The sequence below is a fragment of the Phaethon aethereus genome (genome assembly GCF_964289735.1).
Source record: "Phaethon aethereus genome assembly, chromosome: 18".
In the NCBI taxonomy this organism is placed as follows: domain Eukaryota; kingdom Metazoa; phylum Chordata; class Aves; order Phaethontiformes; family Phaethontidae; genus Phaethon; species Phaethon aethereus.
The window spans coordinates 4146604-4288793 of record NC_138594.1 but is presented as its reverse complement, the minus strand read 5'-3'; positions in this window follow the sequence as shown (position 1 = coordinate 4288793).

Below are 142190 nucleotides of genomic sequence, written 5' to 3'. Positions count from 1 at the left end.
TTGGAGGAGGCTGCTCCCTCTCCACCAGATTATCACAGAACTCCTGGGTTAAATCCACTGTGGAGGGCCTGGGGGTTTCTGAGAACATCAGTCTGGAGCCAAGCGGCTGGGTAGGTGGATTTTAGGTTGGGTGCACAGAAAAGGGTGAAGAAACTAGATGTCAAGACTTGTATTCCTCAGCAGCCCTATGGAGTCATCTGGCCCTGCTGGTGTCCAGCCCAGGACAAGCCCTGTTCAGGCACGTGTGTGCTGAAGGAAATGTGGACCAGTGCAAGCACAGCTGGGTATCTGTGTGGTCAAGTCAGTCAGTTCCCTGCTCTCTTGATGCTAACCTGATCTCTGTTTGGGTTTTTCAGTCTGGGTGCTGTGAAGGGTGGGTGCAAGGAATGACTGATCTTCAGCATACTGTGAGATGGGGTCACTTGTGTGGTTAGATACTGATCTGATGGGATGAAGGCATGAGATGATCCTGTTTCAGAAAAGGGTTGTGTGGAAGAGGCTGAGCCTGCTTGCTCTCAGCCTATGGCAAGAGAAGTCTTAGAAGTCTTTGCTCCCTAACTTGTTTTCTATGCCTGCTCTCTGCTTGGACATGGATTATGTGTCACCTGCTGGGTGGGAGATTCTGTAGCTTGTGTGCAGATCCATAAACTTAGAGGTTTTCTACCTTCTGCACTGTTACTGTTGAGGACAGGACTCTTTAATCATGATATCCTTCCACCCACCTCACAACTATTTATATAAGGATTACATATAACACGTGTTTCCAACAGGCTGCTGAAATAATTGAAGCAGAATAACCTCTAGCCCAGCTCCATTGGGTGTGTTGGAGTTGCAGGAAGGATGATTTGGCTCATTACATAGCGTCCTTAATGCCAATGGCTTGCTAGGCATCTTAATGTGGAGCCAGGAGGTCGGGAGTTCAACTTGAACTTAAACCCAGTGCTAACAAATGGGGGAAGTTCCAGTTGTGATGGCAGTGTATTTTAATGATGAGGTCACGTACAATGTCTGTTAAAGATGACTTCTATCCTAAGCATGAGAAAATAAAGTGAAAGCTAAAAGCCCCAAGAAAGACATCTCTGAAAATAGTCTAAATCCCAGTGGTCTGGTCAGCTTAAGGACTGGATGTGATGGAGGATGTATGCAATGGCTGCATTGACCTGATATTTGAGATGTGAGGCTCTTCATAAACCTTATGAAAGGATGATTTAGAGTCACATTCACTTTCATTATTTAATGTTGGTCTTCTTTTAAAGTCTGATGACACAAAAGCACCTTTTGAGCTCTAAAAAAAAAGTTTAAATTAGATATAAGGAAGAAATTCTTCACTGCGAGGGTGGTGAGGCACTGGCACAGGTTGCCCAGAGGAGCTGTGGATGCCCCATCCCTGGCAGTGTTCAAGGCCAGGTTGGATGGGGCTTTGAGCAACCTGGTCTAGCGGAAGGTGTCCCTGCCCATGGCAGGGCGGTTGGAACTAGATGATCTTTAAGATCTTTTCCAAGCCAAACGGTTCTATGATTCTATGTTGCCCTGAAATGAGGTTGCACCCATGCTCTAGCCCTCAGCTTGAGGTTCCCAGGAATCAGGAGAACCTGGAGCAGCCAGGGGACCTGGGCTGTAATCCTCTGCCTTGCCCTGCATCTTCTGCTACTACGAGCTAGCTCTTTAGCCTCAGTTTCTTCCTTTATACCGTGGTGTAATGATGCCTTGTGAAGATGGAGAAGGTGATGTAAGTGTTGAGAACAGTTGCTATATTGTTTTGCTTGTACGTGGGCCACTAGGAAACCCAGACGTTTTGGGGCTGACATGCTTGTTCCTATCTTTCTACCACCTGTACTGAACTTTTCTTTGTAAAAACAGAAAATAAGTTTCTTTCTTCCTTGGTCAAACCCTTTCCCTAAAATAGTAAGGCTAGGTTTCTGTCTCTATCCCCCTGCTTTCATATGCCAAGGAAGTTAATTTTCCTCCTGTTCCCATTTAATGAATTTTAATCGATTTTACAAGTAATCAATCTAAGGCAAGCTGTTGGGGATGCAGACTGAATCATTCATACTGGATCCACAAAATACCTGCCTGCACTATCATTGCTGGTCTCAAGGCTGGTTTCCATCCATTCACACACCAGTTTGGCTAAACTGGTTTTAAAAGCAGTTTGGAGGCAAACTGCCCTTCTGCTGAGAGTGTTATGGACTTAACCGATGCCCTCCCTGAGCTTCAGCTTGGTTTGCCACCTCCAAAAGCAGAGGGAAGTTCAAGCCGTGTGCTCATCTGGCCCTGACCTTTCCACCGTGAAGATGGGTTGTTCCCAGTTTCTCACCAAGGGAAACTGCGTGCAGACAAACAAATACCAGAGCATTTTGGAACAAGAGATCTGCCATCAGTTTGCCTCTGTTAGGAGTGGGAGAGCCAAGGGCTTCTTACTGGGCCAGCTGCATGGATGCTGCTAGTCTCGGGCTGACGCCAGACCGGGAAACACATCGGTCACGCATATGCTGACCACTGGCTTCTCCAGTCTCAGCCTGGATTGAGTGATGGAGAAGGCAGTTCTGGTTCCACCCAGTCTCTGAAGGATTTGATATATTATACTGCCAAAAGAAAACAGCATAAATCATCTTTGAGTACGGAGCTGTCTGGCTCCCTTGGAGGGAAAGTGCAGTTAGGGTGGGGCAAGGGGACACAAGGGTGCAACGTTGCTTTTAGACTGGTGTGGTATAAAAATCCCCTTCAAGCTGCCTTCAGCCCAGTAAAATGCGGGAGGTGGGTGGCTGTCATGGCCATGCCAAGTGATTTCTTGGAAGAAAGGGTGCCTGAGGATCGCTGTTGGGGTGCTGCTGTGCGGAGCCTGGGGTGACCTAGGGGTTTATCGTGTTTCCAGTGATGTGTGTGCATGTTTATGAAATCTGTCTCCCTGGGTGATGTCATGACACGATGAGAAACTGGGTCATAAATTAAAGGGAGGAAAAAAAAGGAAAAATAGACCCCACTGTGGGTCAGATGCTGGCAATAAATTCAGATAACAGCTCATCAGTGCCTCTTCCCTTGTTCTTGTATGTGTATGCATTTTTTTTTCCAGTTGGGAGAAGAGCTGGTGAAAAGCAGCTGGTTTTTATTTGTTCTCCATCCACATCTGATTAGATAGTCCTCCTTCTGCCCACTGAGACGTGCTCGGGAACTCTCCCAGCCCCTCTGCTCGCTCATTTTCTCGGGCATCAAGGAGCTTGGGACTGCTGGGGCTTTGTTTCGCAAGCTGACGGCATTTCAGAGGTACAAAGGGCTCCTTAATGATCACAGGGCTCCGGTCCCACCGGGCCAGAGGGCATGGCCGGATCCTGCAGTGGGGCTGTCTGCGAGGTGCTGTGTCTGTGGGTGCTGTTGTGCCTGGGAAGGCAGCAGTGGGGACGTGCTTCTCTCCCTGATTAAGTTATTAATTTGCTTTTTAGGCTGTTCTGGGGCTCTGCAGCCCAGGAGGAGGGTAGTTTCCCTCCAGCCTGTGAATATGCTCACCGCCAAGGCTGGTGGAGAGGCAGCCGTGCCGCAAGGAAGAAAGAGGCTTGTGGTTTCGTACCAGCGGGAGAGGACGACGGTTAGGTGGGTAGTGTGAGTGTGGGAGAAACCAGGGCGAGGGCAGGGGCACGCGTACCCCGAAATGGATTGTTTACTAAAGGTTAAACAAGGAAAACAGTGACCTTCTGACTTGTTGAAGCCAGCGTAAAAACTCCCGACCGCCACTGAACCTCAAATCAAACCTTCCCAGGCCCGGCCCGTAAGGTTCCACCTTCCTCCCTTCACGCCGTGCTGCCGGAGGACTCTCCCGTCCAAGCATTTCGTGGGCGGATGTCTTCTTTCAGGAGACTCGTGTGTTTGCTCTGGGCAGGACGACCGTCCTGGTCCTGTCCGGCCGCTGCCTGCCCTGCCCGAGCTACGCGGCCGGCTGGGGGGTTCGAGGTTCGCGGGTCTGGTCCTTCTCTCTTCCTCCTGCTGCAGCTGCCAGTCGGTGCCTGGATCCTCGGTGCAGACTTAAGCCGCTAGCGAGGGCGGTTAGTCACGGGGTGGGTGAGCTCGCTCCCAAGGCAAAGCTTGGAAGCAGAGCTTCGCCGGTCAGCAGGCCCCTTGAGCACAAGGAAAAGGACAGAGGAGCTTATCTGAGCCTGAGAACTTTTCCTTTTTTCCCTTTGCTAGGTGGGAAGGGGATCTCCTGTTACAAGTCTGAAGCTGTGGTGTTGAGCTCCTGGTGCTGTGCCCGGGCAAGTCCTGACCGCGCTCCCCTGTCCTGCGCCGAGCAGTGAACTTGCAGCTCGTGCAACCCTCACCTGTTAACCGACGGGGGCTACGGGCTCTGCGGCTTTGCCTCGGGTCACCGAGGGAATTTCTGGGAGTCCCAGGTTACTCCTGTGCAGAGGATGAGCGGGGACTGCGGGGCCCCCAAAGCAGACGTTCCTGGAGAAAAGGGGGAGGGATGTGACCCTCTTGTACGTCAAATGCAAACGTGGCAATAATAAGGTGGGAAACATTCTTGAACTTATCTCAGAAACAAATTTTCTTCGGGTCAGCTTAAATTTCTGGCAAAAAATTCATGGCTGATTTTATTCCAGACTTGTTTCTCCATTCCCTTTTATCCGCCCAGCTTACGTGCTAAGGGCCGCGGAGGCAACTCAGCCCCGCGCAAAGGAGCAGCCGGTGTCCGCGCGCCCCTCGGGTGCGTGCGGAGCCCCGCAGGTTTCCCTGAGGTGCAGGGTGCGGCCGAGGGGAGGGCAAGGGGGGATTTACCCTGCCCAGGTGCTGGAGATGATGCGCGACTCGGCCCGTGTTACAGCTGCTCTGGCCGGCAGTGACCGTGTTGGTGCAAAACCTCCATCTGACTCTGTACCAACAAGTTCAGTTTCGAAAGGAAGGATCACTTGTTTTATTTTACCAAAGCTGTGTGAGATAGTGAAGTTTCCGGATAGGATCTGCAATGCTCAGGTTCAGGTATCAGTTGCATAATTTCCTGTGTTATTTCAACACTCTAGTCTTTTTTTCTTTTTCTTTCTTTCTTTTCTTTTTTTTTTTTATGAGCTTCTTTGCATACTGGATAAGTCTTATATAAGCATATGCTGGGTTGGAAAATTTTTTTTTTTAAAGTATTTTTTTTGGCACAGAACTCCTGGCACATGATACAGCACTCAGAGCCATCAACCGTAGCTGTGATACAGATGTTCATTGCCTGTGTAATCTTTCTCATATCAAGCAATTACCCTGAGCCAATTTCTTTATTTTAAGCACCTTGTTGTGGGAACAGAGCTGTAAATGCATGAATTGCTGAGTTCCCTTATACTTTTTTACAGCTGACAGACGAAAAAATTCAGCAAAGGGCCTGAGTGAAAATCAAACATGCAGGGTGCTTTAGATAAGAAAGGACAGTCACTAACAGAGAGTTTAAAAAAAAAAAAGTCCCTCTTGAAAGAGATACACTGGAGGAGTGCCAATAGCACATAGCTGTGTGGAGACTAAATAAAACCAGGTGAGTTTCCTGCCATTGTGGAGTATCAAATGGGATTTCCATTTGTGATGGACATGCTGTTTCTGCCAAGATCATCTGGACGTTTTCATTTTAGGACTCATTATTTTTGTTGGCCTAATATAGAGCTACAGCCCAGAGCACTAAAAGGGAATGTTGTAGCAATGACATTCACAGCAGATGAGAAAAAATGCCCTTATCAGAGCGAGAGGCTCTTCCTGGGAGAAAGCTTGTCTCCTATCGGCCGTATAGGTCTTAGGATTGCTTCTGGTGCAGAACAAATGGGAAAACCTAGTGAGAGGACACGACATCTTAGCGCTGATCCTCAGCCCGGAGCCACCAGGTAACATCCTTCCAAATTAAGAGTCTGGCTTGGTCCCAAAATATCATTTAAAAACGAGGTGTGAACCCGAGATCTCGATCAGGCTGTTTTGCACTTCTAAAGCGACACAGAAGGGCTGGCAAGCTGCCTTACAACCACCGCCACCACCACAAAAACCGGAGAAGGTTTCTCTCTCCGAGAGTGGTGTGCCTGGGGGGAGCAGAGCTGGAAGGGGTCCTCCTGCAGCCGCAGCTTGGCGGGGCAGGGGCATCAGCCCTGGGTCTGCTTTGCCTCACGCTCGGAGCCGAGCCGCTGGCCAGCGTGGGCGCGCGTCATCGCGGCGACGCTCGGCTCCCGTCCGCCCGTGCCGATGCCTGCGTCATCCCCCTCCAGCTCAGGAGCCTCGGGAACTTGGTGCAGCTGGGCTCCGAGGCTGTGCCCGGTGACCATGAGGACATGTTGGGGGTGCCCGCCGGTCCAGCGGTGAAATACATGCAAAGTGAGCGTCACGTGCACGGGGAATTCGGGAGCAGCCCTTTGCTGCGGCTTGGAGCGCGCCGGGTTCACTTCAGCCAATGCTCGGGGGGTCGCCTGGAGCGGGACCCAGCGGGGATCCGCTTACATGAATAACAAGAATATGCAGTAAAAATAGTTAATGCTAATGACGTTCTGAAAGGGATATTAAACTTGCTGCTGCAGGGCTAAGCAATCTGCAGCTCTAAGAGGCCGGAGTCAAATATCATGTGCTGGAAAATTAGTCCAGATCTGCTGCTGGATCAGGTGGTGGGAGCCCTGAAACACGATGGTCTCCTGAAATCATGAATGTGGCATCTTTCAAGCTTTTGCTGATGGACTTGAGCTGATTTCTGAGCAGCAGTTGTTTATTTATAAGAATGCCACGTAACCGAATGACAACCTTCTTGTACGAGATGTTTTAAAGCAGAGGGCTCCTAAGGAGGGCAGCCTCCCGGCAAAATCCGCATAGATTTTGGAAAAGGTATGGGCATTTACATGTTCTGTGCCTCCTGCTTGAGGCACATCTCTCCTCTCAGAAAGAGGTAAGTCATTAAAATCTCATTTGGGTGGCCATGGACTAGGGAAGAAGGAGGAGAAGGAAGAGCAGATGTGACAATCCATCATGGTCCTTCCAGCTGCACAGAATGTGTCCTTTTGCTGTGGAGTGGCCACAGCCAGCAGCTACTGGATATACTGGTGCAGCAGTTATGGGATGGAGTGAAAAAAAAAATAAATAGGGGAACTTGTCATTTGCAGGTAGATGAAGGCATTCGTTATTTGATCCTGTGGCTCACAGTGCACGTGAGCCATCTGAGCCACGTTCCCACCTGGTGTGACCCGAGATGTTGTTGGGATCCAGCCCGTGCCTCCGGAGCGTGGCCCTGAGGTGTGCGGTGTGTGGAGGTGCCAGGCTCAGCGGGAATGCATGGGGCTTTGATCTGCCTCTGAGGAGCAAAGGGATGTGGGCCAGAGCAAGACCTGGGTGTTCCCTGAATGTTCTCGTCCTGTCGCAGGGATTTTTGCTGTGCTCGAGGTGACATATGAGGTGACACTGCCACTGCCATCCTGCTGGGCGATTTCTTTCCCTGCAACGCTAAATTCCCTGACTGGTCCATGTCCATGTGCCATTGCTTGGCTCCAGCAGAAGGGCTATGACCATCCTATCCCACTTGCTCTCCACAGCCACCTTCTGGGAATCACTACCTCTACCCGACTGGCTTGTTCCATTTTCCCCTAACCCATTCTGGGTTAAACTGTGGGAAATCACTAGAAATGGGAAACGATAGAAACACACTTTGTGTGTTGGGGAAGGGGTGGTGACACAAACAAGGAGAGACGATGCACTAGAGGGGGCAGTGATTTCTGCGGCTGGAACAGCCTGGGGGGAGCACTCGCATACTTGGCACCCCAAAAGGGGATGACTCTGGTCTGTGGCTCCAGGTGGTGGTGTGCAAGAATTCTTTAGCCCCATTCCCACTGTTGCAGCTCAACATGTGTGGAACCACTTTCTTCACCAAAGTCTGAAGCCATCTGAAGACTGAAGAGCAGTTTACCTTGCTGACCACACCTAGGAGAGTGGCTGCTGCAGGGGAAAGGGCAAGAGCAGTGACCTTGGCCTTGAGGCCATAGCAGATCTGGTGGGACATTAGTGTTGGGGTTGGCCAAGGGGAAAGGAATCATTCAAGGAGAGCAATAGCTGCAGAAGTGGCTGAAACAATATGCTTTCTACCTACTCTCCACACATCTGGGTTCTCGGCATCCTCCCACCACCCCCTTGCTGGGCCCAGGATCAAGAGGGATTATGTAGATATTTGCTTGCTGTTCTGAAGTTATTCAATTGTTTCTGGAATAGCTGAGTCTGAGCTGGGATTTTGTAGGGATTTTGCAAGAGCCTCTGTAATGGACAGAAGTTGTTCACTCCTCAGAAATTCTCCAGACCCAGCGGTCTAGGGAAGGTTCGTCTGTCAACAATTGTTGATGGTGTTGGTTAACACCAGCTCTTCCCTTTGACAGATAGTGCTACTCTCTTCCAGGACTTTCATTTACAGGAGACTTCTGGCAGCCTGCTGCTTCCTAGATAGAAAAGCCAACAAACAGTCTGTTCCTTCTCCTCACCAGATTCATAATGTCATTTCTTCAGAGACAGGATCTCATCTGTTGCTCAACCTTGGTGTAAGTTTGCTGGGTTTTTTTTCTCCACTTCTCCATCAAACCATTCTTGTTCTGCACGTATTGTTGGGAGATGTGGAAAGATTCACCATGTATTTTTCCTGAAAAGATGGTAGGGAATAAGTGTGTTTGGAAATGTGGGTCTGATTTTGATTGTTTTTCCTTTTCCCCTGAATGAAAAGAATTATGAAGCAGCCTCAAAGCAAGCTGGGCTTGCTGGAAGCCAAAGGTAAAACGTCCACAGCCCTCCCTCAGAGGGCATAAACTGTGTTTATGGTTATGCTGTTGCAGCAGGCGCAACTCCTTTGTGTCTCACAGAGCTTAGTAGCTGTTCTGCCATCACTGCACTTTGAAATGCGAGAGCAAAATTAATTTCAGGAGAGAAATAAATGGATTTAGAGCAAGGATGAATTTGGCTTCTTGTGCCACAGGAATGCAAGAAATCACCCAGCAAAAGAGAGCTAGATAATGCAAACCTCACATAAATCTGGGGAGAAATTTTAATCCAAAGTACTCACTGACCTTCACTGATGCTCCCCTTCATCTCACCAGTATTTTATTCTTCTTAAACCGAGCCCCACCACTGGCAAATCTTCAGAGAAGTCAGTTCTTGCACAAACAGGAAAGCAGACTCCCTTCCCACTAATTTAGGTGGTGTTTCCAGTCCATGGCCAGAGGACACAGGGGCAGGGAGGTGTGTTTGCCTCCAGGACAAGATTTGAGGCTGGTCTGGAAGAGATTAATTTCCCAGGCAGGCAGATCTAGTCCTTCCTGGGTGTCAAATTCAGGGCCAGCTCAGGGGAGAATTCAGAAATTTCATCTGGATGTCCTGTGGGGAACTTATGTATGGTCCAGAGTGCTCCACCCCATGCCACGCACCCAGGAGTGTCCGAGTGTTGAACCCCACCACCGACTCCTCATGAATACATTTCTCAAAGACTGTCTGGGGTGTAACTCAATCCAATTTCAATTTAATGAAGTGAAATTAAACACCATGATATCTGGGACCAACGTTCCTGGATCTTCTCCTTCCCCCGAGACTGTCACAACTCCCACAGCAGCATCTGAGATTATCCAAGCATCCAGGGATGCAGGATGTCTTTGATCTTGTGTTACCCAGCCGAGATGTAAATTGTCAGAGGCCACACTGGAGATGGTGGGGAAAGGTGAACTTGTTCCACCTCTGCAGGTTGAACGAGCAGGACAAGAGGTGATTTTAGGAAAATAAGCAGCTTGTAGGGATGGTGGGAGGACAAAGGCTGGAAGGAGCTGATAGGGGCTGTGGTGGGATGGCGGTGGAGGTGCGAGTGATCGGAGGAACCCTTTGCAAAAGCAGCCAAGGTGGCTTAGGTGCTCCTATAGCATTTTGCCTAATGGGGGCAAAAAGGAGCTGAAGCAACAAGGAGGGTCTGGCCTCCAAAGGTGCAGCTGGAAAAACAGGCAAGCTGGTGTGGAAGTCGCTGGGATATCTTGGAGGTTGGTTTTTACCTAAAGGCTGGGACAATTAGGCTGTGCAATCCCATTTCTATGGAGAGGCAGAAACCAGAGTTTGCACCTAGGAAATGGGCTGAAAAAGCTAAAAGAGGGACCAGCAGTGCAGCCTTGTTAGGTTAAGATGAGCTTAAATACATGGTGGTGAAGGGGTCCCGGCATGCGAACCAAGAACTGGCTGTCAGAGGGACAGCCTGCAGGGTCTGGGGTAAGGGGGCTGCACTCCAGAGCGTTAACATGTTAAGCACATGTTAACAGAGCACATGTGAGCAGGGCATGGTGGGAAAGAGCCCTTCCCAGTGCTGCTGGCCTTGACCTGTTTGCAGTTCAGTGGGAACGAGCGGTGGAATTACAACTAAGGAGTTGTCCTGATGGACCAGAAAAGCCTTTGGACATGCTTTTTCCATGGAAGGCCAGTTTGATCCTATTATCACCCACGATACATCTCCTAGGTGTAGGTCTTGCTGGTAATGTGTATGTACATTATTCCTTTAATAAAAGCAAATGACCTCAAGGGATGTGTCCATTTAATCTTCAGCTTGTATAACCTGCAAAAAGTGAAAAGGAAAAACATTCAGCTGACTTTCCAGACCAGGAGGTTTTCTCCACATGGATCTGGTGCACGTACCCAGCCTGCTCCTGACAGGCTTCCAAGAATCCCTGTCTGAGTCCCCAGAAAAACCCCCAACCACTCTGTTGAGAGAGGCCAATTCAAGAACCAGCGCACACGGCCTGTGCTGTTCACATTTCCAGATTCTGAATCATTTCCTCCATTCATGTGGCCGTCTCTCTCCATCTGGGTTTGGGCCTGTCCAGCTCTCTGATTTCTTTGCTTCCTGAGCCATGCAAGCTTTGAGTTACCGTGGCCGGAGATGAGTCTTTGGTGGGCTGCCAGCAGAAGCATCCCTTGGCGCTGCTGGGTTCAGCTGTGGGAGAAGTCGGCTGCCGTTGCCGTATCCCTTCGGGTAGGGTAGGTGGAGGGTCTCCAGAGAGCCCTCATGCACAACCCCATTTGGGAGTAGAACAGACAAAAGTCTCTTCCCCCAGTGCTGGGTTTGTCCTGGGGTGACCCCTCCGATGGTGTGTAGGACCCCCTGCTCCCAGGATACCTCCCCCCAGTGCTCCCAGAGCCATGAGATGGACATAGCTCTGGGCGCAGAGCTTGGTGGGAGGAAGATGGAGCCAAGGTGAAGAATCCCCCAACACGAGGTGAGCGTTGGCCTGGCCTGGGAAGGGGGGCTGCCCTCAATCCTCGCACGGCTGCCCCGAGCCCCTGCGCAGCTGGCAATGTGCTTGCTGCCGGATACGGTCTAGGAGGGACTCGGGCTTGGGTTTATCTGCTTCCTTTCAAGTCCTTTCCTCTGCTCACACCCTTGTACTTCCCCCCCATGCACAACTAGTCCAATGTATCGTGGCCAGGTCATGAAAAAGCCTAAGCAGAAAGACTAAAAGAAGAAATCTTAATTAGATCTTGTATATCGCTTAATGTCCTTAGAACAAGGAGAAAGTAGTTTGGGTTTGTGGTGCATGAAGGAGTAGTCAAACTGGGAGCTGCGAGGGCAGCACGCACACACATCCTACGGACCCAGAAGTACTCTGGCTGATGACTAGAGGAAGAACTACCTTTCACTACCGATCAGCTGCCAGGAACCCTCTTCGGCTTTGCTGGACTTTCTCTGCGTTGTCCAGCACGCTAGATGTATTTTGGAGCTGTTGCATCTGGGTCTCCACTGGACAGCAATGATCAAACCTTTGAGCACTGAAATATTTGAGGAGCCAATCTGTCCTTTAATTGAGAAGAAAACGTTTGCACAAGGGAAAGTGAAAACAGCATGGAAAAAGGTGAAATCACTGACTGCAGGGGTGTTTGTCGTTAAAGTCTCTAGGTCTCCCTGTGGGTAGGTACGAGAGTGGCGCAACCACACGGACGACGGGCCCTGCTGTGTCAGGTGTGACAAACGAGCTGGACAGGGGAAACGGAAGCACATGCGTTTCTTGAAACTGCGATGTGGCGTCCATGAAACACGAGGTGCCTGTGCCCGCCCGACGGGAGCTGGCCTGCCGGGCTTATCGACGGGAGCAGCCACGGCTCCCCGCCTCCCCGGGCCAAGCGCTATTTTGGCTTGGCCAAAACAAATGGCAGTTTCCCCTCTCTTTGCAAGTTTTAAAACATAGGTTGTCATGAGAAGGAAATTGTGCACGGCGATGATGAATGGTTGTGAAATACCGTTTCCCAGAAATATTTCTGGATTCTGCAATTTAGCTGCAAATTACAGAACTCCAGATGCAGCCTTACGGGGAGGGTAAAAGCAGCCTTCCCCTGCTCTGCTGGCAGTCATGCCCCTCTTTTCGCTTTTCCCTCACCCACCTCGCTCCACCCAGCCGCTTTTAGCTCCAGGACGCTTTCAGAAGACAACGTTCACCCTCCGGCACCCGTGGCCGGGTGCTCGGCCGGGACAAGCTGCGGGAGCCCGGCGGCAGGCGGAGGAGCTCTGACAGCCCACATCTGCCGGCGGTCTGGCCCCACACCCCTCCCGAGCTATTTCGAGATGAGCAAAACGGAGTCGCTGGAAATTGCGGGCTCGTTCAGCAGTCTTGGCGATCGTGCTGGATGGTGCTGAAGTAGGCATAGCAACAGGAAAGGAATGTTCCCTGTAAAAAGATAACCGTGCTTTGCCGAGGACGTGGAACAGTGAAGTTTGTTAAAGCAATCAGTATGTGTCATAATGTTTATTTAACTGAGAGCAGGGACGATGGAAAAGCATCGCAGCTGTGGAGAAGCCCAAGAGTGCTAAGGAGCGGGATGGGGAGCGTAGATTTAGTAGCTGTCTTCCCTTGAAAAAGAAAACAAGCTGTGCTATCAAGAAATCGATGGGGCAGATAGCGGGAGAGTACACAAGGTAGCTGCTGACTGCTAGCTCTTCTGGAGGGGGGAGGTTAGAGTTTTATTATCTGAAGTTCACTTTCAGGTTAACAGCTTTGAGGATGTGGTTGCAACTCTAAAGGGAACAAAATTTAATTCTTTTCTAAACATAAGCTATTTCTGTTTGAAGGCAGATAACCTTTTTGGCTGTGCTGTTCGCCAGTGGTAGATAGAAAGATCAGAGCGGTAGAGTGATGCTTGAATTCCTCCAGCAAATACAAGGAGAAAACTTGACACTACGGAGTCCATGTGGGGCCAAATGCTGCTTTAGCCCATTTCCTGGGGAGCCCTTGCAAAGCGTAGTGCTGGTGTGACTCCTTCTGCAGGAGGCCAAAGCAAGGCAGAAACAGGACGCTTGATAATTCATACAGCAATAGATGAAATCAAATACTCAGCCCAGTGCTCTGGCAGTGGGATCTGTTAGGCTGCAGAGCAGTGCCAAGGGATTTGGGAAACTTGCTGGACTTGCTGCAAGAAATAGACTTTTTCCACAAAAAAAAAAAAAAAAAAAAAAAGGCAAAAATATTTGTTAAAACTGCCTTGGGTCAAAATTGGAAATTACGTGAGTTTGCGGGTTCTGTTTTTCCTATCAAAAATCAAATCTGTTTTGGGAAATGCAAGCCTTTCCTTCACTTTGAAAATTGTATTTTAGTTGAAGGCAACATTTTCTATCAGTAAGGGGAAAATATTGTCTCAGCTGTTCTCGGGCCATCTAACACTTAGTCGGCCAAGTCAATACGTTGAGCAGGAAACGCCGCCGCCTTGGCTGCCCAGGTGCAAACCATCCGCTTCCCCTTCCAGCTCTCTCCATCCTCGCCGGTGCGTGGATGGAGCCTTTCAGAGCCCGCCCTGTCCCAGACGCAGGACGGTGGCTGCCTCCACACCAGCTCTCCTCTTTTCTCAAAACACACAGCCCCCGTGGGGCCCACCACTCGGCTCTGCCTTCACCGGGGAGCTGGCACCTAAGTGCTTCCTCCTGAGGTCTGTGCAGCAGCTCTGTGATGTACGTGGCTTTTCTCCTGCTCCTCTCTCTGCCGGCTCAGCCGCTATGTCTGTAACAAACTCCAGGCTTCCCGCTTGCCCTGCAGAAAAAAACCATAAAGCCCATTTCAGAGGCCAAATTGCCCATAATTTACGTGCCTCTCCTCACTTTGAAACGCAAGACGGCTGATGATAACATCACGAGTGACAGAAGTGGTATCTGTTGCTAATTACAAGCTGACATTATGGTCAAGCAGAGCCATGGGGCCCATAAAAAGCTTATTCAAAGTTGCTTTTCTCCCACTTCAAACACAGGCTGGACACAATGCCAGGCATTTTCCACCTTCAGAAGGAGCGCTCCCTCCGAACTGGCCTGGCGGCTCCTTCTTCAGGAGAAAAACTGCTCAAAGAAGCAGCAGAGGTTACAATAGTCCGGTCATGACATGGACTGAGCTGGCCTTTAACGGTGAAATTTGTTCATCTTTCATGGGGAAAAACAATAGCCATTTTGATTTGCAAAACACCTTCCCCCTGACGGGCTCTGTCAAGCCGGCCAAAGGCTCACCGCTGCCGCAGCACGCCTGGGAAGGGCCACCGCTGCCCGGCGGCCAGCTGGGGCACGGGAGAGCGCGGTGGGGAGCCCGAGCCTGCTCCATGTCAGAGCAACACGTCACGCTCATCATGTCGGATGAGCCCGGCCTGGGTGTCTCGGTCTCCTTACTCCAGCCACCAACCTGCCTTCTTCCCTAGAGCTGGGGGAGGACTCAGAAGTGCTGATGCCTCGGCTTTTTCTGCCGTCACTGCCAGACGTGCTCGTCCCAGCACTGTGCTCCAGAAAATTTCTCGTTTACAGCCCGCTGTGTTTTTTAAGCACCACTCTCCCCTGCGCGGTTCTTGCTGATGCTTGTGCCGTGGCTGCTCACAGAACTTCTGTTTTCCTGTTTCCGAGGCTGTCGGCTTTCACGAGCGCTGACCTTAAAGCGAGCGCTCCTGACCAGAAGTCGTTGCTTCACTTTCGGCCACGCGCAGAGCACTCTCCCACCCCACATCTCCAGCAAAGCCACTCCTGTGACCCCATGGCATCTCCCTGCACCCTGCACCTTGTCCAGCCTCTGCGCGGCGCAAAGAGCAGCACCGGTTCCTCGGCAGCGTGTTTGGGACGTTGACTCAGCTCGTGCAACCCCGTGCAGGGGTGTTGTTGCTGCTTTAAACCTGCCTCGTCTCACACGGGGTTGCAATGCGAGGGTGTGCGAGTGACGGTGGGGGCGAGGGGCAGCCCTGTGGGCCCCGGAACACGTGGCTGTTCCCCTGGCCCTGGAGAGCACGGGCAAGGCAGCTGCACGGCTTCACGCAAACAGCTTTTTCAGCTGAGGGTGCAAACTGGTGTGTGGGTCCGCTGGGGCTCACGAGTGGGGTTAGCGGCGCTGCAGAGCCGGTTCCTCCCGTCCCGCGGCTGCGGCGGGGCCGCGGGGGCCGCATGGGGCAGTTTGCGCTTTCTGCCGCCCTGACAGCTCGCGAGGGAGTGGGGGCAAGTCAGGACAGGTCTCGGGGTTACCCTCACCTGCATGCAGCCTCTGGGGTGTGCAGGCTGGAAACGGTGCACAGGCCTTTCTCGTGTCGCTCTCCTGTAGCCTGAGGGAAGCAGGAGTGTGGGAACACCCCTCCGCCTTCCCCACGTGCACGGAGGCCCCCGTCATCCCCGGCCCCAGAGCAGGTCCTCGTCGTTAGCGATCACTCAGCCCTGAAAACGGGGGAGAGCTTCCCTTGCAGGAGGGATGTAGTGTTGCAGGGGCCAGGGAGCTGTACAGGGAGGTAGCTGCCACCCCAGCCCATAACCCTGAGTGATGAAAACGGGGAGCTGTGGTCAGTCTCTTCTCCCAGGTAACAAGTAATCGGGTGCAAGGAAATGGCCTCAAGTTGCACCAGGGGAGGTTTAGATTGGCTATTAGGAAAAATTTCTACACCGAAAGGGTTGTCAAGCGCTGGAACAGGATGCCCAGGGAAGGCATTGAGTTACCATCCCTGGAGGTGTGTAAAAGACGTGTAGACGTGGCAATTAGGGACATGTTTTAGGGGTGGACTTGGCAGTGCTGGGTTAATGGTTGGACTCGGTGATCTTGAAGGTCTTTTCCAACCTAAATGTTTCTCTGATCTATGATTTCTATGCCCTGTGGGACCTCTAGCAAATCCCATTAAAATCAGTGATTAAACTCCCATTAAATCTCCCCACTGTGCTTTCCCGGCTTCGCCACAGCCCAAACTGAATTCCTTCTTTCATCGTAAGGACAAACGCATGATTGTCCCACCGAGCTTGGTGGCACTCCTGTCTCTGGTACAACCTTCAGTTTTTTTCTTGCAGCTTTTGCCCTTGGCTGGACGCTGCTGTGTAGGCAGCAAAATTCAACCAGACCGCATTTTCACAGTGACATTACGTTGTGCTCCACAGAGCTCCCTTTGGGACCTTTCTCCGCTGTCTGCTGTGGAAAAAGCATCTTCACCCCCAGCCTATGGAAAGAGGGACCGAAAATAAGGCTTAGGAGATGCTGCAGTCAATCAGCAAATGGATCCTGCACTGTCAACCTGGTTCCTGTAAAAACTGAGGGAGAATCTTTCCAACCAAAACGTGCAAATTCCCCAACTACACAGTAGGGAGCAGGACCAACACAAAGAGCCCTCTTCACCCTGCCTGGTGGGGGGTAAATAAAGCTCCTTGTAGAAAGGTTGATGGCCTGAATTTTAAAGCATTCGTTCTGTTTCTTAGATTCGTGAAAAACAAACTCCTCGGAGCGGATTGCAAGGCCCCCCCCAGCCCCAAGCCTCCCCGGCGGCATCCCCATGGAGGGGACGTTCCCCATGTCCCATCTCAGCGGTTTGAGCTCTGCCGGTGAGTGGCATTTTGTAAAGCTTCTGCTTCCCCAGCGCCCCGTGGGGAGCACGCAGATCTCCAGCACCCCCTCGGACGTGTGCCGCGCAGGCTGGGGAGGACGAGCGCGTCGGGGATTTGGATGCCGAAGCTGCAAAGCCTGGCAGAGGCTTTGCTGTTAGAGGTAGGGCTGGGAGAGTTCTCGTGTTTTCAGGCAGTGAAAGGAGAGGAGGCTCATCGGCGCAAACCTCCAGAGCTGCCAGCCAAACAGGGGCTGCCCCCCACAGCAGAGAGGGGAATGGTGGGGTGGGCTCCCTGCAAGAGCCCAACTCTCTTGAGCTTTTCCAGTTGCAGGGGAGGTCACTCGACAAGCACCAGGAAGATCTGTTGTGAGATTGGCTTGGTTTATGCAATTCATAATTAATGGCTCGTTGGCAGCTCTGCTGCGCGGATAAACCTTGCCCTTCCAGAGAAGGACAGACAGAGCTCGCTGCGTTGGGTTCAGTTGGCACAAATCACACTTTAGCTCTTTATCTCATCAAACTCAAACATGAAAATTGATGACTTGGGCAAACTCCACCCTGGGAGCTTTTGCCAGAACAGTAAAGTCAGTCAGGGTGTGGAGCCTTGGGTTTCTTTGGTGGCGTTTCCAGATAGACTAAGAGCTCTGACCGACAGCCTCATTGCAGATGTCAAAGCCTTTGCTTTCCTTAGGGACCCATCTCATCCCACCCTTCCAGCAGGATTTCTGTCCCTCAGCTCCTCCTGCTCCTCACCTCCAGCAGTTAACTCTCCCTGCAGGGGGCTGGCTGGTGCTGCCATGCTGAGCAGGAGCAGGAGCAGGAGCAGGAGCAGGAGCAGGAGCAGGAGCAGGAGCAGGAGCAGGAGCAGGAGCAGGACCAGCTAAGGGGCAAGCACAAGCCCCTCTCTGCTTTGAAAGCAAATGTCTCCAAGTTGTGGAGTGGTTGCACAGAGCAGGTATCCGTGTTTGTGCCTTAAGTTGTTGCAGCTGTTGAGTCGGTGCAAATGAGTGAGAGCTGAAAGGCTCCAGCCAAACTGCCACAGAAAACTTTGCCAGAAGAGTTTATTTAGTTTGCTGAGCTGGTATAAACTGTAGGTAGGTAGGACTAGTAAGCTCTTTCTGGGGAAAATTTCAGCCTAAGCTGATCACCATGGTCCTGCCATGTTAGGGTTTGCTCTGCAGCCACCTGTGATGTGCTGACAAGGTGCTGCTGACTGAGGGAGCTGCTGCCCCGGGCTGTGGGGCTGTGGGGCTGTGCACTTGCAGGAGTGGGGCAGGTGGGGGTGTGGGACCTGGGGACGAGGTGGGAGCCCACTCCTCTCCTTCAGGTCTATTAAATGAATTAAACCACCCTCGGAGAAGCTCATCCCTACTTGCTTATAGCAGAGAGATGCTACTGGTGAGTGCTTGGGAGCTGTGTGTCTCAGGGGGGGGCTTTGGTTGGGGACCTGGCAGGGCTGTGCAGTGGTGGGTGAGGTTTTGGAGGGCGGTGGGTATGCAGCTTGGAGTGAGAGATGCTGATCCAGTTTTTGGAGGAGAAACAGTATAGTGGTAATTCAACAGGAGTAATTGAATTTACTTGGCTTGAGATCAGCCAGGCCTGGGGCAGGGGCCCTGGGGCTGCCTTCTTGGAAGATGTTGGTTTTCGAAGATGCTGTTTGATCCGTGTGGGAGCTGCCTGTGTGGGGAGGGTTACAGCAGTGCTGGGGTGAAACTGTGGCACCTTGGAATAGCTTCCCTTTGCCTGTGGGCTTGTTTCCCCTGAAGCTGTGGGGCAAAAAGGAAAATCCAGGCAGATAAAGACAATGTAGCTGAGGGCTTTGTTTTGGTTTTTCTGCTTTGTTTATTTGCTGCTTTAACTTGTGACTTGTCAAGTGCTGAAGAACCTGAGGGTTTCCTAGAATATGGTCTGTGTGAAGCAGCCCTTGCTGTCCTGCCCTTCCTTACCCCAGAGCCCTGCTGTGGGTAATGGTAAGAGGCAAATAAAGTCCACGGTCATCTCTTACCTGGTTTAGGGCTGGAGGGGAACATGTGGGTGAGGGCAGTCAGCGTTGTGAGGCAGCAGCCTCCCTTTGCCAGCTCTGTGGAAGTGCTTGTCCACATGTGCTATGGACCCCAAACTCCTCATGGGGTACAAAGGTAACTTCAGAGGCTTGGAGACCTACAGCCGTATCTGTGAGAGCAGAAGAGATGAGTGTTTGCTCCCTCCTGTATAATGACAGGGGATGTATTATGCAGCTCTCCTGGGTGATCTCTGAAAGCAAACCCTCTCTTTTTCTGTCTCTAAAGCATTTTTAGCAAATGTGTGTTCCCTCTGTTCCTTTGGGAAACCGATGGTGACCTGAGGCACCTGCAGTACCGATTAAAGGGAAGGGCTGGTGGTGCTTGCTGTCCTGGGCTTTGGGAGCTCCCTCCGCAGAGCACCCCACTGCATGGGGGAAAACTGGGGGATGCCTCGGGTTGACTTGGACAACGCCTAATGAGTGATCAGTGTTCAGCCCCGAAGTGGAAGTGGTCTGCGTGGGACTGGTGAGTGCTCGGGGAAAAACTGCAGGCAGAGGGATGTCCGTGGCTGGAGCACCGGCTGCTCCCCGTGGCCGCAGCGATGGGCATCTCACGGGGTGGGCCTGAGCTCCCAGGGAGCTTCTGCTCCATCCACGTCCCTTGGGCTCGCTTGGCTCTGCAGTAGGCTTCACGGGGATGCTCTGGTGCGTGTCTCCGCATGTTATTCCCTCTTTACGACCACAAAAGCGATTCTCAGGCAGCCCTTACCCCTATGGCAGCAAGTACTAGCGCATGCACGTGTGCATACACGCTTTGCCCTGGAGGGGCGGTGGAAGCTGAGCGCAGGCTGCAGAGCCCTGCGATGGGTCACTGCTCTGCTCGGCTGTTCCAGCGTTGAGTTAATTCTGCAGCAGCGCAGAGGTGCAATGCTCTTGGCAAGCTGAGAGGTGTCAAACTGTAAAAACCCGTGACTACCTGGCCGAGGGCTTGCAGGAGGAGCTGCGCTCTGCCCGTGTGGGCTTGCTTTCTACAGCAGACGCTTGCTGCAGCCAGCTCAGGCAAAGGGAAGTTGAGGAAAGCTCTTCTCAGCTCTGGTTTTGACTTGGCGGCTGAGCCTGCGAGGAGGGCTGGGCCTTGGTTAGCCTGTTGGTCGAACGGGGGAGATGCCACGCAGCCAAAAGGCTGCGTCAGCCCCTTCCTTGCAGCCTGCAAAGCCTCTGGCTCTGGGTGCTTTGTTGAAGAGCGCAATGCCTTTCACAAACTGTGGAGCGGGGCTGGGTCCCTTCCAGCCCAGGTGTTTTGAATGGTTCTGCTTTTTGTCCTGAAATGTATTTCTAGCTGTGGTTTATTCGTTCCCTCCTCTAACCCCATCCAGCTTATTGGGCTGGGAATTTTGCTCTGTGAACAACTTTGCAGGATGTTTGAGACGGCTGAAATGTCAGATCGACCTTTTGAGGTTTTTCTTTTCTTGAGGAAGAAGGTTTCTATACAATTCATATCATGAATCAATCCAAAGGGATGCATTTTTCTGTGCCAGTTAAATAAAAGATCATTAAACCTAACAAATGTTTCCCAGCTTGCCTGCACTTTCACGCAGTGTTCAGCTATAAATATGATCTGTGCTTATAACAACATAAACAGCGTGCTACTCAAAAGCAGGAGAGGCTATATACTTCTTTTCTTTTTATTTTTAAGCTGCCCAAGAAACATATACACACATTCCTAATATGTTTACTTAAGCAGGAAGCAGACGAATAGTTTAAGATAATGTTTCAGCCTGTTGTGAGTTATGTCCCACAAAGATTGTTTCCTTTATGTAGTAATTTTTCAAACAGAGAGAAAAAGCTAAAAAATCTTGTCAATTCCTTAATTGTAGGAAAGAGTTGCAGGAATTTCCACTGCATTTCCTTCTCGAAGTGACATTTGAGACCACTGATAAGGGGAAGAGGAGATTAAATAGTCCTAATTCTTTTCATATACTAGGGAGACTAATTCCTCTTGCTCTCGCCACCATGCCCAGCTGACTGGCTCACTGATTTCCCCTGCTTGTGGGGAGATCTGAGGCGTGACATGAGTTTGAAGGCCTGGAGGAGGAGAAGATCAGTTTAAAGAAGGAAGATGCTTAATTTGTAGGCAAAGCTTATTCTGGATTTGGTCACACCCTATGCTTATGCCAGGCTTTCCCCCCCTCTGCTAAAATACCTTTTGGCTGACATCACTGGTGAAATGGACTGTCAGAGTGCATTTTAAATGATATGGTTCTTGAGTGCTGGCAGCTGACGAAGCCTCGTCTCTGGCAGGGTGGCCAGTGGTCTGGGGCAAAGCCTAGGGAGAGCAGCAGAAACCTTTCTCTAGGCTGCGGAAAAGGGCTGGGTGAGGCTTCTCCATCTGTGAAAACCATGCCAGATCAGGCTAATGACCTCGTCTACTCAAGCCTGCCTGCAAGGGAGAGGGGGGCTTGGGCGTTGTCCCATGCATGCTTGTACCTGGCCAGAGGGATGAGTATCCATGGCCACGTCCTTCCCATGGCCGTGCAGTGAGGTCTAGGGCAATCTTCCTCCCACGCATCCTGAAATACTCTTTTGTGCTACATGCTTCCCTGGTGGGGGGAAAGCCCCAGGTTTGAGGAGCCTGCTGCAGTCTGGCCCTGGGGCACGGTCCCTCGCCCTAACCCAGCCTGCAGCAAGGGCCAAGATGAGGACTTGGTGCCAAAAACCACAAAATGCAAACCAGCCAACAGGCAGCTTGCTGGAGCCAAATTCTGCCCTTGGCCAGGCTTGAACACCCATGGTCAATTTTATTTTTGTCTCTAGGTTGGTCAGGACAATTATTTAGCCTTCTGTGCACCGCGAGTGCTGCCCTGGGGGTGGGGGAGCCCCCCCGAGCTTGCTGGGAGCAGGGGGAAGAAAGGCAAACTGTTTAACTTGCGAGGTGCTTAGATGGGCTACAAATAGCCTGGCTGGTGCGTATTCTCCCCTCATCACCCTGGTGCGTGTCTTGCCTGGTGCCATGGGAACCCGGAGGGACCACCGTCTGCACCCATGGCAACGGCTCCTCGGGTGTCATTCCTCTTCAGCCCGTGATGCCGAGCGGGGCTGTTGCGGTGGCTGGAGACCACAATGATGGTAAAGAGGAGAAGCTCGGGACTCCTGGTGTCCAGAGTAAATCAAAGCTGGGTGAATAATGAGGATCTGATGGCGATTTCCCTGGCCTGGGATCCCGTCCTGAGTCAATGGGGACACTTAAAGCCTGAGGGGCAGCTTTGTGGGGCATCCTAAATCTGATGGACAGGTCTCTGATAGGCAGATAAAAGGCAAGGATGTATAAGGAAATAATTGTGATGGGGCTGGAGTTTAATTAAAATGGGCGTTGTTGATCAAAAGAGAAGAGAGAAACACAGCCTGAGAAAAGGCAACTGGTAACAAACAGACAGGACGAACTCTGACCCCTCAAGTTGGGAGGGGAAAGGAAGGTGGTGGCCAAGCTCTGTCCTCTGCCAGGACCTGGGAGGGTCCTGGATGCTGATGGGCAGGACTGAATGCAACCTGTATCCTGCCCCTTTGGAGCGGGTTACTCCTTGGGACCCTCCCTCAGCAGCATGCAAAGGTGCCTGCTCAGACCTACCTCTGGTAGGTAAATGTGGGGAGAACTTTAGGCAAGTTCTCGGTGCCCAGCAAGGTCTGTGGGATGCAGGTGCAATGGCTGCAGTCAGTGGGATCAGAGGAGATGCTCCAAACGGCTGTAGAGTTTGCTTGCCCAGCTCCATGGGTAGAGTCCTTTTAGGTGTCACTCTTGGGCTTCCTTGGGACGTGTTGACCCCTCAGTGTAAGGACATCGTAATGGCCCTTGTAAGGGCTGACACCAGCCCGAGGCATGTCGTGAAATCCCTGGGGCCTCTCTTCCCTTCCAAACATCATCCAAATTTAGAAAACTGCTTTATCTGGGTCCCTGGCGCACCACCGCTCTGGGCGCAAAGTCATACGGCATCGCTTTTCCACCCCTTGGTGTGGCGCGTAAACGGTGGTGGATGCAGTCACCCGGCTCGGCTGCAGCGCGTCGCGGCGGGGTTTGCGCAGCGCTCCCACGTACTGTCCCCCAGCGAGGAGGACCCACTGGCGGTGATGGTGGGGGCTGCAAGGGGTGGGGGCCATGTCCTGCTCGCCGCTCCCTTTGGCGCTGACCCTGTGACGGGCTGGGTGCTGCTTGCAGGAGCCGAGTAACTGACACCGGGTGCAGCAACTGCACGGCCATGCTCATTAGGGCTGTTTGTTTTTTGCGGTGAACTGTGTGTCACAGTGACAGCGGATACCACAGAGAGAAAACAGTGTCCCTTCTTCTCCCACCCTGCATGGAAATGAAGGGGCAGCCTATATTTGCCTGTAAAGAGATATGAGTGACTTGGTGAAATAATAAAGGAGCTGTTAAAGAGGCAAAAATCCCCAAGTAGTGAGAATAAGTAGGGGTTTACTCTTTTTATTACCTTCTGCTTTGACCAGGCACAAATATAAGCCCCACAGTAAGCGACGTGTCCCTGCGGTGCCCCAAGGGGCTCACGACTGAGGGAGAAGGCGGCACAGGCAGCGCCGAGCGCGTGGACAAGTCGCCTCAGGCTGTTACCTGCCAGCTTCGTAATCCCCCTGAAACGCCCAGACACAGAGAGGCTTGGGGATGCGGGGTGGAGAAGCACCCACATTTCCTGATGCTTACAGGAAAAATGCAAGATGTTCTGCGAGAAACGGGCCACGTCTGAAGGTTTCCGATGCCTCTCGCTGCTGCTTTGACTGGTGCTGGGAAAGGGCAGGAGTTGTGACGCGGGAAATCGCCGACAGCTCGGTTTGCATTCCCTTCTGCGCTTGTAAATGCAGTCGGTTGGAGCTTTGCGTAGAGTCCTCCTGTGGTCAAACCAACTTGTGTACGAGAAGAGCAAACTAAAACATAAAATTAAAGATAAAATTAAACATGAGTGACCTACAGCAAGCTGAAATGACTTTGAGCTGCACTTTTCTTAAAGGATAGGTGTGTCCTGGCATAGTCAGGCAGAGCAGTGTGTGCGTATACATGTATACACGTATGTTGGCTGGTTTTTTGCACTGACTTTGTTCTAGTGCCTGCCTTGTGCCTACATCCATTGGGTTTGGGCATTGTGTCTGTAGTCAATGACAAAGCGCAAAGGGAGGTCTAAACATTTTGCCCTCTGTTCTTCTTTTGGTTTAGTCTAATTCACTCTAAAAGGCTCTTTTGGTTGAATTTCCCTCTCTGTGCCCTACCTACCCTCTCCTTTGCTGTTTCTGTCTGCTTTTGCTCAAAGGTGCCGCCAGCGCTATCTTGGAAGCGAGCTGGAGTCAATGCTCTGATAAATCGGCTTGTGTTTGTTCAGTGTAAAGCATCACACCATTCCCAGCTGTATTGTTGTTCTTGGCTTTAAAGTTTCTTGCTGTTTTCTAGTTTGAATCCAAGCCCTGGTTCCCGGACTACGGCAACGGTCTGCCCATGCATAGCCACAGTGCGTGCCAGCCAGACGTGACCTTGGCCCTGGCCGGACGTCTGCAAAGTGGACGTTTGGGGTTTAATCTGCTTATTGCAGCTTTTTGCTTGGAGTGACGAGGGCACGTGTGTTTAGTGAGATGGCTGAGCCAGAGTGGCAAGGGGCTGGCGGACAAGATTTCATTATATGCTCTTGGCTCTGTGACGGGCATCCTGCACGGGCGTGCTGCTCTTCAGTGCCCGAGATGTCAGGCGAGATGCAGAGGATAACTCTGCACTCCTGTGTAAGAATCGTGCATCGGTGAAGGGCTTATCCCTCAGCAATTCTAGAACGAGTGTAAAACTACTGTTTTAATTTTCCGTTGATTTTTTTCTTGTAATCTTTTTCCCCAAAGCTCTTAACTTTCTATGTGGGTATAAGTACACAGAGAGCACATTCAAAATCAGACTCTGCAGCTTTCAAAACAAGCTATAAAGTCACATCTTGATGTGGAATCAATAATTTAGTCATGTCAGCTGGATTTTAAATATGTTTTGAAACCTAGTAAGGGAACAAATTACGGGAAAAATGTGCTGGCCTCAGTGGGCAGCACCTGCCAGCCCATGGGCTGTGTAGAGCAGCGTTAGGCACAGCAAAGCTCTGCATATGGAGGAGCTCAAGAAAGGAAAACTATTTGGTTTCTCACATCCAGCATCTGAATATAATGCCCTTGGTATGATTTTCCTTCTGGCCTTTACAGATGCAGGAATGAGAGCCCAAATGAGAGAAACATCAGGAGGGGGGAAAAAAAATGCTTGGCTTAGGATAGGTAAGGGAAAACTTGGTAATAAGAAAAGACTGTGCTGTTGCAGTGGCTGATTCAGCCTGGTATCCAGCCTGGAGGAGGATTAAGGGGTGATTCTGGCACCTGGTTGTTAAAACACTGGATTTTCCGTGGAAAGAGTTACTACTGACTGTCCCATTCACAGTTTATTTTATTCATTCATTAGTTCCAGGTGAACTTGGGTTTTTCCATAGTAGCTGGCCAGAACAGGCTTTCTGAAGGCTGGTCCAGGTGATTTGGTGTGAAGGAAACTGGATTTTGCCCCAGTGAAAGCAAACAGTGTTCTATATGATGGAGCAAACATGTGAAAATGATGAGTATCAGCAGTCACAGCCAGATTCATTAAACCATGTCTACTCAGATAAAAACCCAAAATTTATTGGGATTTCAGAGATGCTCAAATATTAATATTATGTTGGATACAGAGCAATGTTGTTTCTGCAAAATAATTTAGCTTCCTCTGGGGAGTAGAGTAATCATGGGGTGCAGGTCAGGCATGAGTTTTAGTATTTTTTTTTTTTTAAATTTCTCTATTTTTAAGAGCTCCTTGGTTCTGTTCTTGAAATGCGCTAGTCTTGTGCTAACTACACAAAGACCTGGAGTGAACCTGCACCCGCTGACACCTATTTATTCTGGGTGATCTGCATGTCAAAACCAAACATAGGCCTTTCCTACAGGGTCCCCAGGTTAACTCTGGATTGATGCCAGAAAGATGCATTGAATCCTTTGATTTCACTGGGGGCTCTAGTCAAGGCCGTGATGAAGCTAGGTATGTAGAAATAATTTTTACGTGCAGTGGTGGTGTCATCCCTGATTAAGATTATAGATAAAACTATAACAAAGCTATACCTGATTTTGTATGAAAACAGGTTTTAAGCGCTAAGTAGTACAGGGATGGGGTGAAATTTATACAGGACCTTATATAAATCATCATTTCACATTCTTGGGCTTCTGCAATCACAGCTAGAGAGCAATCCCTGCTCCCACAGCTACTCTGATGTCGCTTGGTGTTGCATAGACAAGGACATAAGCAAAAGCCATATTCATGCTGAATTCCACCCGAGGACGCAGTGAGAGAAGCTCCTGCCAACGAGAAGGATGAGGTCACTGCAGAAATTCTTTACATTCTGTCTTCTGCATAGGGTGCCTGAGCAACGAGAGTAAAACTACAACAATAACCAACAAGTGGGAAACGCTAAATGGCAGCGGGTCTGTCTTTTCTCCCCCTGACCCCCTCCCCAGCAGAATATGGATAGAATAAACTGTTAGATTAGGTTCTGTCTTGATGAAGGCTATATAAGCTTTACAGACAGCTCTATTGCTCATTAGGAGCACATACATAGGGGCTTGCAAAGGCTCTGGCCCCAGCCCATCGGTACTCCCAGTGGTATCTGTACTGTAGGCCGTGTGATGGGGAGGCTTGTGAGCAGCTCTGAAGCTCTGCCATCCATGCTGTGGCTTATTAACCATAAATAAAAGTAATGCTGGGAGTACTGAAACTGCTAGAGCTCAGTTTACTGTTGATTGGTGTCTGGTGGCTCGTTCAAGTTTTATTAATTGTATTAAAACTGCAGCATAAGCTCTGTCCTCCTTAGATGCTAGAAAATCCGGACTAGCAAGAAATGTTGCCTGAGTAGGTTTCTCAGGGTACGACAATCCCGATTGAAGATTTTTTCCTCCCCATGGTGGGGGGCACCCTTAACCTCTTTCCCCTGTCCCAAGAGATTTTTCTGGTGTGCAAAGGATTAATTTTTATGCTACTGCCTTTCTTTCACTGGGAACATTAATCAAGCTCTTTTCCTTCTACCCCCTTTGTTTCTTTTGCCAAACTTGAAGTAAGTGAATATCTCTGATCTCTACTCCCTGTCAAAAGTGGATAACAGGCTCAAATGTTAGACACGATGAAACATTCATACAGCATGAGTCCATAAACCTTGTTTCATTTGGGAAGTGTGATAAAGGACCTTCGTAGTGAATTTGAATCCTTGTGATTAATGACCAAAGCCAAAGAGCCTTCATTTTGCTCGTGGCTGTTCTGTGGGCAAAGGCCATCTGTATCTGACAATTTTATTATTTGCTGCTGTTTATTCTTCCATTTCTAATATGGGAGGCTTCATAGTTTTTTCTATAGATATCGGGACCAAAAGTGACTTTAAATCATCCAGGCTGTGACCTCCTGTACAGCACAGGCCAGACAATTTCAACCCTTATTGAACCCAATAACTTGCCTTTGACAAAAATGTGTCTTCCAAAAACCCATCCAGGCTTGATTTAAAGGAATGGGATGGTAGCTACCTTGGGAATTGCCAGGAAAATAAGGCTTCTGCAGCTGCCTTGGTGTTTAATGTTATTCTCTCGGGAGGGGGGGAAACAACAACTCTAGTTTGTTTTAACATCTTGGCAGCTCTAATTTATGACCTCGTGCTGTTGGTATTATCCTCCAGCACTAAGCAGCATTGTCCTGACCAGCCCTTGCTCTGGGTGTTTGTTTTTCTGGGCACCTACATGTTTTGGGAGATGCCAGGTAGGTAAAAGCATGGTGGGTCTGGATGGGTTCAGTGCAGGTCTGACTTTTCTTCTAATTGCAAATGGGTGCTGCAAGAGCTGTCTAAACACCTTCACGCTGGGACACTTGCACCTCCAGAAAGTCCATGGTTTCCCTTTTTCTCTAGGAAAAATTAGGTGCTGCCTTGCTCCCTGTCCTTGTAGGACTCTTATCTACTTGGATCTGAGCTGAGGCCATGACTTCTTTTAGGGAGGTTTCCCAAACAACTGCCAGATGGCAACTGCATTCAGTTCCTCCAGCCGGGCTAGTTTTGAACCTCTGACAACAGGGTAATAACTGCATATTCCTATTCTTTAAACCAGCCAAATCCTGAGCTGGGCTTTTTTCCTTCCTTGTCCAAATGTTTGAATAAGTGAAGCCAAGTTTTCTGTTTTTTCTGAAATAATATTGCCTTGATTCATGTAGATGTTAAATAAACATGTAAAATAAACGGGCTGCGAAGCAGGACTGAATGCAAAGCTGAATTCCCATGGTCCTTGGCTTTGAGCATCTGGTCTCCTGACCTCTGGCATGGCAGGGCAGGATGCCTTTAGTTTTCCATGTCTTTCAGATGAACAGGCTGCTGTCATTTTCCTGCTTCCATGATTTTACAGGGAAAGGTTTCAGGACAAACAAGAGCAGAAAAGACTTCCAGGGACTGGTTAGCTCCTCCTGAAGCCAAACGGTCTCATGTCATTCACGTTCTTGGACCACCGGGCCTCAACGTCTTGGTGGTAGAAAGGTGTTTCTTAATGTCCATCCTCAATCTTCCTTGCTGCAGCCTTTGCCCCTGCTACTTGTCCCTTCTGGAACAAGTCCTTTGTCTCTTGTCACAGCTCTTATGCTTGAGCACTGTTGTGTTTCCCCGTGGTCCCTTCTCTCTCAAAAGCTAGGGAACTGAGGTAGTAGGCACTTTTTGGGAAGTGAAGCTGTTAAATGGACAGAAGTTTGGATCCGCCTTCCCCCCTTACCTCTACCCCAGACCTACCATGGTGACCATGGGCAAGTTCTTTCATCTTGGTTTGGCTTTTTCATTTTTGTCTACTCATCAGTGGTCATGCTCTCCAGGATTCCCTCTGTGTGCCAGACTCTGCTTTCCAAGTGGGAATATGTAACTTTTGATCTTTCAAAAAAAATTTTTGGAACCACTTCCATCTCTCCCTGAACTCATAAACAACCCCTGCAAAGATTAAAGAGCGTGAGCTGACAGTGGAACAAAGATCTACATCACCTTTCTGTGCTGCTCTGTTGCTCGCTCCTTCCTGCACTTCTACTTGCCCTCAGTTGGGGTTCCATGTAGTGATTTTCTTTCTCCTCCTTGGACGAAGGTTCATGTCTCCATGTGCTTCCCAAAGCTTCAGGCTGTGAGGGTGCTTTAGAAATAAATCATTCTATCACCCAATTGCTGTAGTGTTTAATTACCCCCTACTTGATGGAGATGTCTGGGAAACATAAACAGAAGGGATTCCAGCAGTTCTCCCAGTGTCTAAATGTTTGAACCACATTGCGTGCTTCACACTCTATCCTTTGCCACCCTTCCAACATCTGCCTGTCTCTTATTTCTAGTACAGTATTGCACTCTGCTGAATGATCAGTTCTGATGATGTTTGGGTTTAAGTACTTCTAATGAGGAAACGTAGCTGCAAAGCAGGAGGGAACTGTGTGCACTGGCTGAGCACTACACTTTTGAAGAAAGATGGAGCTAGCAGACACGATGTCCCCCCAAGTGTATAGGAATTTCAAGCTATTGGATACTTATCCTTTCACATTCTTAAATTTATTCATGTATTTTAGCCCTGATTAATGAGTTTCATGAAACATGAAACATCTCTTTACCTTCACCTGTGCTGTACGTGCATCATGTTCTCTTGCAGCTGACTGTGCTCCAGGGGCTGGGCAAGTGTAGGCATGCTTAATTTCATGACCTCACACACACCAATTACCCCATTTACAAGCACGATTATGCTGTGCTGAGTCAAAAGCCAGTTTTACAGCATTTTGACACCAGGAGTTAATGTTTCTTTTCTTTCCCTTTCAAGAAAAGAGCTGTCATTTATCCTTTTCCTTCTTTAAACCTGTCTGATAAATCAGTTCTGACTTCTCTGGTGTGCCTTTGTGAACTCCCCTGCAGGTTTAGGCTGGTATATAATGAGAGAATTTGGATTACCTTTCTTTCCCATCAGTTTAATAACAAAGAGTGCGGGTTTTTTCTTTCTCTTTTTAATTTTTTTTTTTAACTTTAATGAAAGGCTGGGGTGCAGTCATGGGGATGCAAAGGTATCACATCTCTAATCCTCATGCTGGTCCAGGAGCACCCAACTCTGAGGCAGCATTCAAAGCTCCAGGTACTGGATTTGATTCTGTTTTCCTGAGGCACTTGAAAGTTCAGAGGATTAGCCAGAGTTTATCCAAACTTATTAGAAGCTCTTGGTCTGGACTGAGATATGGAAACTTAACAAAATTAGAAGCAACTTCTATGAGGTTTCCACTGTTCCTTGGTTTTGCCAGAGTGGAGGGATGAAGAGATCAGCGTCTCTTGTGCTATTATGGTTTCAGGTACGTGCCAAAGCCAACAAAATGCAGAGATGTGCAGAAATGCTAAAATAAAGCATGGCAAGAAAATGTTAGCTTGATGTTTTCAAACCTCAGTAAAAGGGTTGGCTTGAGTCTGACTGGTTCAGCTTTGGGCTGGTTGCTTCATCGGCTGAATCCAAGACCAGAAGCCCCAGCAGATGCCAGGAACCAAACCCTGATCATGATGTGGCTGTTGCGAGAGTTGCTGGGGCCTCTGAAACTGTGTTGAGGACCTTGTGTTCCTCCTGTGAGGGAGGGACAGGAGATGGCTTGAACTTTGTCCAAAGCATAAGGTCAGCTCCAAACTTGATGTTTGTTTTGTTTGGGTGTTTCTGCTTCCAACCTTCTGTCAGAGTGACAGAAGTGGGGCTGGGTTCCTCCTCGGAGCAAGTGAAGTGGTTATGAGTTGGCTCTCTGGGCTCTTTCAACCCACCGGTTAGCCTTTGTGGCAGCAGTGAGCTGTCATACCAGGCCACGCTTACTTTGGCCAAATGGGTTGGCTATCGGAGTGGCCTCAGCTTTCTGAAAGCCCCAGCTGTTTCTGCAGCCCTGAGGAACCTGTGTGCTGATGAGAACTTGATCTAATTATCATCCTTTGGCCAGGGGTTGTCATTCCAGCATTTCTGCTCACTTGCTCCATTCACCACGTGCTTGGCATGACAGTAGCAGAGGTTGTGGGAGGAAGGTGAATACAGAAGGGCTTTCTCTGGCGCAGCGAATCTCCTGGGATCCACAGCAGGCCAAGGAAAACTCTGCTGCTTTTCTGTGTGCCGTATTGGAGGTGGCTCATTAACCCATTAGCCCTTTGCTTCGGCCGGTAGCTGTGGAGCTGTCACTTCCTCCCCTCCTCTGTGAGATGAGAAGTTCATGTGGAATTAAGCACATGTGTGGCTGAGAGGATGTCCTGTGCTGGAGGTGGGGGCTGTTATCTTTGCCAACTGGGAAGTTATTTGTGACTCTGTCCTGCAATTTGATTTCCCCCCCCCCCCCCCCCCCCTTTCTTATTTGATGGTGGGAGGATTTGGCGGTTATGTAACTGTTCTTATCCAGTTGCTTTTCCAGTGATGGCCAGGCATTCCCACTCTGGAACAAACTGAGGTTTCCCTAAGCAAACAGGAGGGTGAAACAGAGGAAGGACCATCAACTTGGACCCACCACCTTCCACAGTCCATACTCTGTTCTCCTCCTGCTCTCCATTTGGAGATTCTAAAAGGCTTTTCTGCCTACACAAGCCCTGTCTGAAGGAACCTCAGAAAGGGCAACTGATGCACAAAATGATGAAGCAGCTCCAAATGCAAGGCCAAGTATCCATGCAGTGGTCAGTGGAGAAGGCAACCACACTCAACAGTGCAGAATGACATGGTGGCAAGGGGCTGCTTACCTAAAGGAAGGCAAAGTACCTATTAAAGCCAGTGGGAAACTTTCTTGGGTATGGGATTGCTGAGTTTGGCCCCATAAATATTCATATTGTTGGTTTTGTGGTTTAACCCATGGGCCCTCTTTAAAAAATAAGAACTTTCTTAAAACAAACAAGAGCTCCCTCTTCCCCTGCTTGCTCTCTGGTCTCTTCAGCTCCAGTGAATAGCTCTCTGCTTGCCTGGGCCCTCCTCCCTGCCGCGGCATGGCACAACTCCCCTGTCAGCAGCACATCGTTCTCATTGACTTTTATTATTCCGTGGGCTAAATTACTGTGTGCTTTGATCTCCTGTTGGACTCACTGCTCAGAAAGGGGGGAGAAGGTTGACTTTTTTTTTTTGTATCTGCCTCATTCATGCAGAAAGGTCAGGCTATGGAAGGAGATAAAATGCCAAGGAGAGACTGGGAGGTTTTGGAAGTCTTTGGTAAAGAAAACACTCCAGATATGGCAAGGTGAAGACTCAAGGAGACACTAACTGCTAAACAGCTTTCATCCAACCCCACGCCACAGTACCACCCGTCCTTGTGAGCAGGGTGCCATGGTGCCGACACGGGCGCTGCCAGTGCTTAGCGGAGAAGGCAAGGAAGACTTGGAAAGAGTCAAGGCTAGAAAGTTTGTGGGGGGTGGGGAAATGGACCCCCCTGTCCCCAGGGTGAGACTCACCCTACCCTTAGATTGAAACTTGTCCCATGGGGTATACTGAGCTCAGGCCAAGGGCTGCTTGTGGGCATGCTCTGGCAGCAGCTCTTGCTTTGCTCTGGCAGGTCCTTTTGAGCCCTGCTCTTACTGTATGCCTTGTTTTTCTCCTACCGCCATACCTGCTCGTGATGGCTGTTCATCGCTTTTGCTTCCTGAGGTTCTCAACAGGCAGGTGCCACCTCATCTCTCACCCACGCATGGTGGTGGCATACCTATCATTACTGTTGTGCTTAGGGCAAGAATGTAATTTGGAAAGACTTCATTGAGGTGACCCCCTGGCAAAAGTAATGGTGGGGATGGATCCCACTGTTTCCAATACAAGGACTGTCTCTAAGCCTAGGAGCCGTTTTCCTTGCCAACTGAGTTAGCTTAACACAAGAGGGACTGGCCAGGGCAGAACTGGTGCAGAAGGAGGGTAGGGAAAAGCACCTCGCTTCCCCATTTGCCTATTGTGCATGTTGTCAGATTTGTATTGCCCTTGGGTGTTAACTTTTGTGGAACAACTGAGCTGCTGGCGTTGTGTAAAGCCCAGAGTGTTTTCAGGGGGAAGTCGTCTGAGGATGTGAAAGGAGGTGGTGTGTTTATGAATAATGAACACCGGTCCTGGGACTGGTAAAATTCACACGTGGTGCACATTGCCAAGGGCTCCACTAGGATAGCTCTCTAAATGCAGCCCTTGTACTGCTACTGCAGTTCCAAAGCAGTTGTGATGGTCGGCAGTGCAAGTGGGAGGAGATGTTGCTCAGGGCTTTGGAGAAATGGCTTTGGACTCTGCCAAGAGCCCTAAGGTGTCCCAGAGAAAAGAGGAAAGATTGACCCTGAGGGATGTGTTTCTATGACCACAGCAACTTCCTCTGACCCCTGCCTGTTCATCAGCAGGCAACGATGGTTTGAGCCAGTGGAAATAACTGCAGTACTACACGTGACGTTAATGACCCCTCAAGGGGCTCAGCACCACTCAACACCCTTTTAATCTCCTGGCGTCAATACAGGCACAGAGAGCTTGGAGAAAGCATGTACATTATCACGTTGTAGAGCAGCTCCTCAAAATCTGAGGTCCTAAAAGCATTCAAGCCTTCCCTGTGCTGTTCCAAAAGAGGTTTTTAGACCTCACGTTAACTAGTAGGTCAGCACAGTAATGTGTCCCTCAGTAAATCTACGGTGTCCTGTTACCGCTGTTTTGGAAGTGTTCATGTGCTTTACTTATTTCAAAGATGCTCCACCTCTGTATCAGTGGTTGCCAAGCTTAGCCTGACACAGAAGTGTGATAGTGAGATAAAAGGAGATGGCATCTTTTATCTGATTTGTGTTCACTTACTTTAGGTTGAACCCAAAGGCAAAATAATGGCTGAAAATAACACCATGACAGACCCCTATGAACTGGTTGGTTTGAAAACAAACAAGGCTTTGTATCTTGACGGTTCAAGAGCAGGAGCTAAAGCAATTTCTGGACACTGCAGGTTCTGTTTGCAGGTTTGACCCCTGGAAGAACTAAATTTTTGTTGTAAAAGCTGGATTTGTGTACCATATAAATGCATTGTCCTGTTCATTCTACAGCCCTAAAAGCAGAACCTGGGGACATATTCACAGGAGTTGTCTCCATGCAAAGTTCCATCTGACCAGAAAGGAGAAATCCCAGATGTTGAGGTATGAATTGCTGTACGAGATCACGCCAGAGTAAGGCCAGTTAAAGAGCTAACTGAGGTTGTTCTTTTCATCCATCCCCAAGGAGATCATCAAGTATTGGAGGTGGAAGAGGGACTGTTGCACCTCAAGAACAAAGACGACTGAATAAGTGCCCATTACGTGAAGAAATACCTTTTCAAAGGATCCCTTAGTCTTGTCACATCTCGACCATCGACTGACCTCTTGGTTTCCTTTCCCTGTAGTGTCTGGTTTGTTGTCTTTGTGTAGTTACTCAGCACCTCAGTGGCACTGCTCACATGAGTAGCAGGTAGTAACAGCTGACGTGGGTGGGCTGCTGCTGGCTTGCACAATTGCAGATTGATAGCAACCAAGACTTTGCAGCAGGACTATGGTCTTGTTGGGTTACATGTCCCAGAATGCGTAGTCAAACTTGCAGGCTGACACTCTGATTCAGCAAAGCCCTTGGAGAAATGCTTATGTCCTGCTGAACTAGGTGAAACCTCCTGTTCTTTGAAGGACAGCTTGAGGATAAGTTTGCCTTAAAGCATGTGTTTACTGAGTAGGGATGTGAGAAAGAGTCCTGAAGAGTGCTTTCCCATCATCCGAATTGCTCTTTTGCTTTTGTGTGTCCCCATGGGTCAGCCCGGCTGTGCTTGTGGGTGTGGAAGAGCTTCGTCTGTGTGGGGCAATTGCTGTTTCCCACATGTCTGAGCACCTTTTAGTGTGAGAGAACTGATCACAGCATCAAGCACGGGACTTACCCTACCGTGACACCTTCCTGTGTTCATGCCCTTGAAAAGGGCTCGGTGGAAAGCTGTGCATCTTCGCTCTTTTGACTTTTGTGCTCTTGTTCTTTTCTTGAGTAAATAGTGAGCTGCTGTTCTTGGTGGTGTGCTGTTGAAGTGTCTGACAAAGGAAATGACACTGATGTTCATGTTAACCCTCTGACAGTGTAAAAATAGCTGGGGTGAAACGCTGCCCCTGAGAGCAACATTGTCCCGGTTTAGTGCACCCTTATTCTGAGGAGAAAAAACATATAATAATTATAGAAAGAAATAAAGGGATGTTTTCCTGGACTTTGAAAGCTTTTGACCTTAGAGAAGAATGCTCTATTTATAACAGCAGGACTGTATATTTTTAAAAGTCTCAAGACACACGTGTGCTGAGGAGTCAGAGATGCTCTTTGACTCCAACTTCATTTTTGACCTCTGTTAGATTAGTGAAGATATAATTTGCAACATGACCCCAAGAATCAAAAGTCTCTTTTTATTAAAAGCTTCGGAAATGACCTCACTAGGGAGTTTGAACTGATGAATGCACAGATAAGAAATCCTCTACTGAAGCTCCTTTTGAGAATTAATGCACAGAACAGATGAGAATGTGGACTTATCTGGGACAAAATTCATTCATTAAGTCATACAGCTAGAGAGCTGAAAAGAAATGAATAGTAGCTGAAGGATTTTAATATATAAATAGCATTGTCCCAGTATCTGTCTAAATTTGAAGTATTGAACAAAGTGTTTCATTAGGTCCAAAAGTGCCTATTCCAGTCATCTAATCATATTTCTTCCCCACATCGGCCAAAGAAATTCACCTCCTGGTTTTGGCATCTCCTACTGAAGCTTTAGCATATATGTTAGAGAGACCCAGCTTTGGTTGCTAGAGATGATGTTGATTACTTTCCTGTTTTGGGCAGCTGGGGTCACACCACCTAAAAAATCATAACAAAAAATGATTGTTTTGGGGTTTTTTTCCTCCCTACCTCCCACGCTTGTTGCTCTGTGCTTTGAGTTGTTTGGTGGCGTAGGGGGATTGCTGATTCATTGCTTTTCTCCTGCAGCTGTACCTGATTTAATTAAGATTCTAGTGCAGGCAACCAGGTGGACAAACCTCTCCGCAGAGGAGGGACGATGTTTTCCTTGGCCCCATGCTTACTGTAGATCTGTTACCACTGGTGAATTTAGCTGCTACCTAGGGAGGACGTGGTGCTGGGGGTTGCTGCAAGAAAACCTTCAAGTGCCAAAGCAAAAGGGCAGAGCGGTGCTTGAGAAGCCAGAGAGCATCTGCGAAAACAAACAGAAGTTTGTGACCGTTTACTGGAATAAAAATATTGAGTCACTCTGGTAAGAGAGCAAACATTTTGAGAGTCAAGTGCTCTTCCTTTGAAGCTTTTGAAGTTTTGGAGGGAGCCAGGGCTCAGATTCACTGTACTGAGAAATGAAAGACAACACACGGAGCTCACTTGGTTGATTTACAAAGCTTTGGCCAGAGGAGGCTGAGGGGAGCCCTCATCGCTCTCTACAACTACCTGAAAGGGGGTTGTGGTGAGGTGAGTGTTGGTCTCTTCTCCCAAGTAACCAGTGATAGGACAAGAGGAAATGGCCTCAAGTTGCGCCAGGGGAGGTTTAGATTGGATATTAGGAAAAATTTCTTCACCGAGAGGGTGGTCAGGCATTGGCACAGGCTGCCCAGGGAGGTGGTGGAATCATCATCCCTGGAAGTGTTTAAAAAACGTGTGGATGTGGCACTTCGGGACATGGTTTAGGGGACATGGATTAATGGTTGGACTTGATGATCTGGAAGGTCCTTTCCAACCTAGTGATTCTGTGATCTTGTCTTCAAGTGAACAAGGAACTGTAGAATAAGCTTTGGATGGGTCATATTTTTGCTTTTCCACTAAGCAACACTGTCAAATCAAAAATTTCTTGGTGTCGGCAGCTTTGAATTGGAAGCAGTATTCTGCTGGGCTTCCAGGCATTTTAAAGCAAGAGTGTGGGTTAGCGAAGATCCCATCCCACGCGACCGGCTCACGCTGTTAGATGCGGCACTGCTACCTGAGCAGGCGGCCGCGCAGCCAGCCTGGAGGTCTCCGGTGGCTCCGGCTGAGCTCTCGCGGGCATTTGCCATGCAGCTGTTTGCCTTTAAAGAAAAAAAAAAAAAAGGTCGTTCTGGAATGGTGCTATTCAACATGAAAACTTGGCAGTCGGGCATACCACCCACTTGGCGTGCCGGATGCGCAGCACTTGGAGTCCTCGGAAGCTGTGAAGGGCTGGGAACGAAGCGCTTCGCCGGCCTTGTGCTGAGCCTCTGCCGAAGACGAGAGTTTCGCCGAAACTGAAAGGGGAGAGCGCGAGGCGGCTTGGCCGCACCGGGTCTTCCTGGCGAGATGTGCTTTTAAACTAAACTACCTGGGGCATTATGGGCCAGCAAGTAATCCCGGCGGTGGAACCTGAGCTGTATAAACTGAGGGCACGGTGCAAAACAGTTGCCAAGTGTGTAATCTCTGCTTATTATCTCCCTAATACACATCATCTGATTCACTGCCAGCGCTTACTTCCGTCTCTCCGTCTTGCTACACCCCCCCTTTCCTGCTTGCGCAGAAGATAGAATGTGTTGTTATAACTGCAAATGGGGCCCCCGGGACGGCTCCCGAAGCCTTGGCAGTAAATTGCCCTTCGTCTCTGCAGATTGCCTTGGACATCTTCAGAGTTTAGAATGTAAAATAAATAAGTTATATATATATTAAAATATAAAAAAAAAAAAAGTCACCTTGCAACTCCCAGAGAAAAGTAATAATCATTTTATGCTGGACACGCGGCTTAGCGACAAAACGTCAGGGTTTCCTGTGTGTGCTTTTTACTATTTCCTCTCCACACTTGCTTTAATCTCTCCGAGACCTCTGGAAGCTCACATAAATGGAAATTTGTCTTCTGGGTTAATGTCAGTTGGTCCCAATTTTTTGTTTCTGCTATGGGTCATACTGACAGGAACCCTGAGGGTTTTTTTGGTGTGGTTTTTAAATTGTTTTGGTTTTTATTCCTGCCTTCCTCTGCAGCAGCCAGCACAGCTGGCCAGGAGCCTTTGGGCATCTCTTGCTCCAGCAGTTCCTGGTCTTTAGGGCTGTGCTGGTGCCAGTATGTGATAAGTAAACGCTGCGGCTGCGACGTTTGAAATAATGCTTGATGCCAGCTCAGGCGCCCCTGGGAGAACGCGCGAAGGAACGGGGCGTTCTGAGCGCTCGGCCGCGCTGAGGGTAGCGAGCGCGCTGGTGAGCTGAGGCTGGTAATGGCTCTGCCCATTCACGGGGACCCTGGGGCTTGCGGGGACTCACGCAGCTGAAAACCTGGGGAGAAGGAGGAGTGTTTGCTCATTCAGGCTGGTTTAAGATGGTGGGGATGCTCTCCAGCATCCAGCCCCGCTGGGCGGGTGCCGGCGGCTTGTGGGGTTCGCGCCATCCCGCCGCGTGGCGGCTGCCTCTCGCCCTGTCTCCAAGAGCTCTCTCTGAGTCACGGGGCTGGGGGAGCCGGCCTTAGGGTGACTCTGCGTGTGGGGAGCTCTGGGGGGGGCTGCAGGGGGAGGGAGAGGCGCGGTGAGGCTTTGAGCTGGAGGGGAGGTGGGGTCCGCGGGTGGCGCCGAGCCTGTGCGGAGTGGGGGACACACCGCAAACGGGTCTTCGAGGACGGGGCTGTGTGCGTGCGGCTCTTCCTACCTCTGGAACCCCGGGGAAGCGCTCCGAGCCGTGCCTTTGGGGCCCAGGAGCTCTGGGCTGGTGTAACACAGCAGGAATCCTGCCCCGTCGCTGTGCGTCAGGGGGGAAGGAGGCTCCTTGCTGGACGCGGAGGCACGAGGCCGGTTGGCAAAATGGCGGTGATCCTTCTGAGCCGAAGTGGGGAAAAGCGATGCCATGGTCGTACGTGGAGCCGAAATGCTCTGACGGTGGGGGGAAAGCCCGTAACTCACAATCCGCTGCGAGGAGCGGCTTCGCCTTCCCGCGCTCTTCGTGCCGCGTTGAGCGTTGCTGCAGAAAGCTGCCCAGCCGCAGGAGAGCTGAGGGCACGGTGAGGGGCGCCTGCCCTCCTGCTTTGCTCCACGGGGTCTCTTCTGCTGCGAGCAGCCTCTAGAAACCACAGAGAGGTGCAGCAACAGAAAATATAGAAGTACTGCTACAAGCTACAGCCCCGTTCCTGGCGGGTGGCTGCTCTGCGTTTATATGAGGGGTCAGACCAGATTTAAGTGGTCCCTTTTGGCTTCAAAGTTTATAGCTTTATGAACGCCTCACAGCATGCACTGCGGGGCCTGTCTCTACTCGATAACGTGGCTGTATGAGAGAGTCATAAATCAAACCTGAAATCTGGCAGGTTTAATAATAAATCCCCAACTTGTGCCAGGTCTGTGAACTTTTCAGTATAACTGAGGTGCTCTGAGGGTGAACCTGAGAAGATTGATGGTTGCAGAAGGAAAACAGGCAGAACTTGTCAGTTTTGACCCCAAATCAAGGAAAATGTTGTGGTTTTGGCTAAGTGGGGCTTTGCGGTTTTTGTTAACCTGAGGCTCAAAGCAAATGTGTGTTTGAGAGGGAGGGGGGGAAAAAAAAAGAGTATGAATTTAAATGGGAATGCTTTTTTGTCATGTTTCTCACTGCTCTCACTTGGAAGAGGGTAATGCAAGGACGTGATGGTTTATCTCTGTATGGGGAGAGTAAATAATGCTATGGAAAGCCTATTTTGTTACTATGAAGTTCACATGTCCAGATTCTAAATCCCACGTAGCCCAATGACTGATCCTTTCTGATCACTTTTGCTTCCTTCCCCCGGAGTTCCTTTGCCCCCTGTCTCTGCTAAACAGAAGCAATTAATTCCCTGATGTGAGTTCAGGTGGGAGCTAGTGAGGAGCAGAGGGGGCTCCTTGGTAGCCCTGGACCTGAAGGAGGAGATAATTCCTGCGTGGAGAACGCAAGTGTGTTTGGATGCGAGGAGATTCTGCTCCCATGCTTTTTCCTCATCTCTAACTGCACTGCTGAACAAGCAGCACCACTGATGCCCCAAAACTCACCCTGTGAGCCTTGCAGCATTCCCACGAGTTACAAGTTAGAGGGAACATTGCTCGTCTGTCATCTCTGCCATCTCTCATAACACCTCAACAGAGTCAAAAAGTAGGACGTGGGTTTTTCTGTCATCTCTGCGGCAAGAAATAGATTTAAGAGAAAAAGTTTCTCCTCTGGAGAACCCAATGTTTTCAGAGATTTTAGCAAAGGACTACAGTTGCTGTTTCTCTGTCTGCTGCTTCCCGGGCTTCCCGGCTCTTTGCATGCAGACGTGTATACGGGGACAGTGTATCTGCCTGGTGCCTTTCTCCAATGCTGCTTTGGAAATAATCAGCATCTGATACTGCTTAAGTCTTACGCTGTTACTGGGAGTCAATGTTTTTTGAAGATACGGGTCCCTGAGTGAGACTTCAATTCAGGCAGGTGCTCAGTGGTAGTTTCAAAGCTCCAGGGCACCGTACTTGGAGAAATTTTTAGCAAGTTATAAGGTTCTTCTATTGAAGAATCTCACTGGGCATCACTGTCTGCATCTCTTAGACCCTACATGACTTTAAGAGTTATCAACTTTATTGTTTATTAGCTTGTTTTATTGCTTTTGCTCACAGGACACAGCTGCTTGTGCAAGTAAATGCAAAATACAGGCATAAGCGAAATGTGCAGGGAAGTCCTTGGAGTATGGGTCAGGGCAGAGGTGGCTAAAGGCTGAGGAGGAAACTTCCTGCTCTGGGGACAATAGCATGATTGATGTACCCAAAGAGCTGATTTAATCCATTTGAATTATTTCATCGTGAGGCATAGAACCGCGATAAAGAGGCTTCCTCCTCTCTGGATTGATGCAGGGAGGCAGCCAGATAACAGGATTAATGATCTGAGCCTGCGGTTCAGGTTTCATGCCTAGTCGCGGTATGAATCAGATGTGACCCTGCTGACTTGGTTGCAGTTATTCCAGAAGGGCAGGGGTTTAATGAAAGGTGGAATTGAGCCTCCTGATCTCAAGGAGACTGGCTTTCTGGGCATGATTAATTTTTCCAAGTCAAACAGATCTTTTGGGCCAGTGAACAAGTCTTTGTTCAATGCTGGCAGGGACATGTTAGGAGGAGGAGACTTCCCTGCTCTGGGCTAGACCCCTTGGGGCCTGCTTGTCTCAAATTAGGATGTTGTTTATAGGTGACGAGATGTTCATTGCGTGTGTGAATCGTATTCGACCTGCTGGTTTCAGGCTGGGAGTGTTTATTAGGGTTGGAACTGCACAATCTGGGCTGCATCCTTCGTGATTGGGGTTTTTTTTTTTGTTCTGCTCAGATGCAGTTTTTTAATTTGTAAGAAATACTTGAAGCAGGGTGAGAAAATGGGGGGATTTTTTTTTTCTTCCTAGCTGAATCAGTTTCCTGAGCCAGCCTGCTGTAGGGCTGCCTGAACCGCAGGGCTGGTGCAAAGGCTTGGGCAGGGGCAGGCGGTGGGGAAGGGACCACTCCTCCTCTGCAGCGGACACGTCAGTGCTGGATAAAGTGTCCCTGCAACCGCACGCAGCAAAGTCCTGCTGCACAGAAATGCTCAGGAGGGCTCCTGCAAACTCAGCTGGACTCCCTTTCGCCCTCATCTCTTGGAGGTTTTTCTATCTGGAGAGACCGAAGTGGTGCAAAATAGCTGTTCCCAGAGCCTGGAAGGGAGCCACGGGTAGCAGGCTCAAGCCCCAAAGTATGCATGTGAATGTAAATTGTGAACACCTCCAACGCGCAGGCTGTTTGGATCCATGGCTCTAGCCTTGGCCTCCTTTCATGATGATCAGAAAGGAGTGGAAAATATTTATACTAACAGATTGTGAGCAGCTGTTTTAATGAAGCATTTATGTACTAGGCAAACTTTAAATTGCCCCAAAATGGGACACATGTGTTTTATAAATACACCATTATGAAGAATTGGGGAGTAAGAGATCCTGGATCCAGAAGGCTAATCCTCCTACACTTATTTATTTTAATAAAGAGTTTATATGTTGGAAAGCAACGGTGTAGAAAATAAGTGTAGGGCTTTCCAGAATGCAACCATGCTTCAAAACTGTGGCAGTGGAGGATTAACCTCTCTGGATCCAGCATGTATTACCTCTCAATTCTGCACGCCAGCCTATTTAAAAATGTTTCCAGCCCGCATTGAGCAAGAAAATACCGATCAGGTATGGATCCCTTCCCATAGGAAGATAGCATTTAGAAGATGGATCTATTGTGGTTTTGGATCCAAATCCAAGCTTTGAAATACTTTCAGTTCTGTTTTCTTAGCAGAAGATTAAAGGCGAGGAGCCTAATTCATGATGTCCTATCATGTGCCAAATTCCAAAGTGCATTTCTTAAGCAAGACTGTCAATTGCTTGATGCTGGTGCAAGTCTGCTAGAAAATAAATTGAAGTAGTATCCTCTTTATCTGCATGTCAAGTAGGAATGCAAAATGCCGTTTTTGGAAATACTTCCTCCCACCAGTACTACTACCTTCTCCAGATCGTAGTTTTTAATTCATAAAAGCGCTGGTAGGAGCACAGGTGAAATGCATGTGGAGGTGTACATGCACTCACTCTGCCAATTAAAACGAGAGGTCCTGCCTAGAAAGTTTTTGAGTTAAACTTTGCTTACTTATTCAAATAGCATGTGGCCCTGCTGATCTGGGGAGGTTGTCATGGTTATCCCACATCAGCTGATGTCATCTCCTTTTCTGTAGAAATAGGCGCTTTTCAGCTGACCAGTTCAGGGTAAAGCTGTTTAAAATGCGAAGGCAGCCAGAGCAGCTCGCCGGGGTCTCCGCTATCGGGGAACACATAAAAGCTGTGAATCAGACGGCACTGCTAAATTGTAGAGGAATTGATGGGGAAACCAGTATGGACATGCTTGGATGGGGCAGACCCAAAGGTATTGTGGGTGCACAATGGTGGCACTGAGGAGAACGGCAGAGATTGGGATCGCTGGGGAGGCTAATTGAAGCAGTTGAATAGGAGGAAGGAGAAAGGCAGTCAGAAACGTACAAAAGCACAGAAAAATGAACCGCAAAGTTGTTTGCCTTGTGACTTGGGGACTTTAAACCAGGATAAGGGTGCTGAGTGACAAATGGCTTTGGGATGTTAAATGTCAGGTCTGAGGGTCTGTGGCTGGCATCTGCATGTCCAGTGTTTGCGTCTTGCATGAATAACGGCGTTTTGCTGGTGGGGAAGGGCCCTTTACAGCGCACCGCTCCTGACACTCCTGCTGAGCTGCGTGGCCCCGGCGTGCTGCCAGGGAGAGCAGGGCAGCCCCGTGGAAGCAGCCCACCCGCAAGGCAAGCAGTGCCCGCTGCCGTACAAAACTCGCTGGGGACTAAAAGTTCGTGGTAAGACTCAAGAAAGGATGCGAGCAGTCTCAGAAGCTCACTTTTGGGGATAGGATGGAAGTGGTAAGGGATATAAGCTACACCAAAAAGCAGGCGTTAGGGTGTTCTTGAGCCAGTTTGTGGAAGAAAAGCAGCTGGGTCTACTTCAGAGGTAGGAGAAGCCCTTGGACAAACCATAGCAGAAACTGGATCTGGCGGTTCCTAGGTCAGTCTGGTAACCTCGTTTTCCTCGGTGCCTGTTCCTGGCGTGGAAATAATGTTGAGAAGCAGTTCAGAGCTGGAGCAGTGCAGCCAGGAGGATGCCTGCTTGAGCTCTCTGGTATTTGGTGAGGGTTGAGTCCCTGCTGAAATTTGGAGAGGCTCTGGAAACTACAGAACTGGTAGGGTCCAAATATTCTTCTGAAGTCTATTCCTTTATCAAATGTGGCTGAAATGGGCCATGAGGTTCAACAGCTTCAGGGGAAGAGTGGTGGGAGAAGAAGGGACAAAGAAGTAGGCAGTGCTGCTGTGTATGACTCATTTTCTTAGGAATCCTGGCTGTAAAAATAACATCCCTACTCATCGTTTTACAAATGCTTTTACAAGCACTTAAACATGGGATGTGAATGTTAAGTGTTGACCAAAATGCTCTGAGCATGAAAGCTTCATTAATCTGGATGAAAACATGTAAAATGATAAGATAATCTGTACTTGCAGTCACAGCACTGTAAACTGATCGGTTGGTGTCACACCAGTGCAAATGGGAGCATATGCTTTTTCTTTTTTTTCCCCCTCTGTTATGGCTGGAGATCTATGTCCAAACTTAGGCTTTCAGGCTGGGAGATTTTTTTTTTTTCTGGTAGGGAAAAAAAAAATGGAGATTCAGCCCCTGGAGGAAACCTGATCAGAGACACGCTGACTTGTACACACGCTCCAGGTCTATTGATCTCCCCCATCCCCTCTGCCCTCTCTGTCTGTAGGTTATAGAAACAATGTCTGTCAACAGCAACTCTGCTTTCTGTGCTGGTTATTAACTCCCTGGCAGAAGGGAGTCTGCTCTCCCTTTATGGGGTCCCAAGACCCACAACGAACTTAACAAATCAGAGGGAATACCTCCAGGAACTACCCATTTGTACACAAAGCCCAATGTTTTCTTGAAAAAGAATAAAGTATCAGGACTCTATAGCTGTGAAATCTAATGAGAAACACAGAAAAAGTCTGATGTTTGAGCAACTATCGAATGTGTTTTCTTGCAGAAGCTAGGAGTGCAACCTGTTGCCTGTCACCCTTTGTTTTATGACTTTGCACAGGAGAAAAGAATCATAATTTTGTCTGCTGGGCAGGCAAATATTGAGAAAACTTTATCCTACTGGGACAAATCCTGTGAGAAATCAAATTCCTTTGGCTTTCTTTGCCCTTGAAGTTAAAGATTGCTTCAGCACCACTCCAAGGCACTTTCACCAAAATCTTAACCTTGTGCCAATGGTATCAGTAGGCAATCACAGCGGCTCACTCTGTGGTTCTTCAAATTCCTGTAGGGAGGATAAGGGCATAGTCCTGGAGATTTTAAAACACGGAGGAGCAAAGTTGCAATCTCCTCATTCTGTGTGCCCCAAATATAAACTATTAGACACCTTTGCTTTGACTTCTGGTGTTGAACTGGGCTCTATCCAAGGGTCTGACAGGGTCCTCTCCAGCGCCGCAATCTGCTCACACTTGTGCCTCAACATAGAACATTATAGTTTTGTTTATTTGCAGGCAGCTCATCCTGCCCCTTCAATTCACACGCTTCTGCTATGTATTAATAAATTGCTTTTGATCTTAGAATAGTCATAGTGCTGGTATAACTTCAGAGGGTTCAAGGGTCTTTATTGCAGGAATGCTGTTGTGAGCCCTAAAAAGCAATATATCATAAAACTGAGCTGGATCTGGGGTGGCCCTTGAAATTCAGCATAGCTTTTGAGTAGTGTAACATGCTGTTTATTTCCATTCCCCACATCACCAAAATGCTTCAGAAAAATGCCCACTCTCTGTTCCCAAATTCTTTGCTTCATCTGGCTCCTTTGTGCTCAGGAACATCGCGTGGTTGCGGAGGTGATGCTTCTAGGGGTCTGTTTGCCTTGCGAGAGTCCAGCAGACAGTAGATTCCTGGGATCTAGCCAGTCTCTGCTCTCCAGTTGCTTCTCCACTTGTTTTCATGTAGGACATGCCAAGGAGAAGCCAGCAGGAGGAGATCTGCAGTACGTTGGTCTCTGGTAGCTTTCGAGCCGTGCACGGCGCTCTGTCCACGTCCATGCCGGAGCACATTTGCTGCAGCGTTTCCCAGCAGCGCAGGCACTGGGTTGGGGATGGAGTGAGGCTGAAGGTGGCTAACGATGCTTTCAGAGCTGCGAGCCACGTTTCCATTGCCAGACTTTACCCAAGTCTGAAGTTTGAATTTCATACAGATTCCCTGGCTGATGCCTTAAAGGCTGCAAGTCCTCAGAGCAAATCTGGAATCGGTTTGGTGCGGGCTGTTGGGTTTTAAGTAGAAACCAGGTGTAATTGTAAGCTGTTGACCAAACTTTTCTGGTTTTTTGATCCTACCTAAACAAGCAGGAATTGAGAAAATATCAACGTGAAACTCTCTGAGCGTAAACCTGAGCACAGCCTGTGTCTTCCCTGATTTTGACTTCTGACAACAAACGGTAAATCATGTGGTATCTTCACGTTGTAACTGGGGATTCAGCTGGATCACTGAGTTTTAGACAGCATTAAATGGAGATTGGACTAGAGGCTTTGGAAAGGTGAAAGATTCTCTGGGCCTGTATTGAGACCCTTAAAGTCTGGCTCCTGCTGCCAAAAACTGGGTCTAATATATTATTTTGTCTGGCTCTCCGTTTGGAAAACTGCTTTTGGCTGTCTTTCCTTTGCTACCCCTTCAGATGGAATATATGATATTCACCCTGTTTGCTATACATGTCGAAATTCCTGCTAGCGTTTCTGCTTTCATTCGCCTAAAATATTCCAATTAGATACAATCAGTGACTTGGCATAGCATGTTTTTTTGAAACTCTACTCCTTCTGCCTAGGTTCCTCTTCACAGCGTTTCCTAATTGGTGTGAAATCTCCCTCCTCGCCCTGTAGCCTGTGTCAAAGTTGCTCTTCTATAAATTGCTGTGCCGTGTCCCCGGCCCTCGTTAAGCAGAGATGGGGGCTGTGTTCAGTCCTTCGGGGGCTCCCTTGAGCCTGCAAAGGCATCTCCTGTTTCAGCATCTGGCCTTCCTTCAGGGGAGTCACACGTATGGTTCTCCTGACCTACTGCCTTGTTAAGCTGAGGGTTCGTTAACCTGTAGTAAGTGGTTTTTGGTGTATATTGCTACTTCTTGATTCTTGTACTCACTGAAGAAATTCAGTCTGCTTTATCTGTTAATCTATGCTATTCCTCCTGTGTGAAAATAAGTTCAGTTACTGTAGGTAGCTCCGTCCTTTGCTGTGCAAATGTTCCCGTGCTCTTTTCTCTGGTTGACTGTAGAGTTTCTTCTTGGGATTTTTTTGATTTCCCATTTACATGCTTTCTTAGAGCTGTAGAGCAAATGGTTTACTCCCAGTCAAGTTGACTTTGTTTCCATTTTTTTCTGAATGAATACGAGCCAGGATCCCATGCAGGGTTTAGCAGCCTAATTAGCATTGATTTCACCCTGATGACATGGTCCGTAGTGTCTGTGCAACTGGAATTGGAAAGGGGTGCCAGCTGATCACCCCAGGACTGCCCCATGTGCGCGTTGGTGTGACAGTGGTGTGCCGTCCCCACTCTGCCGCTGCCCAGCTGTGTGACCTTGGCCAAGTCACAGGAGTGGATCGGGAATACTGGAAGTCATTATTTTCCTCCAGAAAATTTTGCCCGCAAAGTTTGAGACATCAAAGATGAGGCCTTGAGGCATGACTATAATCTCAGTTAAATAAGCGACCACAGAAATAATTTGGGTGTACAGTGTGCTGTTGTGGAGCAGTTGCAGTGTGTTTATGCTGCCAGTGAAGGGGAAAAGAAATGAAAGTGGGTTTTGTTTGGGTTTTTTTGTTTTCTGCTTGGGGGGTTTTTTTGTTGTCCTTTAAATGGTTGGCTCCCCCAAGCCTCTGAGTAAGGCAGTGTGCAGTCCCACGGCTGCTGGTCGCCATTTTCCTACACTGGCTGGACACTTCTGAGGAAGAGGAAAGAAATCTCTTGGCAGCAAATGCTGAGTAACCTATACTTAGGGGACAGATTTTTCTTAATCCCTTAAAGGAAAGGTTGGTTTATGGCTTGAAGGCTGAAGGCTTTCTAACCCTGACAAACATAAGCCTACCCGGTGTAACATTAGGTGCTGCTGTCTTGACAAACATAAAAATCCTGCTTTGGTTTCTGATAAGCAACGAGTCTTGAGGGAACCATGCGCCGGTGAATAATCCAGATCGTCTGGTTGTTGCATAAGGGCCTGTATAAGAAGATGTTGTGGCAGCAAGCAGGACGCTGTGTGGATGCTAAGTGGTGTTTAGGACTTGTTTGCTGACAGAAGAGAAGATCACAATGAGATAGGTGGGTGTTGCAACAGCGGGTGGCATAAGGGCTGTTTGTCCACGTAAACAAAACTCCTACAGCAGGCATTCTGCAGCGGTAGATGTGGGGGGTTTTGGAGCTGCTAGATGTATTTTGTGCAAACGGCTTTAGAGAAGGAGCAGGGCCGTTTGTTCCTGTGAACTGAACGGGTTTGCAGAGCACCTAGGCCAGGGCACGCTGGGCTGTGCTGGGGCTCTGCAACAAAAGCAGTAATTTAGCGCTGATGGAGTTAGGGCAGAGGTTGGTGCTGTAAGTTAAACATGACTTATTAGTCACAAAGCACACCGGAGATTAAAAAACCCTCGTGAGATAGGTGGTCTAATATTCCTCCAAGTCTCCCTTGTTATCAAGCCAGCTGGTGCCTAGGAAGTGCCTTTACTGGGCTGCCACGTCAAGGCCGTGCTCTGCCATGTGCCACTTCTGCCAAGCATCCCCGACATCCGATTCATGGGCAGCATTGGGCCCGTGGTCCCCGTCACCTGCAGCTGACCTGTTACTCGTGCAAAGAGAGGAGCAGGGGACACCCAGGGGTTTCTCTTCCCTTCCTCCTGCAACAACCCCCCAGTGGCTTTCTGCCCCCACCTGCCAAGCAAGCCGGTGCAGACCCCGACCCACCAGCCTTCAGGAGGCAAGGTCCCAAAGGAACTCCTCAGGGGGGCAAGTGCAGTGCTGAGCAGCAGGCGTCTGCAGGACAACACCCTAAATAAAACCCAGAGACCACATCTACTTATTCTAGCCCATGTCTTCTCCTGTAGTGATTTATCAGGCTTCTTTTCAGTGTCAGAGACTTAAGGGAGAAGCCTTGATGTTCTCCCTTCTGTTTTGGGCAAGACTGCCTCTTTCTACTTGCAGTTGAGCTCAACTATGGAAAAAAAAAATAATTAAAAAACCACACACACAAAAAAAGGAAAATTTTGGGTTGAATCCGGAGTGTGTTGCTGTTCAAAGTATTCACCTTTGTATTTATAATGTGCACCCTTTGGGGGCAGCAGGAGAATTGGTGAACTTTGACAGGGTCACTGTAGGTATTAAGCTCCAGTATAGAGAAAGATTATCATCTTTGGCTTGGAGGAGTTGGTTGCACTGCTGGTTTAACAGCCTTCTATAACCTGCAGAGCAAATGTATTTGCTTTGGCTGCTGAACAATCTAAACACTCCACCGAGAGCTTCGGCTCTGTTGCGCACAGTGGATTTATCTGCATTTGTTTCAAAGCTGTGTCAAAGTCGCAGCCAGTGGCTCCTCTGGCATAATTTCATCTCCATCTGTCCTAACAGGCAGTCAGATACCCTCGGGTGCAGAGGGCCTCGACGAGGGGCTGCGCATCCCTACAGCTCACCCAGGCCATCGGCCGTGGTTCAGCCTGACTTACACATGCCTCACCCACTCTCTCTGCTTTAATTGCTCTTGGCTACACCTCCAAAGGGATTGAGGTGGGACTGAGGTGCTCTGGTCCAAAAGTCCTAAAGCCCTGAAATGTCTCTGGAGACACTGCCGGTGTGTTGGTACTCGACATCCAGCACTGAAGTCCCTCTGAAGCTGAAGTTTTGCAGCTGGTGTGCACAGGAGCTCCTTGTCTTGACTGCGTCGAACTGCTTGGGAAGCGCCTGCTTGGTAAATAAGGAGCTCTCAAGCATGCCTCGACTTTGGGTTGCTGTCGACTTGTTGGATTGATGGTTGGACTTGATGATCTTAAAGGCCTTTTCCAACCTTAATAATTCTGTGATTCTGTGACTGGAGGCTTGGGCTGGCTGGTGGTCTCTTCCCAGGCCCAATGGGAACCCCTCCAGCCCTCATAGCATGCTAGTAAAGCTATGCTGTCCTGTGGTGAGTGGTGTTTCTTTGCTCTTTCGTCTTAAACAAACCCATATGCCACCCCTTATCTTTCACTTTGTTTTTCTGAGTGTGCTGGAATACGGGTACGGAAGGTGCGAGGCTTTCGGAGCAGGGATCAGCGTGCTGGGCTCCCTGCCTGCTGCCAAGGGTGGAAGCAAAACGAAGAGCGGGCTGTGTCGAGTGATGCTTCAAGTTGGGCTTGTGTGCAGCTTTCCAAGACAAACACGAGCCTGCTTCCCCGCTAGCCCTTCTCCCCCCAAATTCCCAGCGCGTGACTAGGAGCAGGGTAGCAGACGCTGAAGTGCCAAACTCATTATTTAACTTTGTCGGCTCGGTAAAACAGTCTGATGTTGGTAGGAGGTTATGTTTTCATAGAGAAAGCCTTGGAGAAAATAAAACAAAACCAACCTCCCCTCCCGTCCCAGGGCCTCACTCGGTTTCAGGTTGGGGCCAGGGCTGCTGACTCATCAAACGCGCAGGTGCCGAGAGCCTTCCCCCGCGGCAAGTGCCGCCTCGCCGCCGGCCCTCTGGGATGGGTTATAAGCTTTGTCCCCGTTTTCACTGCAGAACAGATCCTGGATCACCTTATTCTTCTGGGTGCAGGCCCGCTGGTTTTGCAGCACGGTGCTTTGCATCGCAGTCGCATGCGTCTACTCTAGCACATAATTTGGCCCTGTGCCTTTCTTCTTTCCTTTTTCTGTACCACAGGAAGCAGCGTCTATAAAATCCCTAATGATCCTGTCAGCTTTTATACATTTCCTGTCTTGCTTTTTAAACGAAAGAGGAAAACGTAGCACTTTTGACCTGAATCACTTTGGATGGCGTTTGCTGGATGCGGTATTAGTCACTGGTCTGCTTGGCTTCTCTCATCGGTGATGCCAGGATGGCTGTGTCTGCTTCCGCGTCCTTATCAAAGTCCTGGCAACTTTAACGATTTCCTTAACACCCCTTCTTTCCCGCCCCAATTCAGGGGGAATCTGAGTTCTGGTTTAAAAAGCTGCATGAGAAAATTGTTTTACCTTTTGGAATCATAGAGAAAACCTGGAAAATGTGAATCTTTTTCACTCTGCAGACTAAATATCAGAAGGCAAATAAAAAGAACTTAAACTCTGTTACTGAAGATGAAACAGCCTTGATTTTTAAGCTGAGCTAGGTTGGGTTTTCGTTGCCAGTGTCTTACTTGAGACTATGGCACAGGGCTCATACCCAGTGTACGTGCAGAATTACCTCTCTGCAGGAGGCTATCTGGTTTGACATATAACTTACAGCATTGTTGAGGCCATAGATGTATTTATTGGAGGAAATAAGACATCCTGAGAGCTCTAACCATGTATCTGATGGTAGATTTGAATCCTACATCAATGCTGTCTATAGTTTTTGCAGTGCCATTAGGAGCGAGCAATCCAAGTGACAAAACCTCAGTTTTCCTCTACCAATACCCAAGATTTTCAGGGTTTTTCCATGGGCAACCCCCATCCGTGAGGCACATGGAGCTATAGTTGTGCTGGACAGAAACCCCTCAAAGCCAAGGGGTGCAACAGTTGATGGGTGATGTGTAACGGCAATCCCTGCTCATCCAAGGGACCATTTCACACCAGTGCTCATAATCAATTTTAGGAGGGTGGTTTCATGCAGCACTTTGCAGGGTGTGCAGTGGGAGAGGGATTTTTCCTCCTAGAGTGCTTCTTGGTGTGCATAAAAGCAGCAAATTTGGACCAGTTTCTGATAAAAGATAGGGAGGACTGACTCTTGGATCCTCATTACCTTGAACCTTCCCAATGTTATTTCCTGCATTGGTGGAAAACTTAAAAACCCAGATGTCAACTGCTGAGTCGAAAGACGTGTTATTCCATTCTCTCTTTGCTGCCTTTTTTTTTTTTTCTCCTTCAGAAGCCTTCTCAGAATACCATTCCTACCCATGACTTTGTGAAACATGGAGGCCAAGTGCCTGGAAACTATATAACTAGCATAAGGCCAGCTTCTGAGCTGACTTGCACGCAGCATTGCAAATAAAAGTAACCGCTGGAGTCATTGGAGCTTAACCAGAGTGAAAACTAGTCTAAGTAAGCAGAAAATACTGCTCCGACTGCTATAAAGAGGCATTACTTGGTAGCATTTATGGAATCGCAATACTATAACCAGCTGCCTTGAGCAAGGAAAAAAAGGGGTTGAGTGGTACATAAAAAATTTCAGGCTCACTTTCTTCACCTAAAATAGGGAGCGAATGGCGAAGGACATCACTGGTTAAACAGACTATTAAATCGGCTTCAGGGGGAGCTGGATGCAGTTTTGCAAAGGGAAGGAATCAGGAGGACCAGCTGTGAGCTGGATATTTTGCAGTTGAGATGAGGTAATATGGTCAAATATGTGCCTCTGCGGGTGAAGTTACTTATTTATTCCCTTCAAAGTCTTTCCTATGTCTGTGCAGCCTGAAGATTATTTTTACAGTTAGTATCAGCCTGGCAGAGACTGGACTTGCTCTCCTGCTACTGGTACCACTGGAGCGGTGGAGGAGCAGCGCGATTTGAAGCCCAGCTCGGGGCACTTTGATCGGCGCCTGCAGGATTCCCAGTGACCCAGAGGAAGTGCAGATTATCTCGCAGGCGCTTTATCGGGCGCTCGAGCTGAGGTTCCATGAAGCAAGTGAGAAAGCAGCTGGGCTGATAACTGCTGTGTTTGACCCTCTCAGCAGCCAAGAACGGGAGGGCTCGGGGGAGCTACACTGAGTTTACTGGGCACATCCGTGCTGTGAGGGTGGACCTCAATCTGCCTTGTGCAGGGTGGGGTACCAGAGCATGATGCAGTCTCCCTGGGGCATCATGCTGTGTACGCATGGTCTGCTCTTTCTTTTAGTATCCTTAGGTGTTGGGTTTTGTTATCAGGACCAAGTGGAGGAATCTTTTGATGCTTGTCCAGCCTGCTCAGCTCCACTGAACTGGCCCCTGGGTGCCCGGAGCACCCCCGGTGCCCCAGCACAGGAAGCCAAAGAGCTCCTGGCGTGTGCCGGAGCAAGGGATGCTCCCTGTCGCAGACCACCAGAGCAGTGGCGGTCTGTTTTGAAACCAATACTGGGCTATGGTGTGACACAGAGCCCTGAGAGACCCCCAACCCTTGCTGTGTTAACCCCGGTCCGCTTGGTGGGAGGCAGCCTGTGAGGAAGCTGGGGCTGGTTACCGGGTCTTTGCCGACAGCACGGGCTGATTCCTGTGGGCCAGGCATGAAATTGTGTACAACGCTACACAGAATGGTGTTTGACACCCGCTAGCAATGGGGAGGCACCAGTGCTGTGTTTCTAGGGTGATTTAACAGCTCTGGAGTCACACATCCTTCTGACTCCGGTGCTGCGCTCTGTGTCGTACCTCACGTCCTGGTCTGGCTGTGCCATCCTTTCCAATGAGCTCCACCGCTCCTCTTGGAGCCAGGCTCCTGCCATCTATCATGTCTGCTCCAGGAATGAGGGTGTGAAAGTGCAGGAGATGGGCCCGTCTCTGTAGAGCAAAGATAACGGCCGTGGTCATTGCGCCCATCCTTTGCACCAAGTGGAGATCAGCTAGTCTGGGTCTCAGCTTGGGTTTACACTCTGGAAAATGAAAGATGGAAAAGATTGTGCTCCTGTTGCCGCATGTGCGCTCTGGTGTTGGGAAACATGCTCTGCGCTGGAGAATTACCCTTCAAGGAGCCTTTCAGCAAATTTCAGACTTGAGCGGGATGAAAGGAGTCTTCTGCGAAGCGTGGGCAAAAAGGAGGGGGAGGGAAGGCGAGAGAAATATTTTCTTTGAGATTCTGCTTTCAGAGACTTGGGGTTATCTGGGTTTGGAACATTTAAGTATAGGGAGAAGTCAAAGAAACAGAAGACGTCACCAGGCCATTTTGATGCAAGGCGATTTCTTAACATGCACAGATAGCTCCTGACTTTAGGAGATTTACCCGTACTTGGCTTGAAGGCTGGCATTGGGAAAACCAGCAGCGTGGTCAGGTTTCTTACCAGGGGGTTTGGTTTGCAACCCCATGTTTGGCAGGAGATGCATTTTACTGGTCTTACACAACCCAATCTTCTCAGTGCCTCTGAGCTTTCCATCACACGCCTCCTGCTCCCCTCCTCCTGCCATGGCCGATGCGTCTGTTACTCGATGTTGAGACCTCAAGCATGCAGGGATCTATACTTCAATCCCATTTCCAGTTCTTACTGGACCCTTTGAGGTCTCTTCCTTCAAGGGCTCCTTGCATGGGAGTCTGACATGGGTTGCCCCGTGTCTCTGGTGCTGCTGGCTGTTGTGTCCCCCGCCAGCCTTGCCCCTTGTCACCAGCTCGCGGGCATTCTTGGGCTGCCTGGAACAACACATCAATGCCCTGGAAAGCGGCAGGAAAACAGCAAAACTCATGGTGGAGCTTTATTTTTCTTTCTTGTTTTGACAACCTCTGGGAAGAATCTAGATGAAAACAGAGGGGCCACAGGAATGGTTGAGGAGGGATTTTTCTGCGTGGTGGTTTTTTAAGATAGGATTTGTCAGGAAAGCCACCCACCTGTTCAGACAAGGCTTCAATTGTGGTAGACAGTGGCGAACAACCGAGTATCTGTGTTCCCCTCCAGGAGCCGCGGTTCCTGGGTTATTTTTAGCAGACTTGCACACCTCTGTTTATTTGCTCTCCCTGGTGCACATTCCTCAGTCCCTGCGACTTCCTCCGTAGCGCGGCCGAAGCCAGCGGCAGAGAGGAGCTCCCTGCGAGTGCACGCTATTGCCAACGGGAAAGGATTGAGATACTGGGTTTTAGCCCAGTACCCGTTCACTACAAATCACAGCAGTGGGCTTTGCTTCTGGGGGTCCCTGAGTCATCCCCTTTCACAGTGACGATGCCCCACCGCATCTCCCGTGCGTCTCTGGATGTTTTTGGAGCTTAGGGAGGCTGTATCTTCATCTGCTTTGCATTTCCTTGGATGCTGCTGGTCTATCAGCTTGTTTTGTTCTTAATGGCAAACTGCTGCTCCGCACAGTCTCCAAGACGAGGGAGGTGTTTAGTCTGCCACAGGTTTTTTCTGTGCTCATAAAATAGGGAGAGAGTAAGTGATGTTTTGGGGGTAGAGGGAAAGGATTTATCAGTACAGAAAATCGGACCGGTCTGAGGGAATCTCATTAGATGTGGATGAGTCCTTAAGTGGTAAAAATAATCAGTCTGCTGCATAAAACAAAATGCTTGTGGATTTAAGCGTTGATGTCGGCGCCTGGCTATCGGTGTGGGCTCCTTACCACAGTCCCCGAGAGCCTCGTCGATGCTGGTGTGCATCTTCTCAATGTGCCTGTGAAATAGGAAAGGGATTTCTTATCCTTGTCATCAGAAAAAGCTGAGAACCAGAGAGATTGTTGCCTGTCTGCCCTGCGGGACAGGTCAGGCTCCCAGGGCCACCCCGGATCCAACAGTTTTGGCTTAGCCTCTGTGACCTGCCCAAGGTCATGCAGGAAAGTCCACTGCAAAGCACAGACTTTCCGTGTAGGAATACTTAATCCCTAGGGACCATCCTTCCCTTTGCTGCAGTTACAGCTGACTTGCTCCCAGGTGGGTGTCTGCTCTTTTCCTCTGTGCTTAGGATATCATTACTCGTTTGCGCAGGTAGGAAGGCTGTTGGACAACTCCATTTCCTTTCACACTGCATTTTCTCTCTGGGTTTGTCTTAACCCTTGATCTAATGCATTTTCAATGTGAGCCGGCATTCTTTATTCCTTATGTCGAGAACTTTGGCCATTGCAGCATGGTCACTCGGGAGGGTTTAGTGGTTTGAAGATCAGCTTTGAAGTATTTGCTCATGAACAACAGCAAGACTGGCTCAACCCTTCCTTGCTTCCATCAGATCCAGCTCCACTGAGTGACAGGAATGTAGCATGTGGCCTGGGTCAGGCACGACTAAAACCAAAATGACTTTTGCTGGGGATTTCCTTGGTGGCCTGAAACCTGTAATGATTCTGCTGCTACCCGAGCTGCTCGGTGGGAGATGTGCCCGTTGGCCTCCCTGCAGCTTAATGTTGGCTGATGGGAAGGAGTATCTCAGAAACCAGTGTCTGGGCAGGTTTACATAATATTAGCCCCTGGGTTGCTCTGCACGTCTCCAACTCAATACCCTGAGTTGAAACTTCCCATTTTGTTTTCTTCTGTGCCACGCAGTTGTCTGGGGTGGGACCTACGCCTGGCAGGGGGGTTGGTGGGGTACAGAATGCGAATCTGAGTGGTGTGTGAGGAACAAACCCCAAAGTGCGTTGGGATACGGTTAGGATGCAGCCTAGGCTCAGTTTGCAGGAGGTTATGGGATTGCTGAGATGTTTCTATTGGAAACGCAGTACAGTTACACTGGCTGTAGCGTACGGCTTTGTGTGGCAATACCTGGGGAAGAGAAACAGCTGCTGGTAGAGCACCTCACTGGTTTCTTGTCCTCCTACCCGAGACAAAAGCAGCTTTTTCTGGGTTGACTGAGTCCTAAGCAGACTTCACATGTAGATGTTGTTGCACTTGGAGACTGTTGTCTGTTTTCAGAGAAGCTGATGACCTCTCACATCTATCTTAACTGTTGGGTGGTGATTACTTGCACTGGTCTCAAGGCTCAGTATCAGTATCTAAACACGAAATGATGACAGTGATCCTGATGGCGCTGGGATTAGCAGCATCTCTCCTCTCCTGCCGCCTACCACTTGCAGTCTCGCAGAGTGGAGCTAGAAACAATGGGAGCAAATTCCCCATACTGCTTTAATATGGCTTGGCCATGAAACTATGTACACTCTAACCAGCTTGCTGTATGTTAAACAAACAGGGAGACTCCTTGTTGTAGTGAAAGCAGGACCATTAATAACGTTGTTTATAGTGTGCTTATTTGCTGATTTGGAGGTCAAGCATGTTTGACATTCCCACTGCTCAAAGGGGGCTCACTTAGCAAGGACCTCTGCTTTACATCGGACACATCTCCTTTTTTTGCAAACCACATCTACATTTTCCTGAGAAATGTTTACAGTTTAGAGGTCGCTGACATAATTTTAAACATCTGCTCAGCTCAGAAAGGGAGAGATTGTAATTGTTTTTGCCATGGCCCTCTTAAGCCTCAGTTATTTCTTTCATGCACCGTGATTCATGTGTCACACTCTTGCTTGCTTCGAGCATCTTGAAATGCGCAAACAACAATTACTTCAGAGCCAGCGACAGCAAACAGCTCAGCACCTGCCGTTTGCATGCTGTTCCTGTGACTTTAAAGTGGACTTTTGAAATTAATTTTTCACGTGCATGAAAAGCCCAGCCTTGATAGTGCAGGGGAAGGAGGCTTTGCCTTCAGCCTCCTGTGTCAAGCAAGCAGGGTAGATCTGGACATAGGCTGCCTAACTTCAGACCTGCTTTAAAAGGACCAGCTGGGCGCCTGGGGAGATCACCCAGCCAGCTTTGTGTTGGCCGTTGGTCCTACGGAGGTCTTCCACCATGTCATCAATAATGGAGACACCTTTCAATAGCTGGAGCGTGGTTATAGCAAGAGCCCCGGTCTCTGCCGATGCTTTGATGGCTGGCTCGTCTCTGTGTGGTGAGGTTGAGGGTACCGGCAACTTTGTCCTGGCTCAGCATGGCTCTGGATCAATAAGAAGAGATGGCAGCTGTTCGGAGCTTTGCTTTCTTATGTTGCTTCAGGAGCTGGCAGCCGGGATATCTTCCAAAAACTATGGCTGAACTAAAGTGATTAAAAATACGCCTTTCCCTAATGTTTGTGTACTGTGCTTAACGCTCCTTTATTCCTCTGTCTGCTAAATGGGACTGTCTTACTCAAAGCCTGAAATGGAGGTGGTTTGATGTGATCTTGTCTATGAAAAACGGCTGATGACAACGGTGAGTGATTTACAGAGGTAGCTTCTATTTTTTGAAAATAACCCATTTCTCTGCGAAGCACACCATCAGACAAACAAGGCGGAGGAAGCGGATGCATTGTCGATCTATGAAACAAACTGGGCTGCTTTTCAAATACGAAAGAGATACCCAAGGGCTGCCAAAATGCATTTTGGTGAGGAAAGCAAGATGACAAGCTGCTCTTACTGTAGAGAGAACAGGCCAGGATTCGGAGCTCAGTCCACCATCCCCAGAGAGAAGCACACAGAAATGTTGAGACGCAAATTTCTATAATGAGCAAGTTTGCACCCCTGCCCCAAGGGGAAAGAACAAGTCCCTGTGGGATTCCACCAAAACACAAGTCTGGAGATCTCTGTCCTTTGGAAATCTGGCCCCTCTTGTGGATCCTGCCCTCTTAAGTTCCAGCTGTGAAGTCTGCCTTTGGAAACATCTGTGTAGAAGAGGGCAGGGATTGTTGGTCAGCCCACGCGCGTGTTCTGGCTGGGCAGGGTCTGTCTTCCATGCAGTGCCGGGATCCAGGGTCTCTCTTCCTCTTACCCAGGTGCCGATTTTTAAAAAACACGTGGGGACTCTGTCTTGGAGACTTCCACCCGTGTTCCGCGTGCAGCTGGTCCCAGCCAAATGCATCCAAACCTCTCCGGGCCTGTAGAGACTTGCAAAGAGTGTGACCACAGAAGACTTGTTTCTTTACAAAACTTAGCTAAAAATAGGAAATTATGTAGATAGTGATGGCAGAATTTCAAGTTCTAAATAGTATTTTAATTTTATTTTAATCCTAGGAGAAAAGGATGCCGTGCTCATATGGGGCTGTGCGTATGTATGTTTCTGTGTGTTTATCCATCCATACTCACTCCTGCAGGCTAGTTTATGAACCCCTGAGCCAATTTCAGCAAAATCTGGCATTTTGATAGTGGTCTCGAAGATTTTTAAATCCCTAAAATCGTGTGGAAATAAGCAGCTCAAAAGAGAGAAACATTTTTATTAATAGCTGGGGTGAGGAGAAGACTGACATCTAAGCTTAACCCGTAGCTAGACAGTAGAGAATCCATACAGGGGGTTACTATAAATGCTGCAACCACAGAAGGCGTTTCAGTTGCAGCATATCCTTTATTGTGCACCAGAGAATCCAACCACAATGCAGAAATCCCCAGGAAACCACCCTGTGTTATTTCTGCTGCTTATAGAAAAACTCATCTGGTCTATTTGTTTGTTTATTTGTGTTTTGGTTTTTTATTTTATGGGGAAGCTGCAGGGCATGATGTCTTAAATTAGTATTATATTGCTATAGGAAATGATGAGAAAGGTCACAGAAATATCCCTCACTTGGCAGCAAAAGACCTTTAAAACCGTGTCCAGGCTGCGCTCCGCTGAGCGGGCTGTTGAAGATGTGCTGAAACGAGGCGTGGGAACGTGGAGCGGCGTGCTGGGCAGCCCTCTCGGGAGGTGAGGGGAGTATTTGGGAGGTTGACGTGGCCTGCCAGCACCACACTGGGTATCCCTCCCCGGCTTTGCGTTCAGACGCTGTGCTCGCTGCCGTGCTGCTGCTCCTTCCCGAGGGGGTACGGTGCTAAAGGTAAATAGAGGCTGGAAGAATACAAGGTCTAAAGAGGGACGGGCTTTTCACACGCTATCGATGGTGGGGTTCATCTCACCAGCCCATAGCTGTCTACAAGATATCCAAGGCTAAGCTATTCGTTGTAAGATCTCCTTATAATCAGAATAAATAGGCAAAAATAGAGTAACCTGCCCCCCGGAGGTACCTTGTCCTAAGGTAGGTGGGGGTCCATCCTCTGGGCGTGATTGAAGTCCATGGCGAGCAGCAGAGCTCAGAGTGGCCTGTTTAGATTTGGGCAACTCACTTGTAGACACGCTGTAAGGGCAGGTGAATCTTACTCAAGCTGTTCTAGTCCTCGGTGGTTTCTAGAACAGAGGTGTTTTCGTGCAGGGTTTTAGTCCACCTTGGCTAACACGCTCAGCTCCCGACTATGAGATCGAGACGATGAGCAGATATTGCCACCATCCAGCTGCTGTGAAAGCCCCACGCTGCTCGGAAGCTGAGGACAGAGTTAGGATGCTGCTAGATGGACCTTAGATCTGGTTTGCCTCTGAAAATAAAGGACAAATAACCTCTTGCATGGAAATTGTGATTAGGGCAAACACCTGGTTAATGGTGCGTGTGCTCTGAGGATGTTCATGTAAGGGAGATTTGCAGATGTGCCTGGTGTTGGCTGACTAGTACCTGTGAACACTTTAGCACTCTTCCTAGTGGCAGCAAAGAGCAGAAGTTAGAGGAGATGTTGGAAATCCTGACTGGTAAGGGCTTGTCTCGTTATATTGACAAATAACAGTGATGTATTTAATTTTTTTCCTCCTTTGCTCTCTATTTGCTGATGTTCTCAGCATGGTGGGGAGGCAGTTATACTGCTGCCACTAATCAAGCCCAGCTGATTTTTGCAAACAAAGTTTCTGCTTGGAATTACAATGCTTTTCTTGTGATTATATTAAGAGAACATGGCAGCCTCTAATTCTCCTTTTGTCATTTCTATCTGTAGCTGTATATCCAAGCATGGGGGAGTGTGACCATATGTACACTCACTCTCTTATGGTTACTCTGCCCTGATTGTATTTTCACTCTTTCTATTATTTCTGCATGCTGTGACAGTTAGGAAATTTGCAGAAAGAAGCCAGCAATGTGGCCTGTTCTAGGCAGAGATGCTCTTTCTATGTGGGGACTGGGTTGTTGGAAAGACTGACACTTGTTTTTGACATAAAAACTGCTTTTGCTAACTCCAGACTGGCTTAGTAATAGCTCCGCAAGATCCTTGGCGGTTCCAAATACCCTTTTGCTATGCTCTCTGCAATTATTTATTTTATGGTGTCAACTACTTTGTATTGTTAGGACATCGTTGCAGGCCAATATTTTACTTGGCAAAAATCTCTGAGTCACAAGCTCAGCCTCTCAAAACGTCCCACTGTGAGCGATCAGCGAAGCCTAAGCATGCTCTTACATCTGCGAAGGGCTTGCGGGTGAAAGAGGGGGATTAGCAAAGAGGTGATCTCAGCCGCTCGCGCTTTGCGTGCAGCGCATGGGGTCATCTAACAATCGTAACTTCAGGTGCTGCAGGAGGATGCTTGAGATTCCTCCCTGGTGTCTACAGCTGCGAGGTGCTAAAGCACACCACTCTCTGCTTTGTTGGAGGCTGGAGACCAAAACCAGTCAGAAATGTGGAATTAAAACTTGTCTGTTACTGAATTTGTCATCCCTGAGGTGTGAATGCACACCCTTGCATGTGCACACACACAGAGGGGCTCACAAAGAGCAACTGATTATTTTTAGGGACAGAGGTGGGTGGAGGTGGAGCTCGTGTTTGTGGATGTGGTCTTGTGAAGCTTCTCTTGTTAAAAAGGACTGAAACTTGCATCTGAAATGTGATGGGTCAGGTTCTCCTGGCAGGTGGAGGAATGTGTGGTACAAATTTGCGGCGGGGATTTGCTGAATGTTGAGATGACTCAGTCTGGATGTCTCACCACCATGCCCTTATTTAGAGTTTGGTGTTGGAGCAATTATCGCTCTATTTTTATCGAAGTATTGGCTTTTTTTTTTTTTTGCTGTCAGGCTGTTGCATCTTTTTGCTCTGGATGAGCCTTGTACCTATTGTTTTACGGAGAAGCCACTGTGTCCTGGTGAATTGGAGCACAAACCTGTCGCAGTGAGTCGCAAGGCAGAGCATCCTGGTAGCCTAAACCCTAGTTGTAGGAAAGCCCCGTCCACCCCATAGCAGGCTATGCTCCTCATAACACTCTTGCCTGTGAGGAGCACAAATGGGCAAATCTCCTCAAGCTTCTTGGCTCCCCAGGAGCTCCTTCTCCAGTAAATGGCTTTTTCTGTCTTACCAAACCAGCTCACTGACTGCAGCGATACCTGTGATGGCACTGGGACAGGGTGCCTCTGCACCCTGGTTTGGATGGTCCTCTGGCCATAGGAGGTCTCACAGATTTAATGAGGCTTGGCTAGGTAGCTGTGCTTACAGGCTTGAGGACTGCAGGCTAAACGGATCACCAGCAGATGAGTCCTAATTATGTAGGAACAAACCATCACAGCTCAGTTTTGTTAGTCAGAAGTAGGATCTAAGTCTGGATTGCCAGAGCAGCGGAGAGTGGGTTGTGTTTCATCCCAGGAGAATTTTGAGGGTTATTTTGGCGGAGCACAATGGAAAAAGCACGGACTGTGGCTGTCTTTGCAACTCTTGGCTGTGTGGATGACAAAATTTGCCTTCTGGCCTGCCAGGCCTTTAGCCTTCATTAGCACAAAATTATTTTGGAGCCTTTTCTTTTTTTTCTTCTTTTCTTTCAGTCTCCTTCTGGCTAGTCTTTGTCTCTGAAGTCCACACTGATGGGAGCATCCGGCAGATAAGAAAATGGTGCGAGTTACGTTTTGCATCATCTATGGTTGGAATTTCAGTGCTGCAGGGTCAGCTATAAAATATCCCTGGAGGGTTGGTTGTGTTTTATAAGCTGGATGGCTTGGCTCACAGCCGTTTGATTTTCCAAACAGTATAAATCTATAGACATTTGCCTTTGGCGCAAAAAACCTCCCCACTTCGAAGTCAAGAATAATTATTTTCCCAGAGCCAAGGTCAGCAGCTGGAGTCAAATAATGGGATGAAAAAAGCCATTCTTGTTGCTTTTCACATGACTTTTAAAAAGTAATTTCAGTGCGTTAGCATCTGCCCCTCGCTCCCATGGCAGCCCAGAGAGAGTTCCTTAACCCAGGTACAGCTCCCAGTATCCTTCGACGGGGAAATAATTTCCTCTAAAGATGAATGCCACTCATGTAGCAACCTGGAAAATCACCCCCACCTTCTCCAGCTTTCCGAACAAAACTTTGGACAACCCGAGTTGAATTAGTCATAAATAAGGTTATACCGAGACAAAAGCCCAGCACATTTGTCGATGTGATCCATGCTGTTGTCAGAATGGATGTTTTGCAACACTTGCTGGTTTTTCACACTAATGCAAAGTCAGAGGAATAGAGGGGAAGAAAGGGAGGGGGAGAGAAAATGAGGAATGGTTTGGAAATCACCTTAGGGTGAGCCGGGGGTTCTGCCATTGCGTGATTTGCACCTCCCTGTTAAAGAGCTCAAAATCTGCTCCCGCCTCGCTAAGGGCATGTGGGTACGTCTGAGCGTGATGGGCTTGGGGTGATTTGTTGTCAGCCTCCCTGGGACAGTTTAGTTCTGCTTCTGGGCCCAGACCCAGGCCCAAATTGCCGTGGTGCAATGAGCTGCCCAAGCCCAGCCAGCCGTGCTGGTCCCCAGTGCAGGTGCCCTCCACTACGGGCACGTGCCGGGCTGTGAGACTCGGCTCTGCCAGCAGTGGCAAAGGCATGGAAAGCCACAAGAAATGGCACACAGCCGGTATTCCCCCCACCTAATGGTGGGAGTTTCCCTAAGATTTTCAAGTTAGCCCTAAACCTCACAATTTCTACTTTTTTTCTTTTTATTTTTATGGCAAGCTGGAAACAACGTAGTTCCCGTCCATTGAGATCTTTCTATTTGGATTCCCATCTTCTCAGGGAGAAATTCTCTTAGGAAGTAACTTGCACTAAAAATGGCAATTTAAGCTTTAAAAAAAGAAGTTACGTGAGAAAATCAGGGAATACTAAAACTCCTTCCGAAAATAATTTGGAGGGGACCAGGTCCCCGCTGTGCTCCTTCGGGGCAGCTGGAGCTCCTCGCTGGCCTCGGCGCTGCCGCGCGATGGGGCTGTCTCAGACCCTCCTGCTCTGCTGCTGTGGGCTTGGGGATGGGGCCCTGGACAACCCTCTCCCCCTGGAGAGAGGACTTGGGATGCAGGAGGAAAGTCCCCGGTTGCCGGCCCGACTGGCGGTTTGGAGGAGAAAAATGTCCACTGCATCTGTGCAGTGTATTATTAGCTATACCTAGCATGATTCTCCTTCTTGAAACTGTTGAATTTATTAAGGATTATTGTTTCAGGCATCCTTTCCCCCTGCTACTGAAAGTCCATTAACATGGAAAACAAACCCTGCTCTCTCTGAGCACATGGATCTTTTTGGTCTGGACCAGCTTGTGTCAGAGTGACGTCACCCAAAAAAACAGTAGGAACCATTTGACTGATATTCTGCTGCCAGAAATATTGAAGGTTAAAATAATTCTTGGCAGGGTTGCCCTCCCCTGTGGATCCCAGGTGCCGGACACGCCGATTCCAGCTCTGCCTTCGCTGCTTTGGCCTCTCGCATGGCTGTGAAGCAATTCATGGCAGAAAAGGCGCAGGGCGAGGAGCCAGGGCTGAGGGGGACGGGCTGGGCTTGGGCCAGCTCGCCGTTCCCCCTCCAGCCCCGCAGCTCCACGCGCTCTCAGCTCAGCACAGACTTCACCGCGTCCCGCTGGTGCCGCGGGAGCCAGGCTGGGGAGGCAGGCACCCGTGAGCCCTTGCCTCCAGGCCAGGACGGGGCTCCCAGCTGTGCAAAATGAGGAGAACTCGGGCAAAAACCAGATCGGACAACAGCAGCAAGATGCAAAAACGTTCCCCGCTGAAAACCGCAGGTGATGGCTGAGGGGAGGTGACGGGTACGGCTGCAGGAACATCCTCGTCCCGCGTAGGTGTGCCTTTTCTTCCCCTTTATGTGATCTGTATGGCAATATTGAAGGTGTTATTTGTTATCTTTTTTGACGTGGTTAACGTATTTCCCCTTGGGCTTCCTCAGTGCTAGTTGTATTCCCTGGGCAAACACTGGCCGTGTTCTCTTCTCAACCTGCTAAGAACTGATCCGTGGGGCTGCCGGGGGTATCAGCCAACAAGATGGGCGCAAGGGGAAGGGTAACGGCTGAGGTGGCTGATCTCCCCGGAGACTTCGATGAAAAAAACCCCAACATTGAGCATGACCTTGGGTAATTCACTACTTCTTTCCTTGTCTCACTTCCAAATCTGTTAAACAATGAAAGAGTAATTATTTCTTAGAAATCTATCCTTCTAAGATAGGCCAACGTCTGGGTGATCAGCATTATTATGAATTTTAGAGGAACGGGCCCGTTTTTGTGAAGCAGCCACTTTCCTGGCCAGTGTAAATCCAGACAACTTTGTCACAGTCAGAGCAGAGATATTTTGCACCAGCTGGAGATGTGCCTCCAGACATCCGCTTCACAGTTTTATGTACGGGCAGGTCATTTTGTAAAGTATGAATACAGTTTTCAAATGAATTGACTCTCTTTGTGTAGAGACCTTTCAGATAAATGGGTACATCATGTTCCAGTTTAACACATAATAAAACTTTCCATCTTCAAAGCAATCTCCAAAGATTGCCCGATCAAGTCTCAAATTCCCCCCTGGGCAGCAAGCAAGTTTCATTAGCCTCATTTTAACATAGCGGCAAACCGACACTGGGGTTCAGGCGGATATTTTGGAAAGCTGCCTCTAATTCTGGGTGCCTTCAGGTTTTATTCCCGTCCTCTGGTGTGCCGAGGGTGCTGTCACCCTTGCTGCCGTCACGAGACAGTGCTCGGTGAGTGTCTGATCTTCATGCTGGGACGCGGGAGGGCGATGGCAAAGCTGAGGGAGGAAAAGCGACTTGGGTGATGGATGCCCGCGAGCTGTGCAGTTGCTGTCAGAATTATTGTCTGACTGCACGATGGGTTCCCAGCTCACCCCAGATTGACCAGCTCCAGCAGGGCAGGAGAACCAGATCTGGAGATCTTAAAAAAAAATTTTTTTTTTTTTTTTTCCCCACACAGGGCATTGCCCTTTTGGCTCTTCCCTGTAATTCCTGATATCAGATGAGGAACCGTCGCCCAAGGGAGTGAGGCCGAGTGTTCACCCGCCTGTTTCTCCATTGCTCTGCACCTGGTGTTGCCGTTCTTGCCTGTCCTGAGTGGGTGTATAATGGTTCCCACTCGCATTTCGCAGGCGCCCCGGACGTGTAAACAAGGTGAGGGCTGGGATGGTCTGGCTCAGAGAGTTGAGATGAACATACCTTCCTGCACAGCCTGTACCAATAGTAGGTGCTTCATATCCATGGGTCATTCCCTACCCAGATACCCACAGAGTTTCGCCAGTTCTGTAAGTGGTGTAACAGAAAAGACTCCAGTAAACACTCGGCAAAAGAGCAGCTCTCCTCGCCAGTCCTGCAGCCTGATGGAGGCATGGGTTTGTTTAAGAGGCTGAGCAGGATACGTATTTTCCACATAGTAAGAAGGGTGTTGAGGAGGTTTGTTCACTTCAGGCTGCCCAAGGTGTGCTTGTTTGCAGGTACAAGCCCCTCCAAACCAAGCAGGGCACCAAAGTCCTTTTGTTTCACATGGTGTGTACTTGGTGTGACCTTGTCCTGCACTTCAAGCCTCACACACTGGTAATATTTCTTGGGAAACAAAAAGTTCACACCGTTTGTCTCCTTTGGATGGTCGCTTCTGATTTCATTTGGCTTTACACCTGTGTTGTACTAACAGAAGCTGAAATGGGAGTAGCTACAGTTCCACCACGGGCCACAGCTTCAGATGGGTTTTGAAGAGAGATGAACACAAGGTCTGTGCTCAACCTCAACCCTGATTAAGCCATCACGTGTTGCCAGTGGGTTTCGGTGCTGTAGGTATGGAGCACACCTTCCAGTAGGCAGAGTGTGGTGTGTGGGGAAGCTGATGCTGGTAGAGGAGGAGATGAGGCTGGGGAGACCTGGGCTGCATCAGCAAAACATGGCGAGAATCCAAACTTTTTGACAAAATGACAAAAATCAAAGCTAGTTGCGGGAAGAGGATGCGGATTACTTAAAAGATACCTTGGCAGAGGGAGCCTGGGCCCAAGAACGGGGTAAATCAGATGGGTCTCCAATTGCGAAAGCCATGGATGAAGTATAGGACGTGGGACTTGGTGTGCAGGGGAGGCTAGTGGTCCTATTTGAGGTGTCTTGGTGTTAGCAGCCAGAACAGCCTATTTCAAGTTACAGTTGTTGGTCTTTTATATTCACGGAAGTGCCAGCATCACTTGCGTTGAGTTAGTAGGAGCAAACTCTTCTCTGAACAGTAGTTTAATGTAGTATTGGATTTGATATGAGCATTTCTTTGAAATAGAATTTGATTTTTAAATTTTTTTTCCCTCCTGTGCTGTCAGTGGCGAAGCAGAACCAATTTATCTGCCCACTGGTAGAATCTTAATTTTAGGTACTGGTAAAACGTGCATTCTGCTCATAGGACTGTCTTTTCCACCCTCATTAATATTGAAATAAATTTTCCTACGACAGAGAAGACCAAAGAACTGTAAACATTGGACTAGAAGGACAGGAAGAAATGGTGCCACCCAGAAGTTAAGTCCCATGGCTTTGGCTGGAATTTTAGCCTCATTCAAACGAGTGGCAAAATTTGCTTCAGCTGAGCTGAGATAAACCTTAATTTATCATAGATCATAACCCTTTGCCGCTTATAATGCGAGTAGTGTGAATATGGGTTTCTAGGCTTCAGGCAAGACTTATTATGGGTTGGTTCATTACCAAAGCCAATTGCAAAACTCATATTGACTTCAATGCGACCAGGTTTGGGCCCTGAGGCAATCCTAGCCTTTTAGTCAGTCGGGATCAAGTGTTATATGAATTCAATACCTGATGAATCACCTCTTAGGATATAATTTTTCCCATTGCAGGGAAAGGGGTGTATGTGACAACCCAGTATGATCCTTCTCTCTTTAACTATGAAGAAACTAATCCAATTAAATCTTCTGGCAACAGACCTCTGAAAAAACACTGGAAAAAGCCGTGCCACGAACGTGGCAATACGCTGTAAAAATAGCTTTACACCGAAATGCTCTTTTATTACAGCAGTTGCTATAGTTTCTGGTTCTGGCAGGGATTCCCTCCCCATAAACTCTGGCTTTAAAGGGGGGTGTTGTAAGTCAGCTGTTGTGATTCACATTAGGCTGAAACTTGGCACCAGGACGTCCATACGCTAAACTCATCCCCTGCAGGTCTTCTGAGATTTCTCGAAGTGTGTGTGCATGGCTTGTGCACAGGAGAAATATCAGCCCGGGTTCACCAAGTGCCCTAGAAGGCCCATTTCTGGGTTACAGGCAGCGGAGCATTTTTGTAAGGCAGGAGCAGCGCCGAGAGCAGCCGAGGGCAGGAACGACTCGGTGTAGGCGCAGCCGTTGTCAGCTGGAAGACCAGTGCGAAGGTCAGCTCCTCTGTTCCTCTCTCCCTCTGTTTTGTACATTATATTCTGCTATTTCCAAGGTGACAAGGTAGAAAATGAGAACGCATATGTGTTCCTGGATCTCTGCGTCTCTGCATGACTTCCATCTGTCCCAAGCAGCAAGACGTGGAAGCTGCAGGGAAAAGGGGAGAGCAAAAAGGGCCTTTACCAGCCAGGTCTCTGCCTGGTTCGAGTGTGCTGCGTGGGCCGTGGAAGTGTCTGCAGCAGTAGCAAAGAAGGTGGGTGCAGAGAAATTCCCCACTGTCACCCCAGCGTCGGTGGGGAGAAGCTCCGCGTGAAGCACTGGCGTATCTTCCACCTCTCGCGAGCCGCGTGGAGGTGCCGAGGACCGGCAGATGTTCTTTTGGGGCTTATTCAGGAGGACTGGAGACCAAGGTGTGGACAAAATGGCCAAAGTTTTCATTTCCTGCCAAGGGTTTGCAGTCATTTTTCGTTAGCAAGAAGCAAGCAAGTTTTTTTCCAGTGAGCACAAAGGAAGCCACCACTAGGAAATTTGTCCTGGCAAGACAAATAGTAAAGAAAAAAAACTAAAAGAAAAGAAAAAATATCCAGACGTTGCCTAAACTGGAGTTCCTTGCCTAAACACCTGGAGTTCAGTGTGTTTTGTAAAGGTGGAGATACGTCACTGCAAGATGTCGGGTATCTAAAGCCTAGAAGTGAGTGACTTGTTTGGGGTCGCCGTACAAGAGAGCTGAGCAGAAAGTGCAGTTATTTGTGTCGTGGTCCGCTGTTGTTAGCGTAGGTCTTGTACGCACCCGGGCTCATTCTCATCGGGGTCTGCGCTGCCGCAGAAAGCTGTTGGTGATGGAGGGGACTGGGCAGTGTCGCGCCGGGGGATGTGCATCCACACACAGCGCTTGGGAATCCCCAGCTCGGGGAGATTCAGGTCAGATTTGCTGTGCCAGAGCTGCAGAGAAGGGAAGGGGCAGGAAGGTCTTTAAAAAAACCAAACCAAACAAACAACAAAAACAAACAAACAAACAAAAACAAAGCAAAACAAATGCAAAACAAAACAAAAAAACCCCTACTCCCCCAAACCAAAAAGCAAAACCAAACCTTTCCACCCCACGGTGGTGCCGAGTTGTGTCGATGCTCAGGAATCACCCGTGCGCCACGGGCCATGCCGGGGGTTACCTATTGCAGAAGGACGGCCCTAGTGCGGGCAGGTCACTCGGCAGGTTTCTGTTTGAAGTTTAGGCAAAGTCTGGATATTTTTTTTCCTTTCTTTTTTTCTTTCCTCTTTGCCTGGCCGGGACAAACGCGCTCCTGTTGTTTTGGAGCCAGCTGTGCTTTATGCGAACCAGATGCCCGTCGCAGACGGCTGTCAGGTGTTGCTGCCACCGGCCAGCTCGTGCCATGGCTGATCCAGGCTGTTTGGGAAAGTCAAAGCTCTGCTCTCGCCCGGCGCTCCTCCCACGGCAGCACCAGCGTCCCCACCGAGGCCGCGCAGGACCTGCTTTCCTCCCCCCCCCCAAGCTCCCCCCGGTGGGACCCGTCCCAGCCTGGTGCAACTGTGCGGCCGCTGTGCCGGGGGGGAAGATGCTTTCAGGAAAAAAAAGGAGCGTGAGGAGCAGTTCTTGAGAGAAGGGTGAGATGGCCTGTGGAGATCAGAGCCTCCCACGTGCTGCTGCAGAGCCCCAGGCAGCCAGGGGAGATGAGATGCCTTCCTCTCCCTCCTAAGGCAGGGTTTGATTATGAAAAATGAACCACGTGCCCTGGTCCTCGCCACCGGCTCCTTTCCTTGTGGCTTTCTGTGTGCTGCAGTTGCATTTTGCAGACATCTGGATTCAATAACCCCGTTGATACAGCCCATAAAATTAGAAACCGAACACTGCGGAAGGCAGAGGTCAGCGAGTGATTCATCCCGATATAATGTGCTGGGGCTGGAGCGCTCCGTGACTCAGGATGGGGCTTTGCGGGGTCCTGGGGGTGCGGTGGGGCAGCCCTTGCCCACAGCTCCCCGTGCTCCGGGAGGAGAGGTGGGAAAGCAGGGGGAGGGATTCATCTCCTCCGGCATTTCCGTGACCTTGGAGGGAGAGAGCTGGCACCTCCTGCCTCTGAGCATCTCTGCGGCTTGCGGAGGAAGCGCTGTGCATCCCGTTACTGAGAAGCTAATCGACTACTTGGAAAATTTGGGTTCACTTCCTCTCCACAAACTTCTTGTGTAACTACAGGCAAATCCCCGTGTTCCTTCTGGCCTACTGCAGTGGCCGCGGAAGCAGGACTTGAGCCCTGTTTTGGGTGGAGAGGTCTCCCCGGGGGCAGCCCTTATCCCTGCAGTGTGTGGGGCAGCAAGGCTGGCCTGCAGCCTGCTGCCGCTCTCCCCTGCCCTTGCAATGCCCCCCAAGCACCCCAGTACCTGTGCCATCGTCCCTGGTGAGGAGATGGCTGCACTGTCCCCGTGTCCCCCAGCCGGCCGAGGTCCCAGCTGCAGCCCGGCTCTGCACGGCGGGTCCCTTGCTGCCAGCCGGCACCGACGTTTGGTGCCCTGAGCCTTGCTACGGGGGGTTTTACCTCCCCAAACTCCTTCCTGCCCCCGTGGCCCTGGGTCACCACTGCCTCTGGCCAGGTTTGGGGAGGCGAGAAGCCCGACTCCCTCTTTGCAGCGCCCTGATACTCCTCTCTCCCCGGTGAGCGGAGCTGGAGCTGAGGTTCTGCTCTGCAACGTGCCAGCCCCCGGGCTGAGCAGCGCCCGAGGGGTGAGTGTGGGTCAGACTGCGCATGGCCGGCTTTAAAGCTCGTGCTTTAATATATGAAAATGGAGAATGGGAGAGGAGGCGACGGAAAAGATGAGAGACCAGAGCATACATTTGGACCGGGATGCCGCACGGCCGCGCGGAAAGCCCACGGATCCCCTCGCGCCCGCGGGCGCAAGCGTGCGTGTGGGCTGGTGTGCGTGTGCTGCTCGCCCCGGATTTACCTTCCGATTTCTGAGCCTCTGGTGCTTGCTCAGTTTGCCTTCTCTCTGCGGCCAAGGGAGTGAGAAACCCGCATATTTGCACGGTGACAGCACGCGGTCCGCTGTCTCCGGAGCGCAAAGGCACTCGCCAAGGGATGAAGGATTGTTTTCATCATCGTACGTGTGGGCGCTGACTCACGCAGGGACACGGGATGAGGGGGGAGGATCTCCAAGTCGGGAGGAGCGCCGGAGCCTGAACCCTGCCGCCAGACCTTACCTGCGGGGCTTTCAGGCGGCGGTTGCATCAGTGAGACGTCGCTTGTGATCTCGTCCAGAAGCTGGTCACCACTCAGTGTGTGACTTGGCTCTTGCGGGACACGCGAGGCAGAGCGGGCACGGCTCCGGGCAGGTGGTGCGCACTGGCCAAACTGGGCAACCGGGCCGGGGCTTGGTGCCGCTGCTTTGGCCCTTGTAGAGCTCTGCAGCAATGGTGTTTGCTGATCCTGATCAGAAAGAGGAGGGGTTTAAGCCACCCCATGCAGGACCCAGTCTAGACCAGAGGTTTTATTATAACTGTTGGTTTTTATCTTAATTGTTCTTCCATTTTTATTCCCCCCCTGCTTGACCTCAACACATTGAGACCACCGGTCCTGTTGGCATGAAACTATGTTTTCCTACTGCCCTGTAGCCAAGATGATAATCTCTGGAGCCACTTCCTGGGCGATTTTTTGGGTGGATATCATCTGCAGTTTCCTCTGTGTTTGCACAAATATTTATATCTGCAAACACATGGAGCAACTCTCAGCCTCTGGTATTGCAGAGGAGCATCTTGTACTTCCAAGTCCTGACGACTCGGAGCCTTTTCCTCCCCCCGAACCTTCAGCCCGGGTGAAGCCGTTAATCTCCCAGCCTGCGACACGCTCTTTCACACCTGCCCTGCCAAATCCCTCGCTTTGCTGGGAGGCGGCTCGCTGACAACTCGCAGTGTTTATGGCTGCCCAGGTGCTCCAGCACGGAGGGGTGTCGCAGCTCATGTCTCTCCCCAAGGCTCTCGCGGGAGGAGGCACAAGCCACGCTGCCGGGGGGGTTGCCTTCCCCAGCCGTGCCCGTGCCGAGCTGGAGTGGAGAGCGAGCTTTGCGGCATTGCGTGAGCACGGGTTTAGCAGCAGTGGGGGAATAAGCTGATCCTGGTGGCGGCTGCCTTCAGCCTGCAGCACTGATCCCGGAGTGGAACGTAAAAGAGGTTTATAAGGAAGATGGGGAAAAATTTTTTAGCAGGGCCTGTAGCGATAGGACAAGGGGTAAGGGTTTTAAACTAAAAGAGGGCAGATTTCAACTAGATATAAGGAAGAAACTTTTCACCATGAGGGTGGTGAAACCCTGGCCCAGGTTGCCCAGAGAGGTGGTGGATGCCCCATCCCTGGAAACATCCCAGGTCAGGTTGGACGGGGCTCTGAGCGACCGGATCAAGTTGAAGATGTCCCTGCTCATGGCAGGGGAGGTGGGCTAGATGGCCTTGAAAGGTCCCTTCCCACCCAAACCCTTCTGTGATTCTGTGAGGCTCTGGGGATGCTCCTCACCCTCACTCCCCCTGTTGCTGGTGTGAGGGGGATTCCCTGAAGTTAAGGTGGGAGATGGGATTTTTGCAGAAACCAAAGTATCCAGTGCTGGGCAAACGAGTTGCCAAGAGAAGGTCTCGTGTTTTGCCACGAGGCTCTAGGCTGGACTTTAAGCGGATTGAGCTGGGCCCTGGAGGCAGCGGGGCTCCGTGCTCCTCTGATCACGGATTTTGGCGCTGGACTGGCAGCCGGGAGGCCGGTGCGGGTGTGAAGTCTGGCTGCCCTGGAAGGGCTGCGAGAGCGTGCCCAGCAGCTTTCCCGTGGCGCAGGCCGCGCGCAGTCAACGTTGCGCGGCTTCGCAGAGACGCTCTTGGTCACTTCCCCACCCCTTTTAAGCTGAATTTTAATCCCATCTAATTTTGCTGAAGGCAAACTGATATTCCCGGAGGAAGCACGGGCAGGATCAAAGACCAGCGAGATCTTTTTTCTGGAAAGTTTGGCTGGATTAGGCTGGGCTTTTATAAATACGCAGATCAAGTACATGACCTGTGTTTCATTTCAAGGATATTTTATTAACTTTATTTTTTTGACTTGTCATGGCTTGAATGTGGCTTGGCTGAACGGCTTCAAACTGTTAATAGCCTTGGCCTTGGCGCAAGCTTGTGCTGTTAACTAATTTGCGGCGGGTTTCTTTAATTATAAGCGCTCTTACTTTTTCACATCGTCGCAGTCTGCGTGGCAGATATATCTTTTTAGAAACCACGTTCCTAGGCCGCGAGGGGTTTGAAAGGCTGTGGCCCAGCTGGGAGCGCAGGCGCGGGGCCACACAGGCATCAGGACATCTGCAGGCAGGGGCCCGGACGTGCGTTGGGAACACCAAGGAGGAAAGTGGTGTGTGGAGCTCTTAGGAGGCTGGAAGCTCAGTTCTGCTGGAAATCACACCCAAGTCGTCCCAAATGACGCAGCCAGTCACCAGCTGCAGATGACAAACGCCCATCCTTATCCCTCCCCAACAGAGCTTCTGCTCTGCGATGGGGGTTGCAAACGTTTCGGGGCCCGCGGAGCGGTGCGGAGGCTGCAGCACCCTTGTAGGGTGGCACCTAGGGAGGAAGCACCCAGCGAAAGGAGGAAAAACAAATTACATAAAAGGTCTTTCTGTTTTCCTAGTTTCTGGTGTTTCAAAAAAAACCCAAACCAAAACAACAACCCACAAACAAAAAAACCTCGGAGGAGTTCGCGGTGGGACAGGAGCTCAGTTTTGCTGCGTTGTAGCCCTGGCTGGTTTCGGTAACGCTGGTGCCTTTTGGGGGAACTGAAGCGAACGGGGCTGCCCTCTGCAAAGGGGAAGGCAAGCGCTGAAGCGAAAGGCTGTGTTGCCAGCGTGGCAGGCTGGAGAAGCTGCGGAGCCCTGACTTGGTGCAGAAATCAGCCACGGAGGGAGGGAGAAGTTAATTAGCCGGAATAAATCGCGTTACGGGGCTTGCTGGGTGCGGGAGAGCTGCGGTGGCTGAGGAGCGCCTTTGCGGCGGGCAGCACGGAGCACGGGGCGTCCTCGTCCGAGCACGCTGCACCGGGACTGGGGCTGTCGGGACGATCTGACTCGCTCGCACCGAGGACACGTTCATCAGAGCCCTGAGGAAGGGTCGGGGCTTGGAGGTGCTGCTGGGCTCCAGCAGGTTGAGCCTCGGGGCAACAGGGAGATGATGGGGTGCGGGAGGTGTTTGGCGTTTGTTAGGTCCAGCTCCCCTCCTCCTGTTGCAATTTGTGCTTTGCATCTGCATCCCAGCACCAACATCCAACAGGGTGACGCGCATCACGGTGGTGGCCCGGGCGTTGCGTGGCTGAGCCCGAGGGCTCCGCGCCTGCGGGCTCCTGCGCGGGCACCCGGGCGCTCCGCTTTCGTGTGCCGGGTCTGGTCGCAGGGAGCAGCCCGGGAGCGGTGTGCAGCCCGAGCTGGCGGCTTCTGAATTGCACTTTGGCTCCGGCTGGCCAAACGCGCGTGCTCTGAAGCTGCACAGCTCAATCCAAAAAAAGAAAGTTTTTCCAATTCCCCCCCACACCCCTTTCCCTTGCCCCCAGCTCCAAAAGCAGAAGGAGAGTTCAGGAGTTTCACACAGCATCCAGTTTCAGGCAAATGTTTTCTGTAAAGCTAATTGAAAATATTCCTCCGCACTCTTCCCACTCACAACAAGACCATCCGGGAGGTCAGGGCTGTGGTGCCGTTCCCGCGCGTCCCTGGGACAGGGCTCAGGCAGCCGCCGTCCGGCACACGGTGCTGAGGAAGGTACTGAGTGGTTACAGCAGGAGCTGGGAGGTTTTTGTCAGATCCTCATAATCTCTTAGAGCTTTATGGCAACTGCTCAACCCCAGAGAATAGCCATCCCAAAGAATTTATGATGCAAGTGTTCGCCCCAGACTTTTCGGAGGCGAGTGTGAAACGGCTTAAATCATCGGGATTTGCATAGCATGAGCTGACTGGGATGTGTGGCTTCCTGCGAAAATGTTTTTAGCAAAGCTTCTCTCCCTCATCCCTCTATTCTTTGATGCCCACCTTGCTCAGCAGGGCCCTGAGTCTGCCCGGCGTGGGAGCCGTCCCAGGGTGTCCGCGTTGGACCCGCTGCGGGGCGGCACCAGCTGGTGTCTGCACATCCCTGAGGGACCCTGTCCTGCTGGGATGGGCCAGATCCATCCGCAGGCTGCCGAAGGGACGCCCTGCCTGGGAGCAACCCCATCGCGTGCCTTTCTGGGCGCCAGGTTTGGGCGTACGGACGAGAGCCGGGGCAGGAGCGAGGCTCTGTGCGAAGGCTCGGGTTTAGGAGCTGGGCATTGACTTCTGGTGAATTACCTTCATATTCTTAATTCTCCGCTCACTCGCGAGTGTCACAACAAGAGAGCCTGGAAAGATGCCCAAATACACCAGAAAAGAATCTAATTTCTTTTCGAGGGAGTTGCTGCAGAAAAACATTTGAGTTATTTGCTAAGCTCTAATAATGATACTTTGCATTTGCATTGCAGCTTCCACCTAAGGGCATCTTGGCACAGCCGGTAATTAAACCTCCAAGCCCTTGTGAGGGAGACAAAGCCCTTTTCTAACATTTGACAGACAGCTAAACTTTGGGCCAGGGTCAGATTAAGTGGCTTGCTCGGAGATGTACATTGAGTGTACGGCAAATCCAATCTCAAACAAGAGCCTCACTCAGCCCAAAGAGACATTTGGGATTCTGGTCCCTCCGCTCTGCTCCAGTTGGCTATTTGTAAAGCCTCTGTCGTCTGACGGCCGCTCAGAGACATCCCTCCTTGCTATTAAATGCAGGAAGGTCTTTTGTGGGCCTTAGGCAGCAAGGAGAGCTAATTGCAAATTCAATTTTGGTTTAGAAAATGCAGCTTGGTCTACATTACCTTAGCAGCCAAAGAGTTATCTCTTAGGACTTTGCACCAGCACTATATTCATTTCAGGTCTGTTTTCTTTAGAGCTTTATGGTCAGTAATTAATGGTATAATTACACATCGACATAATGAGGCTCCTGACACAGCAAAGCTCAGGGGCAGGGCACTGAGCGTCACTCGTTTGTTCCTGTTTCTTTATTTTGGAGGGCAAAAGCGGGCGGCTTTGGGGTTTGCTCGGAGCTGGCTGCCCTGTTCCTGGTGGGAGAAGCCTTGTGTGCCGGCGCTGGGGTGGGAAGGCACCAGCACCCCGCAGAAACCCAAGCGTCCCTTTGCCCTGCCGGGAAGTGTCCTGGCGCTTCCTATTGCCCATCCTGCTCGCCAGCCGCCTTCATCCGCTGGGCGCATCCTAAAGCGATGAGCCGGTGGGAGCTCAGCGCGGCTGGCTACCCACGGCGTGGAGCAGAGCTGAGCCCAGCAGAGCTGTTTGGGCTGAGGGAGTTTTCTCTGTGCCTCTGGGCTGTCTCTGGGGTTTCCAAATTACCTCCCCTCCACGCAGTGTCTTGGCTGAACTGGAGCGGATCGGGAAGGTGGGGGTTGAGCGCGCTCTGGGGGGTTACAGCGTGCAGGTACAGGCAGGCGGGGGCATGTGATGGGCTCTTTGGGCTCTCTTTCCCCCCCATAAGGAGCTGCACTTGGCTCTACAGTTTCATCGTGTAGTGGTGCTGCAGGTAGGATGAAGTCTTGGACCTGCTCTCTGGTCCCCTTCAACCTCCCAGCAGGCAGCAGGGCCATCCATGGTGAGGACAGGTCTCCCCACCCCGGACTATCAGGGCACAGGCAGAACCCAGGGACAACTGGTGAAGTTATTTTAGGGTTCATCACCTACACTTGCTGCCCTAGGGATGAGGACTTAAGCCCTCAGGTGTTTCCCCTGCTTCCAAGTCACATAGGCCCTACCTGAGCCCCTATATCTGCCCTGCCCCAAGCGTGGCCAGTGCCACCAGAGCCCTGACAGCCATCAGGTCACAGTCGGGCTGGAGGGACACGGTCCCCAGTGGACCAGACCTTGGCTGCTCTTCCATCCCCATCTACTGGCCAGCCTGGAAAAGAACTTTCTGAGGAAATTTCACGCGGCTGCACAGTTTAAGGACAGGCGTGTTGGGAACAGTAGAGTCACACCAACCCTGTGATCCTTGTGCCATCCCCACTTGGCCATGGTCAGGAACGTGGGACCAAGAGTGGATCTGGCTGAGAGGAGGAAGTGATTCCTATTGGGATGAATCAAAGTGGTTCACTCTGATTTTGGGAGGGACCTTTGCAAGACCCTGTGGATCCCGAACACAGAGAGGGAAGCTGCTCAGCTCAGATTGGTGTCGGGTCTCTAATGAGGTGTTGGAGTTTGTCTTCCTCCTTCCTCTGCTGGGTCACAGAGGAGAAAGTGATGCTGGAGGGCTGGCAATGGGACAGGAGCTCCCCTGCCTGAGACCTCCTGCGAACTCTGCACATCCTTGGGCGAGTTCTCAGCTTTCTGCTTTCTGAAGAGTATTTTTCAAAAAAACAGCAGCAGCAAAACCTTTGTGCCTCACTGAGAGGCTGCCAGGCACGTGTGGTGTTCCTGGGTAAAGCTGGTTCACGCTCATTTTCTTGCCCCTGTGTGAAGGGAGCAGAAAATCCCAGCAAGGGCAGGTAGCTCCTGATGGCTTTTCTGTGCTGGTTTTGTACTGCTTCTGGTCTCCTGGTTTGCCCTGGCTGTAATCAAAGCCGTGCAAGCTGATGGTGGTGATGTTCTGAGGGTGCTTTGCTGGTGGAGCTTGTTCCTAGAGGTGGGAATGGGACAACGATGCCACGGGCACCGAGCGTGCTGCTGCCAGGCGGGAAAGTCTGGTGGACAGTCTCTCCTTTGGGTAGAGGGGTTGAGTCAGGGTGATGAAAGGCGGGCAGTGGCCACACCAGCGCTCCCTGCAGAGCAATCAGCTCGGCGATGCCTCTGGGAATTGCAGCCATCAGGTTTTGCAGGTTCCCGGCTGCCGCCCCGACTGCAGCGGCTGAAGCCCAGCCCGCCCTTGGAGGACTTGGCTCCCAGGAGCACAGCATTGACCTCCGGTTTTAATTGGTTTTTCAATTTGGTTGATCTCTCCATCTCAGGACTCAGGAAGAGAAAACTTCAAGGGGGGTAAGCCCTATGCAGACAGGAGGCCTGGCCCATGCCCAAAGCAATAAAGCACCAGAACATAAAAAAAGAAAAAAAAAAAAAAAAAGGAAAGACGTTAAGGCCTCAGAAAGCCCAGCCCAGCAGGAAGGTTTACTCTGCCTTCTAGGCAGCTTTAAAGTCACATTGGCTGATTATCCTGCAGCACGAACAAATTAGCCTGTGATTTAAACGGGGGGTGTAATTACCAGCTACCAGACCTGGGTGCTGCCGACCCGCTCTCCTCCCCGGCGAGGCAGGTGCTCGCATCTTCACGCCCAAGCAGACACTGCGTTTTCTTGCTTCTTGTGATGCTGGTGAAGCTACTGGTAGCACAAATTAAATTTCTACCCAGGAAGCTCATGTCTCTGGCCATGACTGTCACAGGGAGGTCATGCTGGGGAGACCCTTTCTCTGCCCCCCACTGCTGGGAGGGGGTGCGAAGCGAGACTGGGTACCGCTTGTTCCCCCAGGGCATCATCAAATTGGGGAAGGCGTGTGCTCAGGGAGGGGATCGCACCTCCTGCTCTCTCAGTGATGTGCTAATCTTCACTGTGAGATTTTTGTATAATGCCTAGGAAAGAAAATGGCACTGAAGTCCTTAAAAACATTCTGGCATACAAGTATAACACTTAGAAAACCTTCTGCAGTTCTTTTATTTCTTTCTGCTTTAGATCAGGTGCTCATCCTGGTTTTGGGATGTTGGTGGGAGAAACCACAGATTGGACAGGAACAGGATTCATCCTGGGGAGTGGGAGACGCTTGTCCTGCAGCCTCGGACGCTGGGGATGGAGGGCCCACTGGCACCTCCGAGCTCTGCTCAGCCCTTTCTCCTCAAGCTTTCCTTCCAGATGCATCGCTGGGCAATTTCTGCCTTTCGCAGACACAGATCTGAAAGGAAGAGAAATCCTGGCAGCTCTGAGCAAAGAAAATCAATAGGTTGCTCCAGTTGGTGCCAAACAGCAGATAGCCTTAATAATTTTGAAATCAAAATGCCACTGACTGCATTTGCAGTGAGGTCAGCTTATCCCCATGTCGATTAACAGGAATCGAGAGAGATAACAGGATTAACAGGAGCCATCCCAAAACCCAAACCAGCCGCAGTCATCCCCATGCTCAGGGATGAGCTGTAGCCCAGGCTGGTTTGTTCAGACACAAGTCTCTGCTTTTGCTGTCAGGGCCTGTTTAGCCTCAGTAAACCCTAATGACTGCACAGCTAAAGCACAACCCATCTGATCCGTGTTCAGCTTTTTATGTTTAAGAGGAAAGAGGAAAGTCCTCCTGAAGACACAGACAAAGCAGTGGGGATGCAGAACCTGGGGTTGTGATGCAGGTTGTGGGACTATGGACACTGGCTGCAACGTCTTCAAGGATTATCCCCCCTAATCCGCTCTTGTGAGACCTCACCTGGAGTACTGCGCTCAGCTCTGGGGCCCCCAACATCAGAAGGTCATGGACCTGTTGGAGTGAGTCCAGAGGAGGCCACAAAGATGATCAGAGGGCTGGAAGAGCTCTCCTATGAAGACAGGCTGAGAGAGTTGGGGTTGTTCAACCTGGAGAAGAGAAGGCTCCAGGGAGACCTTAGAGCATCCTTCCAGTACCTAAAGGAGGCCTACAAGGGAGCTGGAGAGGGACGTTTTACAAGGGCACGTAACAATAAGACGAGGGGTAATGGCTTTAAACTGAAAGAGGGTAAATTCAGATTAGATATTGGGAACAAATTCTTCACTGCGAGGGTGGTGAGGCACTGGCACAGGTTGCCCAGAGGAGTTGTGGATGCCCCATCCCTGGCAGTGTTCAAGGCCAAGCTGGATGGGGCTTTGAGCAACCTGGTCTAGCGGAAGGTGTCCCTGCCCATGGCAGGGCAGTTGGAACCACATGATCTTTAAGGTCCCTTCCAACCCAAACCTAAATGAGTCTATGATTCTATCCTGAAAGGATGATGTCCGGTTGCAGTTGGGTTACTAAGTGTTTACTTCATACATCTACTGCTACCAGAAAAAACGATCAGGAAGTTGTACTGGCAGCTAAAAGCAGAGTATCTACTAAATCTCAGGTGGGCAGTTGAGCCCAAAATCCAATTTTGTTCCAGTAGCTGCTAGTGATGGCTAAAGCATCATACACCCTCCTGAACGTAGTAATACACTGAACCATCAAATAAGGTGAAAAGTGGAACACAAACTTGGTGACAGATGGAGGTACGTGCTGCAGTCCCCCCGCTTAGTGGAGGATTGGGAGCACGTCCGAAATTCAGTACGTGCTTGAGTACTTTGCTGCGATCGGGTAGGGCCAGAGTCTGGATTCTGACCCCCAATACGCCTTACAGGATTTTGTGTTAGCTTGAATCTTGGGGAGAAAATATTTATGCTGTAGTTATGCTAGTTGACGTAATGTATACATGGGACACGTATGCCTCTCTCTTGGGCGCATCGTGGGACATGGAGAGGGCTGAACTCGGTAGCTGATGTGTGCAGACAGATCCCAGACCTCCCCGACTGCGAACGCCATGGCAAACTGGAAGCACTGGACTGCTGGGGAGACTGTCACTAAGTGTAAACTCGTTTGGATCTAATTATGTCAGTGCAACAAGTTACATTGTGTGGGTAGCTCATGTACTGTTCCTCTTACCATCTGCTGGCAATTAAAAATCTAGCCGCTAGTTTTATTGTAAAGAAACAAAAATGTCCTTGTGTAGCGCCAGTGAGAGGCGGGATGATACTGGATCCTCAAAACCACCTTAGTTAATGAAAATTGCCCAAACCTCAATACCAGGGCTCTGGGCTGAGGACAGCTCTGTGCAGTAGGGCAGCATTATATTTATTGTACAATTTTGTGTGTATGCAAAAAAAAAAAGTACTCCAACTCTGAAGCCCTCACTTTCCAGGCCCATCTGGAAGGCACTTTTTTCCTCTGACAAGTTTAGCAAGAGTTTGCCAATGACCAGCGAGATGTGTGTCGGTGAGCAGTGCCGAGAGCTGGAAGATAGTTCTCGGGGTTATTTTAGCAGGTCTGAACTAGGTGTGGAACTCTTGCCCTTGCTCCAGCAAAAAGAAACATGAGAAATGGGGTTGAAGGCTGGTGAGGAGCAGAGCAACGCGTTGCTTGTCTGAACAGGACAGGATCTTTTCGACTGCATCAGCTGTTCCAGCGACAGCTACGGCTTCTGTGGCGCGACGCAGAGCCATCTGCTCAGGCAGAGTGGTGGGACCATGCCTGTTGGACGAGTCAGGGTCTGAGGTCCTACAGGAAGGTGCAGGGTTACTTCCCAAGGACAACCTATCGCTTGTGCATGAACCTGGCCATCGCCAGCCCCGAGCTGCGAGGACGGGTGTCTCAGGCACTTTGTATTGGAGATAAGGAGCAAGATCTTTGCGGTGTCTGATGATGGTGCTGGGCTCCAGCTGTGGTTCTTCTAAGCTCCCTGGGCTTTTCAATGGCTCCAATGGCTCACTGCATTCCTGTTTCTGCCTTCCCGTCCTGGCTCTTGACGGCCTTTCAGGATGCAACTCCCTCCTGCTGATGGAAAAATGTTTTCCTGACAACGCTTTCCAATTTTCTACTCTTTTGAAGGTTAGTTTGTGTATTCTGCGCACATTCATTATGCAAATGCTTCATCATCTATGGTCTGCTCTTCTTCAAGGACACAGTTTCTTCCATTTCCAAGACTGTGCTGCTCTCGACAGGTGGCCAAACAACCCAACTCTTCGGTGTCCACTGTCAGAGCATCTCCTGTCTACCCTCAATGTGGAAAGCAGCAAGCACTGCTCTGCTGTCGCAACACGGGGATTTTTACGAGCTCCCTCAGATTGGCTTGAAGCAGGTGCTGAGGGCTTAATAAAAGGTGTCACATAATATGACTTCCAAGCAATTTCAGTACCATTCAGGTACTGGGAGAAATCAGCTTAATCAGAGCCATCTGTAGAGGTCTGTGATGCAGGACTTGGATGGCAGAGGAACCGGTGGCTGCTGACTTACTCCCAAAGAAACTTGGCTGCAGCAGTGCTGGGCTGTGGCTGCATTTTTGCAGACCATATGTATCTATATGTATGGATGGATGGCATTTGTGGAAGTTCCTGAACTGGTCTGTGGAAAGAGATGAATGACCCTCCAGAGACTTTAGGAAGGTGCTCCCATCCACTGGGCCAGAAGACCCTTGGGAGAACAGCCCTTGGGAGAGTCGCAGCGAGAGGGACCTGGGGCCCAGGGTCCAGTTGCTGTCAGAGGTTGGTAGCCAAATAACCCCTTTGCCCTGCTCTGATCGTGCGCCTCACTGGGACCAGAGATGGGCCAGTGCTAAGAGCATTTGAAATTGCTTTTCTCCTTCCCAGGAGCGCGCCCACAGGCCCACGCTCTCCTAGGGTGGCTGCTCAAAGCATGCCCAGCACATCTGCCTGCCATCCCCGCAGGACAGGGAGCCCTGCAAACAGATCACAGGGTGCGTGCACGTCTGCGTGCTCCAGCAGTAGCGGGGAATCCCCCGGTACCTGTTCTGCTGTGAGGCTGTGGTGATCCCGCGGTACAAACGTGGCTGTCTCTCCCTTGATCTTTCCTAAATGTGCACGGAGACTGTCTGCCAATTTTGTAAAGGAGTCTATCTTTACAATTATCCGTGATCCTCAGTGATACGAGACATTTAATCAGTGCCTCCTGACTTCTTGTCAGATTAATTACCATCAGCATACGTATTTTCTGCTGTTTTCAGAGGAATCCGGTCATGGGAAAGTGAAGAGATGTCTCGGCTCATTTCGGCAGGGCGTGCAGGGAGGGGGGAGGCACCGAGGGCTCCTGGCTCTGCGGCGGGGTGTCTGTCCTGCAGCCCCGGGCTGCCCCGGCTTTGCAGGCAGCAGCAGCAGCGTTACTCATTTGCAAACACATCTTCTGCTCCGCGGGACTCCCCGCCCTGCCCCTGAGAGGAGCCAGAGGCCAGCGGGGCAAACCCTGCCCGGGCGGCGTGGGTGAGCCCCCGCGCAACGCTCTGCCTCGGCCAGGGCGCGCGGGGGAAGAGAGGGGAAGGGGGACGGGAAACAGGGTTTGGGCTCCTGGGGAACGGCACGAGGCTCTCCCCCTTCAATCCGTGGGCAGCAATCATTTTGGCAGCTGCTCTGCTGACTGCGTGGGCCGCTTTCGTGTGCGTGTGACCCCTCCCGCTTTCTCAGGCTGCGGCCCCACTCTGAAAGCGAGCCGAGGCGTGGAAACCTAATCCTGCGCGGGGGCGGGTGCCTGTCCCCGAGTGCATTCGGGATGGCTGCGGCCCAGCTCTCTCCTCTGCAAGTCCGTCGCGCCGCTCAGCAGCGCGTTCCCCTGGCGCGCTGGGGCCGGCGGGGGGTGCCGTGGGAGCGCGGCTCCCCGCACGGTGCCCGCCAGGGGCCCCGGGTGCACGAACGAGCGGGCAAAACGGGGAGAAGCCGAGGCTGCGGGGCGGGCCTGCCAAGCCCTTCTTCCCCCAGCTGTCCCCGATTAGAGCCCGACATGCTCTGAGCGAATGGTAGCCGGGGCCCATTTCCACGGCTGTCGTGGGGCTGAGGTCCCCCCGTGCCCCGGCGAGTGGCACTTTCTCTGCTGTCTTTTACGAGGGTGGTGTGACGCCGTGCTGTCCTGCTTCACCACCTCCTCCTCCCGGCTGCCTGCAGCCAGGGGCATGCCCTGCCTGCAGCCGGCAGCGTCGTCACCCTCCTGGACTCGTCCCTGCGGTGCTTGTAGCATCGACCTGCTGCTTGCTCCCGCTTGGCTGCCAGCAGGTCTGGGAGGAGGTGTTGGGGAGCACAGCAGCTCCCCAAAAGACAAACCTAAATTCACTCTTAAAGGATAGCATCTCCCTCGAACAAATCCGTGGAGATACTGGTGGGAACAGCTAGCTCTGAGTCGAGCGCGGGAAATGCCGGGCTGGGAAAATGCCGGGCTGGGAAGCGCGGCAGGTAACTGCTCCCGAGTTCAGCAGCGCTGAATGGCCAATGTGGTTGGAGTTGTGGTGGTTTTGTTTTTCTTTCTCAAAAAATAGATAAAATCTGAGAGATTTTCCCAGGAATCTCCCTATCTCTTCCCCCTCTCCCTGACAGAGGCTGCAGAGCAGAAATGTGTTTGGAGCCCCTTGGGCTTTTCCCATGGAGCACTTGGCTTGTTAAAATATTTGACATCAGAGTTCTTTATTACCTGCAATAAAAGGCCTCTGCTAATCTTTAACATGCAGCGTGTCAGAGAAAAAGGATTGCATTAAAAACCTGTTTATGGGAGTGTTACTAAAACTCGTAAAAAAGAAGTAAAAGTGAATGATGACTGCAAAAACGTCACTTCTGTGACAGCAAAGGTGCTGCCTGGCCAGGCAGGGTCTGGCAAAACTGCAGAGAGACGTTCGGTCCGGACCTGAACCCAAGGCTTGGTACGCTCCCTCCCTCCCTTTGATTTGCAGTGATTTCCAAGCCTGCTGCTTTTTCCCCCTCCAGTCTTAATTCAAAACTTCTCCTTCAGCAAGCCAGTCTGGAAAACACGTCTGCATGGCACAGCTCAGCCTGCCTGGGGGCACGGCCAGAGCTGCGGCACTGCCCCAGCCACCGGGCACGTGGGTTCAAACAGCATTTTACAACAGCTTTTCTTCATTTATGTCGTTTGGACAGTGATTGAATATTACAAAACTAGGCTTTCCTGCAGTATTTAGTTTTTTATAAGGCTGTTGTTCACTGCGATATCTTAATGTCTTGTGCTTTTTGATATTTTCATCTCTTCTTCCCGTTGCATGGGTGGGAACAGAGCAAAGTGGCTGTGGCCCCAGGGTGAGGTGGCAGCGCCATACCTGCTGCTTCAATAACCTAACAAAAACGCTTCAGCCCTTTAGAAGTATAACTTGGTCTCAGCCCTAGTTTGAGACAAGGTCTGGGAGTGTCTGAGCTGTAAATCGCACGGACATGCCTGTTCCGAGAGCTCAGCTATTGGATTTCAGACAACAGAGAGGAACGGCATCAGGTGTCAAATTTTTTTCTGCTGCTTCTACTCCACCGTCTATTTTTAATATCATTTTTATTGCATTCAAGATAAACAGCAAGTGGACAAGTTCCCATGGGAATCACGGTCCATCCACTGCTCACGTCAGTTTAGCTGAGGGGAAAGTACAGTCGCGTGAGAGTCTCCAGCGCTTTTGGTGCGGGAGTGCTAAGATTTCCCCTCTTTTTATGATTTCATTATATTTACCGAAGCTGGTTCGCATTAAGCCATGAAGCAACTGCTGCGATGCCCGTGGTGGGGGGAGGAAGGGGAAAGGGCTGTTTCTCTGCGGCTGGCATTGTGCTCTGATCCTCACCTCCCCGCCCGAGCGGGGCAAGAGCGCAGGCACGATCGGTGTCGGCACGATTGGTGTCGGCACGATCGGTGTCACCCCGACCGCTGCCGCCAGCAGCTCTGAGCAGGGCCCTCCACACCTCCCAGCCAGGCAGGCGGGTGGAAGGGGCTGCAGGACCTTCTCCTGATCACCCCTGCGTGATCCTAGAGTGGGACCAACACGTCCCTGCTGTCCCCAGCTTCTTCACAGCTCCTTTGATCTGGAAGAGGGGGTTTGAGTTGGTCCAAAAAACCAGCATATTTATGTAACAACGCCTTGACTGAGGTTTCAGAGCTGTACCGTGGCTCTGTGTCCCACCAGCCCTGGAGAAATATCTCCAGTGCATTGGGTAGGCTGGCTACCCCCCATCTGGGAGGGAAATAGCGGCTGCCTCAGACGCTGAGAGCACCCTTGGACAGGAGCCTTGTAGGTCTGGGCATGACTTGGGCACCATTAGAGTCTGGTCACGAAGCTGGTACAGGTGACAAATCAACGGACCTGCAGACGCTGAGGACACACTGGCCTGTGTCGATGTGCAGTGAATGCCACGAGGTCCCAGGTGTGTGGAAGTGGTTTCCGAAGGACAGATGCTGTTGAGTGCTGGGACAGCACGTTCTTGGGCAGGGAGGCTGAGCATGAGGCCAACAACAGGATGTCCGTGACCCACAGGAAATCTCCATCCATGTGCGATGGTGATGGATTTGGTGACAGACCCAGCAAATGGCAGTGTAAGGAATGGGAAGGAGACGTGGGAAAGAGCTGGCTGATGCAAAAGGCATGGGAGAGCTGGAGCATCTTCTGCAACGGCAGTCAGGAGAGCATACGGAGTGTTCAGAAGGTGGGATTGGTGCCATCTGGAGAGATGGGTGGTGGCAGACGGAGCCAGAGGGGACCTTTGCATGCACCCACTTCATGCTGCATCTGCCCCTGGGATTATGGTGTTAGAACTGGAAGAATTTCTTGCTTTTATGATGGAAGCTGAGACCTCAGAGCGAGGACCCTGCCAGATGAGGTCTGGAGAGAAAAACTATTTTCTGTGGTTGAGTTTTTGAGAAGCCAAAAGTCAGAGTGCAGTTCTTCAAAGGCAGCGCTGCCGGTCCTGCTCTGCAGATGGGCTGCCGCGCACCCGCTCCCATGCGCCTCCCGCTCATCAGCGCAAACCAGGCCCACCCTGTTCAGATCTGAAATGCTTCATGTAAATCGTACGCAGAACAGCTGGAGGGGATCAGTGGGTGAGGGATTGGAAGTGGGGCTGGGATCTCAGCCGGGGTGTTGATAAGGCGTTTAGTGCAGCCTTGGGAGGCTGAGGCTTTGGTTCGGGGTCCCGGGGAAGTGTCACCCATCCCCTGTGTCCCTGGGGGGATGGCAGTGGTTCATCACTGGGGCACGTTTTAACAGGATACCATCACGGGAGGCACGGTGTCGGCCAGGATGCCGCGCTGACCTCACACTCATGGGGATGCTCAGACCTGTGCTTTCTGCGCCGCCTTCCAGGTCCCAACGTGGCCAAGGTGTCACACTTCCACATGACCCAGGGATGACAGAGGGGGCCGGGTCCCCTCCCAGGGCGCTGCCCGGCTCCCTCCTGGGTGCACCAGCTCATGCCCCGCGGGTGAGCAGAGCCATGAACCTGCTCAACAGGAAATGCAGCCTCTTCTACGTCTGCTCCCCACCTCTTGGCCTAAGGCCAGGGCTGGGCAAGGGGGACATTAATAGATGGTAACTGCTGACAGCACAGCGAGGAAGCCAGGAGGTGAGACACAGGTGGACATGGGTGGTCGTGGCACTCTGGATCGTGACAGAACTCTCGCTGGAGGAGTTTCCAAACTTCTGTCTAACTGCAGCATGGTATGCCGCATGTTGGATGGAGCAGAGTGGAGGATCCTGGATTTGGGTTCCTCCTTGTCCCTCACCAGAGCCAGAAGCTGGTGGTGGTGGGACCAGGCTTTCCATGTACACGCCAGGAACATGCCCAAGCGCCTGGGTTCGCCATGCTGCCGTTGCCCTGCCAACGTGATGTTGCTGGAGGCCATCCCAGTGCTGCAGACACCGAGGCTCCACGCTTCCCAAATATCGCTGCCCTGCATGGGCTGAGTCACCATCTCCTGGCTGGAAACCCAGCAGACGGTTTCGTCTCACACCCCACAGCCTCACGGTGTTTGCTCGCTGCTACCTTGGTGGTCGGGAGATGCTTAATGGGCTCCGGTGCCTCCCTGGGGTGTGCTGAGTCAGGGAGAGGAGAAATCTTTCTCCTTGCATGTCCCAGTTAAAACACAGCGTTTGCCTCCTGGAGCGGGGCAGAATGTCGGTGCCCCCAAAGCTGCTCTGGTAGGGATTTACGGCACCCGCTGACAGCTCCCGACATGGGGCCAGACCTGACCGTGCCAGCAGTTGTCCTCCCTTGGCGGCCTCCCGGCATCTGCCAAGCGGGACCAGGCGGGCGTGTAGGGCCCACCAGTCGAGGCAGAGGTGAATACCTCCTTTGACACCAAGAACTAGACCGAAACTATGTCAACGGAGAGAGCTGGGGTGGCTTTTCCTGTTTTTCCTGTTGGAGGCTTTGAACTGTGTCCTGCAGGGTCAGCGCAGGAGGAGACACCTAGGGCTCGGATGGGGAAGGTCTGAAATCCTAGACCCTGGGAAAGGGGAGACCAATTGCCTGGAAGAGGTATCAGTGGGAGAGCCCATCCGTCTCCAGGGCATTAGCTGGGAGGAGGAATTTGGGGGCGAGTAGTGACCCTTGTTTTCCAGGGCGATGGAGGTGGCTTGGGGCAAAGGAGGAGAGCAAACTTGATGTCGGGGTGCTCTGTCTTTGAAAGGCTGCCTCTACCCTGCGTGCAATGCCATTTTGGCTGGTTTAGCTGCTATTGGTAAGAGTGTGGTCTAGAAGGAAAACTAAGAATGCCCGAAAGCATTGAGGATCCCAAAGCACCAGTGTAACTTGAAGGGGACCCTCGGCTGCAACCTCTGGCTTTAGGAACCCCACCAGGATGTTTCAAGGCTTGCTGTAAGATGCTCATTGTCCAGGCCAGGCAGGTGGCCCAAAGTCAAGAAGAGGAGAACAATGAATGTTACGCAGCTGAATCTGTAGGGTGCGAGGGCAGATTTTAGGGGCAGGGGTTTTCCCAGGGCTTGGTGATCCATTCTCCTGCTCTTGTACAAAGAGGCCAGCACAGACCTCAAACCTCTAAGGTCTCAGTCCTGTCCAAAAAGTGGTTAAAAGCTGCCGGGAGAGGGTAGCAGCCCAGCTCGGGAAGGGCAGGTGGAGCCTTGGGGCGGCTCATCACGCAGGTTCAGTCCCCGCCGCTGCGAGGGCTGCGCTCTGCTTTCATTGCCACAACTGCCAAGCCCGCAAAGCTGATGGCGCGGGACCGTTTCCCCTGGTGTACGGGAAGGGGTTTTATACTGTAGTTTGTTCTTCTGCTGGTGGAGCAAGGGGCAGGTCCCACCTGCAGGCCACGTTGCCTAATCCCCGGCTTCAAAGGGGTGTCTGCAGGAGCAGCAGGGGAGCAGTGCCGGTCGGTTGAATCGGCTGTACTGGAGAAGCGGGGCCCTGGGCCAGCAGCATATCCCCCCGCCGCCAGCAATGTGCATGCAAAATAAATGCTGCTTTGCTGGTCCGTGAGTACCTCAGGGTCTTGCTGACACCGACGGGTCGGTCTGGGCTTGCACCTTGCCCTGTCCAGGGCTCCTGCAGGTGCCCTGAGAGGCACCGGGTCTCCTCCAGGCAGCTTTTCCCTGGCATCCTCTGCCCAGTCCGGTTATTGCTGCAGCAAATGGATTTATTGCTGTCAGGCTGCATGGGTGTGAGTTTTAGTGGTCCGGTGGAAACCACTGCCAGGTTTGGGCTGGTGCACCAGACACCTTGCGGTGCTATTTTTATTCTTCTGCTGACATCTAGTGTGTGGAAACCTGTAACACAGCGCGCCGTGTGGGTTGGGAATTTGGATATGGGACACATGGGATTGTTTCTTGCCCTGTTCGTGGCCAAACAGGCACCAGCATCTTCCCCCAGGCTGTGGGAGCCTCAGCGACCCGGGTGACCACCAGCAAGGGGGGATCCCGCAGGCTGGTGCTGACTGGTATTTTCAGGTAGAGCTGCTGGAAATCAATCCTAACCGGAGCAAGAGAATGAATTTGAAGTGGATTATTATCCAAGCCTCCTGCTCAACGCACTCCATTTTGATGGGCTGGTGAATGTGCCAGTGGAAACAAGGAGCTGCTGCATCATCATGGAGATGTGTCCTCCATCCAGGGCCCACCGCTGGCATGGCAGCTCTGCCGGGAGGTTCGGTGCTGTGCGTCAGGGCTGGATGGGGCAGGGGGGAACGGGGAGCAGCGGCTCCCTGGGTTTTTGTCTCTCTCCCTTATTCTGCTTCTGGTCAGAGCTTCTGGTCTGGTGTCCAAACGTTACCTCAGGTCAGTGAGTTCTCTTGTTAAAATAAGTAATTTTAACGTCTGCTGGTGAATAATGCTTGTTAATGTTGACTTATATCCTGGCCTAGTATTCTTGCCATCTGCCTCGATGCACAAGAGTGTCGAGAGCTGCAGGGTGCTGCTGGTGCCCCGGGCATGGGGCTGGTAACGGAGGCTCCGTCTCCCAATGCTGCACTGACCCAGGACCTGGAGAAGGCTCCTTGTGGGCAGAGTGGTAAGCTCTGGAGGTGGCAGGTGACCGTAGCCTTGGCCCCTGTACATTCCCCTTCCTCGTAGTTTAATTTTTTTCATTTTATGGTGTTTCTCCTATGTCCCGACAGGAGCCCAGCTTTTGGCTGTTTTATCACCCCTCCAGCATTCAACAGGCTGGTCTTGAGCACCCAAAGTGACCCAAACTCAGGCTGATGCTGTAGGATGAGCTGGGGAAGCTCTGCACACCCCAAAGCATCATTGAGGATGGAGGGGACCACGATTCAGACCTGTCCTGTGTCCTGACTGGTCTTGTCCCTACGGTCACGGCACCCATGGGCGGTGGGCTCTGGGGCTGGGCACACCGGCACCCACCTGGGGCACCCGCTCCTGCCCCACGTGAGAGCGCCAGTCCCTCGTTCCAGTCTGGTCAGAGTGAGTCCTCCGAACACTGCTACGAGCTGCCCGGTGGCTTCAGGGCCCTGTCATGTCACATCACAGGATGGAGATGGGCAAGCACGTAAAATGTGCTTTAAGATAAAAAGTGCTGTGGGAAATCTCATGCTGAACCGTTTACACCGCTGTTCACATGACTTTGTTTTGTAAAAAACCTCTCAAACCTTGCCAGAAGTCAAGGTTTATTTCCCCATCCTGAGGGTATTTAATCCTCATCTCCTTAACTTTCATTTTAATGTACAGTTGCTGAGGAGAGAAAATAACCGAAATGTTTTGTCTTAGGGAAAAGATCAGATACAAATTTATCCCGAAGCCATCAGAGATGCTTATCGGCGTGTTTTTCTCTCTTCCCTAGCTGCGTGAGCTTGCAGAAGAACCAGTTTTGCTTGGCTTTGGCTTTTTGAGAGAAGAAATGGTTGCTGGAGAAATTCAGCTGGGCAGCAAGGCCCTGCTCGGGACGGGTTGATGATTAGAACATGGGATAGGAAACAAAAAGCATCGCTGCGTGGGATCACGTTGGGGCGCCCCGGGCGACGGAAGGACTTGGCTCTAAAAAAAGGAGAGAGGTTGTTTCCCAACAATTTATGCAGAAAAACATCCTCTGAGTGGGGCGTAATTTATTTCAGCAGTTGAAAGCATCTGCTTCTCGCTTTCAGCTACAATCAGCCCAGGTTTAGAAAATAATAATAAAAAAAAGTGTTACGTGTGATTATTAAGCAAAACCTCACCTTCTTCCTCAGACTGTGCTGAGGCTGTACCTGGGCACAGGGCCGTCTGGAGGAAGAGCACATCAGGGCGTTCGATCAGCCCCATCGGCGAGTGCTGCTCGGGGTAACGGGTGGAAACTAACACCGGTAAAATTACTTTTTGCAAAGCTGGAATGAACTTTGCTTAAAAACTGCTCGAAAACTGAACTTTTGCCGAAATGAACTTCTGCCAAATATCACGTCAGCAAAAAACTATAGGAAAGGGCGGTTATTTTTTCCCGTTTTCGGTACTTTCCAGCCACCATTCCCTTACGTTTCCTGCTTCCTCTATGAGGTTAAAACAGGAGAAAAATGCTCCAGCCGCTGCAGGTAGGAGCCCAGCGAGTGATGGAGGGGGAGGTGGGAAGGCTGAGATGGCTTTGGGGGCAGACGGGGCCAAGCAGGCGGATTCCTCGCAGAGCCGCCCTGCTGTGGCGAGGACAGAAAGAGTTAAGCCGCAGCGTTGCCGGAGGAGCTCAGGTGTGGCTCTGCTTCCCTTCCTGGCCTCCAGGATTACAGCACCGCTTGGAGGCTTTGGGGAGAGGTTGGGAAGTGCCTGTCCCAGGACAGCTGCCCCCGAGCCTGGGGCCGGAGGGTCCCATCCCTGCGGTGCGGGGCCGCGAGGACAGCACCTTCCCTCGGGGACACAGCTGGCCTGGAGGACATCGTCGGTGGGGAAGGCGAAGCGGAGGGTGCACCCAGATTTGCCCCGTGCAGGCTGGATTGAATGATTCTGAGAAAGCAGCTCGTGCTCAGGAGAGCATTACTGTGACTGCTGCTTGGCCGAGGAGGAGGAGGAGGAGGCAGTGGTGATGTCCTGCCTTGCCTTCCCGCAGCATCGAGCTGTGGAGCTGCTGGACCTGGAGCCCCTCCGAGGACACCGAGCTGCTGACCCACGGGTTAGAGCACTTAACTCGATCACCAGAAACGTGGTCATGAGTGAACAGCCTGGGTAAGTGAAGAGTAAATATTTTTAGGTGTGACCCTAGCAGCAAGTTTGATAGGTAAGTGGGAAAGAGTGAGGTTTGAAAAACACCGCGCTCTGTCCTTTCTCTGTATGAATTTACTTTCTCCCCCTGGGAGGAGGAGGGCTCCACCTCCAAAACAAGTGGTCATGGCCAGTGTGGGAATGGAAAGTTTAATAAAACTTTTCATCCTGTGCATTTACCAGATGTTGTGCCGGTGCTGTGCAAAGGGCATCCCGTGCCGTGCCTGCCACGCCAGCCGCCTGGAAAGCTCTGCTGACGTGTGAGGGTCCAACGGCCTGAGGTGAGTCCGGGTCGTCCGTGGCCGTGGTGACCTTTCTCGGCAGAGACCCCTCTCGCCCAGTTTAAGGGTCTGGCCTGAGATGCTCTAGAGCAGCTGGTGGGGCTGGACCACGCGCCGGTTCCCTGGGGCCGGGCACTGACTGCTTGGCAGTTCTTCTTCCATCCCTCTCCTGTTTTCAGGCTGGAAGGTGGGTTTGAATCCTTTCCTCCAGGTGAGAGCTTGGATGGGGTGGCTCTTTTATACTCCTTGTCCAGCAGTTTTTTAAATCATGGGTGGCAGGATTGCATTCCTACAGGCACGTTGCCTGCGTTCACTTACTAACAAATGTTTTATTTCCTGCTGCTGGCAGGGAGCTTTCGCGAGGCTTTGAGACAAGGCAGCAAAGCTGGACAATATGGGATGATGTCTTCTGGTGCTGTTAAAAAGATGCAGTCATCCACGTTGGATGGCCACTTGGTCCTTTTTGCTGGAGAGGACTCCACTCCAGCTCTGGGCATCCAACACCTACCACAGGGCTCGGAGAGTTTTCTCTCCGTGGTCTTCTGACCACGGTCGGGGTGGCGCTCTGGTTTGTTCACAGGATAAACTGCTTCACACCCACCTGGTGTATGACTGGAAGCCAAAGTCTCTTGAGAAAGCAATTCTCAAACTACAGAATAACAGGCAGTCTAGCACGGTGAGGCAGAACACAGCTGGGTTTGCTCCCAGCTTGCTGTCGGTGCCGCAGATGATCTGCCTCCCTGTAAAATGGTAGTCACAACTCTGCCCAATTTCTATCAGGTGGTTTCTGGGGGCAGCAGCAGAGCTCCTGGTGGAGGAGGAGAACAGGGCTTAGTCTGTGATGAGGGAGATTTCAGTGAGCTAGGAATGAACTGGGTCTAAAGTCCACAATTTTGGCCGGCATCTGAAGGATGAAGCCAGTGTGAGATGCTATGGCATGAGTTAAAAAGCCAAGGCTCCCTGGACTGAACTCTTACTGCGTGTGGATTTGTCTTTCAGGTGTCTCTGTAGTGCACAGTTCAGCGTGGGGTTACTCCCAAATACTGAGCCCTGCGTGCTTTGGGCTTCAGGAAAAGTCAGATCACGTCAAACCCCGCTGATGCTGTGGAGCAGTCCTGCTCTGGGAGGAGCTGGGTCTCACCCAGCCGAGCAGGAAATCTGAACCCCAAACTCTGCGTATTCCCAATAAAAGCCAAACTCATCAAGATCCTGTTTTGCAGGCTGATTTCTTTTAAGCCTAAATGAAGATTTCTCCATCTCAGGAAGGAGGAACTCCCTTAGGTAGGGTTTTATTGGAGAATTACCCTCCAAACTGAGCCTTGGTTATATCACCCAGCTGCCTGTTGGGTGCATCTTTGGTGAATACCTCTCCAGGGTATCAACCGCCCCAATAGCAGCGTCACCTACTGCTAGGTGCGACTGACAGCATCACTTGTCATCTTCAGCAACGCGTGAGCCATAATGGGGGTTAGAACACCCAAAATAGTCCCAGTGGCTCTCTAGTGTGACCAGCTTCGTAGCAAACTTCCTTGAAAAACAGCCTCAGTCCTGTGTTTGAAAGCTACCGCAGCCACAACTGCCTCCGTGCTGGTGGGTTTTCCCTTGCCAAAACGCTGTTGGACATGGAGTGTTCGCGGGGGGGGTACACTGGCGTGGAGAGGGGCCGATGGCCGCAGGAGACGAGCTGAAGTACGGTACAGCAGGTGACTTCTGTCCCATAGGCGACTGTGCCGGCTGTGGAAAGCCTTGCGGGAGGGTCTAGGCTGCTGCCGGTGGCAGTGGGGACAGCCCAGCGGGAGGCAGTGGCCTTTCTGGAGGAGGAGCGTGCGGTGAACCACACCGACGGGATAAAGATCCTCCCGGAGCAGGAGCGAGCCTTCCCTGAGAGTAAGCTCAGACTGGCGAAGGTGCCTGCGCGCGGCAGCCGGTGCCTCTCCCGTGGAGCGGGGCAGGCCGAGGTGCCTCGCGTGGCCGCGGCGGCGGCAATGGGGCGCGGGGAGCGCAGCGCCCGCCCTGCCCGCCGCGGCGCGCCAGGCCCGCCCGCAGAACCCCGCCAGCGCCCGGTGTCGTAGCCTAACCCAGGGGAACCTTTGTTTGTGGCTGGGAGTGCTGCGAATTCAGGAACCGCTCCGGGGTGGATGCTCTTCCACACCAGGCTGAAGGACAAACTGTCTCGAATCGGGTGGGTCGTGGTGGAGCACGGTACCTGCTTGTGCTTATTGTTGCAGAGCAGCAGCTGAGGGCGTGTACTTGCTTATAAACAGCTCTCTGCTATCACCAAGTGGAAGAAGCAAAGGCCCAGAAAACTGCGTGTGCACCAGGCTGGAGCCCGTTCTGCCCTTCCTCTGTGCTAAGATCGCTGCTTCGGATTCGCGACGTGACGCTGGCTGCTGTGACAGCAAGGGAGTGCCAGGCCAGGGACTTCTTGAGTTTTTTTGATTTGCTGAGACTGCAACTTTTCAGAGGTCCTGGTAAAACTTCCCCTAAGAACATGTTTCAGATCCAGGAGGGACTTTCTTGTCAGCCCTAGAGAGAATGAGAAACTGCCAGATAAAAAGGGCATGAACTCGCAGTGTGAGCAACAGAGACCAAACTCCCTGCTCATCTCGCTCGAGACAAAATGCATGAACCCACCGTCCCGGCGAGTCCCGCGAGGCCGGGGTCAGGCCGGGAGCTAACTCTGCTTTATCTTCTGGTGAATAATTTCAGGGCTCATCTCGACGGGGAACGGGAAAACCGTGGTGATTACAAGATGTTTTCGGCGCTGGCAGCACTGTTTCGTGCCTGGCTTTAGTGACAGGTTGTGATGAGGCGTTAGCAGGTTGCCGAATGATCAAAGGGAGAGGGGAGGGATTTTCCAGACCAAGGGGGTGCTGGGTCTCACTCCAACACCACCTTAGAGCAGAGGGCAAGAAAGACCAGGGGTTTATGCCTCCCACCTTTGGCTTCATCCTGGTCTTTCTTTAAAATGATGAACAGCAGCCGCCAGCCGATAATGATTTAGTATGTGGAAAACCTGAGCTTTATCGGTGTCCCTATCTCGGCTCCTTTTAAGTCTCTGGTAGAAATCTTGCGAGCAGCAAGATATAAACTGGCTGAGTTTGTACCCACAAGATAACTTGGCTGAGCCTCACGAATCCCACCGCTTTATGTGTATCAGCCCAGTTTCCTCAGTAAAGGCAAAGCTACCAGGTCCCAGCAGTGACGAAGAGAAGGGCTTGTGCTGGCTGGGGTCAGTCTTGAAAAGCGCTTTGCACCCCAAGTGTCGGCAGACGGGGGCTCCGGCACCAGCGCTGCAGTGCGTTTGGGATGCTGGACTGGCCACTCTCCTGTTCTCAGTTGGGAAGAATTTCTCATAAAAAGGGCGGTCGAGGCAGCCCTGCAAAACAGCTCGAATGCCTCTAGGCGGCACGAGAGCGTGTCCGATCGCAGCGGGACGCGCAGCCCCTCGCTTCTTGCCTGGCTCTGCATGAGCCACGTGTAGATCCCGGGGTCGCGGAGTCCTTTCCGATCTCTGTCCCCCATCGTTGTATGTGGTCGTGGGCTGGAGGAAGCCAGGGGTGCTGTGCAGAGCACCCCGAGCCCCAGGTCGTGTCCCAAAGTGCTGAGAGGCTGATGTGGGGCTGCCCAGCATGAAACTGGAATCAGGCCCCACATCTGCATGTGCTTACAAAACCCGTGTTTGGATGGAACCTCTACAGCACTGGCTGGCAGGTTCTCATGCTCTGGACAACATGAGGAGCTGGCCCTGCACAGCCGGGGACCATTGCCCCTGTCCCGACGGGGGACAAGTCCCAAGTATCATGATCCCTGGTCAGTGCTGGGGCAGCAATCGTTTCTCTCTCTCCTTTTATTCCTGAAGAGATCTGCGAGATCAAAATGATCGTGTCTGCCACAGGACCACCCAACCATCACATCTCTGCTCCCCAACCGAAGACAAGGAGTGATTTCCTCAAGTGTAGGTCCTGGGTTCGGTGGCTTTAATACTGATCTGCCGTTTAGGGGCAGGTGGAGGTTGGTAAGAGATTTCTGGAGATACTGAGTGAAATCCACCTCACCTGCCTTGGACACGCACCTCCACCAGCGGCAGTGCAGCACACTCCGGAGGTGTCCATCTCCTGCCACTGACTGCAAGAGAGAGCCTCAGGGACTGGCTTAGACTCATAAAGGACACTTAGGAAAGAAAATCCATATTAAATAAAGGTTTATGGATTAAGCTCCTTGGTAGGAGACTCTTACAAGGAATTCAGTTTACTTTCATTCAAGAAGAACTAAACTGAGTCATGGTCATTTTAATTCTGCTAAAAATGGTACAAAGAAGTTTAATGTGACTTATCTTAATCCACTTGAAAAATCAATTCAGATTAATTTTCTTGAGTGTCTTGCATAGTTTGCCTTTGATTTTTCACATGTTAATTAGTTTTATTGTGCATGGCTGAAACCTAGCATGACCGTACCTTCCATCAGTCACAGAAAATTCTCCTGTGGTTATGTGTAGACTTCAGATACGAAGCTCATATGTTGGGTAACTAGGACGGAGAATGCTCCTGGACGGGTACTGTTAACGATTGCACAGAATCACTGTGGTTAGCAGGGACCTCTGGAGGTCTCGGGTCCAGCCCCTCTGCCCATAGAATGGTCAACTGGGGCAGGCTGCTTGGGGCCATGTCCAGTTGGGTTTGAATATCTGCAAGGACGGAGACCCCAAAACCTCTCTTGGCAAATTTTTCCAATATTTGACCACCTTTAAAGTAAAAAAGGTTTCTCTTAGGTTTCAAAACCACACTTTTCTTTTTTTCTCTTTCCCTTGGCACATGATGAAGAGCTGGAGACAACCAAAAAGCAACCAGCATTTCTCCCTGGGAACAGCCATACAGGTCAGCCTGGAAGATTTGACCATGGCCATCAAGTGCTGTCTGACAAGAGTTTGTACTTCAGCCGTTACTGTTTTGAGGTTGAGATATCTGAGGCTGATAGTTACCTTGGGATGACGTACAGAAGCATTGACCGGGCAGGTTCCGAAAGCAACAGTTGCACCTGGAACAACTTCACCTGGAGCATCCTGCAAAATGGGAAAGGGTTTTCTGCATGGCGCAGTGATGTGGAGATGCCCGTCAAAATGGATGTGTTTGGTAGGACAGGGATCTACTCGAACTACCCCAGCACGACCTGGTCCTTTTTTGGGGTCGCCTATGATGACGTGACCTTGATGCACCAGTTTGAGTATGATTTTGCTGAGGTCCTTTACGCTGACTTTTGGCTTTCAAAGAAAGACAACTGTCAGGGTAATGCAGCTGGGGGAAGATGCTGAGAAGGTCCCAGCCTCCTTGTGTTCCTTTTGGGAGCTGCTCCCTTGAAAGCGCCACAGTCGGAAGAACTGGCCAGTGCTTCGGTTACAGTGTGATGCCAATGCTTTTGCTGGAGGTAGCTGGGTGAAGAAGGGAGAGGTGTTTCAATAAAGACTTGTGTAATCAACTGTGGTTCTGAGCACCCCGTATTTTAGAGGTAGACAAGGCTTCAGAGTTCATGCAGTCGGTTGTGCAGGGGTTGGTTTGTTCCCAGCACTATATCCATTAATGCTCTGTTTAGTATGAGTTAAAACCTTTTTTTTTTCCCCACCAATTTTTTTTCCCCTGCCAAGGATGATGTTGTGTCACTGCCCTGACGCGTTGGTCTTGCCATGCCGGCGTGAGTCAGCAGACAGAAGCCAGGCACGCCAAGGTTGTGCTGCCGTTTTTCCCTGCTCCACCCGGATAAAGGGTCTCGGCCCCCAGCCCAGCCCTCACCCGCCGTCAGGATCGGGGTGGCAGTGGCGCGGCGAGAGGTCCCTCTCGGTCCTGTCACCCCCGCCTCGCACCCAGACCGACGAGCTGCCAGCGAGACCGGTGCGGGCGCTGCTTCTGGCAGGGGGGACCCCGTGCGGCGTCCCCAGGAGCCGCCCAAAGCCCCTTCCCTTGCCGGAGGCACCGGGGCAGCGGAGGCGGGCGGGGACCACCGGGCCCAGGGCGGCCGAGCGCGGGGGGCGAGCGCGGGGGGCAGCGCGGGGGGCAGCGCAGGGGCGAGCGCAGGGGGCGAGCGCGGGGGGCAGCGCGGGGGCGAGCGCGGGGGGCAGCGCGGGGGCGAGCGTGGGGGCGAGCGCGGGGGGCAGCGCGGGGGCGAGCGTGGGGGCGAGCGCGGGGGGCAGCGCGGGGGCGAGCGCGGGGGGCAGTGCGGGGGGCAGCGCAGGGGCGAGCGCAGGGGGCGAGCGCGGGGGGGAGCGGAGGCGAGCGCGGGGGCGAGCGCGGGGGGCAGCGCGGGGGCGAGCGTGGGGGCGAGCGCGGGGGGGAGCGGAGGCGAGCGCGGGGGCGAGCGCGGGGGGCAGCGCGGGGGCGAGCGTGGGGGCGAGCGCGGGGGGGAGCGGAGGCGAGCGCGGGGGCGAGCGCGGGGGGCAGCGCGGGGGCGAGCGCGGAGGCGAGCGCGGGGGCGAGCGCGGGGGGCAGCACGGGGGCGAGCGTGGGGGCGAGCGCGGGGGGGAGCGGGGGCGAGCGCGGGGGCGAGCGCGGGGGGCAGCGGGGCCCGCGCCGGGGGTGAGCAGCTCCCGCGCGCCCCACAGGAGGGAGCTCTCAGCCCGCTGCTGACTCTGCTGCCTTCCTCCCCCTCCTCCTCTCCCTCCTGCTCTGCCAGCGGCAGCAGGCACAGGGCCCTGCAGCCCCCAGCCCCCGCAGGCCAGGGGCCCCCGACGGCCATTCCGCGTCCCCCGGCCTCCCAGCCCCGCCGCTGCGTCCCCCCAGCTCGCTGCCGTGGGACCCCCCAGGGGTCCCATGCTGCGAGGTGAGTGCTGAGGGGTGCTCTCAGGTTGGATGGTGTCTTATGTGCCCCAGCACCCCTGCACCCTGCCCACCCTCCCCTTTCCCCGGGCTGCCATCGGCTTGACCACAGCTCTCGGAGCCCAGTGGTAGCAGAGGGGACGGCTGTAAGAGGGTCCCACCGGGGGCTAATTTTAGCTGTGCACTCTGCCAAGTGACCTTTGGGGACTCAAAGTGACCTTTGCAGCCCCCTTGCACCCAGGGCCGGGAAGAAATGGATGGGAGGCAGAGCAAATTCCCTGCAAGCACCGTTGCTCTTCAGCAGGACGGGTCGAGCTGCAGGCAGCAGATCGGTGGGGCTGCAGAGACTGCTGAGAAACTCAAAATTTCCACCCTCCAGAAGTCAGCAAGAGCCGGAGGAAAAAGAGAAAGAAGCTTTTACAAAGCACTTTGCAGAGGAGGTGAGTCCATCATCACCCCATTCTGCAAGTGGGGAAACTGAGGCAGGGAGTGGGGAAACCATTTGCCAGTGGTCATCTAGCAGAGAAATGCATCAGGTCAGCGCTGGGCCAAGCGCAGTGTTGGTGCCAAGTTACTGCTTTTATCCCAGGGACTTTGGGGATAGCCTGGGGACTTTGATGGATAAATGTTTATTGTGCTCGCTGTACAAAACAAAGCCAGAAGTGGCAAGGCAGGGTAGAGGAAAAGAAAAGGCACCAAGTCGCGGGAATCTGCACGCGGTTCTTCTGCAGCTCACCAAAGAGTTGGCCAGAAGCCAGATTTTATTTTTTGAAAGTTTTCCTGGGGAGAAAAAGACAAAACACTGAGCAAGGCCAAACCAAAGCCATTGGCTGTCGAAATCCAAACGTTTTACATTTATTCTCATTTAACCTTTACAAAAATATGTGAAAGGGAAAAAGAAATCCCCTTTCTTATGACCCAAAAAGTCAAGAGTTGGTGTTTCATAAAATGATCCAGCAAGATCCAGTGTCTCAGAGATGAAGCTGGACAGTGGCATCTGGACAGGAGATGCCCATTTCCATAGTGAGGGCAGGAACAAGCAGGTGCCCTTAGCAGGTCTGGGGTGGCTTCCCCGCTGCCAAAGGCCAGTAAACGAGTGGATGTGTGGCTAAAAGAGAAGTTGCTGTGGTGATGGGTATGTAACAGCTGGTGCTTAGAGAAGTTCTTCGATCTGTGTTATGAGAAACGTCAAATTACACAATTAAATCAATCCCTGTTGGTTTTAAGCCTCATGGATCTGTAATCCTAAGGGTGCACTGGTGGATTTACTGCCATTTCACTGGTACTCGTTACACGAGTGTTTTGTTCCAAGACACTAACTAGAGCAAAGGGGCCGTAAATCGCACCCATGCATCAGCCCCAGCAGAAGAGGATCTGGTGCTGTAGAGGGTCCAAAGGGGACAGCGTGGCTGAAGCAGAGGCTTCCCACTGGCTTTGTGGCCTCGGGGGGCTTTGAAATGAGGGTATGAGACACACTGGGGCTTCAGTGGGCCTCCAGCAATCCCAGGGACGGGGTAGAGCATTGCTTCTCCTCTTTGCATGCTGCACCCACACCTGGAACGTCCCTGGCTGTGTCCATGCCTGCATTTGTTCTGCCAGAAATAAGATTTCATGTAGAAGAGATGTGCTTCCAGTTCACCCTGGCATGGACAGGAAGGAGCAACAGCCACCAAACTTGCTCATCTTGAGCTGTTGCAGACGTGGGACCAGTCATTGACCCAACTCCCACGTTCAGCTGCAAAAACAGGTCCTGTATCCAGCCTCAGTCCTCCTCTCCCTTCATCCTCAGCACAGCCCCACGGAACTCCACTGCCCAGCACGCGTGCAGCGGGCGCGCCGGGCCGCCGGCAGGCATCACGGTGGTGGCACTGCGTAGCCCTATGCCCCAGTGCCACAGCTAAGGACAGAGCTGGAGAAACCTCCGCCCAAAGCTGCCTCTGCTGCTCTGCTCAGCTCTCATTTTAGCTTGGCAGCCCATGCCCGGGAGTTACATATTTTATCCTCGGAGTGCCAAGCTGCTCCATCCCCAGGCTGTGTTCAGGGATTGGCATGCAAATAAGCCCACTGCTGCCTCCGACTGTGATAATTAAAAGTGAAGTTGTAAAACAAGTAGCATCAATTCTTGGTGCACGTCCCGAGCAACACATGGTGATTGGACTGAGCTAGGAGACATTTCCAGCTACGCAGCAAACTCTAAATAGCCTGGAGACAATACATGGGAATTTAGCTTGTGCAGCAATTTCAGATGTCAAAACAAGTTTCCTTGTTAATATGAAACTATTTGGACTTTGCATTTTTAATTAAAGCTTTTAATTATCCAACTGTATTTTATTAGCTTTTATGAAGACAGCTGCTTTAAGTGCTATAAGCCAAATCTGTGCTCTGAAGCACTACTTGTCCGAGACGGGGTTTCGGTTGTGAACAGCCTTCATTGTGACTAAATGGGGTTGTTTAATTTAAACTAGAATTTACTGTCCCAGCTTGATTGAAACTCTTTTATGGCAGAGACAATAAAGAGCCTCAGTGGGAGCGTTCGTGCACCCATGGCTGGGAGGGGATGCTGTGCTGGCAGCCCACCGACTCGCCCGTCAGCCCTTTGCAGGGTGAGCGGCAACTGCTTCTGGAAAGGGTATCTCTGCCCCCCTCACCTCCTTTCTCACATTGTTTTGTCTTTGAGCGCTAGACCGAGACTGAAAGGTCCCAGGTGGAAGCCTCTTGCAGCCCTGGGATGGGTTTTAAGGTGCTGAGGCCCTGGAGCTGGTGCTGCTGGTGGGTCCCTGCAGAGCAGCGGAGTTGCCCTCTCCAGCGCAGGGGCTCAGGGGGGCTCGCTGGGCTCTGGTTTGCAGGTCAACCTTCGCAGCTGCTCTCCTCCCATGCCCGCTCTTCGGTACTGCGATCGCAGACCATCTTTACCACGCAATAGCTAGCGCTTGTGGTCCTGTTCACAACCTGGGTTACGTAGCCATGGGGATCACGGTATTTACAACTGCAGCGTGGCCTCTAGGTTTGCAGCGCGCCGATAGTTTAACAGGTTGTGGAAGCCTTTATGTCCTGCCTGTGCAGGAGGAGAGGCAAAGAAGAACAGCGTATCCGCATACAATTGCAAGGGAAGAGCTGACAATCAGAACGGCGTTCCTGGCTGGAGCACAGCCCTGTGCTGAGCTCGGCGCCAGCTTCACGGAGAGCGCTCCGGTTCGAGACCTTACTCTTCATCACTGTCAAAAATCAGCAAAACGTACTAAATCATCTGTAATTTGCTGAGAAGAAAGACAAAGCGGGTAGCTTTTAAGCACTGATGCAGGTCAATCCATAGCTACTGAGACCCAGCAGGATCACAGGCTGAAGCGACGGTAGCTGCGCACGAAGCCGAAAGGGCAGCTCAAGAACGCGTGTTCCTGCGTTAGAGGACAGATCAAAAGCCTTGGTGCTGGGCAGGACTGTTCTCTCCAGACCTGTGTGTAGCTGCTGACGATCAACTTTCTTCTATCCTCTTTTGTGTTTCAGGGAAGCTTAAGCTGAGATTGATACAGGTGGAATGTTGTTCAAAGGAGATGCCGTTCCTTCGCACGGCGTGTAGGGGCCAAAAGGGCAGCAATGCAGACACTGTTAATGCACACGTCTATAGGGCTGGTGTGTGGGCTGGAAGATCAACGAATTGAATGTCTTCTGGCTTTCCTTGGACCCGCGTCCGTGCTGGCCATTTGTACCTGTGGAGCACTGCAGATGACAGATGGATTCCTCCGACGGATGGATTCCGAAGTATGTCCCATTTATCCCATCCCCAGGGAAAGCTGCTGTTTGCACCGAGGGCTGCCCTGTGCTTGGGGATATTTTTTTCTCTGATGATAGCATCTGTGTACGCTGGGAAGGGCACTGACACACGGGCAGGGGCACGTCCCAGGAGACCTCTGGATGGAAATGACAGCGATGGGGATTGTGTCCAGCTGGCGGGTGACATGTGTAGACAGAGCAGCAGAGACGGGGACTTGGTTGGGCTGGGACTAGGGCAGAAAGCGGCTCTAAAAATCTTATGATCTGAGTTCTGGTCAGAGTCCAGTTGTCTGGCCTTTAGCAGGGGCTCAGTCTGACAGCTCTGCTGTGGGCTGGTGAGTTTGTTGGCATCGTTAGGAAAACATCAGGCATCATTTGGTATCATTTAATTCGCCTTTCCCTGCCTCATCTGAGCCTGATGCTAACACTGAAGCTCAACTAGCCCTTCTCTGGCATGGGGCTGCAGGCAGCCGGTGCCGTGAGCGTGCCGCAGCCGCCCCTCCTGCGTGAGCGCCAACGGGGGACGCAGCTCCTCGTTGCTGCTGGTCTCTTAACCGGACAGTGGGATTGTAAGAGGGAGGAAAAGACTGAAGGGAGAAATGAGAAAGCTAATGAACTTGAAAAATGGATGCAAGGAAGGAGTCAAAGTGGAGCTGGAAGGGAACAGGCTTGTTGTCACTTAATAAACATGTTCATGCTGCTGACAGCGTCGTCCTCTTGATTGCAGGGGCTGTTCTGAGAGGACAGTGAGCAGCGGGCTGTGGGGGGGCCCGGGAGGGCCAACAGGATCTCCAAAGGCTGGGCCTGGAGCAGAAGTTCTGACTTCACCTGGTGCTAATCGTGGAATTACATCAGCCTCCGGGCTGGCTCCTCACAGGAAGGGTCTGGGGCCGGCAGCCCTGTGCCGCTGCGTGGGGAGAAGGCTGGGGCTGTCCCAGCGTTTTGCTGTCTGAAAGGCACCGAGGGCTGCAGAGGCAGAAGGGGATTTAAAAATCATGAGCGAATGGCCCTGTCGTTCGCAGGCTCTCTGCAGATCCCTGCTGCGGTGAGCAGCGCCTCGACAGCTGAGCTCTGCCCACGGGGCTGAAGATGGCCGGGACAAGGATGTCACTGCGCAGGCCAGCGCGCGCTGGGGCTCTGCTCGCCCCGCGCTGCAGGGCTGGCTCTGCCCGAGAGCCGTCCTGGTACGACGGAGCACCCGGTCCTGCTCAGGGATGGCTTGTGTCTGCTGCGGTGGCACCGAGGTGGCTAAGGTACGTTTGTCCCCAGAAGGATGCCCGGCTGCCGAGGGTTGTCACGACCTTGGGAAGGACGGACGTACCTACCAATAAAGCAGCAGCAGTGCCCCGCTGCCACCATGCCGGGGCTGGAAAGCCCTCGTGAGCCCTGGCACTTTGCAGAGCAGAGCAAGGCCTTGGGGCCATGGGGCCATCGCACTGGCCCTACCCGCAGAAAGCAGGGCGAGCACCGCTGTGCAGCACAGCTCTTGTTTCTCTGCGGGTTTCAGAGCTAACGGCCACAGCGCTGTTTGCTTTCTGTGACAAGGCAGAGAAACCCCGCCGTGCGCAGTCTGACGCCTCAGAGGAGCCCGTCGTGCTGCCCTGCGCACAGCATCGCCCACGCTGGGCCTGCCGTCCCGCCGCTGCCTGGGAAAGCAGCACGTGTTGGGTCCTGTGCAGTCGGAGAGACATAAGAAAAGGACGTGACCCTGCCGCCAAGTCTTCTCACGCTGAAGGAAGCAGCGGCAGGCTGGGCACCTCCGGGACGTGGGACTGAGCCAAAGCGGTGCGACGCGGCGATGTTAGACATGCGGCACGGCTGCAGCAGGGGCAGGACCTTCCATCCTACTCCGTGGCGGCCCTCGGGGCAGATCCGGCTCCTCTGCATGTGAGAGAATGTTTTCAGAGTACTTTAACATCTTTCAGTCAAAAGGGGCCGGCCCGCAGGTGACACTCTGTGTAGGATGCTGGGACAGGGTACGGGAAAGGAAGCACTTTGCAGACATGAGGTTAAAATGAAGATGTTGTACTACTTTCTAAGTGTTAAAAGTTAAAAAAGTTAAAAGCATTCAGGAACACATCATGGTTTTAATGAAGTGAAGCATTTTGAAAAGACCCCAATCTTGCCTGAAAAAAAATGTATTTTACTGGCTCAGAAGAGTTGGAAGTTGTGAACAAGTCTGGCGAGTTCCACTTCAGGCATTAAATCTGGGTCAGAAAAAAGTACCAGGAAAGCCTGAATTCTGAGCACACAGCAATGAACCCGTTTCTATGCAAAAGCCTCTGTCATTAAGAAGAAATGAGGAGCGAGGAGGAAGAGGAGTGCTGGGTGTTCGCTATCAAGCAGAGCATGTCGGGACGGGGAGCGCCGCGGTGGCCGCTCCCTGCATGTCCCCGCCGGGCTACCCCGGGGTGGTAGATCCTTTTTCCTTGGTCCTCTCTGCTCCCAAGGGTTAAAATAACCGCATGACAGCCCTACCTTGTACATAGCCTGCGTGTCCACCACAGCCATGGTGAGACCCCAGGACTAGCAATACCCTGTTGGTATTTGTGTCTCAATACGAAGAAGTGTCACGGGTTTTCCTTCTTCCTTTCACTGAACACCCCCCCCCCTTTTTTTTGTCTCCCCCCTTGGGATCTTTAAAGAGAAGTTTCCAGAAAAAAATGCAGTTTTCTATGTCAGTATCCGGGCCTTACTGCAGCTGAGAGCTCGTGATGATGAAGATTTAATGCAAATCAAATGGACTTTTCATCTTAGCAGAAAAGTATTTACAGCCCATTAAGTAGATGGGAAAGCTGGTCATTTTTTTTGGAAGGGAGCAGAGAAAAAAAAAACAGTGCTGTGTAAAAAAAGTGGCCACAAAAGGCTCTTAGCTTGAGAAATTTAGCCTGAGAAGTTTATCAGCTTTGGGGATGGAAAACTCATCATTTTTATATATATAAAAATATATCACTTTTAATTACACAGCCAACTTCAGCTTTACTCATTAGCTACTTACGCTACTTTGCCAAGTTACACAGTGGTGAGCTGGCTGGAATATTTTATATGGCATTTTATCCTGGATCAGAAAAGTCAGCATATGGCTCCATCAGCCTTTGTTTTCCTGGGTCATAGGGTAGGGAAATGAATGCAAAACACTGGAGAAAGGCTGGAAGATGGGAAGAGTAAGGTGAGTGCCTGGGAATGCGCTAATGCTTACGCTTGGGATGAGCGGCTCTGGCACCCCTGGGTGCCTTTGGGTCTGCAGCTCTTGGCAGACGGGTGCTCCGCTCCAAGGCAGTGCAGCCAAGGCTGACGGTGAGGCATCAGAGATGGGAGCATCCTGGTGAGGGGGCTCCAAACTGCCTTTTTTAGGTCATCTAGTCTGACCCCTCTTCTTCACCAGGGTCACATCCGCATCTCCTCCTGACTTATGCTTACACCATCTTCAAATACCTCTGATAAGGCCCTGACTCGCTGCTGGGACAGACGATTTCTGCACCTAATCACTCTCACTTCTAAGACAGTTTTTCTTAATGCCTTGCCTGAAATATTTCCATTTGTAGCTTTAGGCCCCAGCACTCCTTGTTTTACTGTTTCCAGATCATTTGAATAATCCCCCTTTCTCCTTTGATGGTATTTCCCTGGAGGTATTTATAGCGTTATCACACTCCCCATTTAATCTCCTTTCTTACAGACTGTATAAAATTAAACTCCCCCATCTCTTCTCCTGCGCCTGCTGTGCCCTCTCAGCTTTGTGTGTTTGCAGCAGCTTATTTTGAGCTGTCTCCAGTTTGGGGGGACCCCCTTGATACCCCGCCGAGGGCAGCCCACCCTGGTGCAGCAGTGCAGGGCTGTGCAGAGCCTGGGGTTGCGCCGTCCCTTGGGGGGGGTTGCAAAGGACCCTGTGTAGTTTAGGGCATCCGTCAGCATTCCCCCAGGTCAGGAGAGCTTTGCGGGGAAGCCCAGTGTGGTTTAAGCAGACTGTCTCTGTTGTTTGGTGCTAAGATGACCCCAAAATGTGCCTGGCGTGCCCAGGGCAGCAGGCGGCTGCACCCCGACTAGCTGGATTTGCAGGAGGTTGGTGGGGTGCGGTGGGTCCTGCTTGTTCAGCCAGTTAACCTGCGGAGAGCTGCCAGCCGCGGGGGAATTTGGAGAGGCTCTTCCTTTGGGATTTGGGGTATTTTCTGAGCACAAAAGTCCCAGCAACATGAGCTGCTCTGAGCATGAGAGACACTGGAAGGGCACCCCAGCACGCCCACTCCCGCTGTGAACCCACACCAAATGCAGCCAAACCAATATTCTGCCCTTCTTACCTGCAGAAAAGGTCAAGCAGAGCACAGGGCATTTCAGAAAAGACCTTTTTTGTCTCCTACTCCATCCTTCCCACCTGGCTGCTGCTGCCTCCTGCTCCCCTCCCTTCCTATCCCCGGTGGCAGAAGAGCTCAATCCACTCCCACGGAGCCAAGCTGGTGCCTCTGGCTCCTGCGGGTGGGGAGCAGAGGGTGTCGGGGCAGCACCAGTGGGAAAACTTAAATTGAAGCTCTTTTTCAGGGCCGACCACATCCCTGGAAACAAATGTCTTACAGGAAATGTCTGCTTTCCTTCCCCCCCCTCCTTAGAAACGGAAATGTACATTTTTGCATTCTGGAAGAAAAGTAAAAAATTTCCAGTGAAAATGCAAAACAGTTGATGTTTTTAGCACCTGCCCCAAAAGAGGGAGACTTTCACTGTTTTTCTTTACCTATAGTCTCGCAGGCCAAGCTGGATGATCACACGAAGCTGCTGGAAGTCTGCAGAACCTGGGTTAGAGACACGTGGCTTTACCTCTGCGATACACCAGCTACAGAGGTCTTGTTTCTTCCTGATCCAGTCGTGGTTATATCCCCAGCGATGGGCTGAAGCAGAAGGAAGAGCAGAGAGCAGGACTTCAGCAATACAGAGTTCCTTTGCAGTCTGGGGAAGCCCGAAGCCATGGGCAGCAGTGGGGAACGGGGGGCTGCTCAGTGGAAAATGCCTGCGCCGAGATGGATGTACTCCCCCCGCAACGGGCAAAACCAGATTACTGGGGAGAGCGAAAAGGAACCTTTGAAATGCTTCTATCTAATCAGTAACTTTGAAAAGCTATCCCCCGGCAGCGTGATACCGACTGACAGGAGGCTTCGAAACCCAGGCTGGGGAATAGGTGTGGATGAATTTTCCCCTCGAATGTGAAATACTCCCTTCACATACAAAAAACCCATTTCCCTTCCCCACTTTCTGGCAAAGAAATTGCGAATGGGAACCTGTGGACAGGGTCCAGTGTAAATGTGCAGGTTCCTGCCGAAACAGCGAAACTGAGAGTTTGTGGCTCCCATGGCCAAGTTTCAGGTGGGAGCTGCCCGGTTTTGTAGTAAATGTCCCAGTTGCTGCAGTTCTGTTTTTCCCTCACTGGCAACAGCACTCGCCGTGCTCGGCCGCGCAGGGATGCTGTGGCACTGGTGTCTGCAGGACGGGAGGCTGAGCACGCTGCCTCATGTTCCTTTCTGGCTCATAGCACCCAACACCTTGTGTCACCCAGTTAACTGGAATTAATGGGCAAAGTTCACAGTAGCATCATTGTTTTGCATGTGTGGGATATTGAAGGCAGCCCTCCCTTTTTGCAGTTGCCTAACTGGCACGAAATCAAGGGACGCTCAGAGCAAAAAGAAAAAAAAGAACAACAACAAAACTCCCAAAACCTCAAGTCTTATGTCAAACCTTAAGTCATATGACAGAGCAGTAAATAATGGATCTGGTGACCTAGACCTGCAAATATTTACATTCCCTTGGCTTGGCTGATAGCAGGGGTTCCTCTTACCATGTCTCACCTAATTAGCAGAGGGCTACAAGAATCCAGTGGTGGGTTCTGGTTTCTTTTTCACCTCGTTTGTAAGGCATGCCGCGCTCTCGCTTGCCACGTAGCTTGCACATGGGTACATGTCAGCAATAACATAGGGGCAAGGTGTGTGGTTACGCCCGGGGACTGGCAGGACTCAAACACATCAGCAGCTCGGAGGCCGAGAACAAGTTCCAGCAGCCACCCAAGAAGGTGCTGGCCTTCATCCCCTTTTAGTCTCAGATTGCAAAACCTGTCTGAGGGCTGCCAGAGGTACCAAATTCACAGTGGACTGCGATCTCGCAGATTTTAGGGCTCCTCCACCCCAGGGGCTCAGCTGGCTGTATCTGTGCTCCTCATAAAACCCTGCCCATGCTCTGCCCTGATCCATGCCCAGGCACGGTTTGGGAGGGTGCTGGTTGGCACGGGTCAAAACCTGGGGTCAGGAATGTCAGAAACAATCAAACTCTGTAGATTGCAAGTTCATGTTCAGGCCTGTGTCCTGGCTCGGTTTAGTTCACACGTACAGAAGGAACTTGCTGAGAGCAGGACCACTCGTGCAGATGTAGGGATGTGTGATAGGAGACGTGCGCAGCTTGATTGGGGAAAAAAAAAAAGAATAAAAAAAGGTGGAATAGTAACTGGCTACAGTTGATCAAACTGCAGTGTGGTGGGTGGGCAGAGGATGCCCAAGCTCCAGCCCAGCTGGCCTGGGTGTGGGCGCAGAGGAGCCGGACCTGCGTGGGGCGTGCGGTGGGGCGGCAGCTCCCTGCGCTGCAGCAGAGATGCTTGTGGGGAGGGGACGTGATCGCCTGGTGCTGCCTGACCTGGCAGCAGAGAAGCAAAGGCAGAACCAGCTCCAGGTCGGGACACCTAGTCAATGGAAAATTTTCTTCATTTTGAAAAATTCAATTTTAAACTCTCCTTTTGATGGAAGCCTGACTATACTCCTCCAACAGCTTTTAGAACAAATGGTTCTGAAATAGTTGCATGATGAAATCCTTAACGTGACTAACAATGCCAGTTTGGGAGTAAAGGTTAAGTCTTCTTCACACCAATAGACAAGTGTTTTTCCAACAAAAGCCCTCCAGGTCGGAGGTAGGAAATGCCAAAGCAGAGAAGAGGAATTTCTTTGTTGTTTTTCTTTTTTTCTTTTTTTTTTTCCCCACGGCATATCCTTATCCTTACCCCTCTTTCACCTGTGTCTTTCTTCACTGTCTTTCAGGCAGTGCCCCAGACATCCGCAACTTTTTGAAGAATCACATAGCAGAAAAACCCCAAAATCTACTTTGTAATGCAAATGGTGGGTTGGAAATGGGGTGCCAAAAGTACTTAACGCTTAGGTAAATATGTTTCTATTGTTCTATTAAATCATAGTTTATAATCTTTGTAATTGCAAACACTTGAACTGGGCACAGAAAGCAACTAGGAGCAGCTGCTCCCTTTCCATGGCGCAGAACTGGAAGCACGTGGCTTTGTCGTTGCGTTTGTTGTGTGGACCAGCTGGCGTTCGTGGACCATCAGAGGTCTGCAGACCACAGCCCAGCAGCTCTCCGTGCCCACACACCGTGGGTGACGTGCTGCTGGCCGGGAGGCTGGCTGGCTCGTGAAATGCAAACTATGAAAACTGGGACCTGAGAGAGGGTCCCTCCCCGGCCTGCTCTCAGCTCCGGTACGAGATCCGAGGATACATCGGAACACGTGTGCCTTGGGGCAGGCTGGAGTATCGCTGCCCAGTGACTCCAGGCTGCAGGGTGGAGGGCTTCGGCTCCGTGTGCCGCAGTTGGGTAGGGGATGGGGAGGGAGCCAGGGGCTCCCAAAGAGAGCCTGGCTTCGGTGGAGGTTGTTACTTGGAAAGCTTGCTGCTTTCCCTGAGCTCTTGATGCGTTTTAAATGCCAGGAAGGCTGTTTAAAAATGACCTTAGTTTGCTGATTAGACCATTTTACCCAGCAGATGCACAGATCCAGCTTTGCTGACAGCCATACTGGTGGGGCTTCTACTTCCATAGCCCCGCTCCCAGCAAGTAATCCATCAAATCTGTCTCATTTCCATCCGTAGTTGCTTCCCCTCCAGCAGCAACGCCTAAGGAAAGCAGGGTGCGTGCAGCATCCCTCGGAGCGTGCACAGACACACATGCTGTCCTCTCCCAGCTGCAGCCACGCCGGGGAGAGCCGTATATCTCCATCACGCCCCTGCTGCGGCCGCTGAGCCGCTCTCCTGCCTGTTCCCCGGCGGCCATAGACGGAGCCCGGCTTGTTCGGCTGGAAACGAGCAGCGTGGGTCTGCTGGCAGGCCGGGAGCCGGCACAAAGCCCCGGCCGGGCGGCGGGCTGGGGCACGTAGGGTGTTCGTCTGGTACCGGGGCAAACACCTGCAGATCCGGCCGCTGCCACGCGTGAGGTGGGACGTGCTGCTACGACTGCGCCGTGCGGCTGCGCTTGTGCCTTCACGTGTGGCTCTGCTTGTCTCAGTTCCAAAACTCCTCCTGGTTTTAGCTTCGCTCTTTTTCCTCCGTCCCTCACCAGAAATAGTGAGCACAGGAAGAGACCTTGATATCAGAGATGGACGGTTTTCATCTCCTGAAAACAAATCTCCTGCATTTTTTTTTTGATGGTGGGTTTTTTTGGGAGGGAGTTTTTTGGGAGGGTGTTTTTTGTTTTTTGGTTTTTTTTTTTGTGACCTCTTGTTGGCCAGATGCCTGCAAATGGGAGGTAAAGCGTTGCTCTGGGTTAGACGGGTATTACCTAGTGTGAAAAAGAAGGACTCGGGGACTGGCAGACACAATCTGACTCTCCCCTCCTGCTCTGCTGATTGCCTTCCGTAGCTGCACGGCTCCGGCCAGGCGGTGGGCAAAGCCTGGGCACTGTGTACAAAGGCCATTCTTCCTCTGAGCTGCAGGTATTGCTTAAAAATGCCTTTTTCTTGACTTTCAGGGGCATTTCAGCAGCATCCAGCACTGCAGAGCCTGGCAGCGCCACTTCTTGGCTGAACAGCCTTTGCTTCTGCTGGGGCACTCAGCTGGCTCTTCTCAGAGTCCAAATAAAACTTTAAATGAAAGAAAAACAGCCTGGGAATGCAGGGTTGTGTGACATTCCGGCCCAGCTTGGAGGAGCTCTGCTGCACAGGAATGGCCTTATTTTACTTTGCCCTGATCCCGGTGTGCAGTGATGCAAAGCCCCTTTGAATTAAATTATTAAGCTGGTGATAAGAATATCATGCTCAATTTGTTGGCGTTCTGCTAAAATGTCGCATACATGATTTATATGGAAGAAGGGATAAAAAGAGGGGTACAATTATGAGGTTGACCCTACATAAATTAAGGAGAAGAACTGCCCCCCCGCGCCCAAGGTCAAGTTGTTTTTGCCGGAGTGGATTGGGTTACCAGAACGCCACCACCGCACGTGGAGATGCCGAGGGAAGGGGGAGCGGGGGGCTGGACGTAAAGGGACGGGCTGGGTGTGCAGAGCGGAGCAGGGACTGATGGACCCGGTTGGGGAGGAAAAACGTAAAGGGTGGGAGTTTGTGCAATTGCCGAACGGCAGCAGTGGCTCTCGGGAATGAGTACGAGGGGGAAACAGCCCCTACGCCGCACTGTGTGTATTGCTGTGGGGCTTTTTATTTGCCAAAACGCTACCTCCAAAATGTGCGCGCCGGCATGTTTCAGCAGAGCGAGGGAAAAGCCGCTTCTCACTCCTCTGCCCGCTGTGGGTTACAAGCAGAGCTAGCTGAGAGCTCCGTGTCGGGAGCTGGAATAAACCCACCCTCGTACCTGTCTTCAGTGGCTGCTTCTCCCTGAGGTGCTTCGTGCCAAGGGAAGGGGGAGTGAGGGGCTGAGGACCTAGCGAGCCCACCAGGCGGCTGTGAAGACGGGCTCGAGCAGCGCGGCAGAGCCTGGTCCCCGCAGGGAGGCTGTGAGAGCGCGCGGCGAGGCAGCCCGCATGAGAGAGAGGGTAGACCAAAGCACAGGACATGCCTGTGGCGAGCTAGGGCTCGAGAGGAGGTTTAACTCTTTCCCCTGCCTTGTGAATCATGTGATGTTTTGGTTTCTTCTCCGTAAGTCACACTCATTTTCTGTGCTGGGCCAATGGGGGTCTCGCTCTGGTGCTCGAAGGCGAGTTTGATAATGACGTTATGTGCAGCCAGAAAAAGAGACGCGTTTCCCCACGGGCAGCCCCAAGAACCTGCATTGAAATTGTGCCCTATTGGGCCTTCAGCTACCGTGAGCTGGACCCCACACAGCCCTGTGAATGCCTCTTTATCTCCCTCCGCCATGGTCCCCCCTTGTCTAGGCTGGGGGCCTTGCGTCATTCTCACAACACTTCCCAACCTGACCTGTAATGCCCTCGGTTGTACAAACAGCCGCATGAGTGAATGTTATTCATGTCTCATACAGAGCTTGCACTATGTCTTGGGCAGTGTATTACAAACTTCTTAAAAGAAAAGCAACCGGATAAAATCAAGTCAGCTTTACTCGAGGGCCAGCATCCTCGCTTCTTGTGCTGCAGCCAGGGAGGCTCCGACGGGGCTGTCGTTCGTTGCTCACAACAGCTCTCTGTGGCAGACGGGGGATGGAGAAAGCTTCCCTTCACAGGGCCGCGACGGCAGCGCGACGGCAGCGCTACAGCCGCAGCGAGCCGGCGTCGCGGGCAAGTGCAGCCGCTGGAGGCCGCCGAGGGTGTCGGTGCGGCAGCGAGCCTGGTCGCGCTTTCCCGGCCTCCCAGCCCGTCCGGTCGGGTCTCCCGAGCTCTTCAGCCTTTGCAACAAAACGTCAGGTGCCAGGGAGCCTCAACCCCTGCGTGACCCACCCCAACAGCTCGGCCCAGCCAAAAGCCCCCCAGGGCCCAGCGACAGAAAACCTCAAGCACAGGCACCTTAGCGTCAGGTGCGTTAAAATCTTAATTGCCATCGCAACTCTTCTTCCCAAATTTGCGAGGCCGGGTTTATGTCTTTTAATACTGAGTAAATTAAGCTTGATGCTAAGACGAACTGGCTTGGTGATAAATGGTGTGTGGAGAGATGTTTTATGGGGCCATCATGGGGCATTTTATCTGTTGCCACTTGCAAGCTGCTGATTCATTCCTTATTTATTTTCAGAATTAATTTTTATTGATTCCTTCCCCTTCCATTCCCTCAGCCACACAAAATGAGGGAAGGACAAACAAAAGTGGGAGCAGGAGGACGGGACATCGGCTGGCTCGAGGGACCATAGTCAGACTCAGCGTGTCACCCCAGGTCGCTGGTTGAATTGGGGATGGAGGGGGGGTGTCATTACCCCCCGGCTCCCTGCCCACCCTTGCGACATGAGCTGCTGGCCCCGGCTGTGGGTGCAAGTGCTCCTGCTGTATCCGCCAGCACCCAGATGGGATGCTCGTCAGCGAGAATGGGGGTTGAATAAGAAAGGGAGAGGGAGAGGAAGGACGTGGCGTGGGGTGGGAACAGGCCCCGTTAGTCCTTGGCGGCGGTGGGTGGTGGTCATGCAGCCCCGCAGCTGCCGCCCAGCCCGGCCTGCTGCAAGCCAGGGCTTTAGAGCGCAGTTTAAAGTGTCGGTTTAGAGAGGGGAAGAATGTTTTTTAAAAAAAGGAACGAAAAAAGCCCCAGATGGAGCAGGTGCGAGCGGCAGTGCTGGCGAGCGGCTTCTCCAAGCCGCTGCCTCGTGGCGCGGCCTGGCTACGGGAGCCCCCGCGCCGCAGGGGTGGTGGGACGGCTGCGGCGGAGCGCAGCTGCTGCGGCTGCAGGGCAGCGGGGCTGCCCGCAAGGCCTCCCTCCACGCTGGGACACAGGGAGCTGCGCAGGCCTGTCCCCGAGGAGCTCTGCCCGTGAGCAGCCGTGCTGTGGCCGTGCTGCTCAGCGGCTGTGTTGCCTCGCACTCGCCCGGAAAGCCCGCAGTGGCGGTTGCCGCCTTGTCTGAAGGCGACCCCAACCCCTACGGAGGAGGAGGAGGATTGGGGGGGTGCCTGTGACCAGGGATCCATCCCCATGCAGTGCCATCCGCCCTGCAAAACTGACGGGAGGGCACAGGAGGAATTGCTCCCACTCACCTCAGATGCCCCGGCTAATCGGCTGGCACAGCGTCCAGACGCAGGTCCTAAAAGTGTGGGGGGGAGTGGGCACTTGAGAGCACTGCGTGCCCCCTTCTGTCCCCTCCCCATAGGCATGCACTTGTGGTAGAGGGCCTGAGTGCTTTTATTTTGCTAAACCACTTTGAAGTGGAAACCAAATTGCATGTCTCCCTCTTCCCCCCAGCTCCCCTGAGCCCTCCTGGTTTTAATTAATTCCATCTGATGTGCAGAGGCTTCCAAGAAATAAACGTGCTTTTAAACCGGTTGAAAAAACTGGTGGTGGCAGAGCACTGGGGCTGTCTCACCAACGCCCAGGCTGACAAGGGACACGCGGCGAGCAGCACCCTGCCTGCAGCCAGGCTCCATTTCCCCTTTCGGCCGCCGAGACAGCCCTGCGGTGCCTCTTTTCCGTGTCCATCAGCTGAAGTTTACAGCCAGGTACCTTCGAGCGATGTGCCGAGGTAAAGGATCGCGGAGCGGGACGCCTTAGTGTGATGCTGTGGTTGCTGAAGAGGCCTCGGTGTTCTCCCTTCTGCTCCTCTGCCGGCTCGTGCTTTGCTCTCCGCTCTCCGCCCGTAGTTCAGCTTCTCAGCCCGTGTTGAACGAAACGGTAACGGAAAAGAAATGGTATCACACAGGCGTCTCGTCTCATCGCTTATAGACACTTCACCTTTGCTGAGAAAGACTGCGTCACCCCCGCTGGAGTGTGGAATAACTTTAAAATAAAGTCCTAACTCGGCGCAGACGCTGGGTAAACAGAAAAAGAGGGCACAGTCTTGCAGGGATGGTGCTGGCCAGAGTCCTCTGGGACAAGAGCGACAAAACCCGCTTCGGGGCTTGCAGTGCACATCTTCCCTCCTCTTCCTCCTGTCCCCCCTCCATTCCTATGCCACGTAAAGGCCCTCAGGGTGCCAGAGGAGGGTTTTATTTCCATATAGGTTAACTTTTACCTTGTTTTCCCTTGTTCTCCTGATAAGCAAAGCTGGTAATCTTAGCAGTGTTTGCTCTTTTGATTTGGGGAACAGTGAGTTGGAGCATACCCCTCTTATCTTGTCGTAATTAATTGGCTGTCTTCTGTTCCGGTTGTTGGGCGTTAAGCTGCAGTGTGGCTGTGACTGTGGATTAGGTGAACGAGCCGATGGCAACTGCACCTCCTGGTCCTGCCCGTGTCCCAGTAAAATTCCAGCTGCTCTTACTGCAGCCTGGGCTCATCTCGCAGGGAGGGAACCACACGTCCTATGAGCACCCCATTCTGGCACCTCAAAACCACGTAAAAGAGCCAGGCGTGGAGAGGTGAGTCTCATCCTGCCAACACGAGATGGGTGCTTTCCCGTCTGCCTCCCTGCCACAGGGCACTCCCGGGTGTCCCTTCCCCACGGGGCCCCGATGCTGCAGAGGGGCTCCCACCACTCCACAGCTGCCATCCCCTTGGAGGGTATTGCCTGCGTCAGCGATGAAGCGTTGGGGCACCGGTTTAGTGCTGGTTTGTCCCCTTGTTGCGTGCCATGGGTCTGTCCATCTCATGATGAGGGACACCGTGACCCGTGGGCTCTTGCACCCACCAGGTACCACTTGTTATGTCCCCACGCTGAGGGGTGTCACATGCTGACTGACGTTCAGGTACTCCAGGAGTTACTCTGGTTGCTCCCTGTGTGTGTAATGCTATAAACTACAGGTGCCTGCCCGGGCCCCAATGGTGTCCGTGGGTCCCAGTTTTGCAATTTCCTACATTTTTATAGGTGTTATTAGAAATGTTAGGCTGGGGGGGGGTCCTCAGACATCCACTCATTAAAATCCTCCCTCCCCCACACTGAGGCACCATCATCATGATAACCATACACAGCTTCAGCTTTGGGGAGAATTCAGCTCAAACTCCCAACCTGCAGCAGATAGCACCTCTGAATTTGGGCTACACCAGCCAGGACCATGCCCCAAAGAGTGCAATAATGGAGGCTCTGCCTTTACTTGCTCCTTGGGAGGATTCCTAACTGAGATGGCAGGGCTATCCACCAGCCAGGAAGGGGTTAAGGGGCTGCTTGACCAGCACAGGGATCTGCAGGATTTAAAGGAAGGGAAAGGGAGTGGTTTTTCCTCCCCTCCCAAGATGGTTGGGAACTTTCTGAGGCTGTGTGGGGCTTGAGGTAACCATCTGTTTGACCAGACCAGGGCTGCCTGGGGCTTTTTCCATGCAAAATGCTGTTAAGAGATGCCAAGCCCTGGTCTGAGACCCAGGTACTGCTGTCCCTTTCTCCCTTCCTGTAAGATGAAGTTTGCAAAGAGCTTGGGTTTCTTGGTTGTTTTTTCTGACCTTGGGTGGCTGGTTGCAAGTAAATATGGAGGTTGTGTCTGTCTGGGGTAAATACACCTATGTAAGCCATGTGCCAATTGCATGTCTTCCTTGAGGACCCAGGGGAGCTGTCGATGCAGGCTGCAAGGTTTGGGTGTGGGTCTGGAGGAGAGTAACTGTCTCAGTTTTGGTGGGTTTTGTATGTAAGTGGCTGATACACAAACCTAAGAGTGGGCCAAATTAGGCCCTGGTGAAAAGGGGTAAATTTTCTCTGAAGACTGCAGTAACTCTGCATAGACTAGCAGCAAATTTGCTCTTTCAAGACATGCTGTCTGCCTTCCAGCTTTATACCTGTATGGGGTTTTTTTTTTGAGACTATCTTTGTCAGTTCAGTGCATTTATTTGGGTAGATGATTTTGCATTCTGTTAACAAAAGCTCACCATGCACAAAAATCCTCAAGTGCCAGAAGGCTGGTGGAGCCCCACTTAATTACAGCACATCTCCTGAAGTGATTTCCTCCTCCAAAGAACTCTTCTGCTATCAAGTATGATGATGTGGTGTCACATTAGTAAGAGCTCTGCAGCTGTGATTCCAGCTGCTCTTTCCTGGACAGTGTCCTGTCTGTGAATGATTAAAAAAAAAAAAAAAAAAAATGAAGCAACAGGCAGATCTGATCACTTGGTCCATGTTGTATCCACAGACAACAGACGGGGAGGAGGAGAGGAGGGTTTAAGGGAAATATTTTAGAGTATGTTTCAATGCTCTAAAATCTATGATCTATGGAAAAGATGAAGACGAGTTATATTCATACACTGTTGCAAAATATTGTGTATCAGTTTATTATGCAAAAAAAAACCCCAAACCCTTGGAAAGCTTCATTTTTTACAAGCAGACATTCTCATTTTGCTTTCAGATCTGGTTCGAGACCTGGAATTTGCTCTCTGAAGCCCTGGATGATCTAGGAGTCAAGGTAGGCTTGTGAATTCTCTGAATTAGTGCTGGTACTGACAACTTGCAAATTATGGCTCAGTGCAATCATGGTTAATTAAAGGCAGCCTGTGCTGGTATTGAAAATGCAGTCACTTAATGAGGAAATAGGAAACACCATTCTCTCCCAACTCATTGATGACTGTGCTTGTTTCTGTTTTGCACTTCATTAGCCCTTCTTCCACACACCTTGCAGCTTGATCTTATGAAAGAGCAGTGTTTCTTGCCATGTGGTCTTGGCTTATTCTACAGCAGTCTGGATGGTACCTAGTCGTGTTGGTTTGCATGGCTTCGGGCTGTCACAGGAAGCAGGTTTTCACCCCTTGGCTGTCTCGCCTCCTGGTATGTGACTGAAGGGGAAGGCTGATGCCTCAGTACAGGACAGTGTGTTGCGGTGCCAGCTGAAAAACTTGCAGGAGCACCAAGTGGAAAAGAGTTTACAGTCCAGCAGTTTGGTTGCTTCTCATGTAGATATGCTTGGGTGTTTCAGGGCCCACAAAGGACTTCTTGTGGTTTTGTGTCCCAGTTTCCACAGGTGATGGTTATTGCAATGTTCAGACCACCAAATCAGGGCCAAGTGTCTAAAGTCTCCTCTCCTTTGCAGGAGCTGCTCAGTCAGGATGGACAGACTCTGTGATATGCCATTGACATAATTCTAGTTTTAAACATGTATATTTATATGTCTGTGTCTATTGGTTAATCTGCCTGTTAAAACAAAGGGTTGGAAACTCCGGAAAGGTGGTGTAATTTGTTTGGTATTGCTTAAAACAGGCCAGGTTGAGTCTGTCAGAATAGGTCACAACAATTTTTTTGAACCAGCTGTGTTGGGGATTAAAAGGTGCACGAGAATACTAAGGCACTGCAGCGCTTAGCTGAAGGCTACTGAGTTAAAAGTCACCAGATGAGTGAGTTGTGTCTTGAGAGGCCACGTGTGCTTTGTGCCTGTGGCCGGCCCTGGAGATCTGTGCCTTCAGGCTCCGAGTCGCTCATCATTCGCTGTGTTCTGCCTGTGCCACATACCTTCCCGCGGCTCTGTGGTTAGTGCTTTTGCCCCAGCAGCGCATCGGGAACTATATATCGGTCTTTGTAAATATATTAATGATGCTCTTGTCACAAGGTTTTAGTTTAGCTGTTTGGACAGTGCTCTTGTGCAGGCCCAACCCCAGTAAGTGCACAGCATCCAAGGAGACAGAGTGCCCTGGTCTCATCAGCTTCAGCGGGTCTTGGTATCTCACTGGGGTCAAGCCCAGCATGATTTGTACCAGCCATTGAAAATTAATTGTTTGTGATGCTCTGCAGCTCTCAGCACTTCCTGTGCGTGTGCTGTGGCCTGCTCAACCCCAGATGCTGACTGAGTGTGGTGATTCCAGACACATGGGCTTCTCCTTGACCTGCTGGTCCTGCCCCTGTGTCTGTCTCTACCCTCCTGGCCATTTTAGTGCTCTCAGCCTGTTTTTTTCCATCTTTGTTTCTCCTTTTCTTTGTCATCTCCCACCATGCAGATTACCTTTTCCTGCTCTTTATGCTAAACACCCTTGGTACAATATATCCTGCCAAATAGCTTAAATCTATCTGGGAAAGTAATTTGACCAGTGAGAAGTGAAATTTTTGGTAAAAGATGGCTCAATGAAATTGGACTGTTTCAGGTATCAACTTAGTTGACTTCTTGAATGGGAAGTTACCTATGCTGTTGTGGTTTAGTGAGAATGTTTTCTTTGAGCTTTGATTTCAGCTGCTTTGATTGTAGTGAAAATGTTGGCAAGATGATGCTGCGTCTTCAGAGTAGAACAGAGCCGAATTTAGAAATCTCTTCCACTGAGAGTTAGATCTCTTTTCCCAGCAGTTGTAAGATCTATCCAAGCTTTTGCCTAATTTCATTTCCTGAGTACAGTGAGATGCCCTAGCAAATGAATACTGTATCTTACTGAAGCTTGGAAAATCACAGCATTGTTGTAACTTAGGGTAAGACCTTGATCTTAATCTAGTAAAATTAACTAACAAAAAGAATTCTCTGAACACTGCTGCCAATTCTCTGCATGTTTGCAGTCATATTTTCTTTTTTTAAAGTACTTTCTCCTTGGACAAGGCATACTATCTTCGTTGGTTAGGAAAGCTGGAATTGTCGCTTTGGAAAACATTCTCTGATAGATTTTCATAGCATGCTGGTTTTGCTTTCAGATTCCTTTCACTTGCAATAATATTTTAACAGTTGTTTCTGACGATTGTGTGCAAATATTTGTAGATGTGTACCTCTCTGTAGTGGATGTTGTCTCTAATCCTAAACAAAGCTCTTAAGGCTATGGGCTTTACGTTTTCATGGAAGCTGCTTTTCATCGTATCTTGTATAGCTACAATTTAGGAGCAAAACCCTGTGAATACATACTTATAAAATTGATGCTCTATCCCTTAATAACTAAATATGTGATTGCTGTGATAAATCATCCTGAGTAGTTAAGCAAGAGCAGAACAGTACTGTGCTCTCCCGTGGGTTCCCCAAGTATAGACTTGTACAGGACAGCGCTTAAATACGTGCTTAAATTCAAACATAGGAATAGTAGGACTGAACTCAGCGCATCTACTATGGGTTTGAAGTGAAGCACTTGCTTAACTGCTTTGTGTGGTTGGAACATATAAAACCTTCATAAATCAGAAATGACAGCATTCTACCTTTCAGCCCTGCAGAAATCTGTTTAAAGTCCTTTAACATAAGCATTTTGTTACATCATATGACCCAGTGAGCTGTCCTGAGGGCAGCCTTGCAGAGGGTGTCTCATAATCATCCTCAACAGAGCATGGGGAAACTGAAGAAGTTCAGATTTAAATTAGTCCTCTCTTACAACTGCATGCAGAAGTAGTGTATGTGAGCCCTCAGTGAGGACGGGCTGTTAGGGAAGGAGGGAGCTTGTCTGCAAAGCCCTGCTCTGGGAAAAAGTGTGTTCTTCTGACTCAAAGCAACACTGTGCTATACTGTTATATAAGTGTTTACAAAAACATCTTTCACATATTCCTGCACATTGCACCAGGAGATGTGAAAACCTTTTCCCTTTCCTTTCATGAAAAGAAGCGGTGTGGGGGGAGCGGGAGGTAACTGGTTAGCCTTGCAGCTCAGCTGGTAGACGGCCTGGAAGGGAGCCAGGAGGCCTGGGTTCAGTCCTCTGATAAGTCATCAATTTCTTTCTCACCAAAAACATCTGGTTTTGGATGCTGAGTTATGAGCTAATATTAAATACAAAAGTTTATAGCATCACATATATAATATTGTTGATTAGAAGCATCAAGTAAAGTAATTGACCAGAGGGGACTTGGTGTGAGCAGCTGGTAGAGCATCTGGAGGGGAGCCAAGGGGCCTGGGTTTAATTCTCAGGTCATCTATTTCTTTCTCACCAGAAACATCTGGATTTGGATGCTGCAAAGCTACAGACTATTGTCTCATGCAAATGTTTCTGGGATCACACGTTTTCATGGAAATGTGATTCCAGGAACGCTTCCATTAAGTATTTACACCCAGAGAATCCTGTAAGAGTGACAAGGAGAAGGTGCGTTCCCGGACTCTGCTAAAATCAAAAGCAAAGTTCACTTCTGTGGAGTCGTGATTTTTCTGCGCAGGTGCCGTTTTGCGTAGCCCGAAGCGCGTGTCTCGGGTGACCCTGACGCTGACCTGGATGGAGCACAGCGAATTTGGGGTGAGGGGCTTTGCCTGGGCCACCGCAGCCTGCGGCTGCCGCGATGCTGTGCGAGGGCTGTGTCCCAGCCCGGTGTGGCCGGGCGCTCCGCAGCCTGGGCACTAGGTGTCAGAAGAGGCCCACGCGTGTGCTGGCTGGAGCCTGGGGACGGCCCCGCGGCCCCCGAGCCGGCCCGGGGCTGCGGGCGGCGCGGCGCTGCCCCCGCGGCGGGCGGTCCCGCTCTCGGGGCTGTGGGCAGGAGACGCCTGTCGCCGCCGCCTGAAAGGGCTCTGGTAGAGGCCGTCACGCCGGATGAGCAAAAAGCGAGCTCGGGTTTAGAGCAGCGGGGGGGTGGAGGCCTCTGGTCGCTCTGGGGAAACAGAGGGCAAATCCTCCCGATTTGGAGGAGGCCAGTTCCTAAAAATTGCCTTTTACCTGTACTGCAAAGTCCTGCCTGGATTTCCCACACAGTGGTTGCTGTTGGCAAGCCGGAGGGTTGGGTCTCACCTGTGGCAAGCTTGATGGCCTCTGTTAACTGTGGTGAAGTGATGCCGATTAGTGTGAGCTGGAGATCTGGCCTCTGCGAATTACATCAAGGAGTTATTAATAACTTAGCAATGAGTGTGATTTCCAGGTGATCGACCAGGATGAAGGTACAGCACACAGCTTGTGAAAACTCTGGTTTTACACCATTCTGCTGTCTGTCAGCCTCTGCAGGTACTTTCTGGTGGCCCTGTGCCTGCGTAATCTGCCAAGGTTTCCTGGGCCAGTGGAGAGATGGCTCTGGACTGATCTCCTCACCAGAGGGGCCCCTGGTTGTGAGCCTGTCTGGCTCACTTGCATACTGAAGTTCAGATTCTCCCTTATTCGGCTACCCTTATTTAGCTATTGAGCAGTGCTAACGTGAGCAGATGCTGAGGAGTGACCTGTGCTCCATTTTTGCCTTTAACTTACTAGGAAGAGGTACAGTCATCTCTCCTTAATTATTCTGCCAGAATTCTCACAAGGGTCTCATCTTGGTTTTGGTTAAAATGGAAAATAAAATATTAGTCTTGCCTGAGTATACCAGCTGAAATGGTTTAGAACACCATTACTAGGCCAATTCCACCATTCCTACCCCTTCTGCTGAATAAAAATACTATTTAAAAAAGAATCAGAATGGGACATTTCCAGAGGAATATTACATTTCGCAAGTATGTATTTTAACAGCCAATCTCAACCAAACAATGCACTACATGGTGCCAGAAATAATAAATCAGTGCAGCCCTCAGGACTGAAATGGAGAATTCCCTCTCCCCTTGTAGCTCCTTGAAACTTTAATCTGAAATATGCCACGAATCAAAGGATAACTTATTGGTACACAGGAATTCCCATGCTTGGTCAAATCTGATTTCCACAGAGTCTAGCACTTTGCTGCTAGCAGTGGCCAGAACCAGATGCTGTAGAGAAAAGACCAAAAAGAGTTGTTACTGGAGGAATGTTTGCAGTAATGTGTCTGTGGAGAACACTTACTTTTGCTAACTTGCGTTGTTTAGGAAGGACTTCAATGCACCTGATCTCAGCTGTGTAGAAATTGCTGCCTGGTCCTGCAGACTTCCTTGTTAGTGGAGAGACACAAGAGTCTTCAGAAGGAAATTCACCCCATTCTAAGCTCTATTAAGGCTTGTTATTGATTTGATCAGAGAAAGCCTTAATGTTGTCTAAAGATAAGTTCCTAAGCTAAAGCATGAGGAATCCCAGTGACCTTTTTCTGCCCATGAGGGTGGAAGTTTCTGTCGCTGGCATCTTTCAGAGGACTTTGTTATGGAGGGACTTACCTCCAGATGATCTCCTCTTACTGTGAGGGCTTTAAGGTTGGGATGGGAAGTAATCCAGTGGCTATTGCTCAGGACTGTTGCTCCGTTTCTTGGGCAACAGCTGTCTTCTATAATTGAGGGCAAATGTGCAGCTTCAAGGCAATTGGGAACCTGCCTCCCATTTATTACAATGGTTGCAAACAAGACAATTCTTCCTCATGAAGGTTTTGCAGGGTGGGAAAAGCCCTTCTTGTGTCTTATCCTTCTGCCCTGCCCATGAGAGGATGTTCTAAGGTCTTTTTCATAGACTCATAGAATAGTTTGGGTTGGAAGGGACCCTTAAAGGCCATCTAGTCCAACTCCCCTGCCATGAGCAGGGACATCTTCAACCAGAGCAGGTTGCTCAGAGCCCTGTCCAGCCTGACCTGGGATGTGTCCAGGGATGAGGCATCTACCAGTTCTCTGGGCAACTTGGGACAGGGTTTCACCAACCTCATGGTCAAATTCTTTCCCTATCTAGTCTGAATCTGCCCTCTTTTAGTTTAAAACCCTTACCCCTTGTCCTATCGCTACAGGCCCTGCTAAACAGTCTGTCCCCATCTTTCTCCTCAGCCCTGGCAGCTGCAGGAAGGTCTCCCCGGAGCCTTCTCTGCTCCAGGCTGAGCCCCGCCAGCTCTCCCAGCCTGTCCTCCCAGCAGAGCTGTTCCAGCCCTCGGAGCGTTGCTGGGGCCTCCTCTGGCCCCGCTCCAGCAGGTCCATGTCTCTCCTGTGCCGAGGGCTCCAGAGCTGGACACAGCACTGCAGGGGGGTCTCCCCAGAGTGGGGCAGAGGGGCAGAATCCCCTCCCTCGCCCTGCTGGCCACGCATTCCCTGGCAGTTTGTTAATCCCTGATCCAACCCTGGCTGTGCTGCTGGGGTTGAGCAGTGGGGATACGTGGTGAATTTGGTTTCAGAGCTGCTCTTGTAGATGTGTTGTGCCTCAGTTCCTCTAAAAGGCCCATTTTTGTGTAATGAGAAAATTCAAATAGGATATGGGATTCACCTGTGCTATGCCTCATTCTGTGTACTGCTTTTGAGCTGTTTCATAACTGTAAGAATTTGAAATGAAAGGATTATGATTTTGTGATCTTTGTGCAATGATCTCACCAGAACTAAAATCATTCACGCTCTCGGCCCGGAGTTGTTTCCGAATCCACCTGTTCCCTGTCTGCTTTGGCCGAAATGGTGCAGACAGGGTATTGCATTTATGACTTAGTGCTGCTCTCACTTAGATTTCACAATATTTGCCTTTAGCTTGCTTATTTTGACCACTGGGCAGTGATTTATTTTTTTCCTAGAGCTGCCCACAATGACTGCAGTTTTTCTGGTATATATAATTCGTTCAGGACTCACTTCCTCTCTTTTCTCACTATGCTGTATTTGTAAGGGTGAAATTTGCTCTTTGTGAAAGAGGGAGGCTGTTCTTTTCTCCTGACTCACCTTCCTGTATAATTATCTTGCTCTGATGTGCCCCAGGCTGTGTAAGTTCTCTATATTATTGTTATTAACAGCATTCCCCCATCCCAAGCATGTACATTTGCAGCAACTTCCCAGCATATGCAAGCAAGGCCAACCACAGAGTCAGCAGGAGGACTCTATTATACATGTGCTTAAGTGTTTGCAGGCACCAAAGCTTAGATTTTCACAAGCAATTAGTGATGTTGTGTGCCTCAGCTTTGATGCCTCATTCAACACATTTTAGAGGGGGCTGTTTATTGCAAAGCACTGAGCTCTTGCCCTTGGAGCATTGGGCCCCTTTAGGTGTCTGGGTGATCAGAACTGGAGGAATTTGCTGGTCAGTCAGCTCTTGGGTTAAGAGCTCTGGCAGCGAGCTTGTCAAATGCTCTGTGTCTGTAAATGCCTTGGATTGAATGGTAAATGAATTATTATACACACTCTTCCCCCTCCCTTTTCTTACAGTACACAGCCTCTGTTCTTTTCTGTATCCACACCAGTGCAGATCTCTTACATGATCACATGTGCTTTCATGGGACACAGCTGTCATTTAGCACACGTTGTGGTGTGCTAACCTATTTCTGTCCCTCTCTAGGCAATATATTATGTCTGTAGATATTTATTTTGAAAATAGATCTGTAGATTTGAATATACGTATATATTCTAAATATATATATATTTTAAAAGCAGTCATGTGGAAATAAAGTACTGAGTTTATTCTTTTTAGTTACAGTATAAAAGTACCACCTAATCTACCCTTACAATATGCTATTTGCTTGTTGGCCTAGAGATAATAACTGTTTGGACAAATGAATAAAATACCTTTTCTTTCAGTGTATATCCTGCAGGTATGTCTTAACAGGAATTTCCATGATAGTGTTGTCAGGCTTGTCTAAGCTCATGTTCAGGGCTGGGTGCCTGAACAGTTTTGAGGTAGGCACATCCTTGTTCAGTTAGTGTGAGTTCTATACTTATTTAATTCTTAAGTGAAGAAATCTTGGGTTAAGCTTAGAATTGGAGAAAGATTAAATGGCTTTTGAAGAGGGGGTTATTGGCTGTCTGCTGGGAAAGGCAGTATAAAAGTGAGACCTGGGCTTGGGTTGTGTTTTGATCAAGAGCCAGTTTCAGGTGCTGGTGAATAGGATTTGGAAATGGGACTTGTTCAGCTGATTGTACAGACTGTGCAGCTTAAGCTAAAATAATAAAGCCCAGGATCATGCAAATAATTTGGATCATGAGAATATTTCAGTGGGAGTTGGAAACCTGAGCTGGATCTGGGCCCCGTGCTGTGGTGAGGAGCTGGGGCTGTCTTGTGGCCCAAATGGAGGGAACCTGTCAGGGGATTGTGTTAGAAATATAATGAGCTCTGTTTGATTCTGGATTAACTCTGGCTGGCAGTTAACACGTCAGGCATTTTGGCAATGGTGAATCCTTTTCTCTGGTTCCTCTCCTTAGGGCAGATTTCAACAAAAAGTGAATTCTTCGTATGAGCCAAACTCTCTGGAAGACTTAAGGGCCTGTGGTTCAGATGCAACTTTCCCATCAGTGCCCAACAGATGTGTTGTAAAGTGCTCATGAACTATGTAGAAGTGCTGCTGTTTTGAACTCCTGCAAACAGTCAACTGATTCACATGGGAAATTAAATGAGTGTAATTTTGTGGAGAGATACTGAATGCGGCTGCTAAATGAGCACCACAAAAATAAAACACAACCAACAAGGGCTGTTTGCTGGAGCAGCTGGGGAGGGCATAAATGACAACTGGAGGATATGACGACTTGTAAATTGGCTCCTCTGATGGCTTAAAAATGTGTCTTCACTTTAGAGAAGCCTTGGCATTTAGTGGGAGCCCGCAGGGATGCCTTTGGGGTGTAGAATAGCGGGGAGGAAGCCCTGTAGAGGGGGTGTTTGAAGGGCCGGCAGAGGAACAGCATGGGCCAGGGTAATGTAAAGGGGCTATAAGTGGGGAAGAGTTGGAGAGGGTTGGAAGGCCTGAAGCATGCTGTGGGGAGAAAGGGGGGCTATGAGTAGAACTGGATATGGTATTCAGAGGTGTGGCGGCTGGTGCATGGCTATGGCTCCAGGTGACTGCATCTGTTAGGGCTCCGTCTAGCATATGTAGAAATCCAAGCATGTCCTTTGCTGCTGCTTGCCGTGGAAGGATGCCAAATGGTTCCGTTGCGTGAACTTCCCAGGAGTTTCATGGCATTGTTCTGCTATCGCAGGGAGTGTGAGCTGTCTCCAAGTTTGTATAACCCCAACCTCTGCCTCTGCTTTGTTTTGAACCTTGCCTTCATCTGTAATACCCAATTAGTGTTTTGAACTGTGTGTGGGGGGGAAAAACCAAACAGCCTTTCAGGCTGTTGAAAAATGGCTTTTTACTTGAATGGAAGTTACTGCTTACAAATACATTTTCATGTGTAATGACTATTTAAAATAAAAAAAAAAAATCAAGTTGTATCTGAACCATCTAAACAATATTGAAATGACTATTTACCTGTCATGTAACCTATAAATCAGGCTTTAATCCTCTTAATATTTTTTGTATTTTTAATACATACTAGATAAGACCTTCTGGGGAAAAGTGAGATTGTGTAACTTACAACATATTGACATGAAAACAGTTTTGAGGGCAATTTGGATTTCACTTTTGACTGCTTTTGGTCCAACCCGCTTTTCTTGGAAGGAAAAGACAACATTTGAGCTAGGGCTCCAAAGCTTGTTCCTGTTTCTAGTACTGAAGCTTCAATCATGATCTCTTATTCCCCTGGGTGACTATTAACAAACCCACAAATTTCTGTGGGTTTCGGTGGTGTTAGCCCTGGCTTTGGTGGGTGGCTGGGAGAGGAGCGATGTGTCTGCAGAGCACAGGGCATTTCCTGAAAACGCAGGAACGGCTGCCTAGTGTATGTGACACGGGCTCCTTTTCCTTCACGTCCTATGCGAACCTGTTCTCTTCCTTGCTGGGAATACCCGCTTGACCATCTGGTTTATGTTTGCTTTGCTCCTGCCGACAAGGAGGAGAACGTTTCGGAAGGGCTGGGGAGGAAGGGTCTTGCGGGAGTCCTGCTCCTCGTGTAAGCTAAGCCCAATCAGCAACGTGCCGGGGGGGCTGCAGGCGCTTCCTGCTGACCTTGCGTGGCCTCTATTAGCAGAAGCAACGCGGCACCCAAAGCGCGGAGGACTGCGGTATGTGCTGGCCCAACATCTGTTGAAGGTATGGGCTGTGTCGTAACAAGGAGTGCTTTAATCACGTAATGAAAGCCACATTCCTGTAATTGTATAATATATGGACACAGCTTTGTAACATCACTTGTCTGAATGTGATACAAATTGGATGCAGAAGCTTAGCCTCTCTGGCAACAGCTTACTTGAGGATTATTATTTTTATTTATAATATAATTTCAGTTGACTCCCTCATTTGATGCCCTTGTATTTACCTTGATATTGCATTGGGATTAACCCCTTAAAGCTCTGCTTACCTTGACCCTGCCTGGTACCTAGGTGGTTGCACAGCTAATGGGCCGGCTGAGTCCCTGGTTCAATAGTTTTCACATACACTTCATGTATTCCCAGCTTGAGCGGTTATAAATGTTCAGAGCATGGAGCAACCACTGGTTGGTTGAAGTTAGGAAGGAGCGTAGTACAGGCCTTCTTGCACCCTTTCTAGCAATAAATATGGATGGCCAGAAAGAACAGAATGGGGAGCTGGTCCATCCGGGACCTGACAAACTGCAGCAGATGGGCAGTGGATCTGCAGAGGCTTGTTCCGCTGGGAGCAGAGCCACTGCTGCTTTCTGCTTACTGGAAGGGCAGACACACAAAAACCTTGTCCAAGGCAACAGCAGCTTTCCCCATAGTACTGTCATGGAGCAAAATGGGATAGAAATCTCTTCATCTAGCAGCTGATGCTTAGGCTCTGGTGTTCTGATGTTGAATTGCTTTCATGCTCCTTTTTAGGATGAAGGGTTTGATTTCAAACTGATTCTTTCTTTGTCTTCTATGAACTGACACTTCTTGCTGGTGTCCCCAATTCAAACGGGACAGTACAAACCAGGTCATGGGAGCCGGGTCTGCTGAGAGACTTTACAAGCTGCAGTGAACTTGAATTAAGAGGAAATAATTCCTATTTGAGGAGGGAAATAGAGGAAGGAAGACACTTGCTTGCAAGAAGAATTAATATCCTCTACTTGCATTCCTGGCTGTCTTTTCTCTCCCCTGGTGATTACAGGTACTGTATTTCTGGTTTAATGGGGGGTTTTCCCACCCAGTACTGAAGCAAAGTTGTGCAGCCTTCCCCTCCCTCACATCACCACCACTGGGCTTTTCCAAGATGCTTTGGCTGACTTCTTGTGTTGTCATCCCATTTGAAGTGCAACAAAATACTAACTACTTGAACTGTGCTGAGGTGTGCACTTGAGTTTCCTATTCCTTAGCTGAAGCCATGACAAGCCAGAACCAAGGCTCTGATTTTGACCTGTTGAATTGTTAGGCTTGAGCATCCTTAACCTCCCACCAAAGACAACAGAAGTGTGAAGCTGCACACCCTGCGCTGTTTAGCTTGTGCTGCTGACGATACTTTAGGGCAGTCTTTCCTTGGAGACCCCAAAGATTAAATGCTGTAGGTTCTATTTCACAGACCCTGACTTGGGATGCAGAGGGGCACTCTGCTGAGGCCAGAGAGTGAATCCTTAGCATGGGGAAGAGTCTTCCCATGTCCCGACTCTACCCACCGGGCCGCGCCGCTCAGAGCGCAGGGGCTTGGCCTCCGGTGAGCTGCTTGCGGCAGAGGGATGCAAAGAGTTCTGCTCCTGCTTGTACGAATGTAACTCTGGTAAATCTGCTGGAGCTGGTAAATCTGCTGGAGCTGGTAAATCTGCTGGATTGAAACAGCCTGAAATGAGGAAAGATCTGTGGACGAACCGTTCAAGAAGTCTAGGACACCCATGGGTCTGAGCTCTTGGATAGCATCTGAAACTGGGTTTCAGCAGCCCTGCGGTTTGGAGGACGCTGGCTGAATGATCTTGGGGAAACTTGTTTCATCTTCCTTGGTTTCTGGAGCTATTGAAGTGAAAGCCCTTTTAAAGAAATACAGACGATCAGCAAGTGCCCAAAATGAGCAGCGTTAGGGATGATTAGTGTTGCCTCCAGCAAAAAGCCTTCTCTGAGGGGGAGCTGAAGAAGAGGGTGGGCTTAGCTGACCTCCTCCAGAGCAGACTGGTGCAGCTGAAAGCGTCAAGGTGTTACTGAGACCCACCTTCCTGGTGTAGGCACATGCATACCTACACACACCTGAACACACGTCCACATACTACATGCATGTATGTCTATCGGAGCATGTGGGTGCATGTCCAGGCACCTGCATGTCTGTAGCTGCAAAACTGCTGCTTTTATGGTTGTGCTTCTTTCCAGGGAGCAAAGGGTGTTGGATGGGAGAGAAGTTTGCTGAGGAACGCAGAAGTGGTAGGAAGCAGAGTGTTTGTAGGGGAGTCAAGTGGACAGGCGAGAAGCAGGATTGCCACAGGGAATACTTCCACTACAGGTCCAGGCCCACACCAAGCACTGATTGTGAAACACCCACTGGGGAAGCCACCGAGGCGAAGGGCTCCGGAGCGGGGGGTCGCGCCGGGGGACCCTTCCTAAAGCGGCAGAGCCGCGAAGGCGGCAGCGCGGGGAGAGAGCGGGGCCCCCAGCTGCGGCCCCCCCCCCCCCGGGCCGGCAGCGCGCGCTCCTGGCGCGCGGCAGCGCTGACTCCGCGCGGGCGGGGACAGGAGCGGCGGCGGCCAAAGCCCCTCACGTGCCGGAGCAGCCCCCGGGAGCGCGAGCGACCCGCGGCGCGGCAGCAGGGCGTGGCGCGGCGGTTGGCGCGGCAGTGCGTGGCAGGGGAGGCGCGCGGGCGGGGCGCAGCACCACCCCCCCGTCACTAGAGGCTCTCTCGAGGAGCGGCCGTCGCCCGCCCAGCAGAGGCCCCGCCGTGGTCTCCGCTCGGCCGAGGGCCGTGGCAGGAAGGGATGTGGCGGCCCAGACCGAGCTTCCGCTCAAGCAGGCGGGCCCGAGCCTGTCACTCGTGCCGGAGGCAGCGGAGACAACACCTGCGTGCGGTGCGGGCAGGTGAGCGACCTGCTCAGCCTGGGGGCAGAGCTGGCAGAGGCCCTGGAGAAGCTGAGGAGCATCCAGGAGTGTGAGGGGGAGATGGGTCGGTGGAGCCACACCCGGCTGTCCCTGAGGCAGAGGGAGCCGGTGGAGGCTCCACAAGCAGCAGTGGTCTGCCTCCAGTGATCCCCTGCCCTGCTGCTGCTGGGCAGAAGGAGGGAACCCGAGAGATGAGGGAGAATGGAAACGGGTGCCTGCTCGGGGCAGCAGGCGAATCCCCTCCTGGCTTCCCTCACCATCCCAGCTGCCCTCACACAACAGATACAGGGCTCTGGAACTTGAGGGCCAGGAACATGAGGACCTTGATGAAAGTCCATCCAGGGGGTTGCCTAAGGCAAGTTGCCTAGTGTTCTCATCAATCCCTGCAGTGGCGGGGAGCAACGCTGAAAGGAATAGGAAAGCACACCTGGTTAACACGTGGCTCAGGGGCTGATGCTGTCGGAAGAATTTGGGGTTTTTTGACTATAGGGTGGTTTATACGGCACTGGGGCTGCTGGCAGCAGAGGGAGTGCAACTTTCTCCAAGGGGGAGAAGGATTCTAGCTTACAAGTTGGCAGGTCTCATTGAGAGGACTTTAAACTAGATTCAAAGGGGGAAGAGGATAAAACCAGGCTCACTAGAGATGAGCCTAGGGGGGTGGCATGCTGATGGTGGGGGTGAAATCGATAGCCCAGCTCAAGTGCACCTATACCAATGCACGCAGCATGGGCACCAAACAGGAGGAGCTGGAAGCCATTGTACAGCGGGATGGCTATGACTTAGTTGCCATCACAGAAACATGGTGGGATGACTCTTATGACTGGAGTGCTGCAATAGATGGCTATAAGCTCTTCCAAAGGGATAGGCGAGGAAGGAGAGGCAGTGGGGTGGCTCTGTATGTTAGGGAGTGTTTTGATTGTATAGAAATCAAGGATTGTGATGACCCAGTCGAGTGCTTATGGGTAAGGATGAGGGGGAAGGCCAACGAGGTAGATATCCTGCTGGGAGTCTGTTATAGACCACCCAGCCAGGATGAAGAGGCAGATGAAGCATTCTATAAGCGACTGGCAGAAGTCTCACAATTGCTGGCCCTTGTTCTTGTAGGGGACTTCAATTTACCAGACATCTGTTGGAAGAATAACACAGCAGAGAGGAAACAATCTAAGAGGTTCCTGGAGTGTGATAACTTCCTGACACAGCTAGCAAGTGAGCCTACCAGGGGAGGTGCCTTGCTTGACCTACTGTTTACAGAGAAGGACTGGTGGGAGATGTGGTGGTCAGAGGCTGTCTTGGGCTTAGCGATCACAACATGATAGAATTCTTGATTCTTGGTGAAGTAAGGAGGGGGGTCAGCCAAACTGCTACCATGGACTTCTGGAGGGCAGACTTTAGCCTGGTCACTGGTTGAGAGTCCCTTGGGAGACAGTCCTGAAGGGCCAAAGGGTCCAGGAAGGCTGAACAGTCTTCAAGAAGGAAGCCTTAAAGGTGCATGAGCAGGTGGTCCCCATGTGCTGTAAGATGAGCTGCCAGGGAAGACGACTGGCCTGGCCGAACAGGGAGATTTTGCTGGGACCCAGGGAAAAGAGGAGAGTTTATCACCTCTGGAAGAAGGGGCAGGCAACTCACAAAGAGTACAAGGATCTTGTTAGGTCAAGCAGGGACAAAACTAGAAAGGCAAAAGCCCAGCTGTAATTCAGTCTGGCCACGGTCGTAAAGGATAACAAAAAATGTTTTTACAATTATATTAACAACAAAAAGAGAGCCAAGGAGAGTCTCCATCCCTTGTTGGATATGGTGGGGTACATTGTCACCAAGGATGATGACAAGGCTGAGGTACTTAATGCCTTCTTTGCCTCAGTCATTAATGGCCAGACCAGGTATCCTCAGGGATATATCCTCTTCCAGCCCCGAAGCTGGAAGACAGGGGTGGAGAGCAGAATAAACTCCCCATAATCCAGCAGGAAACAGTTAAGGACCTGCTGTGCTACTTGGATACCCACAAATCTATGGGGCTTGATGGGATCCACCCAAGAGTACTGAGGGAGCTGGTGGAAGACCTTGCCAAGCCACGCTCCATTTATCAGGAGTCCTGGTTAACAGGGGAGGTCCCAGATGATTGGAGGCTTGCCAGTGTGATACCCATCTACAAGAAAGGCTCAAAGGTGGATCCCGGGAACTACAGGCTTGTCAGTCTGATCGCGGTAATGGTGAAGATTATGGGGCGATCATCTTGAGGGTGCTCACAGGGCACGTGCAGGACAACCAAGCGATCAGGCCCAGCCAGCATGGGTTCATGAAAGGCAGGTCCTGCTTGACCAACCTGATCTCCTTCTATGACCAGGTGACCTGCATAGGCGATGAGGGAAAGACTGTGGATGTTGTCTACCTGGACTTTAGTAAAGCCTTTGACAGTGTCTCCCACAGCATTCTCCTGGAGAAACTGGTGGCTCATGGCTTAGACAGGTGTAGTCTCCACTGGGTAAAGAACTGTCTGGACGGCCAAACCCAGAGAGTTGTGGTGAATAGTGTTAAAACCAGTTGGTGGCCAGTTACAAGCGGTGTTCCCCAGGGCTCGGTTCTGGGGCTGGTCTTGTTCAATAGCTTTATTGATGATCTCGATGAGGGGATCGAGTGCTCCCTCAGTAAGTTTGCAGACAACACCAAGTTGGGTGGGAGTGTTGATCTGCTGGAGGGTAGGAGGGCTCTGCAGAGGGATCTGGACAGGCTGGATCGATGGGCAGAGACCAACTGTATGAGGTTTAATGAGGCCAAGTGCTGGTCCTGCACGTGGGTCACAACAACCCCATGCAGCACTACAGGCTTGGGGAGGAGCAGCTGGAGAGCTACCTGGCAGAAAAGGACATGGGGGTGCTGGTTGACAGCCAGCTGAACATGAGCCGGCAGTGTGCCCAGGTGGCCAAAAAGGCCAACAGCGTCCTGGCCTGTATCAGCACTAGTGTGGCCAGCAGGAGTAGGGCAGTGATTGTACCCCTGTACTTGGCACTGGTGAGGCCGCACCTTGAATCCTGTGTTCATTTTTGGGCCCCTCACTACAAGAAGGACATTGAGGTGCTAGAGCGTGTCCAGAGAAGGGCAACGAAGCTGGTGAGGGGTCTGGAGCACAAGTCTGATGAGGAGTGGCTGACGGAACTGGGATTGTTCAGTCTGGAGAAGAGGAGGCTGAGGGGAGCCCTCATCGCTCTCTACAACTACCTGAAAGGGGGTTGTGGTGAGGTGGGTGTTGGTCTCTTCTCGCAAATAACTAGCAATAGGACGAGAGGAAATGGTCTCAAGTGGTGCCAGGGGAGGTTTAGACTAGATATCAGGAAATATTTTTTTGAGAGAGTCATCAAGCATTGGCACAGGCTGCCCAGGGAGGTCACCATCACTGGAAGTATTGAAAAAAACGTGTGGACGTGGTACTTCAGGGTATGGTTTACTGGGCATGGTGGTGTTGGGTTGGTGGTTGGATTTGATAATCTTAAAGGTCACTTCCAACCTTAATGATTCTGTGATTGAATCTGAATAGATTACCTTTTGTAATGATGTAAATTAGTGAGACTGTTCAGCTTTTGTTCAGTGGCTTCAGTGAGAAGTTACATCTGATCTCTCTGGTCCTTGTATGGGCCTTGCAGATGTTTGAAAGTGGTGGAGATACCTGTTCCCTGCTGAGGGCTGAGCCTTTGGTGTGCTTGCTGGACCCTGAAAATTGAGAAGGAACATAGGCTGGATAAGGGCAGCTTGTGTCTGCTGCAGCCATGGCATCTTGTGTGCAGGAAGACAATGCTGTTGGTGTAAGGACCTCTCCATTCTGCCCCATCTTTCCCCTTCACCTTGTTGTTTCTTCCTCTGGCAGTTCCAGCAGTTAAATGTGCTTGAGTAACAGATCCCACCAGCAGATGAAGCTTCTCCCCTAGTTCACAGTGAGAGCTGTCACCCGAACAGGCTTGTTCTGTGTCAATGCCTTGTGTGCTGTCTGCTCAGTCTTGCGTGTCACTTGTTAATGTGTAGTTTGAAAGTCCTCCTAGCTCCTTGCTCAGTAGTGTGGCTGGTCTGGTTGTGTCTTGTTCCCCCTTTTACTGAGGACTGCTGGGTCTGGATCCATCCTGGAGAAAGTGCTGTGCTTTGTGCAGGTAACTCCTGTGCTCAGGGTTGTGAGTGCAGCCAATCCCACTGCTGTTAATTGGTGTGTAATGAACAGGCCCAGGAAATGTCATCTTTTCTCTGCTGCTTATATATGTATCATTTTGCCCCGTGGATGCTCTTTCAGATGGCAGTGGCATGTGTGAGGGAGCTTGTGCTGCCATCTTTGCTGTCCTGGGGATCAGACAAGGAATGTTGTCATGCCCTCATCATTTCCAAACTTTGTATTTTCTCAAGCCCAGCAAACTCTTGAAATACTGCTTGAGCAGACCTGCTCTACTGCATCTAGCTAATGCTTGGGATCTCTCACATCATTGGTGCATCAAGCGCTGATAAATCTGAGCATCCCTTGGACCTTTCCCTGGCTTCAGCTGTGCTGGGGGTGGGTGCTGGGGTTTACATGCCAGAAGGGAGATGAGCTGGTGTCTAAGATGAGACATGTATGTAGGGACGGTGCTGTCGTACATAAATGGGGATGCAGTTTGTGATTTGTAAAATTTATTTTTGTGTTAGTGATGGCATCAAAGTATGGGGAAAACCCTCTTTGTTTTGGTCTGACTTCTAGTGTTTTTTTATCCTTATCAAAAAAGTAAATATTCTTGCCAAACACATTTTAATGTAACTCCTGGCTAAACACCCTTGTTTAAAAAAATATGTTTGAAAGAAGGAAGTTACCTCTGGAAAATTTAGAGTAGTTCAACTCCTGGGGCACCTGCCCCTCATTTAGAAGTGAATTACCATTTGAAATTTAATTTCATTTTTTTCTCTTGATGGAAGCATTAGAGGGATTTGACCTGAACTTCTGAAGGGCTTAAGTCAACCTGAAACACCAGACTGTTCATGAGTAGGATTTCATCCCTAGCTAATGCTTGCTTGGTTACTATACTAGCTTGTACAGTGATGTAACAAGAGGTCTGAATTTGGCCCATGGGTCAATTTTACTCAGGCGACAAATAACTTTACTCGAGGAGATCTCCTATTCTGCATCATTCTCCTGGTGTTTTGGGATGCTGTCTGGAAGGAGGCGTGCTCTGCCTGGCTGCAGTGGTGGAGGACCACTGTGCTCCCAAGTTATCCACAGGACTTTGGTAAAAGCAAGTTGGTATAGCCCCCATGCAGCACATGGTGTTTTGAGGTACTGCAAATAATCCCAGATAGTATTTGGAGATCCATATCTTAGCCTTCAGCCCCTGAGGGCGTGTGAAATCTCAGCCCAAGTTTACTCTCTTGCTCCTGAAATAATTCATATTGTTTCTGCCAGGAAAAGGCCAAAGGAGGAGGGGGAGAGGGGAGCCCATTTGCAAACACTGGTGAAGGAGACAAGGTGGATTTATATTCTAATGGGGGGGAATTTGGCTGTGGGACATCAGAATGAATACAATCTGATGAGCTGCATTAAGGCTACACCTCATTCTTTTAATTAACTTCTTGTTCTTGTCCTTGGTGAAGTAGTAATTATTTTTTAATTAGCCCAACACTGCATTGCAGAGCTAGCCAACCCTAGCCTCATCTCACAGAGAGGTGTCATAAGAATTAAGTTAATTAGCTTGTCACCATCCCTGTAAAATATGTATGTGTTTGGCAAAAAGGAAAAAAAAAGACCCTTTGCTCTTCCAAGGTTAATTAAAAAACACAGTGCACAAGAGTGTCAGGTTGGGGAAAGGCAGATCCTGGGGTTTGGCTAGTGCTGTGATTTGTATCCTATGTGGACTCGGAGGCAGAAAACCTATGTATTGCTGGCATAACTCACCGATTCCTAGTGGTCCTCTTGCAGCCTGGTGCTTGGACTGCGAGTCAGCTTTGCAGCTGGGTCATGGGACAGTGTGTGAACTGTAGCACAGGGCGTGGGGCTGCAGATAGCAAGAGCAAGTCTAGAAGTTGTGGCCAGCCTGGGCTGCAAAGCAGAGCCCTCCTGTCCTGGTAGCTGTGGTTGTGGAGGTGGGAAGGGACCTGAGGTCTGAGCCTGTGGCCATACTCTTTTCTGTGAAATTTCTGTAGTTTTCACTGGTGAACAAATGTTTTCAGGTTTCAGCATCTCAGAGTTTGAGTATTAGACCAGAGGAGGAAAAAAACCCAACACAGAGACTTAGGAATTTGTAGAACTGATCCATTCCTCCCAGTTGTTTTGATTAAACTGAAAAGTTCTGTAAAAATGAACTTTAGGGTTGAAAAAGCTATTTCTCTGTCAAAGTCCATATTGGCAAGAGATTTTCTACCACCTTTAACAGCAGCAAGCCCTGGTCCCTGCACACCCTAGGTTAGCCTCATGGCTCTGCAGGAAGTATGCCCACAAGTGTTCTGGTGCGCTGTGGCAGCTTCTCTTCCTTTCACAGAGCCCAGGGAAATTAGGCTTTTTCTTCAGGCCTCATCTCATGCTTATTTGACAGTTTGGTTATTAATTTTTTTAAAAAAAGGCAATTTCTAGCTCTCCTGATGAAGAGATGAACTTGAATATATGATCCCTGTGGGGTTTAGAGCTGTCTCCTAAATCTCCCTGGATGATAATGGCTCTGCTCTCTTTGCTCCGAGGGAATCCTTTTTTTCCTCTAGCTGTGTTGCCAATTGCTGCTTCTCCTGGATGGACTCAGACTGTTCATTAATACGTTTTCCTGTGTGGTGCCCCAGGACAGAAAGATGGTTCTGACACTCCTCCTGCTTGCCAGTGATGGGCTGGAGTCAGGAATCCATGCAGTTAGTCGTCAGAAGCAATTCATTTATCTGTGTAACACTTAACCAAGGGTGAAGAAGCTCGAGCAGCCCTAAGGGATGGGTGAACTGGACCTGCTACAGGCTGGCTCAGGGTTCACATCAGAGCAGTGATGTACAGCTGATGCTGTAGGAGTTGTTTGTGATTTACATCAGTGTAAAGGACAGTGGATATTTGGCACAGTTTGATTCTAATTCTGGTGTTGCCAAAATTGCATGTGAAGAGCCGGAAGGGAAGGCAGGAAGCTCTTGGAGTTCTTGGCATGGATGGAAACCCTCTATGGGTAGAATGGCTTCAAAACAACCGTTTGCTGGTTTGAGTTGTACTTCTTGATGGTTTGCAGTACTGGTCTGCAGCACGAGGGTGAATGTAACATGGGACTTGGAAGCATCAGACCTGCCATGAGCAGAGGTGGGGAAGGAGGGCATGGAAGGAGCAGGGGGAAGGCTCTGAAAATGGCATGGAAGAAGCAGAGCCTTAGCCCTGAATGGACACCTGGAGCTGCCTGTGAGAGCTCAGTAACAGAGCCCTTCTTATTCACAGGCTAGTTCAAAACTGCTTGCCCAGGGGATATCCTGTGGCAGGGATGTTACTTGGCAGACACCTAAGGAGGGGCTTATCCCCACCTTCTGTTGCTTGGCCAACAGCACCCCACTGGGTCCTGTGGCATCTTTGAATGACTTCGAGTCAGTTTAGAAAAGGCCAGTAATACACAGAAAACCTCATTCTTTGGTGCATTGTAGCCATTGGCTTTGTGGGGTTTAGGAGAAACTTCTATGGAGAAATACACCATAATTTTCTGTCTGACAGTTCTTGGGAATTTCTTCAAATCAGAGCTGAAGATATTTTTTAAAGGTATTTTTGGAATATTTTATAAACTGGGAGTATTTTAATGGAAAATATGGATGAATATGAACATAATTTCAAATAATGTCTTTTCCCCAGAAAATTGTGACTCTTCACTGAAAAGCAATTGTCTTTGATCAGAAAATGGAAAGCTTTTCATCCAAAATATGAAATCGTTCAGGTTAGAGACCTCTTTTTTTATTGCAAAGTCAACATTTTCTATAGGCAGCAGGCTGCTTTTTTGTGAAGAATGTTATGTGATGAAAAAAGTATCTATCAGTAAAGCTTTGACAGAAAGCTTATGACCAGCCCTGCTCTAGAGCAGCTGGCCACCATCAGAGACAGGATACTGGGTAGACAGGCCCCTGGTCTGATCCAGCAGAGTGATTTTTATATTCCAATGTAAATAATCATTTAAGAGGTAACTGTTTGGGGCTCCCTTAAGCTTTCAGCTGGGGGTCTGTAGGCTCTGTGTTTCTAACTCAGCAGAGAAGGCTTTTAGTAAAAACCGAAGGGGGAAAAAATAATTCCAACAACCCCAGTGGTCTCCTTCAGAGAATAAGGATATTAACTTCGGCTTTAATAAAAACATAATGTTAACTAATCTACTGTGAAGGGCTTCAGCTGCAAACTGTAGCAATTTACCAGTGAAAAATTGGAAGGGGACTGAGTTGGAGGGAACCTGCAGTCGTTAGCTTCAGATTAAACATGAATTAAATTACTTCTGATTGTGTCAATCCATCCATCATGAGGGTTGTGCCTTTCCAGCATCCCTTTGCTGAAGGGAGGAAAAGGAAGCTTTGGCTGGTTTTGATGCCTTGCTGTACTGGAGATAACACAAGAAGGTGGGATGTGGGGTGCTTGTGAATACACAGATTCTGCAGTGTTTGAAATGGCCAAGGCTTCTGGCATCTCTGGTTCTGCCACTGCAATACTGCTCTTAAAAGTAGCATTTCTAGTTTTGTATCCCAGAACGTACATCGTGGCTGTGCGTCTCCAGGATATGTGAAGTGCAGGATGAGAAGTTGCTTCCAGCAGTAAGGTGGGATAACGCCGCATCCCCAGGCTGGAGAGTGGAGGCATCCGTTCCAGCTAGACTTCTAGAATGAGATGGGTCGAGGGGCAGTGCCGGGATCAGGTCTGCTTGAGGCTTGTCATAATTGTGCTTGCAGGCATTTTTCACTGGTGTGTGGCAGTCAGTCATGGAGAGTGGTGTGTCAGGGTATGGCTGGCTGTGGGTTCCTCAAGCCTCTGCTCAAGTAAGAGTCACTGGAACAGCCCCCTTAAAAAGACCTGTTCTTATGACATCTCATAAAATATATGCATTTTATTTGGTACAACTGGATATATTTATTAACCACATGGATCCTGTTGCAATGCAGATGAACACTCAATCAGAAATGACTAGAAAATCTGAACCAAAAGCCTGTGTTCCATTTTTGAGGGCATCTGGACCTTGTGAATGGCTTTTGCCTGGAATGATGTTGTAGTAATGGATAACTTAATTCTGAAAATTTTCCCTGCTTAAATTGGAGGGAAGTTTAGATTCAGCATCCGTTCCACTCAGATTTAAGGCTTTCCTTTCCCTTCCAGGATGTTTACTCCTAATCATGCAGTCTTGCCTGAAGAGTCAGAAAAATGTCGGCAACCTGCAAACATACAAAAGACCATTCCACATTGTGTGAACAATGAGTAGAAATGAAATCCTAATTGCATGGCATATGTCTCATCCCTACAAACCTTCATGCTCAAAGAGCTGGGGGGTAATAACTATTCGAACAAAGTGGAGGACATGTTAAGGCGATGCCTGTCTGAGCTATCAAGCCTCATTGCTTGCGAGAAACACATAATCCCTTTTAATCTCATTCTTTGCATTCCGTGTAGCTGTAAGGCTGGGTTTCGGTAAAACTGATTTTCTAGTTGATGAGCAGAATGTAAAGGAGCTCGGAAGATGCTCACAGCTCACTGTAGGGCACAGCGTGTTCGTTGTAGTATTTACTGCATGAAGAGGGCAGAGACAAGGAGCAGGGCTAACAGCCCAGGTCCAGGCTGCTGATGTAGCTTCAGGGTATAGGAATGGCTGTGTCCAGCATCACCTTGTTAGGGAGGGAATTTCAAGTTGTAGGTTTTTAAACAGAAGGGAACAGGAGCATTTTTACTTTGTGGGGTTGGACGGGGTGGGGTGGGGGGTCACTTGTGGCCTTCTGATATGTGGCCATGTGAAATTAGTGGTGTTTTCTGTAACTGCAATCCCCCCCAATTTTTAAGAATCCTTCATCAGGTTTAATAATACTCCCTGTTGTTCCTGTAGCCCTTGGCCTGGTTGGTAGTCAGCTGAGGGCATGTCTTCTGTAGGGGAACAGGAGTCTAGATGATGATTTTATTTTCGTATGGTAAAGTATAAGGCTTTTTCTCTGGGAAGTGAAAACACAAAACCAAAGTCATCCCTAACCTGAAAATTTCCAGTTTCTGAGATCTTTGAAATGGGAAAAGCTGACGTAGAAAATGCTGACCTTTTGAGTGAGAGCGATCAGGGTGTGAGTAGCACTGTGCAAAATAGTAAGTCTAGGGTAGTGGGGGTTTTCCCATTGGGGAAAAAAAATTAGGTTGTACCTTCTAGAAGGGTTTACTACGCACCCAGGTTTATGGGAATGAGCAGTGTGGGCTCTGGGGAGGATGCTGTGTTGCTGGATTAGCCTAGACTTGACAGGGGAATGTGCTAAATCCTGATGTATAGCCACTAATGTCTGAGTTAATTTTAATTTAGGGTGGAGGCTGTGGTACAAGTCTACCTTAGTGAGCAGAACTAGCTCCTAGGTGGTGGTTCAGAAGAACCCCCCCTTGATGCTTAGCATGTAGAAGCAAACTCTGATGTTTCTATCTAGACACTGTGATGGATGGCTTCATGTGAATGCTTCAGAGATAGCAATTGTAATAAAAAAGAAATCCACCTCCACCTCTTGTCATTTTCTTGTATAGATCCCCAGAGACCAGTGGGATTTTTAGCTCACCTTCAATCCTAATCAGTTTTCTTCTCTTTAATAATGCACTGTTTGAGAATCCCAGGACAGCTGTGCTGCTCCTAAACCAGCTCCATTGTAGCTGTTTCATCTTGGTGAAATGAACATGTTCTTTGAGCAACTCCAAGTTTAGCAGAGCTGCTCCACAATTGGATCAGTCTGCAGGACTTAGTCTGAAGTGTTCAGAAGAGCTTGGGAGGTGTGGGGAAGACTTGTGCCAAATACTTTTCTTGTAGTAGCCTCATCTGATGTTGTAAGCAGCAGTCTTGGCTTTGTTTTTACTTGCATGGCAGAATAAAAAAATTAAATGTGTGGGAATTGTCATTGGTGGAAGAAATTGGATTTCATATGGGTGTTATTTCATCCTCTTCATTAAAAGTAGGTTAGTCTCCAACTAAAATGTAATTTGACAAAAGGGGAGTTGAAACATTCATTCTGGATAATGTTGAGATTCAACATAGTGACCTTCCTGGCTCTTCTCCAAACTGATTCACTTTTTAGCAAATGTTATATTAAAAACTTTATCTTTTTGGTCTGCCCTGGCCCATCCATTGCTGAGCCCTGCAGATGGGATCTAGCTGAGCCAAGCA